General features: G+C 34.5%; 6 protein-coding genes and 1 pseudogene across 16 annotated transcripts; 1 reads left to right on the top strand and 6 right to left on the bottom strand.

The window, feature by feature from the left end:
• Window positions 1-20,829: 20,829 nt before the first annotated feature.
• LOC145975589 (splicing factor 3B subunit 3 pseudogene) lies at window positions 20,830-23,223 on the bottom strand (annotated as a pseudogene).
• A 23,350-nt stretch (window positions 23,224-46,573) lies between these two features.
• Window positions 46,574-74,190, bottom strand: Capt (adenylyl cyclase-associated protein 1). Of its 4 annotated transcripts, none has more exons than XM_083106515.1 (9): window positions 73,936-74,155; window positions 65,203-65,415; window positions 59,232-59,598; window positions 58,844-59,128; window positions 58,527-58,762; window positions 58,235-58,413; window positions 57,920-58,123; window positions 51,218-51,361; window positions 46,574-51,148 (listed from the first exon to the last, which is right to left on the bottom strand). In XM_083106515.1, the coding sequence occupies exons 2-9, from the start codon at window positions 65,345-65,347 to the stop codon at window positions 51,065-51,067; spliced, it is 1,644 nt and encodes a 547-aa protein (XP_082962641.1). In that variant the 5' UTR covers window positions 65,348-65,415; window positions 73,936-74,155; the 3' UTR covers window positions 46,574-51,064. The 4 variants fall into 4 exon arrangements, with proteins under 4 accessions (XP_082962641.1, XP_082962640.1, XP_082962642.1 ...); XM_083106514.1 differs by lacking the exon at window positions 73,936-74,155 and adding an exon at window positions 69,649-70,262; XM_083106516.1 differs by lacking the exon at window positions 65,203-65,415 and having other exon boundaries at window positions 74,047-74,190.
• On the top strand, window positions 52,759-56,718 carry LOC145975797 (uncharacterized). The gene is given in 7 exon segments (XM_083106513.1): window positions 52,759-52,895; window positions 52,978-53,135; window positions 53,349-53,623; window positions 53,812-54,124; window positions 54,205-55,828; window positions 55,922-56,348; window positions 56,350-56,718. Coding segments are annotated over 7 exon segments (2,904 nt in total). The 5' UTR covers window positions 52,759-52,879; the 3' UTR covers window positions 56,441-56,718.
• A 4,055-nt stretch (window positions 74,191-78,245) lies between the features above and the next one.
• On the bottom strand, window positions 78,246-79,678 carry LOC145975796 (uncharacterized). The gene is made up of 3 exons (XM_083106512.1): window positions 79,372-79,678; window positions 79,215-79,296; window positions 78,246-78,907 (listed from the first exon to the last, which is right to left on the bottom strand). The coding sequence occupies exons 1-3, from the start codon at window positions 79,458-79,460 to the stop codon at window positions 78,329-78,331; spliced, it is 750 nt and encodes a 249-aa protein (XP_082962638.1). The 5' UTR covers window positions 79,461-79,678; the 3' UTR covers window positions 78,246-78,328.
• Window positions 79,679-82,173: 2,495 nt separating this feature from the next.
• Window positions 82,174-87,047, bottom strand: LOC145975795 (DNA helicase MCM8-like). 2 transcript variants are annotated; one of them, XM_083106510.1, is made up of 14 exons: window positions 86,858-87,047; window positions 86,157-86,243; window positions 85,798-86,039; window positions 85,459-85,594; window positions 85,056-85,309; window positions 84,648-84,752; window positions 84,340-84,492; window positions 84,032-84,251; window positions 83,765-83,928; window positions 83,344-83,556; window positions 83,159-83,265; window positions 82,742-82,958; window positions 82,522-82,668; window positions 82,174-82,426 (listed from the first exon to the last, which is right to left on the bottom strand). In XM_083106510.1, exons 1-14 carry the CDS (start codon window positions 86,931-86,933, stop codon window positions 82,223-82,225), a joined length of 2,325 nt encoding a protein of 774 aa, XP_082962636.1. In that variant the 5' UTR covers window positions 86,934-87,047; the 3' UTR covers window positions 82,174-82,222. The 2 variants fall into 2 exon arrangements, with proteins under 2 accessions (XP_082962636.1, XP_082962637.1); XM_083106511.1 differs by lacking the exons at window positions 85,459-85,594; window positions 85,798-86,039 and having other exon boundaries at window positions 86,858-87,045.
• Window positions 87,048-93,242: 6,195 nt separating this feature from the next.
• Window positions 93,243-107,929, bottom strand: LOC145975793 (uncharacterized). 7 transcript variants are annotated; one of them, XM_083106505.1, is made up of 12 exons: window positions 107,782-107,929; window positions 107,369-107,724; window positions 99,816-99,999; window positions 99,574-99,744; window positions 99,029-99,124; window positions 98,538-98,627; window positions 97,302-97,376; window positions 96,621-96,857; window positions 96,218-96,438; window positions 94,902-95,061; window positions 94,421-94,533; window positions 93,243-94,224 (listed from the first exon to the last, which is right to left on the bottom strand). In XM_083106505.1, the coding sequence occupies exons 3-12, from the start codon at window positions 99,997-99,999 to the stop codon at window positions 94,210-94,212; spliced, it is 1,362 nt and encodes a 453-aa protein (XP_082962631.1). In that variant the 5' UTR covers window positions 107,369-107,724; window positions 107,782-107,929; the 3' UTR covers window positions 93,243-94,209. The 7 variants fall into 7 exon arrangements, 6 of the variants coding, with proteins under 6 accessions (XP_082962631.1, XP_082962632.1, XP_082962630.1 ...); XM_083106506.1 differs by lacking the exon at window positions 107,369-107,724 and having other exon boundaries at window positions 107,782-107,925; XM_083106504.1 differs by lacking the exons at window positions 107,369-107,724; window positions 107,782-107,929 and adding an exon at window positions 100,439-100,578.
• A 136-nt stretch (window positions 107,930-108,065) lies between these two features.
• Window positions 108,066-111,589, bottom strand: LOC145975794 (protein transport protein Sec23B-like). The gene is made up of 6 exons (XM_083106508.1): window positions 111,312-111,589; window positions 110,400-110,652; window positions 109,415-109,626; window positions 109,070-109,319; window positions 108,332-108,988; window positions 108,066-108,235 (listed from the first exon to the last, which is right to left on the bottom strand). The coding sequence occupies exons 5-6, from the start codon at window positions 108,369-108,371 to the stop codon at window positions 108,096-108,098; spliced, it is 180 nt and encodes a 59-aa protein (XP_082962634.1). The 5' UTR covers window positions 108,372-108,988; window positions 109,070-109,319; window positions 109,415-109,626; window positions 110,400-110,652; window positions 111,312-111,589; the 3' UTR covers window positions 108,066-108,095.
• Window positions 111,590-125,260: the final 13,671 nt, after the last annotated feature.

Below are 125,260 nucleotides of genomic sequence, written 5' to 3'. Positions count from 1 at the left end.
TCAGTATTGCATCAATCGCGCGTGTGAAAGGTTCACTGAAGAAATCAATATGAATTTTTACGTTCCGATTCGAAACGGTGAAACTCCACCGTGTAAGAAGCAAAAATGTGACACGTAAGTTTCGATCTTTAAATATTTAATTATTTAATTTTTTTAAATATTGATCTAATTTATATATTTTTATAGCATTCAGCCTCGTCGTGCGACTCGCATACTTGGAAGAAGATACGCTCTAACCCCAACGTCGTACAAGTATTTGGACATTGGAATAAGCGTTGGAGCTGTGTCGTACGTGGAACTGATTCTCGGTGATAATCGAGGCAATCAAATAGTGTTGCCTTTTTCAACGTGGAATTTGTTGATGCAGAAGCAAGCAGACATTGAACAATTTCTACAATCGACTGCTCTCGCATTAAGGATTGGAGATTTATCGATCGAAATGTATCAATCGAAAATTGTAAAACTCACATTATGTGACAATTCTTTGTACATGAAACCACCGACATTATTACATTTATTTAATTTTGAAAATTGTATCGATCATATGCATAATTGGTTATGCGAGAATACGTATCTCGTAAATGAAAAATTTAAACAATTTGAAACTGTTTTACGACGTAACAATATTACTACTGTATGCGATGCTGTAAAAACGATACGTGATAGTGACGTCTTTAACAGCGAATCATTAATCGATTGCGAATTATTAACATGTGCTGTAAATGATATTCTTTACGATGCGTGCAATAAATAATTATTTTTATTCCATCTATGATTTTAATTCTTTCCTTCCATACGAATAAGAATAGTTATACTTTTCTCAACACGCTCCGCTAAAGATGTAGAGAAATGCTGAGGTAGATGAGACGTGATGCTCTAGTTGGAATGAGACAAAAGATATTAAAAGATATATAATGAAGAGGAGCCTGCGACATTAGAATATTATTTCTTTCGTTGTTCTGTGCTTGTCACAAAGTTGTGGAGAGTGTGTGAGGAAGAAAAGTGAACAAAATTATGTGTATTCCTAAACCATACAAACCGAGGTCCGATCCTCGCTTTTACTCTGATCTCCCGAGAATACACATTGCAAAATGTTTCTGGACCGAATCCTACCAACGTCGAAACCGACACTACTGCAAGGATTGTCGGTACGGATTTTATCGAAATTATGCATTAAAACATAATTATTTCCACGGGTTCTTCGAGGGACCGTTTACACCGTTTAGGTGCTGTCACTGCGGCACGGAGGTAACGGTGATAAGATCTGTCCTAGACTGCAAGGATTGTTACCAGGAATATTGTCATACGTTCCGTACCCTCAAGAGACAAGGATATGATGTAGATAATATGTCCATCATAGTATATAATACTGACCGAATGGAAATATGGAAGATACATTTTTTACCATCTGAACCTCCTAGTATAGAAGAGCAACGAGAGGAGTTGCTGGAACCTTATTACATGCTGCCTACTCAGAGCGAAAATTCGGCGACGCGTAACGAACTCTTCTTTCAAGAAACATAATTTGTAAGTAACTTTCAATTTATAATATATCAAAAGTTCTAAAATAAATTATTAAAAACTATTCAAATGTCTTTTTCTGTTCCAGGAGCGGCTCCACTCAGCCCGGCACATCGACCCCTTAGCATTCTAGGAGCGGCCTCCTCCTTAGCCCGGCGCACTCCCCCCAAATATATTATTCTTATTATTTTATTATTATATTATTATTATTTTTTTTTAAATTTTAAATTTTATATTATTATATTATTATTTTATTAGACACACACACACACACACACACACACACACACACACAAATTGTATAATACACGCACACATTTTAAAATAAATGTTATATTTAGTATTGAAAAGAAATGTATTTATTTACGCGCCTCTCCTTGCGTTCCCATCCCTTGCGTCTCTCTTGCGCTAATTGTAAGAATTTATCGTTCTCTCTCTCTCTTTCGTACGCGCTATCGTTCTAACAATAAGTCTCGCGTTAGTTGTAAGTCTCGCGATATCTTCGTTCTCGCTCGCACGCGTTATCTTAGCTATTATCGTTCTCTCTCGCACACGTTGTTCTCGCGATATTATAGTTCTCTTTCGTATGCGTTCTCTTCGCGCTATTATCGTTCTCTCTCATTCACAAGCTCGTCGCTATCACTCACTTACCTTTGCGTCGTCCTGCTCCCACCTATGTGGCATCTTATAATGCGTCGTCCTTGTCCCACGTTGACGCCATCCTTGTCACATGTTGATGATGTCACGTGTCATCCTTGTCGCACTGTCCTCTTCACACACTTTACGCTATCCTTTTCCCACACGTAGCGCTATTCTTCTCACACCACCGTCTTCTTTCCGCGGATCCCCCCTACCCGCGCGGACCCCCTCGTCCATCGCTCGCGCCGCGGATCCCCCCTACCCGCGCGGACCCCCTCGTCCATCGCTCGCGCCGCGGATCCCCCCTACCCGCGCGGACCCCCTCGTCCATCGCTCGCGCCGCGGATCCCCCCTACCCGCGCGGACCCCCTCGTCCATCGCTCGCGCCGCGGATCCCCCCTACCCGCGCGGACCCCCTCGTCCATCGCTCGCGCCGCGGATCCCCCCTACCCGCGCGGACCCTCTCGTTCATCGCTCGCGCTGCGGATCCCCCCTACCCGCGCGGACCCCCTCATCCATCGCGTGACGTCATCATCCCCCGCGTGATGTCATCATCTCCGCGTGACGTCATCATCCCCCGCGTGACGTCATCATCTCCGCGTGACGTCATCATCCCCCGCGTGACGTCATCATCTCCGCGTGACGTCATCATCCCCCGCACGTGACGTCATCATCCCCCGCGTGACGTCATCATCCCCCGCACGTGACGTCACCCCCCCCCGCGTGACGTCACCCCGCGTGACGTCACCCCCCCCCCGTGACGTCACCCCCCCCTAGCCCGCGGTTCCCCCTCGCCCCTCACCCCCCCTCGGAGCCCCTGCGTTAGAAACCTCATAGTCTTACTACTAATTGCTTCTCACCTACGACCTAGATGACCATAAGGCGAAGGCGTTGATGTGCAGTAAATTATCTGGAAAAGCGCTAAAATGGTATCATTCGAGGATCGATTGCGTCGAGTTAAGTTGTGACGACCTCCTTCAGGAACTGAAACGAATGTACGGGCAACGGTTGGATCCAGTGAGACTACGACGCGAACTCGAGGCAAGGGTGTGGAACGCAGGCGAAACCTTTACGGACTACCTGCATGATAAAGTGACTCTTGCGAATAGAGTGCCAGTTGATGAGACAGAAATGATCAGCTATATTATCGAAGGCATACCGAGCCAAGAACTACGTGTACAAGCCCAAGTGCAACGATATCGATCAGTAGACGAATTACTGACGGCATTTGCAAACATCACGGCGCCGAAAGAAGCTCCTAAGCGGTCAGCCACGGTTGGAAAAGGCAAACAGAGCAAGGAGCAAAAATCCAAGGAAACAAGTTCCCAAAGGTGCTATAATTGTAACGAGGGTCACATCGCAGCGAAGTGCACGAAGCCGAAGAGAGAGCGGGGGTCCTGCTTCAAGTGCGGCAAGCTTGGACATCGGGCAGCTCAATGCGATTCTCCAGCGGAAGGCATCCACTGGTTGACCCAGGAACAACGAGAAGACGACGATTGTCGACGAGCGGTGGAATTACAGATAAGTGACAAGGACGATACTTTTAGCATAAACTTTGACGCGCTAATCGATTCCGGTAGCCCCATTTGCATCGTTAAAGAACGATATATTCCGCGGAAACATGTAATCGCTGACTCGGAACTCGAACGGTTTCACGGGATAAACGGCAGCGGATTAAGAGTAATAGGTTGTGTACGAGCGACGCTTATTTTTGAGCGTGAAAAATACGACGTTGTGATACGAGTCGTTCCGAACGACACGATGCGAACCTCACTACTCTTAGGGCGCGATTTTATGAAGATAGCGAAGTTATCGATAAGTAGCGATAAAGAGGTTACTGATAAAGAGATCGCCGACATTATGAACATCGAAATAGACAAAGACACCGGTACAATCGTGCAAGATATGCGAATCAACGACGATCTTTCGTTTAAGGTGCAGCGCGATTTATTAGAGACAAATTATGTTAACGCGCAGAAGCCTGCGGTAGAAAATGTCATGACGCTTACCCTTACGAGCAATGAACCGTTCTATTGCAAACCGCGTAGGCTTTCCCACCACGAGAAAAATAAATTGCGGGAAATTTTGGACAGGTTAATTACAGACGGTATTATTAGAGAAAGCACGTCCGAATACGCGTCGCCGGTCGTGTTAACAAAGAAAAAGAACGGGGAAATAAGGATATGCGTAGATTTTAGAACGTTCAATAAAATGACGAAACGTGATCATTTCCCGCTTCCACTAATCGAGGATCAGTTAGATTTATTGGAAGGAAAAAAATACTTTACCACACTCGATCTCAAGGACGGATTTTTTCACATAAAGATGCACGAGGATTCAATCAAATACACATCGTTTGTTACGCAGTTCCGACAGTACGAGTATTTAAAAATGCCTTTCGGCTTAAAAGGCGCGCCTCTCAAATTTCAACGCTACGTCGCACAAATATTTAAAGAACAAATCAACGAAGGGGAGATATCGGTATATCTAGATGATTTCCTTATAGCTACTGAGACAATCGAGCATCACTTTCACGTATTAAAAAAAGTCCTCGAATTACTGGTCGCGAATCGTTTAGAATTACGGATGGATAAATGCCGATTTTTCCAAACAAAGATAGATTATCTAAGATACACGGTGACGAGCGAAGGTATCCGACCGACGGATCAAGGCCTCGAAGCGGTAAAGAATTTTCCGGCCCCGCGAAACACCCGGGATATGCAAAGTTTTCTGGGACTGTGCTCCTATTTTAGAAAGTTCGTGGAAAATTTTTTCGTTATAGCTAAACCATTGTATGATTCCATTAAAAAGAACATGGATTTTAAATTTGAAGAAGAGCATAGACAAGCCTTTGAAACGCTTAAAAATCGGTTAATGAGAGCCCCTATTTTAAGTATATATAATCCGCGAGATGAAACCGAACTGCACTGTGATGCAAGCGCGATAGGCTTCGGTGCAATTCTGTTGCAGAGGAAATCGGATCGAAAATTGCATCCGACCTTCTATTTTTTGAAGCGAACTACTGACGTCGAGTCAAAGTACCATAGTTACGAGCTAGAGACTTTAGCAATAGTCTATGCACTCCGCCGATTCCGGACGTACTTACTCAGGATCAAATTTAAAATAATTACGGACTGTCAAGCCCTGAGCCTGACGTTAAATAAAAAAGAAACCAATCCACGTATAGCGCGATGGGTGCTCGAGATGCAAAATTACGATTACGCTTTAGAACATAGAGCCGGGTCTCGAATGTTGCACGTGGACGCGTTAAGCCGTCAAATCTTCGTAATTGAAGATAATTCATTCGATAGGAACCTCGCGTTGTGTCAAAACGACGACTCAGCAATCAGGAAAATCCGAGAAGAGTTAGAGTGTTCGGAAAATAAATTTTTTGAAATGAGAAACGGTCTCGTTTATAGGAAACACCGAGAACAGATTTTATTTTACGTTCCCTCCGCGTTAGAAACTAACGTCATACGTAAATATCATGATGACATGGGCCATGTCGGAACAGAGAAAACCGTCCGACATATTCTGGATAGTTACTGGTTTCCTGAAATGAAGGCGAAGGTACGAAAATACATTAAGAGCTGTTTAAAATATGTCGCGTTTGCGCCAAATACTGGAAAACCAGAAGGATCATTACATTGTATACCGAAGAAAAATGTACCGTTCGACATAATCCATGTAGATCATTTGGCCCCAGTGTCCAGAGCAAGTTCGTGCAAGAATCGCTATATTTTCCTAGTTGTTGACGCATTCACGAAATATTTGAAATTGTACGCTACCAAAAGTACTAATGCCACGGAAGTTATTAAGTATCTTAGATCTTATTTTGAATACTATAGTCGGCCGCTACGACTGGTTTCCGATCGAGGTAGCTGTTTTACGTCGCGTGAATTTGAGGAATTTTTGAGCAATCAAAATATACAACACATCAAGGTCGCTACCGCCTCGCCTCAAGCGAATGGTCAGGTCGAAAGATTTAACCGCACAATATTACCTATGATAGCCAAGTTAGCTAGTGAACGTAACACACCATGGTATAACGTACTCAAAGATGTAGAGTTTGCGTGTAATAATACAGTGTCTAAAGCTACGAATGAATGTCCGAGTAAACTGCTTTTCGGAATACTACAGCGCGGTGATACAATCGATGAATTGCGCGACGCGCTCGAAGCTAACGATCAGACGGAAGTGACCCGTAATATATCGCAATTAAGAGAAAGAGTTAACTCGCAAATCGAGAAACAGCAAGACACAAGTAATCGCCGATTCGACAGTAAGCATAAAGCCGCAAACAAATATTGAGTAGGCGACAAAGTGATGATAAAAAATGTTGACACTTCCCCGGGAGTCTCTACGAAATTGATACCTAAGTTTAAAGGGCCATATCAAGTCGACCGCGTACTTAGAAACAACCGATATGTTATCAAGGATATTGAAGGGTTTCAATTATCACAAATACCATACCGCGGTACATGGGAAGCATCCAATATGCGGCCGTGGGTGCCATGAGTAGGCCCACTCAATTTAAAATGTTAAGATTACTCGTTTGGTATTCTATATTTTTTGTTTATATAAGCACTGCATGTTTACTTATAAGTTACGCTTAAACACACCATAGCTGTTAAGGTAGAACTAAGGAAATTCTGTTGCTAACAGACGCGGAGTTATGAGCGAACTTAGTTTTTATGAGCTTATTTTTATGGTTGCAGCGCATTATCATATTTTGTTTCGTTTTATATTGTTAATCGAGGCGATTAATAGTCAGGCTGGCCGAAATTGTAGCGGTTGAAGTCGCCGGCAGAGCGATCGCCGCTTATTGCCGATACTGTTTATGTTTATGTTTACTAGCCGATAATTCGACCACCGTGCGGCCAACGCCGAAGCGTACGCGATAGATCTTTTAACGGTGTCCTTTGTCTAATTGCGGTTGCCAAGACAACGACCCACGGATATAAAGTCGAGGACGTGCGCCAATGGGCAGTCTCCCGACGATTACAGAAGCGACCACTGTACCTTCGATGAATAATAAATCTTTGTCTTAGTAAATTGTGAGTGAAGTAAGACCTGTCCGTTCCATATCAAGATTCCGGCATCCTAACATGTCGATGCGAAAATCAATCGAAGAAATGATCGATGGCTCGCCCATGACCCTGAAGATGTTCCCATTGTTTCCAGAACAAAATTTCCGGCGAATGTTCACGTGCTAAGTGTTGTGTCCAGTAATGGTGATGTCATGCCACCACATTTCTTTAACAAAGGGGAAAATGTCACAAAAGAAGTTTATTTGCGTGTTCTGACAAATGTAGTGAAGCCGTGGATGGAAACTGTGTCGTCTGGAAAGCCGTATGTTTTCCAGCAGGATGGTGCGCCCGCCCACACAAGTCATTTGGTTCAAAATTGGTTGTCCGACAACGTCGACATGTTTTGGTCCAAAGAATTCTGGCCTCCCAACAGCCCAGATTTAAATCCTTTAGACTTCTATGTATGGAGCGTGGTTGAAAGGGTCACCAACAAGTCCAGACATCCAAACGTCGCATCATTGAGAGCCGCTATTGAAGCGACATTCGCCGATATGGACCGTGACGCATTAAAACGGGCCTGCGAACGCTTCAGACCGAGAATGGAGGCAGTCATTCAAGCAGGGGGAGGATATATTGAGTAAATGTGTTCTTTATGACCTTACAAACAATTTAGTAAAAAAAAAATTTGTAAACTTTTCCGTTTTTGCAATAAAAATTATGTTTGAAAATAATCTTTCATTTGTCCGGATTTTGGCGCCGCACCCTGTATATTTGTACTTGTATCCTTTGTTATTTTTAATAGGATTATTAACTTTGTTGTCACGTTTATGCGCATTTGTTGCTTTTAATATACTTTGATATTGAGTTTTCACCGAGCGTACCGCCAGGATATAAGATATCGGAAACGCCGGCACAGATCATTTATCTGCCGATCATCGTTCGGAGCATTACGGATTTAACGATACGCATTGCGGATCAAAGAGGTTGATTGCTCGATTTTGGAGGAGAGGAAATTACCGTAAGATTGCATATACGACGGCGACAAACATAGTATGCTCGTGCTGAACGAAACGGAGCACGCGAGAGACAATACTTTTACGAGGGACAATACTACTGCGGTATCGGGTGACAATAATAAGATAGCCGTTAAAAAGAAGCTGAGCGCGTTGAATCGTGAATTTTTAAAATCATTGGGATTCATCGTACGAAAAGAATGATTGATATTTTGAATATCGGAGGTGAACCAATCTTTGACGATCGCATCGTTAAGATTGAGACTCACACGTACAATCCGTACGCCAATACGACGCTTGGATACAGCGATGAGATACGAATACCTATACAACATCAGGATTTGTACACGTTACCGTGCGAAAGCTTTCTTTACATCGAGGGAAGGTTTAATGTGCGTAAAGCGAATGACGAAATGAAGGTTGTATTGGGAAACAATTGCGCCGCATTCATGTTTGATGAGCTTCGATACGAACTCGATGGAGTAGAGATTGATCGCAACAGAAATGTTGGAATAACTTTGACGCTCAAAAATTATGTCTCTCTAACGCACCAGAAAAGTATAAACTTGAAGAACGCTGCGTGGGATTTGACGTACAACGGTGACAAAAATTATTTCAACTATTGCGTACCGCTCAACATGTTGCTAGGATTTTGCGAAGATTATAAACGCGCTGTGATTAACGCTCGTCACGAATTGATTTTGATACGTTCGCGCAACGATAACAATTGTCTATTCGGACATCCATCGTCGGAAGCTGAGATTGAATTACTCAAGATACAGTGGCGTATGCCTCATATAATATTGAATGAGATTAATAATTTTGTCGATGTTGCGAATGTTGGAAAGCGGACGATACTTGAACATGAGTTTCCGATCTTGGGATCTATACGAATTTCCTCTGCTACATAGCACGACTAAGCATTCGTGGACCGTGAAAACTGCCTCCCTGCTAGAGAAACCACGATACGTGATCTTTGCACTGCAGACTGGTAAAAAGAATGCGATATCGCAAGATGTTACATTGTTCGACGATTGTATTAGGTGTACAACTTTGTTTCCGCCGTTTTTTTTCCGAAATTCGAGGATTTATTGTAAAAAACTGGTTATACATTTATGATTCAAAGTATTGTCCATCGCTGGCCACTACTTTCTCCCATCTTTCGGGCAGCGTACGAATCCCGCGTTGAAAAAACTGGTCATCTTTTGAAGCGATCCACGAATCGATCCAATTTCTTACTTCTTCATAAGACTGGAAGTGCTGGTCAGCCAGGCCGTGTGCCATTGATCGAAACAAGTGATAGTCAGAGGGAGCAACGTCTGGAGAATACGGCGGGTGGGGTAGGACTTCCCATTTCAACGTTTCCAAGTATGTCTTGACCACTTTCGCAACATGGGGTCGAGCATTGTCATGCTGCAAAATCACTTTATCGTGTCTCTCGTTGTATTGCGGCCGTTTGTCTTTCAATGCTCGGCTCAAACGCATTAATTGCGTTCGATAACGATCGCCTGTGATTGTTTCAGTCGGTTTTAACAGCTCATAATACACTACGCCGAGCTGGTCCCACCAAATACAGAGCATGACCTTGGAGCCGTGAATATTCGGTTTGGCCGTCGACGTGGAAGCATGGCCGGGATATCCTCATGATTTTCTGCGCTTGGAGTTATCGTAATGAACCCATTTTTCGTCCCCAGTCACAATGCGATGCAGAAATCCCTTCCGTCTTTGCCTTTCAAGCAACTGTTCACAAGCAAACAAACGCCGTTCAACATCTCTCGGTTTCAACTCGTACGGCACCCAATTTCCTTGCTTCTGAATCATTCCCATGTCTTTGAGGCGTTTTGAAATTGCTTGTTGAGTCACTCCCAATGATCGTGCCAATTCTTCTTGACTTTGACACGAGTCTTCATTAAGTAATGCCTCCAATTCTGCATCTTCGAAAACCTTCTCTCTTTCACCGCTATGCCGGTCTTCGACGTGAAAATCACTGTTCTTGAAGCGTTGAAACCACTCACGACACATTCTTTCACTAATAGCGGCCTCACCATAAGTATTTGAGAGCATTCGATGAGCCTCAGCCGCAGATTTCTTCATATTGAAGCAGAAAATTATAACCTCCCGCAAATGACCAGAATTAGGCTCGTAAACTGACATTTTCAATCGAGAATAACTTTATGATGCAGACACAAATCGACTAATGTTTCTATGGGGTTATGTTGACAGATGCCCAAGTTTATTGCATGACGTCTATGATCTATTTATTTCGACCACTACTTACCGCTAAAGCCATCTATAGGAAAACGGCGGAAGCAAAGTTGTACACCTAATAAATTGACCAACGTTAAACTCTATCTAAACTCGGAATTATATCCCTACGATGATTTAAATTTAGATTTTGAAAAAAATAGATCGCCGTCCTATTCGACATGTACTCTCGTTTTCATAAATCTTATTACGAATGCGATGATGGCGCGACGCTACTAACCATTCCAAAGTTTCTACATTGCGGTCCTCTCGCGGTCATTGATTGCTCACGACAAAACGAGTCTGTCAAAACTGCTACCGTGCACGTGAGAATAGAGTTTGAATGCAAAGAGAACATATCGGCAAATACTACCGCCTATTGTCTCATCTTGCACGATTGGGTTGTCAAATATAATCCATTGACCAATATAGTCCGTAAAATTACATAAATCAGCAAATATCCCCTCCAATAAACACATGAAGAAAAATATAAAAGATCGTGATGTTTGACGATCGACACCAGTCCGCGATCGAATCTTGTCATCATGGTTTCGCCAACGTTTGTGGATCTACAAGGGTTTATTATCGGGAGGAATGTTATCGTGAAAGAAGCTACGATTCTGAGAAAGGAATCTGTACTTTCACATTATATTTTTACATGTTCCGTACCATAGCACACGCTCACAAAATTTGAGAGATCTCAGGCTTTATAGCTAATTAAAAATCACCACGGATTGTCGTGGGAGGCTGGAAACGTTTCATATTGGAGATCTAAACGTTTAATTAGGAACGGCGGTGATGAGTGCGACGGAGGAGGATGGTGTGTCACCTCTCGTATACGTTAAAGGGCACGAAAAACGACAATGGCTAGCCGATATACTGGGTGATGATGGGAGAAACGATGTAATTGTCGAAACTCTGGATGCAGACTATGAGGATGTAGCGTCTTTAAATAAGTTAGATGTTAAGAATACTATGCGTTGCGAAAATCATGTAAAAAATTGCGCTTTACAAAATGTACTTAAAATTTATAATTGGTGGTTGAAACATCATGATTCATCGAATCCATATTTATAATAAATTGATGCAATATATTTTTATCGTCTTTCTTATTCTCTCATTTCTTTCCTTTTCCTTATTTATGTACGTGCGCAGTATCGTGTTTCCATACGTGACGCAGCTACTACAGATATTGTATTTCAATACATGGTGATACATTGCGGTACATTGTAGTACATTTAAATATGTTTGATAATTGAATACAGTTTTGCATTTGATAGCCGTTGATTTCCGTTGATTTCCGTTCGATGGTCGTCCATTTCCGTCCGATGGATGTTCAATACCCGTTCATTTCCGTTCGACAGTCATTCATTTCCGTTCAACAGTCGTTCGATAACCGTTCGACGGTCGTTCATTTCCGTTCGACAGTCGTTTATTGTCGTTCGACGGTCGTTCAATAACCGTTCGATGACCATTCAATTGCCATTCGATAACCGTTCGATGGCCGTTCGATAGTCGTTCATATCCGTTCGATAGTCGTTCAATATCATTCCATAACCGTTTATTCATTTTTCAATAGCCTGGTTATTATCAAAAAAATTACCTTTTATACGAAGAAATTCGAAAAATATTTTTTGGAAATTGTCTGAGTTCATGAGGATTTATTAGTCCTTTTATTTATGGAACATTAAAGTAACGATTGAGAATGGAGCAAATATATATGATTGTTAGGATGGAATAAACGGACTGATATTGATAAAAGACATGAACAAGCATACAAATAACGAGAAGAGGATGTACACACACGGACACACGCACATGCATGCACGTATGCACATACCGAGTATATACGTGTATATATACATGAATATGTCCTCTTACTACGCTGCATGATGTACGAAAACCTCAACTTTGAGCCGCTGTAGCTTGAAAATTGTTCGTGATCGGACTTCGGGCCCATTGACACTTTTGATCTACACATCAAGAACTATTATATAGCAAATTTTCAAAAAGTTTAGCCGAAAGCCATTTCTCATAAGAATTCTGCGGGGTCCTTTTTAAATATTTCTTCTCTTGATGGAATTGCTGGTTCCAAGCTGGTTCCACTTACTTAATATTTTTACTGTATTATAGAACACTCGCTGGCAATGTTTTGCTGAGTAACAGTTAAATATAATCGTTAACAAACTATAAGATACATTTTGTTTTAACTTCATGTACGTCATTATTACTCTATTTTTAATGTTCATCCTGACATTATTTTTTCAAATTCATCTTTGTATACTAACTTTATGTCAACAATAGTGTTTAAAATGTCAAAAGATTCGAGGCCTGTTAAAGTGCTCAATTCACTATTAGTTTTAATATTTTGAAGACAGCTTGGATTTAAATAATCACTGTTTACTTGCACTTCAACATCTTTAACTGATGGAGTAGTAGAACATGTGGCCTTTTCCATTGATTTTAAATTACTATTTACTTGCACGTAAGCATCTTCAGTTGTTGGAGCACGAGTACATGCAGTCTCATCAATTAACACTTCACTTGCAGACTATATTACAGAATTATTTTCTTCCTCATTTACATTCTTTTGCATTTCATTTTCACTTATTTGTTCAATTTTATTTACGTGATTCTGTTACTTTTCTGACTCCGTCTCATTCGTATTTTGTACCGTTCTTCACTTGCTTTGACATTTATTTTCTTTGCATTATTTACAAATAAATCACACGATGGAACTGCATTTTTCTTCAAGAATCTTTTTTTGTGACACAGCATCTTGACAAAAAAAATCATAATAATTATGTATATTGCAGTATAAATAAACTATTTGCATTGGTGGTTAATCTCACTTTTTGTAAAATATTGCTTACCTGGCATCTTGACAAAAAAATCATAATAATTATGTTGTAACGCGGTCGCCTTTCTCGACGCTCCGGATCGGCTCGTCGGTTAGCCAGGATTCGAGAAAAGGGGAGAATCAAGCTTGTGCGAACAATGCGGGAAACACTCTTTATTATTATGAATATTTACAATATGTACAAGTGGTATGTTTGTGTACGTGGTGTGTGTGTGTGTGTGTGTGTGTGTGTGTGTGTGTGTGTGTGTGTTGGTGTGGTTGAATGTGTTCGTATCGTAGTGTGTCTGGAATTCGAGTCGCGATTAAATTCAGGCGGTGAGCTATGTACAAGGCAGCATGCAAGCGTGCGTGGACAATTAAAGCTAGGCGGGAAACTATGTACAAGGCAGAACGCAAACGCGGGCGGAATATCGCAACGGTCGGCGGCGCAACTTAAACTACTGTACAAAGCGGAAGAGCTGAGTGTCACGTCAGCCCTGGAATCCGGAGACACCCGGTCGAATCGAGAGACACCTCGATAGCTGATCCGAGAAACACCTCGGGCAGGAATCCGGAGACACCCGGCTGGATCGAGAGACACCTCGATAGCGGATCCGAGAAACACCTCGGTCAGGAAGCCGGAGACACCCGGCTGGATCGAGAGACACCTCGATAGCGGATCCGAGAAACACCTCGGTCAGGAAGCCGGAGACACCCGGCTGGATCGAGAGACACCTCGAGTTAATGATCTGGTCGGAGCGTTCGATGGGATCGCAGGACGGGATCTGGTCCCGATGAGCCGGCTCGGCCGGCTTTTATACCCGGTCGGCTGCATTCCGATGTCCCCCTTCCAGGTGGCTGCCTAGGTAAGGCAAGTGCGTGTGAGAGAGACAGCAAGTGGTCGGGCGAAGTAGGAGCGAGTACCCATGAGAGAGAGAGACAGCAAGCGGCGAACGGATGAGTGAGCGAGACAGCAAGCACCAGGCAGTACGAGTGAGCGAGAAAACGAGTGTATGAATGAGACAGCGAGCGTATGAGTATGCGAGCGAGTGAGAAAGCGGTGAGGAGTGAGAGAAAAGGCGGCAAGCATTAGAAATAAGTATAATTATTTATTCGGCGTAGTAACGGTGCCTTACTGCACCGTTACAATGTATATTGTAGTATAAACAAACTACTTGCATTGGTGGTTAACATCACTTTTTGTAAAATATTGCTTATGGCAGTATGTAATCAGTTTTCTTGAAATGTAATGAGCATACTTTCATTTTTGGTGTGACCACTTGTACTTCTAAAGCTATTTTCCATGCTTTTAATTGGTCAACTTTTTCCAATTTGCCAAATATATTTTCAACGTAAACAACGCGGTTTGTTTGGCTTTGGAAAACGACGAATACGTAGGCTTATATTTTTGTGTGCTTTACTTTCACAACCATTCACCACACAACGATCTGTATTTAAACCTTTAGAACGCGAAGAAAATATCCCGCAATCCATAATAATAATTAATTAATTAATTAAATAGCACCTGATTACAATGCTATGCAAACAGTGGGCTTCTACTGCTTTTATTTCTCGCCACCAGATGTCACTACGGATGTCAGAGCCCAATACACGGTGGGCGCTTATAAACATTCACGGACGCAGATCTTATCCTACGGTACAAATGCAGACGCAAGTTGTATACACGGTGGTCGGGTACAACTGGACACGGACGCGGATCTTATTCTACGGTACGAATATGAACGCAAGCTATATACACTGTGGTCGCATACAACCAGGCACGGATCTAGCGAGGCCGCCGACTGCGGTCGACCGAGGACAGGAGCACCCGTCCCCTGAGTGGTGCACACGGGAGCTCCCGTAGTACACTAGGATACTGGACGTCGGATGCGTCCGATCGGGCACGGTGGCAACCGTGCTTTAGACCAGGGTAACGAGAACAGGTCGCCGGATGCGGATTACCGGGACGCGAGGCCGTAAGAAACGGCTATTCGGTTGGGGATCGCGGATACGGTGAACCGGCGGAAAGTCCTGGAGGACGGCTAGGATACGAAGGCCGTGAAAACGGTTATGCTTCGACTATTCCGTTTGGTAGCCGTGAAAAAGGCTGTTTAATTCGTTGGACCGCGGAGGTGGCTGTTCGTTGGGAGTCTGGAAGCGGCTGGTGTCGTAGAGCTGTAGAAACGGCTGCTGAGTCCAGCGGTTGCTGCCAATGTTTCGTCTAAGAGTCGTGAAAACGGTTGTTTGGTCGTCGTCAAGAAGGAGCGAGATGGATGGATCCGAACTGCGGTCGGCCGAAAACCACGGGAGCACCCGTCCCCTGGACCGGAGGGCTGGTAGTACACACAGGAGCGCCCGTAGTACACCGGGATACCGTGGCCGTCGGATGCGTCCGACCGGACACGGTAGGTTGCTACGGCTTACATGGTTGGTGTTCTGGACCAGGGAGTGAAGAGTCGGTAGTTCGAAATTCTCAGAGCCATGAGGCTTCAAGCGTCCCGAGAGTCGGGACAGGAATAGGTAGCTGTCTGTCGGAGAGGCCGACTTATATACCCGACGCGATATCTCTACGTGGTACGCTCACACGATCATGCGCGTCGAAGTGGGGTAGGCCGCGACTCTCAATCCGCGGCTCAGCAAAGATGCTCAAACAGTGGCTCTCAGCGTCGACTGCTAGAGGGAGCGGATGTTTCGGTTCGCGCGACTTATTCGGAACGGGGAATTGATCGTGCTAATTTAGTAACGGTGTTGCCGGTGTTCCCGTTTTACGGGGGGGTGTGGTCTGGTAGCCTCTTAAAAGAGCGCTAGCGGCCCTGGTGGTCAAAGCGAACCAGCCAGCGTCCTGTCGTCATGCATACCCGGAACTTCCGGGACTTGTGCGCGGCATAACGCGAGACTTCGGCCATTTTCCCGTCTGGCATCCGGACTTGTATCGGTGGAGGCAAAGTCCGGTCTTGTAGCTGGTGATGTGGTCGCTGCGCAGATCGGGATCGAAGCTGATGATGATTATGCGGTCCCGGGGTTTAAAGATGTCGATGATGCGGTCGATCCACCCGTTCGGTGGCTCCCCGGCGGAGTGACGCCGTAGCGGTTGGTAGTCGATCACGTCACGATGATAGCGGTGGTGAGGCCAGGAAGGGTGACCTCCTTTTGGACACGTAACTATTCGACACCGCTCGATTGGACACGCATTATTGGACATGTTTTATTGGACACCGCTCGATTGGACACCGCACGATTCGACACCGCACGATTCGACACTGCACGATTGGACACGCACATTGCACGATTGGACACGGCAGCATTGGACACTGCACGATTGGACACGTACATTGCACGATTGGACACAGCACGATTCGACACCGCACTGTTGGACACCGCATGATTGGACACCGAACAATTGGACACCGCACGGTTGGACACCGCACGATTGGACACCGCACGATTCGACACGCAAGATTCAACACCGCACGATTCGAAACCGCACGATTGGACACCGCACGGTTGGACACCGCACAATTGGACACCGCACGATTGGACACCGCACGATTCGACACCGCACAAAGAGCATGGAACAGACACACACACACACACGGGGGGGTGCAAGGGGGGCCTTCGGCCCCCCTCCCGCACCCACCCCGCCCCCTCGCTTCGCGTGAAAAGTTGCAAAGTGGAACCTCGCTTCGCGTGGAAAGTTGCACCCTATCGTAGGCACCCCTACCGGCGGGGTGCATACATGTCCAAATGTGCGGTGTCGAATCGTGCGGTGTCGAATCGTGCGGTGTCGAATCGTGCGTGTCGAATCGTGCGGTGTCGAATCGTGCGGTGTCGAATCGTGCGGTGTTGAATCGTGCGTGTCGAATCGTGCGGTGTCCAATCGTGCGGTGTCCAATCGTGCGGTGTCCAATCGTGCGGTGTCCAATCGTGCGGTGTCCAACCGTGCGGTCTCCAACCGTGCGGTGTCCAACCGTGCGGTGTCCAACCGTGCGGTGTCCAATCGTGCAGTGTCCAATCGTGCGGTTTCGAATCGTGCGGTGTCGAATCGTGCGGTGTCGAATCGTGCTGTGTCCAATCGTGCGGTGTCCAATGCTGCCGTGTCCAATCGTGCAATGTACGTGTCCAATCGTGCAGTGTCCAATGCTGCCGTGTCCAACCGTGCAATGTGCGTGTCCAATCGTGCAGTGTCGAATCGTGCGGTGTCCAATCGAGCGGTGTCCAATAAAACGTGTCCAATAATGCGTGTCCAATCGAGCGGTGTCGAATCGTTACGTGTCCAATCGGGATACGCCCGGCCAGGAATATGGCCGTTTTTCGAACCTGATCGTGGTCCGACTGCTGGACCATCACTCCTGGTTTTGGTGGCGGCCGGAGCTCTTCCTTTTCCAATATTTCCTTTTCTTCTCTTCTTCTTCGGACTCCTCAGAGTCGGTCCCGAATAACTCGCGGATTCTCGCTCGCCTGACGAAATAGTTGCTGGGGGTCCCGTGCGCTCGCCTTATATACTAAGCGAGACATAGTCGAGTGGTGGGGTAACGGCTTGCGGGACCCTCGTTGTCGCTCGGTGGCGCGTTCTTTAGGTCCCGTACGTGAACGCGGCGGTGTCCTCTGCAGAATCGTCGCGTAAGTCGACGATCACTGGGGAAATGACTTTCCGAACGGTCATTGGCCCGTGATATCGCGGCGCTAGTTTGGCGTTAAAGCCTTCCGATTTGGACAACGGATTGTCGCGTTTCCATACGCGTTCCCCTATTCGCGGTCGCCAGTCGCGCCTGCGAAAGTCGTAATGCTGTTGTTGCCGTTGGAAGCGGGCGAGATTGATGCGTACTACTTCGAACGCGTCTTCGAGACTTTGGCGGATGGTTTCTGGCGCGATGGTAGCGGCTCGGGACGGCCGTCGATCGTCTGGGTGTAGATGCGAGAGTTCCCTCCCGTGTAACAAAAATGCGGGAGTATATCCGGTAGCCTCCTGCTTGGCCGTGTTAAATGCGAACTGCAGCTGGGAAATGTTCTCATTCCAGTGACGGTGTTTCTTCCCCACATACTGCGCGATGGTTTTGATCGTCCGGTTGGTCCTTTCTACCGGATTGCATTGTAGGGTGTAGGCCGGTGCAGTGCGGTGAGCGGAACCGAAAGCTTGAAGTTCTTTCAACTGACAGGACTTAAGTTGGGTGCCATTGTCTGATACCAGTACGTCCGGACATCCGTGACAATAGATTATCCGGTTTGCGATTTCCTTTGGGACATTGTCTGCGGTAGCTTGGCGTAACGGCGCTAATTCTAACCACTTGGAGAATCGGTCCTGCATCGAGAGTAGCCACGTATGCCCTCGCGTGGAGCATGGTAACGGTCCAATTAAATCTACGGAGACTTGTTGCCACGGGGCGGTTACGTTAATGGCGTGCAATCAAGCCGCCGATAGTTGTTGGAATGCTTTATACGTAGCGCAGCCCGAGCAATTTCGTACGTAACAGGCTATATCATGATACATTCCGGGCCAATAATATAACCGGGTTATCCGCGCGATCAAAATTCCTAAGTGGCCGGCTGTCGAGTCGTCGTGAAAACGGCGCAAGATCTCTAGTCGGTCCGGGGTGGCTACGCACCGCTTCCACTGTTCGTGAGCGGGAGTCTCCTGAAAATCCAGGCTATGCAAGACGTGTTGGTAGAGCTTGCCCTCCTGTAACCGGAAGTCTGAGTAGTCTACTGGGTTCCCCGCACGCCTTTACAAATTCGCTGATACCACGGGCACTTCCTGGCTTCCTGTACGGCGCAACTTTCTGGTTGTCGAGACAGAGCATCGGCTACTTTATTTAAAGCCCCCTTTCGATATCGAATGTTGAAATCGAATTGTTGTGGTTCGAACACCCATCTTCCTAGTCGGTAGGGGACTCAAGTCGCTGTAACCACTTGAGCGATTGGTGATCGGTGACTACCGTAAACCGATAGCCTTCGAGATAATCTCATCCGACGGATAGCCCATACGACGGCGAGATACTAATCGCCGTCGTATGGGCGTACTAATTCGGTAGCGCTGTAATTCTTCTCAGCTGGATTTAAGGTCTGACTTGTGAAGGCGATTACCCACTCCCCTTGTTCTAGATTCAGTGTTAGGACGGCAGCCAAACCATATGCGCTAGCGTCGGTTTGTAGGATAAACAGGCGATCAAAATCGGGACAGACTAAGACCGGAGCCGTTGTGAGTGTCTCTTTTAGTCATTCGAAAGCTTCCTTTTTTTCGCTGGCCCAGATGAATCGGGCATTTTTCTCCGTGAGTCGCGTTAGTGGGGTCGCGATGGTCGAGAAGTTTGGTACAAATCGGCGGTACCACGAGGCCATTCCAAGGAACTGGCGGACTTGGCGGACGGTGGTGGATGTCGGCCAGGTGATGATAGCGTTCACCTTTTCGAGATAAGTACGAATCCCCTCGTCGTCTACAATGTAGCCTAGGTATTTCAAGCGATCTCTACAGATATGACACTTGGCAATATTTAGGCGTAGACAGGTCTTGCGTAATCGATGGAAGACTTCGGTGAGATGCGCCAAGTCTTCAAAGGCTGACGATGATGATATCGTCCAGGTATACTAAAACATGGGGCTCTAGTTCTGGGCCTATAACGTTATCGAGAAGCCGCTGGAAGATAGCTGGGGCGGAGTGAAGGCCGAATGGCATTACGCGAAACTGTAGAAGGCCTCGGCTAGATATCGTAAACACAGTAGCGGATTGGCTAGCTGATTCGAGAGGCACTTGCCAGTACCCATCCTTGAGATCGAGAAAGATATTTGGCCCCTATTAACTTATCCAGTGTCGCTGTGATATGCGGAAAAGGATAAGCGTCTTTCTCCGAGGCCTGGTTCAACTTTCGAAAGTCGATACAGAAACGATAAGCCCCGTCTCTTTTCTTTACAAGGACCACGAGAGAGTTCCACGCGCTGTTGGAAGGTTCTATAATCCCGGCTTCCAACATTTTGTCCACCTCAGCATTAATTATGGCCTGCATTGCCGGATTCCTAGGTCGGTACCTTTGTTTGATTGGTGGCCCGGGCTTTAAGCGAATTGTATGCGTGATACGGTCAGTGAGGCCGCGGACGGACTCAAATTTTAAGAGTTCCTCTCGGAATTGACGGAAATCGGTCTTCTGCCTTGGATCGAAGGGTGATTCCCGTCGATATGTCTCCGGTAATAGTAGCTACTCGGTTCGTGCGAGGCACGAGTATATCTTTGGCGCGAGGTGGGACTAGTACGGTAATCCCCAACTTGGTCCACAGGTCGATACCGATGAGCATGGTACTTCTTAACGTAGGTAGAACTTCAAACCGATGATTAACCCTGATTCCTCCAACTCTAATCGTGAGATCGGAGATTGCTCTCACCGTGGTCTCAGTGCTGTTTGCCAAAATTATTGGCTCTTTCGTGGTTTGCGACGGTCGTCCCGCTTCCATTCTTTCTGCGGTTTCAGCATTAATGAACGACACTTCGGATCCGGAATCGATTAGCGCCCATATAGCGAGGCCATGAGTGTGTACCTGGATATGCGGCCGTGAGGTGTATTTTATTCGGAAGCGGGTCGGGGATTGGCCGCCTTGTCGTCGATCCGCACGTCGTTTCCCGACGGTGGGTGGTAATCCCTGGTCAAACTACCGTCTTTCCCGCACTGAGAGCAAAATTTTTGAGGCGGGCGTTTACGAATATGTCCTCGCTCTTTTAGTCGAGACTCGAGCATTGGGGCTCTTTTAGTCGAGACCACGGCATTGGGTATGTGCTTGTTCTCGCATTTGCGCAATAACTTCTTTTTACCCATGTCGTAAAGCCGTAGCATTCTACCTACGCCGACCAGTACTCGGCCCTGATACGGACAAATGGCCAATGGTACCTCGTCCAACGGAGATTTGTGCAACAATTCGATACTAGTACACTCCGTATTTACTTTGTATGTATAAAGGAAACCGCCGTTGCTAACTCTGGGATTTAATTGAAACTCCTTTGCGACTCCAACGATGAGGAACAGTTGATCTCCTTGATTGGCAAACTTCACGAGACAGAGACATAATGCAGCTAGATTTTGCTCGAAACGATGCACCTCGAATGTTTGGCCAGTAGTCGGTGCCATTATTCTCAGCATCGAGGCCCAAAGGCCTGGTCCCGCACGCGGGGCACCGAAAACCGCCTCGTTAGGCTCCTCCGATAGGAACGCTTCTGCCAATTCGCGGGCGACAGCAGCCTCCTCAGCGCCGGCTGCTTCCTGCATTTCCTCCGCCATTTGTAATCTTCTCTGTTGCTTCGTCTCTTCCGTGTAAGCGTTGTGTTCGGTCTCGATGACCACTAGGTGCGCAGAATCGGTGTGAATCGCGAACTTCCGCGGCGTATACTCCAACGGAAAGCTCACTTGATTGAATACGGCGCCGAGTTTTTCGAGTGCCAGGATCCTCAAGGTATTGGTCGATATGGCGACGATACCTTCCGGACACTGTTCAGAACTGAAGCCAGATGCAAATTCTAGACTCTCGTACGATAGAGGCGTAAGATGAAAGCGGTTCTGATGATAGTAACTCAGCCACGATCGACTGCTCATCGCCAGTACGGCTTGATTACCCTGCATACGTATTCTGAAAAGCTTGACGGGACGGGAACCCAAGTAACGTGTTCTCGTATCCGCGAGATCGCCAGAAATCGGATCTAATACTGTTCTGAGTAATACGCCGTTTTGCAAACCTATGTTTAAATACAAACTGGATTGTTGTGGCGCTGAATCCTCGGAATTGTCGGCCTCCTTTGCACCCATTTCCACGATACATAGACTCTCCGCAGCAGCCGGTAACGCTTGCATACTCCTCGGTGCTAAGCAGTCCGAGGGATCCAATGATATTATCCTCACTGTATTATCCTGTAGGCCAACGGCAAGAAACCACGAGCGTTGTTCGCCCACAGCAACATTTCCGAGGGCCATGCACATTACTTCTGATGGCATCTTCTTTCTTTCCGTATATTCATTCAATTGTCCAGTGGGATCCATTTCAAAGTAGACGAGTTCCCCTCCAGTGAGAGCGATCACAACAATTAATCAAATAATGTATAAATGTACACATACGCAAAGTCGCAGACCTATTTGTTATGATAGAAACTGTGTTAAATTTTTGGCAAGTTGTTGACAATATTTAAATAAATTTCTGGTAAACGTTCAGTATCCGTTTGCAAATTGAGACCATTTTTTTGCCTCTTGATATATAGCATTTCGGAGATCAATCTTTTACTCAAATATGGTTCTCGATCCAAAACCTGAACGCCATCCCAATCAAAAGTATGATCAAAACCAACCCTGTGATTCGTGATGACTGATTGAGAATTAGTGTTATGTCTAATGTGGCTGCGATGTTCGTTGATTCTGGTATGCAGTTGTCTGCAAGTTTGTCCAACGTAGGACGCATCGCAATCCATGCAGTTCAATTTGTATATGACGTTCAAAGAATTGGAAGTAGGAAGAGGATCCTTATGAGCCCTGATGAAGTTTTTCATTTTATTGATACTGTAATATGAGAGTCGAACATCCAAATCCTTAACGATATGTTTAAAACGCCCGGAGATTGAAGGAACGTATGGTATCTCGTAATTTTCATGTAATTCTTAGTACTTTTTTCTTTCTATGTTCATATTAGTCATATTATTTATTTAACTTATTTATAACTTATTTATTTATTTCTTTGACTTTATGTTCAGTTTATATTTAGATCATTTTTAATAAATTAACATTCCAATCTCATAATTTCATGTTTAATTTAGTACTTTTTCTTTCTTTGTTCATATTAATTACATTATTTATTTAACTTATTTTACTTTTGTCCTTTGTTTTTACGTAGGCATCGTCAAGATAATGAGATACCGAGACATTTATTATCGCTTTAAACAGCAACCTTTGTAACAGACTCCGATATAAAACACATTGTTATTATATTATCTTATATTATTATTATTATTATTATTATTATTATTATTATTATTATTATTATTATATTTATTATTATTATTATTAAAGCTACATATACATTCGATATATTAAAACAGTAAAAATACATATTTAAAAATTCAGTTTTCAAATTTAACACTTTAATTTTTTATGTAAAACTTTATTTCAAAATCCGCATTTACTTTTATGATTTATAAATTTTTATTATCGATTTATACGTTAAAAGTATGCAGTAAAAAATTTTCTTTCTTCTTAAAATAAAATTACACAATTGTTCCATAAGAAATACATTCTTATGGAACAATTGTGTAATTTTATTTTAAGAAGGAAGAAAATTTTGATGCATAGTTTTAACGTATAGATGGTAATTATTTAGCTTAGAGGAGCCACCTCGGATAACCTTGACCTTGACATATGTTGTCAAGGTCACTGTCCTGAGTAACATTCAAAAGGTTTTAGCCGTCGCTCGTTGTTTATTAAAAAGTTATTAACAAAAGAATTTCACAATTTTAATGCTTTTTATCTCTGAAAATATTGATTTGAGAAAAAAAATTTTAAGCAAAAAATAAAGCCGCTGAAAAACTCTACAAAAAAGGTTATATGCATTTTTTTCATAAACCTACTATTTTAGCTGTTATATAAAAAAATAATTATTTTAAATCATCACTTGGAGGATCACTTTAATCATTATTTAGCGGAATTTATTTTCAAAAAGACATTCGATGATGAAAACCGATTAGATGCTTTCTTTCGAATAATGGCTGCTATGTATCCTATCAATGAAAATATAAATGAATTATAAATTACAATAAATAAACATTTATGCTACTTCCTAAAATTATTATTCTTTATTTTAAATACATAATACATTTAATACAATTAAAAAATATCACAAATGTATGTGTACACACACACACACACACACACGCGCGCGCGCGCGCGGGGGGTGCAAGGGAGGCCTTCGGCCCCCCCTCCCGCAACCGCCCCGGCGGTAGGGGACGCATTGCGAAGAGTTGAATCACAATGGATATATGCTGTAAGTTGTAAAGCGAGGTCCACCTTGCCTACCGGCGGAGTGGTTGCGGGAGGGGGGGCCGAAGGCCCCCCTTGCACCCCCGCGCGCGCGCGCGCGTGTGTGTGTGTGTACACATACATTTGTGATAATTTTTAATTCTATTAAATTGTATTAAATTCTATATAAATTTAAATTGTATTAAATGTATTTAAAATTATTATTTTTTTATATAACAGCTAAAATAGTAGGTTTATGGAAAAAATGCATATAACCTTTTTTGTAGAGTTTTTCAGCGGCTTTATTTTTTGCTTAAAAATTTTTTTTCTCAAATTAATATTTTCGGAGATAAAAAGCATTAAAATTGTGAAATTCTTTTGTTAATAACTTTTAAATAAACAATAAGCGCCGGCTAAAACCTTTTGAATGTTACTCAGGACAGTGACCTTGACAACATATGTCAAGATCAAGGTTATCCGAGATGGCTCCCCTAAGCTAAATAATTACCGTATAAATCAATAATAAAAATTTATCATAAAAATAAATGCGGATTTTGAAATAGTTTTACGTAAAAAGTTAAAGTGTTAAATTTGAAAACTGAATTTTTAAATATGTATTTCTACTGCTTTAATATATCGAATATGTATACGTAGCTTTAATAATAATAATAATAAATATAATAATATATATATTTAATAATAATAATAATAATAAATACGTAACTTTAATAATAATGATAATAAATCTATACCACATAATTTGATTCACAGCTTTTAACTTGCTAAAATTGTACACATTATATTTGAGCCTTCGATACGGTCGATCCAAATAACTGAAATACATTTTTATAGAATAATTGCGTATTTTTATTTTAATAAAAAATTATCAAAAATAACTGAATGAAATAAAGTTAATAGTGGATTTCCACACCACCTTTGAGGTCCCACTAATGGCGCGTTAGGTTTTTTTAAAGTGGACCTTCGCCTGGAGCCATATTATACCACATTTTTGCGATTATAATACATCTGTATTATAATACATTTTTTGGTATGTAAGACTCAAACAGTTATATTAAAGTCATATTGCGTAAAAGCACACGCCAATGAAAGAATTACATCAACGTGTGATCGTGCGTAATATGTCAATAATTTAACTTATTTTTACTTCAGCATGTGTTCGAAGTGGCCCCCCTTCCATCCTCACACAAATTACAGCTCTCTTCAAGATTGCGCTACATACCCGGCGTAAGATTTGTGGACTTATTATACGGCAAGCTCATACAATTCTATCCTTCAAATCTTCAACGCTAGCAGGTCGCGTTGCGTATACTTGCTGTTTAAGATGACCCCACAGAAAAGTCTAAAGGTGTAAGGTCTGGTGAACGCGGCGGCCATTCGTGGGGACCGCCAAGACCAATCCAATGGCTACCGAATTTCTTATTTAACAATGTTCTTGTCAATTTGGCGGTGTATGCAGGATGGCCGTCCTGCTGGAACCACACGTTGACACGTAATTCCAATGGCACTTCATCCAACAAATCGACAAGCTCATTTCGAAGAAATTTTCGGTACCCTTTGCCATTAATCTTGCCATCAATAAAATGTGGCCCAATGATGTGGTCTCCAAGAATACCAGCCCAAACGTTCACCGACCACCTGACTTGACTATGCGCTTGCTGCATCCAGTGAGGATTCTCAGTGGCCCAATAATGCAAGTTATGACGGTTGACATTGCCATTATTGTGAAAAATACATTCGTCTGAGAATAGAATGTATTTAATAAAATAAAAATTTTCTTCACTTACATTAAGGAGCCACTGACAATAGCTCAATCTGCGAGCTTCATCATTAATATGCAGCTCTTGAGTCAAGGTAACTTTGTAGGGATGAAAGTGAGCCGATTTTAAAGCCTTACATACCGTTGTCTGGCTAACTTCTTGATCTCGCGCGACGACCCGCGTACTTGTATTTGGATCGTTATTAAAAAATTGTATTATTTGTGCATTGTTTATGCGCGATGTTCGTCCTGTACAAAGAAAAGCAATGGAAGTAATGATAAAAGGATACAATATTTAAAATTGTATTATCTTAAAATCTTATAAATAAATATGTACCTGGACGCTTAACAGGTCTAAATTGCCCATATCTTCGCAGTCTCCATTCCAGCCTTATAAAAAATTAATAGTAAGGCTGTTTTCGTCTAGGATACTTTTCTGCGTACATTTTTGCAGCTTTTCGCGGTCGTCGGTCGCACTTCTCATAAATAGATATCATATCGTACATTTCACTATTTGTAAAATTATGCGCCATGCTGAAATGCTTCTTGCTGTATCTCGTATCACACGAAATATGTTAAAAACAAATGATAAAGAACTAGCTAAGATTGTTAGGATGCAGAAATAATTAACGAAAAAGATCGACATATTTGTGCAACCAATGATCGCGCGAAGCTGCAAAAGTGACTGCGATAGACAGTTTAGATCTATTAAGCCTGCAGTTACATATTTATTTATGAAATTTTTTGATAATATTGTAACGCGGTTGCCTTTCTCGACGCTCCGGATCGGCTCGTCGGTTAGTCAGGATTCGAGAGAAGGGGAGAATCAAGCTTGTGCGAACAATGCGGGAAACACTCTACTATTATGAATATTTACAATATGTGCAAGTGGTATGTTTGTGTGCGTGGTGTGTGTGTGTTGGTGCGGTGGAGCGTGTTCGTATCGTAGTGTGTCTGGAATTCTAGTCGCGATTAAATCTAGGCGGTGAGCTATGTACAAGGCAGCATGTAAGCGTGCGCGGACAATTAAAGCTAGGCGGGAAGCTATGTACAAGGCAGAATGCAAACGTGGGCGGAATATCGCAACGGGCGGTGGCGCAACTTAAACTACTGTACAAAGCGGAAGAGCTGAGTGTCACGTCAGCCCTGGAATCCGGAGACACCCGGTCGAATCGAGAGACACCTCGATAGCGGATCCGAGAAACACCTCGGTCAGGAATCCGGAGACACCCGGTCGAATCGAGAGACACCTCGATATCGGATCCGAGAAACACCTCGGTCAGGAATCCGGAGACACCCGGCTGGATCGAGAGACACCTCGATAGCGGATCCGAGAAACACCTCGGTCAGAAATCCGGAGACACCCGGCTGGATCGAGAGACATCTCGATAGCGGATCCGAGAAACACCTCGGTCAGGAGCCGGAGACACCCGGCTGGATCGAGAGACACCTCGATAGCGGATCCAAGAAATACCTCGATCAGGAAGCTGGAGACACCCGGCTGGATCGAGAGACACCTCGATAACGGATCCGAGAAACACCTCGGTCAGGAAGCCGGAGACACCCGACTGAATCGAGAGACACCTCGATAGCGGATTCGAGAAACACCTCGGTCAGGAAGCCGGAGACACCCGGCTGAATCGAGAGACACCTCGAGTTAATGATCTGGTCGGAGCGTTCGCTAGGATCGCAGGACGGGATCTGGTCTCGATGAGCCGGCTCGGCCGGCTGCATTCCGATGTTCCTCTTCCAGGTGGGCCGCTCGATTAAGGCGAATGCATAAGACCGAGACAGCAAACGAGTGTATGCGTGCAAGCGAGACAGCGAGCGAGTGTATGCGTGCAAGCGAGACAGCGAGCGAGTGTATGCGTGCAAGCGAGACAGCGAGCGAGTGCGCGCGTGCAAGCGAGACAGCGAGCGTCGAACGGACGAGTGAGCGAGAAAACAAGCGTATGAATGAGATAGTAAGCGTACGAGTATGCGAGCGAGTGAAAAAGCGGTGAGGAGTGAGAGAAAAGGCGACAAGCAGTAGAAATAAGTACAGATAATTTATTTGCCGTAGTAACGGTGCCTTACTGCATCGTTACTTTGCCCCCTTTTTTTGGTGGCGGAGCGGTGATGGCGGATCCGGTGGTCGTGGGTCGGGGCCGGAAGCGGCTCGATCGAAGCTGACCGTTCGGCCCGAAACGCAGGATCCATTTTCCTTCCGGGGTCCAGCTGCGGAATCGTCGTACGATGTGGGCCGCGTGGTACGGGACGGTGAGGATCGTGCCGGGGGCCACCTGTATTTTTATTGGCGGCCTGGTCGGTCCGGCGTTCCCACGGTCTCTTCCCGGGGGCGGTGTGGGGGCCGTAGCGCTCTTTGATGGCGGTGCGGTGGCAGCGGCGCATGAGGGTGCCGATGTAGATGGCCTCGGAAGAGGTTTGGCCGTGGCCGAAGATCGCCTAGTAGGCACGGGGTGTCGGCGTCGTGCGGCCGGAGGTGGTGGCGGCGGCGTGGTCAACCAAATGGCCTTGCGACGGTTGGTCGCATCGGACCTCTGGATAGAGGTGCCCACCCGTGGCGGTCGTTGCTTCGTTCTTTCGGGACGGCTCGTTGACATCGTCGGCAGCGGTGGCGGCGGATTTGGCGGCGGTGAGGTCTTTGTGCCATCGAGAAGTAGCTCGTCGTCGCTGGAGAACTCGCCGAATAGTTCGCGTAGCTCTTCTCTACGTGACATGTTCTCGTTATCAGAGCAGATTCGAGAATACTGTATAATCGCACGGAGCGCGCGTATTTATATTTGTGCCGGTATGCCTGGAATGCGGCGCGGATTGTTTTTGCGCGGATTCCATTCAGTTTTGCGGCGCACGTGGTACGTGTTTTTCGGCGTGCGGTTTTAAGTCTCGCACGTGGATATGACGGTGCCAGCGCCCTCGGGCGTCGCGCAAGTCTACAATCACCGGTGATACAATTTTGCCGACCTCCAGGGGCCCGGTGAATTTCGGCGCTAATTTGGCGTTAAACGCCTTTGATTTATCGGAAAGCGCGTGATCTCTCTTCCAAACCTTTTCCCCGATTTTCGGACGCCAGTCACGCCTTCGCAGGTTATAATGTTTCTCCTGCTGATGGAAGGCGCGCGCCAAGTGGATCCGTACTAATACGTACGCGTCCTGGAGACGGTGGTGAGCGGTATCTGGGGCCGCCTGGTTTGCGCGCGGCCGTCGGTCTTCAGGATGCGGTCGTGTCAGCTCTCGGCCGTGATTCAAGAAGGCCGGCGAGTATCCGATGGCTTCGTGTCGTGCGGTGTTGAAGGCATATTGCAGCACCGCAAGATGTTCGTCCCAGGTCTTGTGGTTCTTCCCGACGTACTGTGCAAGCATGGTCTTCACCGTTCGATTGGTCCGCTCGATGGGATTGCATTGCGGCGTATACGGGGGGGTCGTACGGTGCTGTATGCCGAAATTTTCCAGGCACCGCTGGAGCTGACTCGATTTCAGCTGCGTCCCGTTGTCGGATATCAAGTATTCAGGGCACCCGTGGCGATAGGCAATCCGCTCGGTGAAGGCCTTGGTGACGTTTGCGGCGGTAGCCTTCCTAAGTGGTACCACTTCATAAATCGGTCCTGCATCGTTAACAGCCAAGTATGGCCACGGTTTGAGCGTGGTAAGGGCCCTACCAGGTCGATTGAGACCTGCTGCCAAGGCATGGTCACCGGTCTAGCGTGAAGATTGCCGGCCGGTCGCTGTTGCAGTGGCTTATGTGCCAGGCAATTCTCGCATGATCGAACGTATCGCGCAATGTCGCGGAACATGCCTGGTCAATAATATAGTTGCGCGACGCGGGCTATAGTTTTCGCCGTGCCCAGGTACCCTGCCGCCGGATCGTCATGCATCCGTTGCAACAACTCCCTTCGTTGATCGGCTGGTACACATTGCTTCCATTGATCCTCCGGGTCGGTCTCGTGGAAGTCCAGATCGTGAAGCAGGTGCCGATAGAGTTTTCCTTGGCGCATCTGGTAGTCTTGGAAATCGGTCGGTCGTTCGTGTAGGCCGGTAACGAGCCGGTTATACCACGAGCATTGTGGCATGCGGCGTGCGGCGCATACTTCGGGCTGTCGGGACAGCGCGTCGGCTACCTGATTTAAAGTTCCTCTCCGGTATTTGATTTCAAAATCAAACTGCTGGAGTTCAAACAGCCATCTCCCAAGGCGACCGGTGGGTGATTCTAATCGTTGTAACCACCGGAGTGATTGGTGGTCAGTAATCACCGTGAAGTGATATCCTTCCAAATAGTCTCTCATGCGCCGTATTCCCCAGACTACCGCAAGACACTCAAGTTCGGTCGCGCTGTAGTTCTTTTCCGCCTGGTTGAGGGTTCGACTAGCGTATGCGATGACTCCTCCCTCCAGGTTTTGAGTCAGTACTGCTCCGAGCCCTTGGGTACTGGCGTCGGTTTGTAGGAGGAACGGTCGGCTAAAGTCGGGGCAGGCTAACACTGGTGCCGAAGTTAATGCGTTCTTAATTCGTTGGAAGGCTTCCTCTTCCGTAGCCGTCCATACCCAGCGGGTATTTTTACGTGTCAGACGGGTTAGTGGCGCAGCCACGATAGAAAACCCTGCTATAAAGCGTCGGTACCAAGAGGCGACGCCAAGAAATTGGCGGACTTTCTTTAGAATAGTCGGAGCGGGCCAATTAGCGATAGCGCTGACTTTGGTCGGATCGGTCCGTATGCCCTCCCGGTCGATGATGTGTCCTAAGTACCGTAGGCTATATCGACAGAAGTGACACTTCTCGGAATTTAGGCGCAATTTTGCGCTTCTTAGACGCCGGAACACCTCCGCCAGGTGTTTGAGGTGGTCGTCGAAGGTCTGACTGGCTATGATTATGTCGTCGAGATATACGAGGACATTAGGTTCTAGTTCCGGACCCAGGACCGAATCTAGTAGCCGTTGGAACGTTGCTGAAGCGGAATGCAATCCGAATGGCATTGTGCGAAACTGCATGAGCCCTTTACCGGGTACGGTGAATGCCGTAGTGGGTCGGCTCTCTGGGGCGAGCGGCACCTGCCAATATCCATTCTTCAAATCAAGAGTAGGCAGGTATTTTGCTCCCCTTAATTTGTCGAGTGGCGGTAATGTGTGGTAGCGGATACGCGTCTTTCTCGGTGACCGCGTTTAATCGCCGGAAGTCAATGCAGAAGCGGTGGCCTCCATCTTTTTTCGTACGACCACTATCGGAGAGCTCCAGGCGCTCTGGGACAGTTCTATAACACCCTCCTGTTCCATTTTCTCGACTTCCGCATTGATCACCGCCTGCATGGCGGGATTCCTTGGCCGGTATCGTTGTTTAAGTGGTTGATCGGTCTTCAATCGAATCTTATGTTCGATACGGTCGGTCGGTCCTCGTATATTCTCGAAGGCGGCAAGTTCTCGTGTCAGGAAGTCTTGTCCTCTGATCCTCGCCAGGTGTGCGCGGATGCAGGCCCCGCGAAATTTCTCCCACGTTTGTGTGAGCCGGGCTAGCGGTCACCGGGGGGTAGCGGTAGGTGGATACGCAATCGGGCCCACAGGTCGACTCCAATTAATACCGCGCAGTCGAGATTCGGCATTACCTGGAATTCGTGTTTTACTGTGCGTCGGCCGGCGGTAATGGGCAAGGTAGCGGTGCGTGTTATGGCAACCGCGGTGCCATTAGCCAATGAGGCGTGCGTATCTATACGACTAAGTCGGTACCCTCGACGGCGAGCTAATTCTGCGGTGGCGGGGTTAATGAAGGATATTTCGGAGCCCGGGTCGAGAAGGCTCTAGATATAGCGGCCGATTATGCGAACTCGGGCGTATGGCCGGGGCCTGAATCTTACTCGAGTTCTTCCGGACCGGAGATAGCCGCTGCTTTCCCGGCCCGCTGTTGGTTTCCCGACGGCAATCTCTGGTAAAGACCCCCTCTTTTCCGCATCTTGAGCAGAATTTCTTAGGCGGTCTCGTGCAATTCATGCGGGTATGTCCGCGTTGTTTACACCGCCAGCAACAATCGTCCCGATTATAAGTGGCGGCTGCGACAGCAGGTCCGGCCTCTCGCTTGGTGGTCTTTTGCTGTTCCTTTCGGAGTTTTTCCACCTTTTCGTACTGTATGGCCTTAGTACTTAGCTCGGCAATACTGGTGGCCTCGTTAGGCCGGATATACAGTTGATAATCGGGGCTCATATTTTCGTACAGCTGTTCTACTCGGTCCTGGTCTGAGTATCCCCCTGCTCGCCGCATCATGGTTAACACAACCGTGGAATACTTTCCGAATGTCTCGCCCGGCAGTTGTCGGCGGTCTTCGACCTCTCGCCTTAAGGCTCGTCGGTACCCCGGCGGCAGGTATTGTGCTCGGAAGGCCTGGCAGAAGTCGTCCCACGTGTTCCAATCTTCGTGGTTATTTCGGTACCATAGGAGCGGGTCTCCTCGTAATAGTTCGTGTAGTCCGAGAAGGAGATAATCGTCGGGGTAACGGTGCGAATTCTAAAGTTCGTCAAGGCGTTCGAGGAACGCGAAGGGATCTTTCCCTTCGAAGTGGAGATTCCACTTTCGAATCTGGTTCAAGACGGTTGTTGGCTCCAGTAATTTAACTTCGGGTGGTTCGGCGCGGCTGGCCGTTTGCTCGTTTGTTTTTGGCATTCTGGCGTATTCTTCGAACAACTCTGGGTTCTTGGTCACGAATTGCCGTAATCGTCCACACAATGAATCGGTGTTACCGGAGCTAACAATCCCGTATGCATCTATCTGGGCTTCTAATTCGTTCTTGGATAATCGATTTATCCAGGTACTCATCGGGGTTGAACGCACAAGCTGGAATCCCTACTGGGCTGGTCCCTGTTTGGGCGCCATGTAACGCGGTCGCCTTTCTCGACGCTCCGGATCGACTCGTTGGTTAGTCAGGATTCGAGAGAAGGGGAGAATCAAGCTTGTGCGAACAATGCGGGAAACACTCTTTATTATTATGAATATTTACAATATGTACAAGTGGTATGTTTGTGTGCGTGGTGTGTGTGTGTGTGTGTTGGTGCGGTGGAGCGTGTTCGTACCGTAGTGTCTCGAATTCTAGTCGCGATTAAATCTAGGCGGTGAGCTATGTACAAGGCAGCATACAAGCGTGCGCGGACAATTAAAGCTAGGCGGGAAGCTATGTACAAGGCAGAATGCAAACGTGGGCGGAATATCGCAACGGGCGGTTGCGCAACTTAAACTACTGTACAAAGCGGAAGAGCTGAGTGTCACGTCAGCCCTGGAATCCGGAGACACCCGGTCGAATCGAGAGACACCTCGATAGCGGATCCGAGAAACACCTCGGTCAGGAATCCGGAGACACCCGGCTGGATCGAGAGACACCTCGATAGCGGATCCGAGAAACACCTCGGTCAGGAAGCCGGAGACACCCGACTGAATCGAGAGACACCTCGATAGCGGATCCGAGAAACACCTCGGTCAGGAAGCCGGAGACACCCGGCTGACTCGAGAGACACCTCGAGTTAATGATCTGGTCGGAGCGTTCGCTAGGATCGCAGAACGGGATCTGGTCTCGATGAGCCGGCTCGGCTGGCTTTTATACCCGGTCGGCTGCATTCCGATGTTCCCCTTCCAGGTGGGCCGCTCGATTAAGGCGAATGCATAAGACCGAGACAGCAAACGAGTGTATGCGTGCAAGCGAGACAGCGAGCGAGTGTATGCGTGCAAGCGAGACAGCGAGCGAGTGCGCGCGTGCAAGCGAGACAGCGAGCGTCGAACGGACGAGTGAGCGAGAAAACAAGCGCCAGGCACTACGAGTGAGCGAGAAAACGAGCGTATGAATGAGATAGTAAGCGTACGAGTATGCGAGCAAGTGAGAAAGCGGTGAGGAGTGAGAGAAAAGGCGACAAGCAGTAGAAATAAGTACAAATAATTTATTTGCCGTAGTAACGGTGCCTTACTGCATCGTTACAATATAATTTTAAATATTGCTTCTTTTTATTATTTCTTTTATCGCTTTGTTTGTATAAGACGAGCACCATGCATAAAATCATGCAAATAATAGAAATAATTACTGATTGCACAATTAAAAAAACACAAGTCGTCGCGCAATATCAAAGAGTTTGTCAGACAACGGTATAATATAACTATTTGAGCCTTATATACCGAAAAATGTATTATAATACTAATGTATTATAATCGCTAAAATGTGGTATAATATGGTTCCAGGCGAAGATCCGCTTTAAAAGAACCTAACGCCATTAGTGGGACCTCAAGAGGGTGGTGTAAAAATCCACTATTAACTTCATTTCATTCGCAGTTATTTTTGATAATTTTTTATTAAAATAAAAATACGCACTTATTCCATAAGAATGTATTTCAGTTATTTGGATCGACCGTATCGAAGGCTTAAATATAATGTGTACAATTTTAGCAAGTTAAAAGCTGTGAATCAAATTATGTGGTATGGATTTATTATCATTATTATTAAAGTTACGTATTCATTATTATTATTATTATTATTATTATTAAATATATATATTATTATATTTATTATTATTATTATTAAAGCTACGTATACATATTAGATATATTAAAGCAGTAGAAATATATATTTAAAACTTCAGTTTTCAAATTTGACACTTTAACTTTCTATGTAAAACTTCATTTCAAAATCCGCATTTATTTTTATGATAAATTTTTATTATTGACATACGTTAAAAGTATGCATCAAAATTTCTTCCTTCTTAAAATAAAATTACGCAATTGTTCCATAAGAATGTATTTCTTATGGAACAATTGTGTAATTTTATTTTAAGGAAGAAAATTTTTTGCTGCATACTTTTAACGTATAAATCAATAATAAGAATTTATGAATCATAAAAATAAATGCGGATTTTGAAATAGTTTTACATAAAAAATTAAAGTGTTAAATTTGAAAACTGAATTTTTAAATATGTATTTCTACTGCTTTAATATATCGAATATATACGTAGCTTTAATAATAATAATAATAATAAATATAATAATATATATATATCTATATATATTTAATAATAATAATAATAATAATAATAATAATAATAATAATAATAATAAATCCATACTACATAATTTGATTCAACTTTTAACTTGTACACATTGTATATGGATCGATACGGTCGATCCAAATAACTGACATCTGTGTACCGATCAATTTATTATAATTGCAGTCGGTAATCTCTCGTATGATAAAAAGTTTGACACAGGAAATAAAACTCACCCTGTATATATATATATATATATATATATATATATATATATATACATACATACATACACATATATATACATATATACAGGGTGTCCGATTCGTTAGGGACCAAACGAAAAGTGATGATAGATTGGGTCAAACTAAGAAGAAAAGTCATCTACCATTTTGCAAAATTCGCAATAATTATTAAGTGATAAGCAAAAATGTCAGATGAAGGTTAATTTTTTAAATGGAACCCCCTATTTTTTATTATGTATTCTTATAGCTTATCTCGAGAGATTTCCAAAACACTATAATAAATTATTTCTTCATAGAGTACTTTTCGAGTTATGAGGCTAGAAATAATTTCTTAATTTTACATAAACCATAAAATATCTAAAATATTCATTTTTCGATTATCTAATATTTCGATTATCTCATAAAATATCTAAAATATTCATTTTTCAATTACCTTAATACTTTTATATGCAAAATAATGAGAGGAATCAATTGGTGTAAAAAAAAACATAGTTGTTTTTAAGAAAAAATATGTAATTGTTAATTGCAAATTACATATTTTTTTTAAAAACAACTATGTTTTTTCTTTACACTAATGATTTGATTCCTCTTATTGTTTTGTATATAAAAGTATTAAGGTAAGATAATCGAAAAATGAATATTTTACTAGATATTTTATGGTTTATGTAAAATTAAGAAATTATTTCAAGCCTCATAACTCGAAAAGTACTCAATGAAGAAATACTTTATTATAGTGTTTTGGAAAGCTCTCGAGATAAGCTATAAGAATACATAATAAAAATTAGGGGGTTCCATTAAAAAAATTAAAGGTAACCTTCATGTGACATTTTTGCTTATTACTTAATAATTATTGCGAATTTTGCAAAATGGTAGAGGACTTTTCTTCTTAGTTTGACCCAATCTATCATCACTTTTCGTTTGGTCCCTCACGAATCGGACACCCTGTATATACAGGGTGAGTCAAAAGTATGTTTTAAAAATTTGTGAGCGTGTTTCTGGATAAAAAGGAAGAACAAATGTTCATATGAACATATGGTCGCAAATGCTTTGTTGTCGAGATAATGGACATAAATCAGCAGTATCAAATAATGCTTTATTTGAACGAAAAAAAACAAACAACAATAACAAAATTGTAAACGTTCAAATAAAGCATTATTTGATACTGCTGATTTATGTCCATTATCTCGACAACAAAGCATTTGCGACCATATGTTCATATAAACATTTGTTCTTCCTTTTTATCCAGGAACACGCTCACAAATTTTTAAAACATACTTTTGACTCACCCTGTATACAGGGTGTCCCATTTTAATGTCCCACCCCAAATAACTTTCTTATTTTTAATTTTAGAAAAAGATATTTCAGACAAAAGTTGTATGGTTTCAAGGGGGACATAAGGTGGTGTCATTAGTTTGACCTTGAATAGTTGCTTCAATGTCACGTAAAGATCACCTTCAATTTTTTAAATGAAACCCCTTACTTTCTATTGCATATTCTTACAGCTCATCTCGATAGCTTTCCAAAACACTATAATAAAGTATTTCTTTATTGAGTACTTTTCGAGTTATGAGGCCTAAAATAATATCTTAATTTTACATAAACCATAAAATATCTAGTAAAATATTCATTTTTCGATTATCTTACCTTAATACTTTTATGTACAAAATAATGAGAGTAATCAATTGGTGTAAAGAAAACACACAGTTGTTTTTAAGAAAAAATATGTAATTGTTAATTGCAAATTACATATTTTTTTTAAAAACAACTATGTTTTTTCTTTACACTAATGATTTGATTCCTCTTATTGTTTTGTATATAAAAGTATTAAGATAAGATAATCGAAAAATGAATATTTTACTAGATATTTTATGGTTTATGTAAAATTGAGAAATTACTTCATGTCTCATAACTCGGAAAGTACTTAATGAAAACTAACTTAATTATAGTGTTTTGGAAAGCTCTCGAGATGAGCTGCAAGAATATGCAATAAAAAGTAGGCAGTTCCGTTTAAAAAATTGAAGGTGACCTTTACATGACCTTCAAGTAACTATTCAAGGTCAAACTAATGACACCACCTTATGTCCCCTTTGAAACCATACAAGTTTTGTCTGAAACATCTTTTTCTAAAATTAAAAATAAGAAAGTTATTTGGGGTGGGACATTAAAATGGGACACCCTGTATACAGGGTGAGTCAAAAGTATGTTTTAAAAATTTGTGAGCGTGTTTCCAAAACACTATAATTAAGTACCTTTTCGTTAAGTACTTTTTGAGTTATGAGGCTTGAAATAATTTCTTAATTTTACATAAACCGTAAAATATCTTGTAAAATATTCATTTTTCGATTATCTTACCTTGATACTTTTATGTACAAAATAATGAGAGGAATCAATTGGTGTAAAGAAAACACATAGTTGTTTTTAGGAAAAAATATGGAATTGTTAATTGCAAATTACATATTTTTTCTTCAATAGGTAGTTAGCTATCCAAATGCGGCCTTTTTATACCGGCTAATTGCCCGTGTTGGCGCGCGGCGGTATTACCCCTTCCGAACGAGTTTCGGGAAACGGTGCGGTCGGGCCTGTTCGGAGGGGTTCGGGAGGTGCGCCGAACGCGGGCTTTCGCCGGTCGGCGGCTCGGGCCGCATCGGTTACTCGGCGGTGTTCGGTTAATTTTACCCTAACGGCTTAAAGCCGTATATTCGTTTAAAAAAGGTGGGCGCACCGCGCTCCTGCCTCAGGGATGCAAGATTGTCTCCGCAAGCAACATGCAACGCGTAGTGGAGAGGGTAACGGAGATGTGAGCGTAAGCGTACGTGTGAGCTCGGCGAAGCGCCCTAACTCCCTGCCCTGCCTATGCCCGGCGGGTGTTCTGCCGGGCGGCAGCTTCCAGCGGATCGCATGCCGGGAAAAGTAACATGCAGGGGGTACATCGTTACAAAGAGAGGAAGAGAGAGCAAGCGAAACAGAAGGTTACTGCCGTGATTGGTTACCTACCAAGTCCGCGCATGTGCAGTCCATTTTTACCCACGCTAACATCAAAGGTGCCGACAAAGTTGCGCTACTGTATACAGGGTGTATCTGAAATAATGCACTAAACTTGAGAAGCGTATTCTAGAGGTCAAAATAAGACTTTTTTTCCCTATGAACATGGGTCCGCAAATGAGCCCTCTTTCGAGTTAGAGGCCCCTAAAGTTTGGGGAAAAAATTGAAAATTGGCTGTATTTCAGAAAAAAATTATTTGACCTTGGTTTTGACGTTACTTATCACCCTCTCTTGAGAGATAAATAAATTTGCGTTGCGGGTGTTTAGTCAATTTCACACATTTTCGAATTTTAGCTCGGAGGGGGGTTCATTTGCGGACCCATGTTCATAAGAAAAAAAAATCTTATTTTGACCTCTAGAATATGCTCCTAAAGTGCATCATTTCAGATACACCCTGTATACTGTGGCCGAAGACGGGAGCACCCGTCCCCTGAGTGGTGCACACGGGAGCGTCCGTAGCACACCAGGATGCTGGATGTCAGATGCGTCTGGTGGCAACCGTGCTCTAGTCCAGGATAACGAGAACAGGTCGCCGGATGCGGATTACCGCGACGCAAGGCCGTGAGAAATGGCTGTTCGGTCGGGGATCGCGGACACAGTGAACCGGCGGGAGGAAGTCCTGGAGGACGGCTAGGATACGAGGGCCGTGAAGACAGCTATGCTTCGACTGTTCCGTTTGGTAGCCATGAAAACAGCTATTTAATTCGTTGGGCCACGGAGACGGCTGTTCGTCGGGACCCTGGAAGCGGCTGGTGTCCTGGAGCCGTAGAAACGGCTGCTGAATCCGACGGTTGCCCCCAATGTTCCGTCTAGGAGCCGTGGAAACGGCTGTTTGGTCGTCGTCAAGAACTCGGGACTAGGAGTGAGACGGACAGATCCGGACGCCGACTGCGGTCGGCCGAAGACGGGAGCACACGGACTGGACCAGAGGACTAGTAGTACACACGGGAGCACCCGTAGTGCACCGGGATACCGTCGGATGCGTCCGACCGGACACGGTAGCAACCGTGTTCTGGACCAGGGAGCGAGGACTAGGAGTCGGTAGTTCGAAATTCTCAGTGCGCCCTGAGGCTTCGAGCGTTCCGAGTTGAGACAGGAATAGGTAGCTGTCTGCCAGAGAGGCCGGCTTATATATTCGGCGCGATACTCCCACGCGGTACCCCTACACGGTCATGCGCGTCGAAGTGGGGTAGGCCGTGGCTTTCTATTCGTGGCTCAGCAAAGATGCTCAAACAGTGGCGCTCACCGCCGGCAGCTAGGGCGAGTGGATGTTTTGGCTCGCGCGGCTTATTCGGAACGGGGAATTGGTCGCGCTAATTTAGTAATGGTGTTGCTGTTACAAAGTGAAAATGAAATCTCGACTGCAGATGGTGCCAATCATAACAAAACTGTTCCTGTGCATTCACAAAGTCTTCCTGATGTAAGCATGTCAAAGAAAACATGATGACGTATTTTCAGACAGTGGTGATTTTGATTGTATTATAGACCAATATTTTTCAACTTTAAGAAATGAAAAAAAGTTTATGGTTTTAAACCACAATTTTAGTTTTTCAAAATTATATTTTTTCTAAAAAGGCGGAAGGAAATTTACTGCGATCTTTCCAACACAAATGGACAAACAATTGGCTTGAACAATTTTCTCCATGGTTAGTGTATTCTCGAAAATATAGCGGAGCATTTTGTAAATTTCGTGCTATATTTCACGTGTCATCTGCTCATAATAGTAAATTTGGATTTTTGGTGACAGAATCTTTAGTTAAATGAAAAAAAGCTCTCAAATATTTTCGAAGTCATGAACAGACCTCCTATCATCAGAATTGTTTGCGATCTGCCGAAGAATTCATACAAATTTACAAAAATGAAAAACCGAATGTCGTTGTACAATTCAACTTCTGTCTTGGTAGAAAAAATTAAGAAAAACCGAGAAAAGCTAACATCTATTTTAAAAATCTTGATATTTTATGTATTGACAAAATCTCCTTTTATGAGGACATGAAGAAAAAAAGCAATCAGAAGTTTTGGTAATTAATAATACTAATATTAATGAAGGTAATTTTCGAGCACTTTTAAACTTCAGGATAGACGTTGGTGATATTGTTTTAAAAAAGCATTTTGAAACTACCTCACAAATCGCAACTTACATAAGTCCTACCATACAAAATGAAATAATTAAAATCATAGGTGAACAAATTTTTAAAAAAATTTTTCAGAAAGTAAACGAATCACCGTATTATTCTATTTTAGTTGACGAAACAACTGATGTTATTGGAATAGAGCAGATGTCATTGTGTGTGAGATATCTAAAAAGTGAGACAGTTGCAGAAAAATTTTTGAAATTTATTCCTATTGATGACACATCTGGTGAAAATATAGCGAATACAATTATTTCAGTTATGGAAGTCCTTAATTTAGATTTAACTAAATTAAGAAGACAGAGATACGATGGAGTTTCAAATGATAGGAAAAATTAAAGTAAAAACAAGAATTTTACAAGAATTTCCTTTAGCTTAATATATTCACTGTTCAAGTCATGCATTAAATTTAGTAATTATGTCTAGTTGTAAGAACTAACAAATTCAAAATATGATCGGTACAATAAAAACTGTAACACATTTTATAAGAGACAGCCATATAAGACGAAATTGTTTCAAATCAAACTTATCAGATAATACAAATATTAAAATGTTGAAATCTTTATGTGAAATAAGATGGGTTGAACGTTATAAAGTAATAAATGAATTTGTAGAGTTGTTTCCAACAATAATACATACTCTACAGTTTTCTCAGAGAAAAGGACAACAGTTCTGTGGTTTATTTGAATTCAGTATTAAATTTTGAGTTTGTTATATGTCTGAAATTAATGAAAGTTTTCAGTTCTTTACTTATGCCGATTAGTATAGCTTTGCAACGTCCTGGATGTGACCTTCTAGAAGCATTTGAAGAAATAAAGAATTTAGAAAAAATAGTACAAAATTATAGATACAATGTCGACAGCCATTTTGATCGGATCTATAAATTTTAAAAATTACGGAAGAAAATAACAGAACAATCGATTCCAAGAATTGGTGAACGGCAGCAAAATAGATCCAATGTACAAGTAGAAACCGCACAACAATATTATAAAATAACATTATTTATACCTATTATAGATCATTTGCTAAGTGAAATTTCAGAAAGATTCGGTCCATTTTTCAAAAAAATATCTTTTATGCAAATGTTTATTCCAAATACTATAAAAAATACACACCTAAAGAAATAGAAGAAACCGTGAAGGAAATTGAAGACCCAGATATTGATAAAAGTCTGCTTATGTATGAAATGAAGAAGTGGAGGGCAAAATGGTTGGTGGAGAAAGATGTTCCAAATACTACAATAGCCGTTTTGAGAGCATGCAACAAAGAATTTTTCCCTAATATAAAAACAATTCTTAAAATCTTTTGCGTCATTCCAGTGATGACAAGTGAATCCGAACGAAGCTTCTCAACTGAGGCGTTTAAAGACTTCGTTAAGGTCTTCAATGTTGGAAAATCGACTAAATGGTCTCGCTTTTCTTAATGTTCATAAAGAAATTAAAGTAGATATTCCAGATATAATTAATAAATTTTCCAATGCAGGTAATAGAAGATTACAGCTACTTTTTTCGCATTAAAAATTAATAACTTAATTTAGTTCCTTTAAAGTGTTTGTGGTTACATGTTCTTTAATAGTTTATATGTCATTCTATTATAGACTTTTGATTTTTGAAATATTAAAAAAATTTGTAATTTTCAAAAATAAAAAATACATACAATAAACAATTTAAAAAATAAATGATAGTCTCCAAAAATATAGAAAATTTTTTAGCCCCTCCCCAAAACATAGGTCTGGCTACGCTCATGAATAAAATAATAATTGCATAAAGGATCCCGCACATTTTATATGAAAAAAGTGACCAGTCAAATTGACTGAAATTGAAATATGTTTTAGGTAATAATTGAAATATGTTTTAAGTGTTTTAGGTAGTAATGCTGATCAAAAGATTCCTGAGGCAAAAAGTTCAAAAATCAAAAGTATAAAAGATATGATGATTTGAAGGGGGTAGTATTGAAGTTTAAAAAACGTCTGTTTTTGAATACATAGATTAAATTAATATATAAATGTTTAAAAAAAATATTCATATACAGGGTGTCCTAGATCACCCGTACACCCCTTTTCTTTCAAAAACTAAGCATTTTAGAGAAAAATGTTTCAGACAAAAGTTGTTTGGTTTCGAAGGGGCCATAAGATGGTACCATTGGTTTGACCTTGAAGAGTCATTTGAAGGTCACGTGAAGGTCACTTCAATTTTTTTAAATGGAATACCTATATATTTTTGCACATTCTTGTAGCTCATCTCGAGAGCTTTCCAAAACACTATAATTAAGTTAGTTTTCATTAAGTACTTTCCGAGTTATGAGGCTTGAAATAATTTCTTAATTTTACGTAAATCATAAAATATTTTGTAAAATATTCATTTTTCGATTATCTTACCTTAATACTTTTATGTACAAAATAATGAGAGGAATAAATTGGTGTAAAGAAAAAACACATAATTGTTTAGAAGAAAAAATATGTAATTTGTAATTAACAATTACATATTTTTTCTTAAATATAACTGTGTTCCTTTTACACCAATTGATTCCTCTCATTATTTTGTACATAAAAGTATTCAGGTAAGATAATCGAAAAATGAATATTTTACAAGATATTTTATCATTTACGTAAAATTAAGAAATTATTTCAAGCCTCATAACTCGGAAAGTACTTAATGAAAACTAACTTAATTATAGTGTTTTGGAAAGCTCTCGAGATGAGCTACAAGAATATGTAAAAACATATAGGGTGTCCCATTTAAAAAGTTGGAGGTGACCTTCAGATGACTCTTCAAGGTGAAACTAATGGCACAATCTTATGTCCCCCTCGAAACCATACAACTTTTGTCTGAAACATTTTTTCGTATCTTTTAAACTTTACGAGATATTTCGATGGCAAAGTTAAAATGGAACACCCTGTATATACATACAGGGTGTCGCAGACCATCCGTATCAGCCGAATATCTCAAAAACTGAGCGCGGCAGACAAAAATATTTCAGACAAAAGTTGTAAGGTTTCAAGTAACGCATTACATAGCGATATCAGTATGACCTTGAAGAGTGTTGTCAAGGTCGCGTAAAGGTCACCTTGAATTCTGTAAATGGAAACCCCAATTTTTTATTGCATATTCTTGTAGCTTATCTCGAAAGCTTTCCAAAACACTATAATAAAATATTTTTTCCTTAAGTACTTATTGAGTTATAAGGTTTGAAATCATTTCTTAATTTTACATAAACCGCAAAATATCTTGTAAAATATTCATTTTTCAATTATCTTACCTTAATACTTTTATGTACAAAATAATTGAGAGGAATCAATTGGTGTAAAGAAAACACATAGTTGTTTCGAAGAAAAAATATGTAATTTGCAATTAACAATATTTTTTCTTAAAAATAACTATGTGTTTTCTTTACACCAATTGATTTCTCTCATTATTTTGTACATAAAAGTATTAAGATAAGATAATCGAAAAATGAATATTTTACAAGATATTTTACGGTTTATGTAAAATTAAGAAATTATTTCAAGTCTCATAATTCGGAAAGTACTTAATGAAAACTAACTTAATTATAGTGTTTTGGAAAGCCCTCGAGATAAGCTACAAGAATATGCAATAAAAAATGGGGGGTTCCATTTAAGAAATTGAGGGTGACCTTCACGTGACCTTGACAATACTCTTCAAGGTCATACCGATATCTCCATGTAATGTGTTACTTGAAACCTTACAACTCTTGTCTAAAATATTTTTGTCTGGCGCGCTCAGTTTTTGAGATATTCGGCTGATACGGGTGATCTGCGACACCCTGTATATATATGTATACATATATGATAATTATGCACTTTACGGACGACCTCACCGATTTCAATGATCTTGACATATGTTGTCAAGCTCACTCTCCTGAGTAAGTATCAAAAGGTTTTAAATGTCGCTTACTATTTATTAAAAAGTTATTAATGAAAAAAGTTTTACGAATCATGTGCAATTTTTAGACATTATGTACGTTTTAAGAGTCAAGGTGGAATGTACATGCGTGGATACAGTGTGTTCCGCCCGCCCTACGGGGGGGCTCCACTTTCGGGAGATATAACCTAACCTAAACCTATTTCTAATTTAAAATTAAAATTTGGTTTGAGATGAATTGCTTCGCGTGAAAAGTTGCAAACTCATGTGAACTTCGTTTTATCTTGCAAAATATATGCTTGGAGACAGTAGGTTCCGCTCCCCCTACGGGGGAGCTCCACTTCCGAAAGATATAACAACCCAAATCTATTCTGATTTAAACCAAATTTTAATTTTAAATCAGAAATAAGTTTGGGTTAGGTTATATCTTTCGAAAATGGAGCCCCCACGTAGGGGGGGGGGGGGGCGGAACCTACTGTCTCTAAGCATGTACTTTGCAAGATAAAACGAAGTTCACATGGGTTTGCAACTTTTCATGCGAAGCAATTCATCTCAAACCAAATTTTAGTTTTAAATCAGAAATAGGTTTGGGTTAAGTTATATCTTCCGAAGGGGGAGCGGAACCCACTGTCTCTAAGCATGTACTTTGCAACAAAGTTTACTCAACATTTAATGACCTTCGCTATATATTACATCATTTACATAAACATATATTTCATCAAATACCTTCTTAAACGTACATGCTGTGGCAAAATCGTATTATATTCATTAAACTTTTTTCGTTAATAACTTTGTAATAAATAGTGAGCGACACTTTAAACCTTTTGATACTTACTCAAGAGAGTGAGCTTGACAACATATGTCAAGATCATTGAAATCGGTGAGGCCGTCCGTAAAGTGCATAATTACCGTATACAGGGTGTCCGATTTGTGAGGGACCAAACAAAAAGTGATGATAGATTGGGTCAAACTAAGAAGAAAAGTCCTCTACCATTTTGCAAAATTCGCAATAATTATTAAGTAATAAGCAAAAATGTCACATGAAGGTTACTTTTAATTTTTTAAATGGAACCCCCTATTTTTTATTATGTATTCTTATAGCTTATCTCGAGAGCTTTCCAAAATACTATAATAAAGTATTTCTTCATTGAGTACTTTTCGAGTTATGAGGCTTGAAATAATTTCTTAATTTTACATAAACCATAAAATATCTAGTAAAATATTCATTTTTCGATTATCTTACCTTAATACTTTTATATACAAAACAATGAGAGGAATCAATTGGTGTAAAGAAAAAAGTTGTTTTTTAAAAAAAAATATGTAATTTGCAATTAACAATTACATATTTTTTCTTAAAAACAACTATGTTTTTTTTTACACCAATTGATTCCTCTCATTATTTTGCATATAAAAGTATTAAGGTAAGATAATCGAAAAATGAATATTTTACTAGATATTTTATGGTTTATGTAAAATTAAGAAATTATTTCAAGCCTCATAATTCGAAAAGTACTCAATGAAGAAATACTTTATTATAGTGTTTTGGAAAGCTCTCGAGATAAGCTATAAGAATACATAATAAAAAATAGGGGGTTCCATTTAAAAAATTAAACCTTCATGTGACATTTTTGCTTATTACTTAATAATTATTGCGAATTTTGCAAAATGGTAGAGGACTTTTCTTCTTAGTTTGACCCAATCTATCATCACTTTTCGTTTGGTCCCTCACGAATCGGACACCCTGTATATATGTATATTATAAAATGTGCGGGGTTCTTTGTTCACTAACATTTAAGATAATATAATTTTATATTTGAATAACATTTTAAAAACTTGAAATAATTGAAAATTTAACTTTTAACCTATTAAAAACTTGAAATAATTGAAATTTGACTTTTGGCCAATTTTTTTAAATTATAGATCTCTGTGCCCTTGTGAGGAGCATATTACAAATAATAACAACTACATATAATATACTACGAATTCTGCATAACTGGACCCTCACATCTTACAATTAACATCTGCGTAACAGCAGGCTATCTTTTAATATTCAAGCGAGTTAGTCTACCTTTTTTAATTTCTCATTAATTATTGTAAACATCGCAAAACGATAGACTTTTTTATTCAATTTAACTTATTTTATCTATATGCGAGAGGTGATACGGTTATTCCCGAACATCCTTTATGTGTTACATACATACATGTAAAAAATAATATATTTTCGTAATCATTAGATTAAAAATAGTCTAAGTGAAATAAGTATGTATTTATTACAATTGTGCGATACAGACAAATGAAAAATTTGTTTATAACATCGCTGTTGTTCGTTATAAATGTTTTTATTATTTAATATTCTTTATATTTAAGTAAATTAACATTATTGATAAATTAATATTACTAATACTAGTACTACTAGTATTAATGTAATTAGTACTAGTGTACTCTCACATTAGATATCACGCTGTTAGATTTCCATTCAAGTTTGCAATTATTATATATATTTATAATATTAATAAATACTGTATAGTACCAAATATGATATACACATAGAGCAAAAGTATATCAGAGGCAAAGCATATCGAACTATTTATCATGACATTCAATACCATTCATGAGTAATGCTCAGAGGCCATGTAATTGTTTTTTTGGTAAATGTTTACTTTAGGTTACACAGCTCGAAAAATTTTTATTTTCACATATATTGTAGAGGATACATTCCTAAGTAATATACCGTTTGAATTTTGCGACGGTCGCTCTTCGTTCCTGAAATATGCGATTTTGAAATTTTATACTTACTTGTATCATCTTTTCGTTACATTCTAAATATGTTTATATTTTTCTGTTTACATTTACCGAGGTCATCTTTCTGAATAACTTTCAGGTTTTAGCCGCTTGTTATTTATTAAATAGTTATTAACAAAAAAAGTTTCATGAATATAAGTTTACCACATCATGTATGTTTAAGAAGAAATATATTTAATAAAATATATGTATTTCTAAACTTTGCTTTGTCTTGCAAAGTACATGCATGGACACCGTGTGTTCCGCCCCTCCCTACGGGGGGCTCCACTTTCGGAAGATATAATCTACCCTAACCCAACCCGTGTCTGAAGTGTGGAATATATCTGGCTTCGCATAAAAAGTTGCAAACTTATATAAATTTATGAGTCATATGAACCATGTTAAGCGAAATGTCATATGTCAAGGTATTTCCTATACTTCAGACAGGGGGGGGAGGGGCGGAACACACAGTATCCACGCGTGTACTCTCTTTGCAAAACAAAGGAAATTATATACAAACACTTATTAAATGTTACGCTGGCTTCAAGATTTCTAGCGAAACTAAACAATAATTCTATAGTTTAGCGACAACGAGTAAACGTAAACAAAAAATATAAACACAAGTAAAATATAATATGAAGCCGTGATGAGCAAATGTAAACAAAAAATGTAAACACATAAATAGAATATAACGAAAAGATGACATAAAAGTATAAAACTTCAAAAGTGCATATCTCAGAAACGAAAAGAGACCACCGCAAAATTCAAACGGTGTATTACTTAGGAATGTATCCTCTACAACATATGTGAAAATAAAAATTTTTCGAGCTGTGTAACCTAAAGTAAACATTTACCGTTTTTTTCTGTCAATTGTATGTATACAATATTTATTCAATTTGGTATTTAGCAAATATGCAGCAATAGGTTTGAGCAAATTTCTTGTATCATAAAAAATGATGTAAATGTATAAAAAAGATTCAAAGGTGATAAAATTTTTAACCCATAATACGTATAATACCATTTTTCTTTTAAATTTAATGTATTAATATTTATCCATATAAAAAAAAATCCTGTGATAATCTCTAGTAATATATTATAATTAATAAGATTATTATGATCCTTTACTGTGTTAATATTGAATTATTACATTAAAACGAAAAAATTATAAATTGTATAAAATTTTCTTATTGTATTATACGGGAGTGTCCCGTTTGACCACGTTGTGATTGACCACAACCAATTATATCGACCTGTGCCTAGGGTAACCAGCAACGATTAACCAATCAGAGAGTCTTATTTTGAATTGGCCAATTAGCGACGTGGTCAATCGGGTACCCTCCGTATTATACATCAAAATAAATTAATTTTTGTTGTATGTCATCACACGATTGGTAAAAAAATAACAAAAAATTAGATGAGTTCTTTCTCGATTGGTTAAACAAATAACCTAAATCTTGTTTAATTGAACAAAAATTTATTTCCATTCAAAATCGGCATCATATTTTCAATAATATTTTCAGTTTTGGTTATCTTTACTTGAATAATCAGTAGAAAATTTTTTTATTATTTAATCAACAATCAAATTTTTCCATTATTGGAGTACTCGATAAAAACTTTCAATTACTTTATCAGTCATCAATGAGAATTAAAAAAATTTTTTAATAGCTTGATTAATCAGTAATCAGGATAAAATAATTTTAATTATTTGATCAATCAGTAATTAGATCTAAAAATTTTTCAATTACTTTCAATGACTCGATAATCAGGATCGGATGTTTAATTATTTGAATAAAAGTTAAATTAATAATCAATGTAAACCAATAATTACATACAAGAAAAAATCATTAATACAATGCAATATATTCTTCTAAAATGAAATTAGTTGAATTAGGCTTTTTATGGTTGGGTAAAGAAGAAGGAGGATGGGGCGCATGGGAGCGCGGTCCAGATCCCGGAAGATATGCGTAAGCGGTTCCCGGGACCCGGACATTAGAGGCCAAAGATGGTCGCGAGGGGTTTTTAATTGGTATGCTTGACTGTTGCTATCCTGGTGGCCGAGAGAGCCCAACACTACCCTGACCGACGTTGGTCGACCGTTAATTCGGTCAGGTCTGCCGGCCGGGGTGTGCATAAGAAGCATTTTCCCTCGTTAAAAAAAAGAAAAAAGCTTCTCAGTGGTTGATAAATAAAATAATTTAATTAAGGAAATAATTTCTCCATTTTCAATGAACAAATATATTGAATATGAAGGAAAAAGTCTCGAAAATCGACAAATGAAATAATTATTACATAAATAGTGAATATTTTTGTTATTATCTAGTATAACTTATTAGTAACAGCACATTAATAATAAAAGTAGTGCCATATAATAATAATCAAAATATGATTTATGAAAATATTCGCATACAATTTGAAAATTAGTTTACTTTAAGTGCTGATTGATTGAATAATTCAGAAGAATATTTAATCTGATTACTCTTAATTACATTAATCGAAAAATTGTTCAGTATAATTACTCATTACTTAAATAATTAAAAATTTTTTTATTATGATTATTTATCAAAAAACCAAAAAATTTTATGCTCTGATTACTAACAAAATAATTAAATTTTTTCCCTGATTACTAATTAATCGAATAATCAAAAAACTTTTCTCAGTTTGATTACTGTTTAATCAATTAATCGGAAAATTTTTTCTGTGATTAATTACGCAAATAATTTAACCTTAATTTTTTGCCGATCTCTGAATTGCATTGGGAATAGAATATAAATGTAGTTATATACGTACGCACACACACACGCGCGCACGCGCGCACGCACGCACACACACATATACAAGGTGTTTCCGGTATCTCGAAACGAAGTAAAACTATAAATAGATCTCGTTAAACTAAACTAAAAAGTTTCTTATTATTTTGCAAAAACCACGTAAAATTTTGAGATATTAATTAAAAAAGATTGGCCAATGTGTGTGACTAGAAACGCGCGGCGGCGAAGGCAGTCTCACTGTATTTTGATGGCGGCGCGCGGCGAAGCGATGAGTGGGAAGGGAGCGGTGGACGGACTCTCCGAAATATGATGTGCGCTTCTAGCCACGCGCATTGGCCGATCTTTTTTAATTAATATCTCGAAATTTTACGTGGTTTTTGTAAAATAATAAAAGACTTTAGTTCAGTTTAACGAGATCTACTTATGGCTTTACTCTGTTCCGAAATACCGGGAACACCCTGTATATATTTACTGTATGCAGGATAAAGAGATTTAGAGAATAAAAAAAGAGATTTTTCAATTCATATTATTGATTGTAAGTGCTGACATACAAAAAAATAATTTATTTTTATATATTTGGCAAGAAACCAAAATTATATATATACTTTTTCCTGATATCATATTCCAATATTATTGCAGTGAGGAAACAAGAGCTTTATAAAGAGATTTGCAAAAATTGACTATTTTGATTCAAGATATCTAATCTGAATCAAAATAATTTATGTTGTTTTTATAATTTGACAATTTATATTAAAATATAATATCTTATAATAAAATTTCTCAAATAATTTTAATAAATAAAATTAGTTATTACTGCTTATTATTAAATGCATCTGTTAGTAACAATTAATTATGTTGATTTGAAATTTGATCATATCATGAATATTAAGTTAAATTGTTATACATAAGTAAGATGCAGTATTGGATCTTTTTTATGGGAGCTTTCCAGCAAGCGACACAAGTCGACACAAACATCATTCTGTCTTTTTTTAACTCCAATGAATAACGAAGATAGAATGATGTTTGTGTCGACTTGTGTCGCTTGCTGGAAAGCTCCCTATAGCTCCAAAGAAAGTAATAAATAATAATATTAATAAATCGACACTATCTCTTTGACAATCATACTTTTAATGAACTATGTTGTTAAGAAGATAGGCTATGCATTTTTAAACAAATCCCTTATACTTTTAACCGAGTGAATCAATGGCTGTAGTATTAAGACCATTCTGATTAATGGTAGTCTTAAATTGTTCTGGTATCGGATATTCACTCTGTAATATAATACATTTATATAATCGCGAGAAAGCGTACATCTGCAAGTTAATTTTAAAAAAACTTACATAATCTCCATTGGCTTTGGGTACCATAACATTCATTTCACTAGATTTGCTAGTAATAAGTTCAACATTCAAAGATTCTGTATTTAAATACATTTGGCAACCATCCGTCTTGTCAATAGAAATTGTAGGTACCTTCCCAAGAACCTGTAAAAATATTAAAAAAATTCAATTATTAAAAATTGCGATTATATACTAGCTATAGATTTCTATATATTATATCTAGACCGCTAACATTGAAAGATAACTTTACATTTAGGCAGGATATATAGCAGTTATTAAAATATTAAGCTATTTGCATTATATAGATAAGTATTAATTAATATTCTAGATTGATATTCCTACCTACTAATACAGTAATTATATTCTGTTCGTAATTGTAAATGGCTACTCTAACTTCACGAGTAACATCCTAGATAGCGAAGTCTGTAGAAAGTAAATCATGCCAAGTGTCTGCTATCAACTCTAATATTAGTAAAGAAGCTACAAATTTGGTACTGAAACTGTTATTACTGATTAAGTTGACAAATTGATGTCAAAAATCGAGCAGAGCTTGCTCACAGAATCTGACGCAGATTGGTGGCAGAAACCAAGCAGGATCTGCTAACATGACTTGATATCAGATTGTCGGCAGAAACCAAGCAGGATCTGCGTGTGCGTAATTTGACTGCAGATTGACGGCAGAAGTGGAACAGGGTTTGCATGCATGATTTGATGGCAAATTGGCAACAATTCTGCATTTGATTCAATAGTTTCTTCGCTTACCGCTATGTGATGTACTTTCTCGCAATCAAATTTCTGTCAGAAATATATATAAAGTCGCAATTTATTATTAATAAAAGATCAAAAATATAGTAACTATTTCTATCACTTTAATTTCTGATATCTGATACAAGCAGATGAGATTCAGAATATTAAACTGATTGGAATCAATAGAATAAATGGAAAATTATTCATTTACTGCCTATTTGAAGCATAAAGGAAGAATTTAATTCTAAATAAATTATATCTCAAGTTTTATAAGTTAAATTTAATTACTTTCACCATTTACTTTATTATTAATTAAATTAAATTAAATTAGTTCTTCACTATGTGAGATATAACATATTATATGTTATATTAGAAGAAAATTGTAATTAACTCGCCGATAATAGTCGTATTTAGCATCTGTAATAATCACTTTTGTTGCATTTATATTACATATTTATATGAATGACCAGAAGCTGCAGATTTTGCTCGGGATCTGCTGTCAGATTACGCGCGCGCAGATCCTGCTTGGTTTCTGCTGACAATCTGCTGTCAGATTCTGTGAGCAGGTTTTGCTAGCAAATCGTGAGCCTATTGCGGACATAACAGATGCCAATCTGCTAGCAACTTTTGTGGAAATCTGTCGTCAATCTGCTGGCAAATTGCGCGCATTTTGCTTATTGGGATCGTTGTTAATAGTCTAGTATAATATACAGAAATCTGTGATACCAGCACAATATTGCCAATATTCAAAGAAACTAGCAATATATTCAGACTACATTCGAATAACAATTGCTAGTGCATGCTACTTCTTGGATTTGTTGAACATCGTGTTGAATATATCAGTAATGGAAGATTTGACAATTCTTCGAATTTTGTGCACATTTATCATATTACTCGAACAAATCCTTTATAAAAATGCCGTGGAAAGTTGGTGAGATCGCTTTATATATATTTTACATTAATGCATTAAATCTAAAACAATGATCTATACTCAAGAAACCTATTTTCCAAAGAATTCAATGAATGGAAACCTTTAGGTGGAAATTTCGAAACTGTAGCGGTCACATGCGAGAAAACTTGGAAGGAATGTGTAATCGCAGTGACAAATTATTTATGGTGCGAAGTGGTATCCGATGTCGTTGATTATTTAACAAAAGAAGAAATTATATGGGTAAAAAAAGAGACATAATTATTCTACACGTTATTAGCACACACAATTAACATTTTAAATTTTGTCTTATAAATTTTTTAAACATATAAATCTTTTTTAAACATAAATTTTCGTGTTCAAATTATTTTTTGTAAAATTTAAGCTTTTCTTGAAAAATATTAATCTCTTTAAGAATAATTTTGGACTTTGTTCATATTTTTCTATTATTTAAAGGTTCTTATAATAGCCATCGTTTTCACGATATTTATCCGTATAAAATATTGCAAAAAGATACAAGTAGAAAATATTTTGTTGAATAAACAAATATTAAACAAAGTTGGACATAAAATTCACGATTTAGAATTGAAGATCAATGTCTTAACGTATAAAATGCAATATGGAACATGGCCATTACCACATGAAATCTATAACTTAAATCCGAAAAAATTGCGGAAGAATAACGTGATATTATCCAACTTGGGTAATCGGAAAAAGCATGAATCTCAAAAGTACATAAAGAAGTTAAAAATATTAACTTAATTAATTTTCAATCGATTAATTATGAAATAGTAAATGAACGTCGTTTATGTGAATGCAATAATATTATGTTTTAGTTAGAAAATAATATGTACTATACATTCCTTATTCAAACGCCGTTTGTTTTATTCTTAGTAAAATTGATTAATCTTTTTGACAGAGAAAGTAACCTTTCTAAAAGTGAAGATTCCATATTACAATGGCAAAATGTACAATTTTTACCTTTAAACTCGAACGAAATTAATCATCAATTTTCAAGAACGCTCTTAACACATAATGACAAATATTCAACATATTCAACGAATGATAAATATAATTTATGCCAAAAATTCACAGATACTGTGTATAAATATAAATCCTTTCTTAAAGAATTAGAATATAATAATAAATATTTGCATTTATTAAATAATTCAGAAAATTTATCAGAAACGAGTAAAGCTTCTTCTTTAAAAACTGCTGTTTCGGCGAAACAGGTAAGATTATTAATCATTATGTTTGGATCAGCTGGCAAATAATTGTATAACCTAATAATTATATTTTTTATATATTTTAGATAGCTTTACTTATGACAGAAAAAAAAGAGATATCTCGTAATGCTTATATGGCAATAGAAAAAGAAAAAATAAACAAGATGAATAAAAAGGAAAAGGATAAAATGATACAAAATGCTAAACAAATATGTGAAAGTAACGTAAATGTATCTACTGGTGTTGTAACGAATAACGATGCATTACCAAAAGAACTTGTTTCAATTCTCCCAATAAGCCAACCAACACATAATATACAATCTTCCCGGGCAACTCTGTACGAAGTTAAAAAAAGACTTCGTAGTTTACATAACGTGTTGCGAACGTATCAGGATATGAGTCGGACTTCGGAGAGACAAGAGTCAATAGATAAAATCAATAAGATCGATGCATTGGCATCCATCGAAAAAACTGATAAAAATGAAATCGATGTAAATTGCAATAACAATACAAAGGAAAATTTACAACAAATAGACTGCTCGACCGTAAATAGTTGCGAATATTTCGAATGTAATCGCTCAAAAGAAAGTTCATCTTCTTTAGTCGAATATTCATCAAATATGTCTGAAGATGTCACATTGCAAAATGAAGATATAATAAAAACAACTTTATTTAATTCCACAAAGAAGATACCCGAGATAGAGTCCAGGGAAATATGCTACATTTCTTCATCCGAATCTTTCGAAGATTTAAATATTCAAATTCAAAGTAAAACATGTTTAATTGAAAATTTTACCACTAAAAAATGTAGCGATATATTTGATGGAAAACAATGCCAACAAAATACGATAATATCTCAAAATAGTAGTCAAAATAAAATATCAAACGATAGCAACAGAGAAGAGAAATCCACAACATTATTGCTTCAAGAAGCTTTACATTTTAAAAAAGCCTTATTAACACGTATCCAATCGAGAAAAGAGTGCCCAATAAATAGTATAAAAGAGGATGATGTTAGGAAAGAATTTCTGTCAGAATTAAATAACAATAATTTTCCTTCGATAATAGTAGATATCGAAATAAAAGAATCGATTACTAGTGATTCTCATGACAAAATTAATCAATGTTATATTTATTTGGAAATGAAACAACGATACGATTTATTCCCTGAATATTTGCAAAAAGCAAATGCATTTGCGCATCGCAAGAGCAAAAGAGATATAGAGAATCAAAATCGTATTTCTGAAAAATCTTCACAATATTTCAGCATCTCCAATTTGACAATTCCTAATAATAAAGATGAAAGCGACGTTTCTTCGAAGTCTCCAGTTTATGAAAAAGTACTTTCAATTGTGATACCAGTCAGTATAGAACATCAAAGTGAAATTGATATAAATGAAAAATTAATGCAAACAAAAACTGTATTGGGAAATACAATTCAGGCTTGTGTAAATCCACGAGAAAATTTTACAAAAAATACCGACAATATAGGTGACAAAGATAAACATTCATTGACAATGTTAAAATTCGAAGATCTTATATTAGAGCATATTAAAAGCATCAGAGATTACATAGATAATTTTCTTCGAAACCAAAATAAAGCAATTTCTAAAGCGCGCAAAGCGCTTCAGTGTCAAGATAAGCGATATTTAAATGAAACAAGTCATATAGTATTACACAATAGATTGACCGCATCGTCAAATTGCAATAGTACTGATCAAGTCATTGATTCTTCTTTAAATAATTCATCTAACCTTTTAAATAATTCTTTAAATAATTCATCTAATCTTTTAATACATACAGGACCAAATTATAAACAAATTTCTATCAAAGATAATATCTTAAAATGCTATTCAGACATGTGTTTAAGAAAAAATCCAGGAATATTAATGCCTACAATTCCTATTAAATTTTCCAACAAAAATAATACTCAGCATTCGATGGCAATAGAATTAAAAAGAAGAGAAACTGATTTATTTCATCCAGTAACTTTAAAATATTACTGTAAAAATCGTTCAAAATCTACACATAATTGGGATTTTGACATGCCCTATTGTGAAAAATATATTATGACAGATATGGAAAATGATAAAATAAATAAAAAAAAAATAATTGATATAAGCGCAAATCTTCAGAAACGTAAGAAACAGATACAAGACGTTAAAAATAAATCCTCAGTAATATTATATGTTCCATTTGCAACAACTGATGCAAAGATTGTTGAAACGATGCGATGAATGTGTAGCAAAATCTAACTATTCGATCTCCTGTATCGATTCATGTTTCACTAAAAAAAGAAATAATAATGAAAATAGTATATAATATATTTTTTAAGTCTTTATTGAATTTAAAACATCCATGCACATATACAAAGTTGAATGTACAAAAGGAAATAAAATATTATTAAAAGGCAAATCTTTACGATTGAATATCCAGAAATAACAAATATAACAATTTGCTAAAAAAATTATTTTTTATATTTCGAATGTTCTAATTCGACGAAATTTGTTGACTTAATCTCAATTTAGATAAATTAGAACATAATTATTTGATTAATATAGAAGAAATACAGACGAGATCCTATTATATAATTTTAAATATTTTAATGATGAAATATCTCTGTGTAAACATCACACATTTATTGCTTTCAACAGAAAATTATTCAATAAAATATTTATTACAAACATATTAATCGAATTAAATCTAAAAGTGATATATCTTTAATAACAAATAAAAGGATACACAATTGATATCTAAAAGGATTACACTCCTTTTTGATGCATAATATTTTAAAAAACAATCGGAAAAAATTGCATCAATTTTATACAAATTTATAAAAATAAATGTATAGAAAATAAGTTACAATCTATAAAACTAAATATATCACAAAGCACATTTATTATATCTTGCATATTAGTTTTAAAAAGTCGTAAAATTTGCTAATTGAAACATCAAGGACATACAACAATTCAATTAATCATTTAATAAGAAAAAAAGACTCGTGTGAAAAATCTCAGAGATGAGAATAAATATTTGTATATAAATTAAATTAGAAAAAAAACCAAATTTGTTAAGAAATTGCAAAAATGTAATACAACATACCGAGATAGTAATAGAAAAATTCAGAGATTCAATCTCTAATGAACAAAATGTAGAATACTTAGCAATTGACAATAAATTCCAATAAAATATTATATATAAATTTATATATGAAAATATAAGAATAACACGTATAAAATATAGCTTCTGAAAAACTTTTTGTTATTATTACCATTACGTTAAATGATAATCTATGGAAATATTATTCAATAAGGTCATTTATTTTAAAAACAGAACTATCCAATCTATGATAGAACTAATGATAGAACATATGATAGAACATAGATAAACAAATTGATTATTGATAATATAGAAAAAGAAATTACTATAAAATCTTCCAAATGCATGTGCACTCATTTTCAATTTATATTATAAATGATATGTATTATAAAAAATATGTTTATATAAATATTTGTAAAATTTTTATTTATTGAATTCTCTTTTATAAGAATATATTTTTCTAAATAATTTTTATATTTTTATACATTAAATTATATGCAAATATTCTAAAAAATTAAGAGCAATACTAGAAAAATAATTTTTCGTATAACAAAAGAAAACTTTTTTCTTATATCAACAAAGATATAAAATATTTAGTAATATTATTTTTTAAGAATAATTGATGTTTTTTTATATCTTTGTTTAAAACCGTGATAATATAGTAATGCATACGCTAATAAAAGATATTGCGTTTATACATACCTGCATTTGTACGCTTTGACAATTAACAAATTCGATACTGGATACGAGAGAATCAAATACAACGGATGATTTACGACAGGAATCCATAACGATGGAATTTACTTTGCCTTTAATAGTAAGTGTACTATCTTGACATCGAAACATGTAAATCACATTATTCATTTCCACATTATCAATTACAAAATTTTCTCCCTTATGATATTCCTGTAAGAGAAATGTTTAATGTATATATTATTACAATAATGCATAAATTTATATGCACATAAATAAATAAATATTTATTTATTTACTTATTTATTATGTAACATTAATTACCACAAGCCATTTTTTGCCATCTCGAGTAAATACTGGTGATTTATCAATAGGTGCATTTGCCGGTAACACATTTTTTGTAGATGTCACATTTGTAATTGCTGGTGCTTTAAATGGTGCAGGACCGGCTCTTAAAGCAGGATTTTTATGCGTTTGCATATCTGAAGTAACTTTTTTCAAACCTATGATATAAGTATTAGATATGTTGTAATGTCCGCAAAGATTGTAAGATCATAAAAATAAAATTACAAAAAAAAATAGTATTAAAAAAGAGGAAATAAAAATAAATATTTACTTTTCGTGATATTTTCTCCTTGATTAATTTGAGCAAAAAGGGCGCTTCTGTCATCATTTATCACTGATGAAATATCTTCGATTGGCATCGATGGAGGTGGAGGTGGTGGTATACCTGCAGATGAAATACTAATTTTCCCCCATACTAAACCTGTTGTGTGATGTTGACGAACATATTGTTGTAGATCAGTCAATGTTTGTACCCACGCTTTACACCAATCTATATGTATTTTATCTCTATAAATAGAAAAAATTATAGCGCTTGGATTCTTATTTGAAATTCTAAGACGAATAATTAATAAATCTAGAAAAATTTACTTTTCCTTCCAGTCTTTCAATACACGATTCGTGTAAAATTGACCAGCATCATTCATTTCTTTTATATATGGAGCTGGTGTAGGAGACACAGCAACCCATCCTAAAGCCGGAATACTTTCACTAATTGCCGATAAGTGATTAAAGAAGGGAGATCCACGATTTCTCTCACGAAATTCTTGGATCTGTTGGATCTGCACAGACATAGGTGCAAGCAGAGATACTTGTTCGGATTGATTTGCCGGTGCAGAACGGTTCGCCGCTGTTTGCACGAATTGAAGTTGAATCCTAAAATTAATCAAAATATATTTAATAATTTATTTGATGCACTTAATTTATTTATTACATGCATTTGATTATATGATATTTCAAAACAAGTGGAGATACTAACTGAAAAGCTTTCTCGACAAGCTTGCTATGGGTAGCTACATCACCACCAATTTTTTGACTTAATTCTAAATATTTTTTGACTGGCCCACTCAAAAGGTCTTCATAACCGATTATGGACATGTTCGTAGATTGATTCAAAATAATTTCTGACTTTAAATGAAGAGCCAACAATGTTGAAGAATTTTGTTCTAATGTTTCAAGATTAAAATTTGCTGCAAGCGTAGATTTCTTTGGAGAAAGTATGTTTGTTTGTACAGCGGCGTCTTGAGTTTGGATTGTACAATGTATTTTTTCGAGCCGTCTTGTTACGTTTTCTAGCCGATTCACCAATTCTTCTAGATGTTCTTCTTTATCATCACTCTCGCAACCTGTAATTTATTTCGCAAATAAATGTATAGATATTTATATAGATTTTAACAGTAAAAGATTATTCGTTCACTTACATTTAAGAATAATAATATAAAACTAATAAATAAACGATAAAAGCATAGAGTAATAATAAAATTCCTTGCTAAGAAAATTCGACAATATCTCAAATACTTGAAGTACAGTACTTAAAATACTTCATCAAGTACTTAGAACATGTTTAAAAATAATTATTAGCATAATGCAATTGTCACATTAGGAACAGTAATATACAGGGTGACCCATTTTAACTTAGGCAGCCAAATAACTCGAAAAATAAGCAAGATAGAGAAAAATGTTTTAGACAAAAGTTGTATGGTTTCGAGGGGGCCATAAGATGGTATCATTGGTTTGACCTTGAAGAGTCATTTGAAGGTCACGTGAAGGTCACTTCAATTTTTTTAAATGGAATACCCTATATATTTTTGTACATTCTTGTAGCTTATTTCGAGAGCTTTCCAAAACACTATAATTAAGTACCTTTCCGTTAAGTACTTTTTGAGTTATGATGCTTGAAATAATTTCTTAATTTTACATAAACCGTAAAATATCTTGTAAAATATTCATTTTTCGATTATCTTACCTTAATACTTTTATGTACAAAATAATGAGAGGAATCAATTGGTGTAAAGAAAACACATAGTTGTTTTTAAGAAAAAATATGGAATTGTTAATTGCAAATTACATATTTTTTCTTCGAAACAACTATGTGTTTTCTTTACACCAATTGATTCCTCTCATTATTTTGTACATAAAACTATTAAGGTAAGGTAATCGAAAAATGAATATTTTACAAGATATTTTACGGTTTATGTAAAATTAAGAAATTATTTCAAGCCTCATAACTCAAAAAGTACTTAACGAAAATGTACTTAATTATAGTGTTTTGGAAAGCTCTCGAGATGAGCTACAAGAATGTACAAAAATATATAGGATGTTCCATTTAAAAAAATTGAAGTGACCTTCACGTGACCTTCAAATGACTCTTCAAGGTCAAACCAATGATACCATCTTATGGCCCCCTCGAAACCATACAACTTTTGTCTAAAACATTTTTCTCTATCTTGCTTATTTTTCGAGTTATTTGGCTGCCTAAGTTAAAATGGGTCACCCTGTATACAAGGCAATAAAACAGGCTATCTCAATGATTATAGAGTTATATGTTTTATGAAAAATTATTACATATAAAAATTGTATAATTTTAAGAGAATTGGCTGCAGGAAAAGCTGCTAAAAGCAGTTTAGCAGGAAAAGCTGCTTTGCAACTATTGTAAAATTGGTGAGCCTGATTGGTGTATGCTCTTAATTTTGACTGAATCTAAGAGCATACATCAATCAGATTCACGAATTTTACAACAGTTACAAAACAGCTTTTCCTGCTGAACGCAGTCATTGCATAATATACTGATTTTTTATAAGTGAGAATATTTCAGAGATTTAAAAGTCAATTTAGTTTCTTTTAAATGGAATTATCCTAATTTGTTTATATAAATTAACTGCTCGCAATATTCGACGTCAAGTTATAGAATAGCCAAAAATGGAATAGTTTTACGAGATATTTCATTTAAGTTGACACAATTTTTTTTACATGAAATATCTCGTAAAATATTTATTTTCGACTATCCCCAGAGTGTATATTCAAATATTGTAAATAAATTCCACGCGGATTTCATGATTTTTCAAGTATTTTTGTTCACAATTCAAAATGAGATAGAATTAAAACATTTTTAGGTGCAATTTTAAAATAAGTTTATTTAATGTGTGTGATTTATTATACATGATTTTTTAACATTAATAAGATATATTTCAATATATTTTAAACTTAAAAAAAAAATGTCATATTTTAATAAATAGATCTTATTAAATATATCTTATTATTTTATTAAATATATCTTAAAATTTGTATTGAATAAAATATGTGTTGAATAAAATACAGACTTTAAAGTATTAACATTGTTTTTGATACCGGTTAAATTAAATAATAGTCATAAAATTTAGATAACAAAATATTATCTTAACCTAAAAATATTATAAACTATAAAGAAATGTTGTGTGCATATACACATGTTGTATTATTTAAATATATTATAAGAACAATATTTTTAATATATAATAATACAAAAGAAACTAATATAAGGAATTTTGGTAAAAAAGAATAAAATTAATAAAATCATATAAAATTTTAAAATTTTAAATTTTAAAATTTAAATATTGTAAAAAAATAGATATTTCTTAAGTTCTTAAGATGAGAACACAGTCTTCAGAAAAAATTAAAGCTATTTAAGTTAACATAAATGTTCAACATAAAAATAAAATTATCAAAATTATCAATTTTTTATAAAAGTCCTTGAATTCCAATAAAATTCCATGAGAATTCTCTGATTTTTTGAGATAAGACAAAAATTCTTGAGACTATGAGGTTTTCAAATTTTTTTTCCGCGAAAGTATGTATCTTATTATCTTATCTCAATACTTTTATGTATAAAATGATGAAAGGAATCAATTAGTGTATAGAAAACTGAGTTGTTTAAAAAAATATGAATTTGCAACGAATAGCTATATATTTTTTCTGAAATAAAAAAGCACCTTGTATTACTTTATAATACTGAAACACCCTGTTATATACACACTAATTCAATTCTTTTCGTTAAAATATTATTTACATGTTAAAAAATCCTGTAATGTTTCTTATTAGTGGCGTTGCGCCTACTTTTTGAAATTTGGCAAGAAACAAAGATATCTCAAATGATGTCCGAGACGCGAGAATACTCCCGATTATTATTAGAGAATCCCCTAATATCTCATGCAAATATATTTATACTTATATATATAAATATGCGCAACACATAATTTATAATGTAATATAATATATGTAATATAACATTGCAATAAAATATTAGCATATATATATATATATATATATATATATATATATATATATATATATACACATACACATATATATATATATATGATTTCGTCATCATATATAGCTAAAGATACATGATATGTATTATATAAAAATTGGAAGTAAGATATATTTATATAATATCATTACATGTATGTGACAGGCCAATAGATCAATTCTTTGCTTTCTTTTTCTTGGTTTTACGTATGGTATTATAAACGAGACAAATATCAGACATAAATAACGCACCAAAGACGAAAATCAAATTCTTCGTTTGTCTTGGATGATTGTTCTATTGCTGTATTATTCAAAACATACGGACGCCAGAATAACCGTAACTCCGCCTATATATGGTTAATGTATTTTGCGAGTATAGCACTGCCATTTTATAAAGTTTTTCATAAAGTAAAATATATAATTTGATATAGTTTGAAGCACACACAGATTATATTGACATTAGAATACGAAATATTGCACAGAATGTCATAAAAATAACACAACTGACGCATAACGATATATCAGTCGTTATAATCCAAATAAAAAATTCTCTAACTTTTTAATTAGACTATTAATTATGGGGCAAATAATTAATAAAATATTCAATCAAGATTGGATATTATCATTTAATAATGTTTACCAGGATGCAAAGAAGATAATTAAATTGTGTACAGTATACAAGGTTTAGCAAAAGTGTGGAAACCCCTTAATATTTCGAAAAATACGCATTTTAAAAAAAAATGTTTCATACAAAAGTTATAGGGTTTTATATGGCGCATTACACAGCAACATTATTATGACCTCGAATAGCGTTGTCAAGGTTATGTGAAGGTCACCTCCAACTTTTTAAATGGGACACCCTATATGCTTTTACATATTCTTGTAGCTTATCTCGAGAGCTTTCCAAAACACTATAATTAAGTTAGTTTTCATTAAGTACTTTCCGAGTTATGAGGCTTCAAATCATTTCTTAATTTTACATAAACCATAAAATATCTTGTAAAATATTCATTTTTTGATTATCTTACCTTAATACTTTTATGTACAAAATAATGAGAGGAATCAATTAGTGTAAAGAAAACACGCAGTTGTTTTTAAGAAAAAATATGTAATTGTTAATTGCAAATTACATATTTTTTCTTAAAAACAACTATGTTTTTTCTTTACACCAATTGATTCCTCATTATTTTGTACATAAAAGTATTAAGGTAAGATAATCGAAAAATGAATATTTTACAAGATATTTTTTATAGTTTATGTAAAATTAAGAAATGATTTCAAGCCTCATAACTCGGAAAGTACTTAATGAAAACTAACTTAATTATAGTGTTTTGGAAAGCTCTCGAGATAAGCTACAAGAATATACAAAAGCATATAGGGTGTCCCATTTAAAAAGTTGGAGGTGACCTTCACATAACCTTGACAACGCTATTCGAGGTCATAATAATGTTGCTGTGTAATGCGCCACATAAAACCCTATAACTTTTGTATGAAACATTTTTTTTTTAAATGCGTATTTTTCGAAATATTAAGGGGTTTCCACACTTTTGCTAAACCCTGTATAATATATAACTGCCATCCCATTGTATTTGCACAAAACTAAATATCCCTTTTGATTAGTTTTTTCATTAACTAAATGCGCTTTATAATTGACTGATAAAAAAAATTACAGAGAAAATTTTCATTTTGATTGTAATGATGCTACTATGCACATATATAATATATACAGGGTGTCCCATTTTAATCGAGTATTCTCTAAAATTTTTTTTATTTAAAAAAATGTTTCAGAACATTGCAGAGTTTCTCAAGGGGGACATAAAATGTATCAAATGATATTTTCTTAAATAAAAACATTTTGCAGATTTGGAGGTCAACTTAATTTTTTTAAATAGAAATACTCTATTTGTTTTACATAAATAGATTTTTTGTAACATTCTGTATAAAAAGTTATAGAAATAAATTGAAGAGTTTGAAATATTTTGTGTTTGATATATCAAAATATATATTTGATTAAAATATAAAATATTTCGTAAACTATTCAATTTTTGGATATTTTATCCTGATAACTTCATGCAGAATATTACAAGAAATTATTTACATAAAACAATAAGGTATTTTTATTTAAAAAAATTCAAATCTATGAAATATGTTTACCTAGGAAAATGTTGCGTTTGATCTATTTAATGTCTCTCTTATGAAATCTTGCAATTTTAATCTAAAATATTTTTTTCTAAAATCATAAACAAAAAAATTTTAGAAGATGATCAATTAAAATGGGGCACTTTGTGTTGTTTGCACATGTACACACTAAATGTCCCATTTTAATTGATCACTCTAAAATTTTGTTTTCGATTAAAAAAAATTTTCAGATAAAAATACACACACACACACACACACTTATTGCGTAAGTTTTGAGACACTATATGTCTAACATTATACGTTCGTAATTATTGTTAATAAAATTATTATTAAAATAATTAAAAACACTAATAATTAGTTTAATATTTTGAATCCTCTGTTGGAATTGTATCAGAGAAATTAAACTGATAAAAATAAATACTATATGTAGAGCGATTTGTGACTCACGAGGCAAAGTGGACTACTTTGACTCCTGAACCACGCGCATATACAATAAACGATTGGAAATTCAAGCGAGCCCTAACCGGTGTGCACCATTGGTCCTAGCGGGTCGAATCTCACTCTGTGCTCCGTTGAATTTTGCGCAGCTTGTAACAAATCGGAGAAGAATCTGTGTCGTCTTAAAGCTAGCTCATCACGAGCCACTGGTGTCGCCGGTGGCTCCTGCATGCCACTGAATCCTCCTGTAACGTATTCGCCATCGTCTTCTTCTGATAACCAGCGTGGAATTGAAGCAACTGCGGAAACGACAACACGTCGAGCTTTTATTCTTGAAAAGAGATTTGTCTTTCAAGAGTCCATGCGCTTCGCATTGCCCCACTCATTAAGTGTAACGATAAGAATGAGTTAGTTCCATTTTCCCGATATTTTTTTTATAAATTGATGATGTGTCGGATTACTCGCGGGCATTGACGCTAAACGACGATTTCTCTGCTATTAATACAAATACAAAATAAGACCGAAATGGAAAACATAGATAAATTGTACATAAAGAGTCAATTTTTATTCACAAATCAAAATGGAAGTTATTATGAGACTTTTACTTTTTTTCAAATTTTAAATTTGTACATATGTAACATTTAACTACGTAAATATAATATTATATACTATTTTATAAAAAAATTAAGTAAAAAAGTTGCGACAAAAAATGTAAAAGTAAACTTCGTACTTCTTCATATATACATATATAATGTCTGATAATAATAACCGCACTTTTCATGTGCAGGTAAAGCAGGTTAAATCAAGTAGGAAAATCCTCTACTATTTTACGATCTTTGTAATAAAATTAATGAGAAATTAATTTTAAAAAATCGACTAATTCGCACGAGTATTAGCGCGCGGCGAAAATATAACTCGCTGTTACACGGTTTTAGGGGCATAACAGTATTGGAAAGAGTTTACTATAAATGACAACTACGAACGAGTTGTACCTAAGACTGAATCTTCGTGTCTTGGCGACCGCGTAGTAATGATTGCCTCTTCTCGTCACGCGGTTGTATTCGCGCAGATTGATCTTTTTTAATTAATTTCTCAGTAATTGTTGCAAAGATAGCAAAATTGTGGAGGGCTTTCCTACTCGATTTAACCCGCACTATCTGCGCATGAGAAGTGTGGTGATTATTATTGCACACCTTATATATATACATATACAGGGTGTTTCAGACCACCGGTACCACCCATTTAAAAACTAGAGAAGTGGTTATTTCAAAAAAGTAAAAATATTTTCTTTATAAATCGGGTGCGCTCTATCGAATGGTGATATTTTCAACTTCTGGTTCCGGCCAGAAATAGGTGATTCAGACCGGAAGTGCATTTTTTAAATGGAACCCCCTATTTTTTATTACATATTCTTGTGGCTCATCTCGAGAGCTTTCCAAAACACTATAATTAAGTTAGTTTTCATTAAGTACTTTCCGAGTTATGAGGCTTAAAATCATTTCTTAATTTTACATAAACCGTAAAATATCTTGTAAAATATTCATTTTTCGATTATCTTACCTTAATACTTTTATGTACAAAATAATGAGAGAAATCAATTGGTGTAAAGAAAACATATAGTTGTTTCGAAGAAAAAATATGTAATTTACAACTAATTACATATTTTTTTCTTAAAAATAACTATGTGTTTTCTTTACACCAATTGATTCCTCTCATTATCTTGTAAAAGTATTAAGGTAAGATAATCGAAAAATGAATATTTTACAAGATATTTTATGGTTTATGTAAAATTAAGAAATGATTTCAAGCCTCATAACTCGGAAAGTACTTAATAAAAACTAACTTAATTATAGTGTTTTGGAACGCTCTCGAGATGAGCTATAAGAATATGTAATAAAAAATAGGGGGTTCCATTTAAAAAAAATGCGCTTCCGGTCTGAATCTCCTATTTCCGGCCGGAACCAGAAGTTGAAAATATCACCATTCGATAGAGCGCACCCGATTTATAAAGAAAATGTTTTTACTTTTTTTAAATAACCACTTCTCTAGTTTTTAAATGGGTGGTACGGGTGGTCTGAAACACCCTGTATATGTATAAATATATATACACATAATTTGTGATATAACATGAAAACTTAACTTTGATACATAATATTGAGGTATACTATGAAAATTTAATTTTGTGATATGTATCGGGAAGAATTATTATTTAATAAATTATATTAATTATATTAATAATTAATTTTCTTGAATGTTTATAAATTACAAAAATTAATTTCATATCTTTTATATAATAATTTTATATACGATTAGATTAGATAATGTATAAAGTATAATCGTGAAAGGATATAATTCTTCATCAAAATTAGATATAAATTAGATAAAAAATTAGATATAAATATAGATTTATATTTTTTGTTTATAGTTTTCGAAAAAATTGACTTTGAAAATTGGAACATATATTTTTTAAACTTAAATAACTATATTGGTCTTATGTTATATATCATAAAATTTGTTGTGACACTAACACTATTAATACATAAATACAAGAATATAACTTTCTATTTATCATTAGTATTGAAATCATATAATATCGTCTTCCAATTCGGTATTTTTCTAAACAATATTTTGTGTCTAAATATTAATTGTAAGTGAAATTCCAGTCTTCCAAATCTATTCAAATAGATTTTGCTAAGTGTCTAGATAGCAAAATACCAGCAGCATGACAGTAAATCCATCATGATATTACAGCAGATTTTTTATCCATTGTGTCTCCAATTGTTTACTTTCTACCATCATAACACTACTAGCATCATTGTCAACATCTACTGTAATAGCAAAAATGGAATAAAAATCAACTATTATATCGTGCCAGTGAATACTTTCCAAGGAAATTTACTATATCAATTATTGATGGTAAAAATATAGTAGAAATGAAACATGTTTTAATTTTACAATGCAACAGTAGACTGTGCTTGTCATAATGTAACAGTAGAAAATCGCAGCAGAAATAAAATATATGTGGAATATTATATAAATTTGATAAATGCTCTTGGCAAATTTAGCTATTTGAATTATTGCCAATCTGCTGGCATATTGCGAACTTTTTGTTTATTGGAGTCCAAATATTAATCCATAAAATCATCCATAAAAATGCAATTAATATTTCAATATGTTCAAATAATGAAAATATAAAATTAACATGACTAATTATGTAATATATACTAAAAATATTAGTATATATTACATATTACATATATACTAAAAATATTAGTATATATTACATAATTATTAGCATACTTAAATTCTTTAAACAAAAACAGAAAAAATTTATAATAATGTATATTAAAAAAACATTACTTATATTATTTTCGTTTTTTTTTGTATTCAAATATTAACAAGAAAAAAATATTTTTTTTTAAGTGTGTGATAATACATAAATATTTAATAAAATAAGTAAAATAAAAATTTTAAAAATTATCAAAAAACTTATAATAAATATTCTAATTCATATGTTATTCCAAATAAATAATTTAATTCATATGTTATTCCAAAATTCAAATTAAAATATAATATAATATACACTCCGTTCCAAAAAAGCGGTACACTTGAAATTTGGAAAAAAATCACCAAATTTCAAATGACGATAACTTTGTAAATAATAAAGATAGAAAGGTCTATAAAAAATGAAAATAAAGCTTGAAATCTACTTTAAAACTAGGTTCTCCGAAATGTTGCAAGATAACATTTTAAAAAATGACGGATGACGAAACGAGAACATGCAAAATTGAAAAATAATTGTTTGAGTTTGCCGTGACACGTGGCGAGAATCAAATGTCGCAGGTCAATGGGGTCAAAAGTATATGATAGTACAGAGATTCCTCTTTAAAATGCGTTTTTGTTTATCTCGATACGATGATTTTTCACCGAGTTATACGCATTTGAAGAAAAAGGCGGCTTTTTTCTTCAAATGCGTATAACTCGGTGAAAAATCATCGTATCGAGATAAACAAAAACGCATTTTAAAGAGGAATCTCTGTACTATCATATACTTTTGACCTCATTGACCTGCGACATTTGATTCTCGCCACGTGTCACGGCAAACTCAAACAATTATTTTTCAATTTTGCATGTTCTCGTTTCGTCATCCGTCATTTTTTAAAATGTTATCTTGCAACATTTCGGAGAACCTAGTTTTAAAGTAGATTTCAAGCTTTATTTTCATTTTTTATAGACCTTTCTATCTTTATTATTTACAAAGTTATCGTCATTTGAAATTTGGTGATTTTTTTCCAAATTTCAAGTGTACCGCTTTTTTTGGAACTGAGTGTATATATAATATAATTATAAAACGTATTTTTAGGTATTAATAATGGACATACTTATAATCTCATAGATGCAACATCGTTAGAATTATATTAACAATGTTACATTTATAAGGCTACACATTACTCACTAGTGATCCATTATTTAGGAACAGAGGAAAACTTGATAGAAACTTGGAAAACACGAATCCTAACAAATAATGATACCTGGTGGCGCTTTCTTAGCTGTTTCGTTTCCACTCGAACAGGCTTCGAAAACCGAATCATCACCTTCGTCCTCTGGTCCATCATCGATTGTTCTTTCTATGTATCCCGATGCATCATAAAGATTTGTTTTGATAGCGCTAAATGCGCCAGAATTGACATTTTCCATCTGATTTTCATCAGCATTATTAAGGTTGCTATTACCTTTATCGATTAAATTTGACTTATCCTTAATATTAGCATTTTCATTTTGTGCAATCTCGCACGAATTCTTTATCGTGGAATTAGTGCAAACTGGAGTGAAGTCCAATGCGGCTGAAAATGTATCTTCCGATATCTGCAAATTGCCGTTCAGCTTATCCGCTCTCATTAGGATTTTAATTTCATCATCTACTTTTGTAGATATTGTAGTTAGTTTGGGCGATTCAATCAATGTGTCGTCTGCTTTCGATTTTGTCTCGGCATTCGTTTTCTTCGATATATTGTTACAAATACAACACTTAAACATTATTCTTATATATCATTCGTAGCGCTATCACTCGCGATTATTATGCTTCCTGCTGCTTTTCCGTCTTCAATACTGGTTACAAATAACGTCGATGTATAATAATAACATTTCTAATATAAGTACATACACACACACATACACACACATAATTTCCTCTTCAATGTATAATAGTTTCAAATGTAGTTTCTTTTAATAAATTACATTACTATTATTAATAAACTCCTAAGCAACATTTAACAAGTATATATTTATAATGTTACAAGTTTTACTTGATAAATTTAATAATTTCATAGTCTACACATACCTAATCTCGATATATAAATATTTCGTTTAATTTCTTACATAATTATCGGCACCGTCTCATACGAGTTGAACATATTTTACTTCAATTGAATATCATGTATAAAATATCAACGATATATGAGAATCTGAACATTTTGTAGCACCGTCAAAAAAAACAGAAATAAATTCTAGAATGCTATAAATGTCGAATACAGCTAGTTTTATTCAAAAAATGTAGAAATACCCGCACTAATTTAACTGGACACATAACTTAATAACCGAATAAAACAATCTAAGCTTGAAAATATTTAATTCTTATTGATACAAGTATTAAGGAAAAAAATAAAATTTAAGAAATAACAGAGTGAGACAGGAAAGACGGTGATGATGACGAAAGTGGAGATAGAGGTGAAGGCGGCGGCTACGGAAAATGTTCCACCCCGAGAATTCGACGTTCCCAGTTTCGACCGGCGCAGTACGTCACCTCGTTTTACCTCCCCTTGTTTCGCAACCCCTTATCTCACTATGTTACGTTCCTCGTACAGCCGCTATTCGGACAAGAATCACTGTATTTTTCACAAGCATTTATATTGAAAAAATCAATTATTTTTGGGTAAAAAATATATTGCTATAATATGTTTCTTGCAAAATATTGTATTTATGATGCTTACTCAAATTTTGTAAAAAAATTCTCTAAAAATTCTTTCCAGGTATTTTTATTCAAAACTCCAGATAAAGAGAATATTTTGAAGCTGTTTTAGTACAAATTAATAAAATAAGATTTTTTTTTTACATTTTAAACGTTTTTTAATGCTGTTTTTTAGACAAAGGATAGAGCCTCTAAATTTTAACTGCTACTTTTGCAAATGTAGTGAAAAAATACGGAATAGAAATAAAATTTATCATAATGAGTATATATTGCATATTCAATATTTTTAAAGTTAAAACATTGAATATATAAACAAAAACAAATGTATAATATATTAAATGTAAATTTATAATACAAATATAAATTTATGATATATTTTAAACGCATAATTCATTTGTCTTACTGATAGATTACAGGTTACAATATAAAAATAAAATTATATTATAATAAATAATGAGAAACTTTTTTTTTAATTCGAATAAAACTCCATGAGAATCTTTTGATTTTTTCGTATAAAAAAAATGTCTGAGAATTCCAGATTTTCCAGATAAATATCTTGTATATTAATATATGTATATATGTGTGTGTGTGTGTATATATATATATATATTGTATACACACACACACACACACGTATGTATTAAATTATATGAGCAATAAATATAAATTATATAGCACCAAATATATATATATATTATATATATATATATAGGGTGTCAGGGCTATCTGTTGCCAAAAAAAGCTCTTGTAGCTTACCTCGAGAGCTTTTCAAAACATTAATATTCATTTTTCGATTATCTTACTTTAATACTTTTATGTACAAAATAATGAGGAATCAATTGGTCTAAAAAAAAACACATAATTGTTTCGAAGAAAAAATATGTAATTTGCGATTAACAATACATTTTTTTTTTCGAAACAATTGTGTTTTCTTTACACCAATTGATTCCTCTCATTTTGTACATAAAAGTACTAAGGTAAGATAATCGAAAAATGAATATTTTACTAGATATTTTATGATTTATGTAAAAATTAAGAAATTATTTCAAGCCTCATAACTCGAAAAATACTCAATGAAAAAATACTTTGTTATAGTGTTTTGAAAAGCTCTCAAGGTAAGCTACAAGAACTTTTTTTGGCAATAGGTAGCCCTGACACCCTGTATATATAATTTATATTTATTGCTCATATAATTTAATACATAAAAATACATATAACACTTATTATAGAGAACTTAAAAGATTTCAAATATATCATGCTCATAATATTTAGATATCAATTAAGTTTTCCTCAATAATGGAGTAGTCCAATATTTAAAGAATTAAACTGTTGCAATAGATAACAAATTGCATTAATTGATCGCATATAAACTGATAATTTTGTAACTTATTTTTTGAAAGATTTATTTATCAATATTTAATTTTATTAAAAATATAGTGAAATATGAACATATTTTATATGCTGTGTCTTTATATAATAATAATTAGTTTATGTTAATACTACAAAAGATTTTTAATGGCAATTAATAATAAATACAAAAGGTTACATAAAGAAAATAACACAAGGAAAAATAAAATAATAGTTACTATTTATTTAAAATAATGCATAAAATCTTGTTAATTTTTTTATTGATTATGTTATATATTTAAAAACTTTAACTTGGTATAACTATACTATTCACATAAACAAACATGATCGAATTGCATTATACTGATATGTAACTAACAAATATAACATGGTAATAAATCGTTCATGAATGGCACATTTTGTTCAATTTTGTTAACAAACTTGCTCAATTTCATTGCTGCGTGCACAAGTTGCTATACATAAAGTTATTAAAATGTAGTCTAATTAGGTTACTTAAATATAATCCAAGTATTTTAACTGATCTGAAAATATCCGACCTTTTTCTAATGAATAAAATAACACATTATTTAATCAACTGTTGTATATAATTCATGTACAAAAATATTTTTTATATTGTCATAGTTTTTTGTATTTACTATTAGATATCTGTACATATAACAGAGAGAAGTGCAATATGAGTAATTAAATTCATCATTAATTTTGTAACTGAATCGCAAATATATGTTTCAATAAACCGTCGAATTTTATAGAATAAATTAAATTAAAATCTTTAGAAATTATCATATTAAATATTTACACAATAAATATAAAAAAATTAATAAAATCGGAAATTTAATCATGAAAAATGACAATTATTCGGACAGTAAATTTAAACAAAAGTTAGTGTGATGCGGTGCATGATTCAAAAGTATGCATATACAGGGTGATACTTAAGTATGTCCCAAAATATAATTCCATAAATGATTTTATAAAAAAAAATTTATATATACTTTTCTCATAAACAGCCGAGTTTAAAATATTTTTTATTGAACACCTTGTATATCCGGAACTAAGCCGTTTATGACAAAAGCGTGTGTATGTGTGTGTGTGTGTGTATATATATATATATATATAAATTTTTCTTTATAAAATGGTTAAGTAGAATTATACTTCTTTTCGGAACGTATTTATTTAAGAACCACTCTGTATGTATGCATACGTCACCGGTATCAAACGATAGATGGAATGCATGATTCATACGAGCAATTTTAGTCAAAATACGGCGCCAGATAACCAAACATTATCCATATTACAGTTTTCCGAGCAAAAATATCGACCATAAAATAAAATTAAAAAATGCAAAGTTTTTAATTATGTATTGGTCCGCAACTTTTTAATTGAGCTTAATCTCTTATCTAGAATTAGGCTTTGGAACATAAATTGTAATATTTTGTGCTCTTCATCGCGCGATTACGATCATTGTCTAAAAGATCCGCCAACTCACCATGAGCGAGATTTCCTTGCGATTCACTGTCGTACTGTTCTTTCCCAATAAAATCGATAAAAACAAGACAATCTGTCAGCAAAAATCGCTTAAGTAGAAATATCAACTTACACACAACGATAGTAAGATACACTTAGCACTAGGGCGTTTGCCGGATGCCGAATGTAGTTTTCGATTATTCGACTACAAGCAGTGATGCGCTGCCGTGGAATAAAGTTGTGCATGCGCAATAAGCAACCGTTAGGGCTACTAGCCCACAGGACGCGGCAACGCGTTCCGCGCGGCGGAAGCTGACACGATAGCCAATACAAAAGTTGGATTGAGTTCAACTTTGACGTGCAATGGATGTTATGTATCTGCTGATTGGCTATCGCGTCAGCTTCCGCCGCGCGGAACGCGTTGCCGCGTCCTGTGTGCAGTAGCCCTTAGGGTGCCGTCACATGCGGCGTAACTTGTGTAAGCGTAAAGCCGACGGCACACGGTACGATTTTTCGTACTGGATTTGATAAGATTTAGTAAAATACTAAAAATGCACCAATCAGAATGCAGCATTTCTAATATTTTACTAAATCTTATCAAATCCAGTACGAAAAATTGTACCGTGTGCCGTAGGCTTAACTTGCGCCGACTAATCACATCGTTTCATTTAAGTATCAGGGTGCCGTCACATGCGGCGTAACTTGCGTAAGGGCATGAGCACAAAGATGTCGTAACTGTTTCCGACAAAGTCGTATGCGTAAGTCGGAGACGTTAGTCAACGCACAAGGATTTTACGTAAACGTAGGTATCGCATAACATGCAATACAAGATACGGCCTACGTTTACGTAAAATCCTTGTGCATTGACTAACGTTTCCGACTTACGCATACGATTTTGTCGGAAACGGTTACAACATCTTTGTGCTCAGGCCCTAAGGCTGAGTTTCCACTGAGCGCGTCACGCGTCGCGTCATCCAGCGCGAGCCAATCAAAACATCCCATTGTAATAACACGGAAAACATGTTATTACAATGGGATGTTTTGATTGGCTCACGCTGGTTGACGCGACGCGTGACGCGCTCAGTGGAAACTCAGCCTAAGGGTGCGTCCCGATGGAGAAAGAAATAGCGGAACGGAATAGTAAGGGCCTGAGCAGAATGGCTGCCTTATAATTTTAAGACTATGTTTTATGCCTTAGGTCTTTGTCTTAGGTAACGCACAATACTGTGTGTTATGTCTCGAGTCTTATGTATACGCGAACGTTTGTAAGAAATAAACGTTCGCGTATACATAAGACTCGAGACATAACACACAGTATTGTGCGTTACCTAAGACAAAGACTTAAGGCATAAAACATAGTCTTAAAATTATAAGGCAGCCATTCTGCTCAGGCCCTAACGGAAAAGTAACTATATGATGGCTAACTAATCAGAACGATTCCGTTCCGCCTTTACGTGGCCGGGTTCCTCATGGCAAACATTTTACGGAACGGAATGAAAACGGAAATTATGTACTACATAATATCATCATGTATTACATAGATATATCATGTCTGTGATAACCTATAACCTGGTGAAGCAATTTACTGAAATCACATGTAATAAAATAATTAACATTATGTTATCAATAATTAACATTATATTAATATTAATAATTAACATTAATATTATCATTAATGATTGAACGGAATCATTTTGATTGGTTAGCCATCATATAGTTACTTTTCCGTTACTATTCCGTTCCGCTATTTCTTTCTCCATCGGGACGCACCCTAAAGGCCTAATCACACTAGCAATTGCCGATTGGATTGCGATTGCGATTGGCGATTGGCGATTACTTTTCAACCAATCAGAGCAAAGCAGGCAGCAATTGAGACTAAAGGCTCGTTCCCACTGAGCGCGTCACGCGTCGCGTCACCAGCGTGAGCCAATCAAAACATCCCATTGTAATAACATGTTTTCCGTGTTATTACAATGGGATGTTTTGATTGCCTCACGCTGGTTGACGCGACGCGTGATGCGCTCAGTGGGAACGAGCCCTAACGATTGCTATTTAGAGCACAGACATCTATACTATATACTAGACCGCTAACTTGCGTCAAATACATGTCCACGAAATTTATGTACTAAATTCTCACGCATGCGTAACGTTGGTGGACAGCAGTCACGTTTGTGATTGGTTGATGTTATGTACAATGTACATAAGTATATAATTTGTGTATAAACTTACAGTTGAATATAAGTTATTTTTAAATAATATATAATGTTCTTCATTTTTAATTAAAATTTATTACAGTCTTTAAAGATAAAATATATCAAAATATATTTAAAAGATATATGATATAATTAAAATCAAGATTAAAAATATATATAGAAGATTAAAAATATATAAAGATTAAAAATATATGTATATAACATTTATATATATATTTATATTTATTTTATCACAAAATTAAAAGTTTATAATGTAAAAAGTACAAGTTTTAAGGTGAAAACTTAAGGGCCTGAGCAGAATGGCTGCCTTATAATTTTAAGACTATGTTTTATGCCTTAGGTCTTTGTCTTAAGTAACGCACAATACTGTGTGTTATGTTCCGAGTCTTATGTATACGCGAACGTTTGTAAGAAATAAACGTTCGCGTATACATAAGACTCGAGACATAACACACAGTATTGTGCGTTACCTAAGACAAAGACCTAAGGCATAAAACATAGTCTTAAAATCTTAAGGCAGCCATTCTGCTCAGGCCCTAAATATTAGCTGGCTACAAGTGTCCACCATATTAGTTTTCCACCAATATTACGCATGCGCGACCGCCATATTACATGGTTTTCGAGGACACATTTTATGTACAAAATCAATAGGAGTTAGCGATCTAGTTATAGTATAGATATCTGTGGCTTTACCTGAGACAAAGGCTGAGTTTCCACTGAGCGCGTCACACGTCGCGTCAACCAGCGTGAGCCAATCAAAACATCCCATTGTAATAACATGTTTTCCGTGTTATTACAATGGGATGTTTTGATTGGCTCGCGCTGGATGACGCGACGCGTGACGCGCTCAGTGGAAACTCAGCCAAAGACCTAAGGCATAAAACATAGGCTGCGTTCGTTTTGACGCTTTCAGTGCTGAAAGCATCGTTCTATCTTTGTTTGATATTCGATGTGCAATAAAGACAAAATGATGCTCACAGCGCGTGAGCGTGCAAAGCGAACCCAGCCATAGGCCGGTATTCATTAGAGGTCTAAATATCAGAGAGGCGCCAACTCGTGCCTTCTTCTGATTGGTGGTGAGCTATCCGTTCTTAAGATGGCGGCTACGGTGACAAAGTGGGAGTAAACCTAGGGAATACTAAGGTAAATTAACCTGCGATTTACATGGACTAAAGGTGAAAGCACATAAAATTGCATAGGCGCATAACCATAAGCATAAAGAAATTGATTGGTCCACAAATATATGCATAAGAAAATGAACCAATCAATTTTCTTATGCTTATGGTTATGTGCTCCTGCAATTTTATGTGCTTCCACCGTAATACTGAAACACCGTCACTACCACTATAACATCACGTGCGTGTAGGATCTAAGATGGCGGCGCGGCGGCATGGTGGGGGTAGTTTGGCGTCTCTCTGATAGGACCTGAGCAGAATGGCTGCCTTAAGATTTTAAGACTATGTTTTATGCCTTAGGTCTTTGTCTTAGGTAACGCACAATACTGTGTGTTATGTCTCGAGTCTTATGTATACGCGAACGTTTATTTCTTACAAACGTTCGCGTATACATAAGACTCGGGACATAACACACAGTATTGTGCGTTACTTAAGACAAAGACCTAAGGCATAAAACATAGTCTTAAAATTATAAGGCAGCCATTCTGCTCAGGCCCATATTTAGACCTCTAGTATTCATAGGCCGGTATTCATAGTCCGATCTTATATTTAAGATTGTCTTAAGTCTGGTCTGAGGTTGACTTAAGACCTCATTCAACCAATCAAATGGCTGCGTAGCATTTCAAGCTCGAACTTAAGACGATCTCAAATATAAGATCGGACTATGAATACCGACCATAATCCGATCTTATATTTGAGATCGTCTTAAGTTCGAGCTTGAAATGCTACGCAGCCATTTGATTGGTTGAATGAGGTCTTAAGTCAACCTCGGACCAGATTTAAGACAATCTTAAATATAAGATCGGACTATGAATACCGGCCATAGTCTTAAAATCTTAAGGCAGCCATTCTGCTCAGGCCCTATGTATGATACTTTTTTATAACTTTTGCTATTTTTTCATGATAAAATATATAATAAATATGTAAAATAAAAATCAATATAATTGATACACACATAATATATATTTCAAAATATATAACAATTTTTAAAGAAAAATATAAAGCCAATTGAATGAGATTGTAAAAGTTAAATTGCGGAAGAATGAGTTAGTGGATAAGAAGACGAGCACATTAGTAGTGGTGAATTATATGAGAAACAAGATTCTTCTAATTTACGAGATGGACAACATGTGTCGCAAGATTTAAACATATAATTAGGATATACTGATGGTACGCAGACTTGATATGATGATGAAGTATCATCGCAAAAAGGTTTACACCACGAATTATTATCATTGTCATTCAATGAGTCGCTTCTTGCACAGGGTATTGAAGATTGGTAAAGAACTTCATTATTGCACGACAAAATTTGTCTTTGACGAGCTTTATCACAAGTTAATTTACAATACGTAGCCAAAGCGGCTTCTCTAGCTTGATCGGCACAATAAAACTTTCTAAGAGCAACTTCTGCATCACCCAAATCAGTTAGCTTCAATAAAGCGGCGCGACCTGGTTTGCAAACTGGATACAGTTTTGTCATACATTCTGGTCTACCCATACAATCCCACATCATACATCTATCTTGTAGACCATTTCTTTTAATACACTCACATTTGTATCTTATGCTGGAACGAAAATTGAAACTCTTACACGGTTTTACACATCCCTGCAATATGTTTAAAATCAATCGATTTATGATACATTTCACAAGTAAATCAAATTATATAAATATTGATTTTAAAAAATTCAATTTATTAAAATATTTAGACAGTATGTATATTCAGAAGATGTTCAGAAGACATCCCAAAGACCTATCACACCAAAGATGTCTTTGAAATATTTTCTAGATATCATTCAGATATGCATGCTATTTAAATAGCTAATTAAACTACCGTTAATGAAAGGCGATTGATTAACAATAAGGCTGATTCTTTGGAAGAGGCAAATAGAAAGAGTTATTGTTAGAAACTTACATAAGGTTGACTACAAGATGATAGTTCTACAGGGCAATATACCATAGGTGGACAAAACGATTCGTCCCATTCACATGGTTTCCTAAACATATATAATACCAATAAACCCTATATTTATTTCACACTATTCTCAACATGAAGCTAAATAAAATCTTACTTCCTATCCATAGAGCTGATTAAACATTTCAATTGCGCTAATAATTCGCGTCTTCTATCACAATTTGGGTTTTTACCATCACAAGGCATTTTAGCTTCCAAATTTTATAACACTTAATATTAAGAAGAGAAATTTTCTTCTAAAATTAGACTTTTTTCTCTTTTTTTGTTATATTTTCTATATTTTTATTTTGTGATATTGATATACATGTACATGGAATATGTAAAATTTAGAAATTTTGTATTTAATTTAAAAATAATTAATTTAGATTGATATCAACTGAGAATTTTCTCTAAGACTATAATGGCACTTTATCAAAATAACGAGTTTCCTAGCAACTGCATAATACATTATTAAACTGTATATATAGAGTTAACTAATACATATATATGTATATATACAGGGTGGCCCACGTTAAGTGTTATAAATTTATATCTCGGAAACGAAGCAATTTAGAGAAAAATGTTTTAGACAAAAGTTGTCTGAAAATTTGGAATTGTTAATTGCAAATTACATATTTTAGCAATTTAGAGAAAAATGTTTTAGACAAAAGTTGTGTGAAAATTTGGAATTGTTAATTGCAAATTACATATTTTTTCTTAAAAACAACTGTTTTTTTTTACACCAATTGATTCCTCTCATTATTTTGCATATAAAAGTATTAAGGTAAGATAATCGAAAAATGAATATTTTACTAGATATTTTATGGTTTATGGTTAAAATTAAGAAATAATTTCAAGCCTCATAACTCGGAAAGTACTTAATGAAAACTAACTTAATTATAATAGTTTGGAAAGCTCTCGAGATGCTACAAGAATATGCAAAAGCATATAGGGTGTCCCGTTTAAAAAGTTGGAGGTGACCTTCGCGTGACCTTCAGATGACTCTTCAAGGTCAAACTAATGGCACCATCTTATGTCTACCTCGAAACCATACAACTTTTGTCTGAAACATTTTTCTCAGAAACGTTTCGTTTTCGAGATATTTGACCGTTTCCAGACTTCTCTAACACCCTGTATATACAGGGTGACCCATTTTAACTTAGGCAGCCAAATAACTCGAAAAATAAGCAAGATAGAGAAAAATGTTTTAGACAAAAGTTGTATGGTTTCGAGGGGGCCATAAGATGGTATCATTGGTTTGACCTTGAAGAGTCATTTGAAGGTCACGTGAAGGTCACTTCAATTTTTTTAAATGGAATACCCTATATATTTTTGTACATTCTTGTAGCTTATTTCGAGAGCTTTCCAAAACACTATAATTAAGTACCTTTCCGTTAAGTACTTTTTGAGTTATGATGCTTGAAATAATTTCTTAATTTTACATAAACCGTAAAATATCTTGTAAAATATTCATTTTTCGATTATCTTACCTTAATACTTTTATGTACAAAATAATGAGAGGAATCAATTGGTGTAAAGAAAACACATAGTTGTTTTTAAGAAAAAATATGGAATTGTTAATTGCAAATTACATATTTTTTCTTCGAAACAACTATGTGTTTTCTTTACACCAATTGATTCCTCTCATTATTTTGTACATAAAACTATTAAGGTAAGGTAATTGAAAAATGAATATTTTACAAGATATTTTACGGTTTATGTAAAATTAAGAAATTATTTCAAGCCTCATAACTCAAAAAGTACTTAACGAAAATGTACTTAATTATAGTGTTTTGGAAAGCTCTCGAGATGAGCTACAAGAATGTACAAAAATATATAGGATGTTCCATTTAAAAAAATTGAAGTGACCTTCACGTGACCTTCAAATGACTCTTCAAGGTCAAACCAATGATACCATCTTATGGCCCCCTCGAAACCATACAACTTTTGTCTAAAACATTTTTCTCTATCTTGCTTATTTTTCGAGTTATTTGGCTGCCTACGTTAAAATGGGTCACCCTGTATATATACTTCAAAAAAAGATAAATTTAATAAATATAATAAATAATAATAAATATAATAAAGGTATAAATTAAATAAATAAATATAAATTAAAATATTAAATGTAATTAAATTATATGTCATACATGTTCATATGTTTCTTTTGTATAATCTTTGTCTGTATATAGAACAAAAAAAATAAAAATAATTAAAAATTAATTAAAAGAATAATATTTACATCTTTTCTAAGAAGAAATAAAATTTAAAATGAAGAAAATAAAATTGCCAACATATAATCATATATAAATTTATATATTTTTGTTTAATGAAATATATAAATTTATATATGATTGTGTGTGTTATTTGTAAGTATTAAATTGTATTTTTTTTTTTACAAAATCAATATAAAAAATCTATTCTTTTAACTGTTATTATTTTTCCTATATGTAAATGGACAGAGATTATACAACAGGAAAAACATAAATGAATAAATTATATGTATAATTGAACTTAATGAATTTTTAATAATTGAATGTATATAAGATTAAATGAATTTTCAAATGAATCCTTATTATTTTATTTATATTTGAATTTTATATATATATATATATATATATATATATATATATATATTCATATATTTATATTGATTAAATATATTTAAATTATATATATCTATATGGACTTTTTTCCAATTATCATAAAAGAAAAGTTATTTTGAAATTTATAACTAAAGTCGTTTTCCTTAAAAGTAAAAAAATATAACAATTAAAAACATAACTTTTATATATTTCATGCATATAATTATATATATTTTGTCTAATATTTAGAAAATATGCCATAATAAAAATATGTAAAAATTAAATATATATTTTTTGAATAATTAGTATCAAAATTTTTTGATATATTTACACAGATATATATATAGAGAGAGTTTATTACACATACACATATAAATACATTATATATTATGTAGTATTATAAATAAATTTATATGTATCTTTTTTAATTTTTAATAAAATACCTTCTTCGTTCAATCTTGAAATTAAAACAGCAAAATCATTTATCAAAATATCTTTGCACATAGTAAATGCTTTTAATTCTTTTGTTGAAAATATTTGTTTTTTATCTACATTTACTTTTTCTTCAAGTATTTTTATAAACATTTTAATCTATAAAAAAAAGAATTATAAATTGTTATCAAATTTTGCATGTAAATATGCTTTAAATAAATATAAGTAAATTATTTCATATGCACATAACTTACTTTTTTGTTTGTTAATTTACCATCAGAATTTAAATTTGATGTTATACAATCTTCTAATGTATCTATCATTGTATATCGCAATATATCTATTACATCTAATGCATCTGATTCAGTTGCTTCAATACGTAATTCCAGTTTTGCTCTAGCCTATAATAATATAAAAAATAATATAAAATATCTTCTTAACACATATATATTTTTCTCTCGCAATGAAAGATACCTCAGTCAAACGAATCATGGCTTCTAATTGTCTATTAAATATAGGTATGCTTCCAAATTGTTTATTTTTTAATCGAAGTTCTAAATAATAACTTTGTAATATTGCTGCAGCTTTGGCTGATAATTTTGGTTTCACATATTGTCGTGCATAGGAAATATAAGTTCGAAGAATAGGCTGTGGGATGATCTCAGTAGATAATGGTAACATTAACTTTTTCCTGAAATGTTTATTTATACGAATTTACATGTTTCTCTTAAACAAAGTAGTATATATAGAACAAAATATCATAAAATATTATTAATTAGTTTTTCAATTAAGTACTTATATTATATAATGAAAAGAATGTTAAGTTATAATAATCAAAAGATGTATCACATATTTTCAACAAATATCTCAAAGGGATACATTATTACTTACCTTAAGGAACAATCATTAACAGATGAGTCTATAGCTTCTTGATTGAAATTTGTACGTGAATTGGTATGAACTGTCATAATATGTTTGCATAACAAATTATCGAAATGCTGTCATAAATAAAAAGATAATATTGCTACAAGTAGTTTAATATTTATTTTTTTTGCCACATATAGATATTTATTTACCTTATCTGGTTTATCCAATAATAAAAAAATTAAATCAAATCGCGAAAGGATAGGCTGATTAATATTTAAGTTTTCAGTTATTGTTTTGCTTTTGTCATATTGCCCTCCGATAGGATTAGCTGCTGCTAGAATTGATGTCCGTGCGGGAAAAGAAGATATTATACCTGATTTTGCAACGGTGACACTTTGTTGTTCCATTGATTCTAATAATGCCTGAAACAATATATACATATAAAAATTAATATATTTTAAATATTAAAAAAATATTTGTTTTATTAATCTTATTATGAAAATGTTACAGAAAGAAAGAGACCAAAAAAGAACGAGAAAAAACGAGAAAATTGCTATACATTGTATTTACAGCATTAATAGCATTTATTCATTATTTTAGCATACATAATGAATATTCATATCATTTTACCTGATGTTGAGAACACATTTTATCAAATTCGTCGATGCAACAACAACCTTGATCTGCTAAAACCAAAGCACCAGGTTCTAAAGCAAAATCATTCGATCCCGTTTCTTTTGTAAGTGTTACCGTTAATCCAGAGGATGTACTTGAATTGCCACAAATATATACGCCTTCAAAAATTTTATAATTTTTTATAAAACTTTTTTTGAAAAATATTTTTTATATTTTTATATTTTTTACAAATTATATTTTTTGAAATAAACTTGATTTTACCTTTTGTAGATATTCGAGCACATGCTTGTAACATCTGCGATTTGCCAAGACCAGGATCTCCGATTAACAAAATATGTATGCCATCCCGTAACTGCGCGCGCTTTACATTACCCCCAAATAAACTCAATATCAATCCAGCTTTTATCATTTCATGGCCATATATACTAGGGCATAACGAATGTACTAATAATGCAAAAATATTTGGTTCTTTATATATATTCTACATATAACAAAAAAAATAATATAATTATTTTAGGATATAAGATTTAATTCAATTTTATATTTTATAAAAAAGAGAAAATATATACCTGTATAGCCAAATAATTTTTTAAAGAAATTTCATTATTCAAAGAACTCTTATTTTGACATTTACGTTTGTTATTGATAACTGTTATTGCTTTCATATATAGTGAAAACGGAGTCCCAACTTGTATTTTAGTTGTATCGTCAACTCCTTGTACCTAAAATTTTTCAAGACGTTAATAACTTTTTCTTCTTTTTTTCTTAATATTTTCATTATTATATTTTCATATTAATGAGAAATAAAAGCATCATTATATAGAAAAGTTTTTTTTAGATGTAATATAATTTCTATATAACTATTCTTGAGAATTACCTTAATAATGCCTGTAAGTGTTATATCGTCCCCAGGCATACAAATATTAACTAAATTATCCATAAGTTCCACATCGAGTACTTTAGGCACTTTACCTTTATTCTCCTGCAAAATATTAACACATGTACATACTCATACATATATATAATTTCATTAATAAATTTATTTCATATAAACATTTTTCTTTAAAGCATTTAAAATATATTATTTGTATGTTTGTTCTTATTAAATATTAATTTTTAAAACAATTTAAAATTTAATACCAAATATAAAATTTAAAATTTAATACCAAATATAACCATTATAAAAAATAAACTGTGTATGAAAAATATTTTTGTTTGTACTTAAACTAATATCTTGCAAAAAATAATCATATTAGTTAATTATATTATAAATAACAAAATGTACTATCTGCTCATCATTGAATGGTTCTTGTATCCTGATGATCTGGAATAAAATACTTTTCACAAAAGGTGAATCCAACACTGGATAAAACTTTGATGTACCACACGTATCACATTTTTTTGATAATGTATATATTTCTTGAGACTGTTTGATTAATTTTTGCAAATGACATTTGGAACAACCAAATACCATCCACTGTATGAGATGTTTTATTCTACCAACCCTTATTACACAACCTCTGGTAGACACCAATCGCTCTAGAAAGATTTCCATAAAATAATAATTATTTAGCGTTACAAAAATGAAATAAAATAAAAAATTAATAAATGTAATGAAGATTAATGAATCTATATAACATTAGATATTTTTTCTTTTTAATAAAAGATACACAAAAGTCTACACATACCATAATAATTTAGCTTAAGGTCTCGCAAACATATAATTGGTTGATAATTTAATATACTTAATTTGACTGTTGGTAAACTGCTAATAGAATTCAAAACATACTGTAAATTTTCTTCTGGCACTGTTTTCAAAATTTTCTAAAATTATGGTATCAAAAATTTACAAGAATTATAAGAAAGAAAAATAATCAAGGATTCTGTTGATAACAAAAATCAAAATTTTAGAAGTCAAATAAATAATTAATAAGTAAATTAAATTTATATTGCTTATGAAATAAAAAATAAATAGAATAAAATTAAAAATATAAATAATATTTATTTAAAACTAAAGAAAAATATACCTGATGAATACCAAGTTTCATACAATTTAATGTGTTCATTGGATTTTCATGAATTTCATGCTTAAAATTTGGCCATTGCTTCATAAATTCACTATCCTCATATAGTTCACAGATGTCAATGTCAAAAGACATTCCTACTTCCAAATTTGCCATAGTAAACAATGAAGACAATACTTCATGTCTTTCTATAAATGCCTCTACAGCTTTAATTTGCTTTGTAATAGCATTATTAGTTTTATATTCTGTATAAATAATTTATTATAATACATAAAAGAGAGGCAGAAAGAGAGAAAGAGAGATGCAGCAAGACATATTTAAGAAAATATTTGTTTTTTTAATTACGCCAATTATATACATACCTTTGTCAGGAAAAAACAACCTCCAGCCATAATATGGAATATCTATATTCCTACCAATGTCGAGATTATAATCTGCTTTGTTTTGATCTATAAAATAATATTACAGTATTTTTGTAAAATTTATTCAAAAATTTAAAATATTTTATTTTTAGCTCTCTAAAAATTTTTATATTTAATAAACTAAGGCCCGATTGTATCAACATTTTGACTTTAAGCAAGACTTAAATATATATCTATTTTTATTTATTTGAAAAGAAAGATAAATATAGTACACATATTTAAGTCTCACTTAAATTCAAAATAATGTTGCAACATGAGACGATTTTTGGCGTGCTTTTGGTATAGCAACCAATGTGTACCAGAATGTCTTACACATTGATAAAACATATATACGTACGTATGTTTTATCAATGTGTAAGACACTCTGGTACACATTGGTTGTTATACCAGAAGGACGCCAAAAATCGCCTATAATGGTGCAACTTGGACTTAAGTTTCTTTTTATCTTAACATATATATATATATATATATATATATATATATATATATATATATATAATTATCTAGTTTTTAATTACTTATTCTCTCTCTCTCTTTCTATTGGAATATGTATATAATATGTATAAAATATAAGTGATAAAATAATAATAATAAAATAATAATAATAATAAATAGAAAATAAGCACAATTTCGATACTTACATGATATATTGTTATGTGATTTGGCAGTTTTCATCCCTTTCCATTTATTTTTATAATAATTTGCTTTATCACACATAATATTCAATAATAATTTCAATAATGTATATTATACATGTAATGAAATTAAGGGTCGGCTGGAGTGACGGGCAAACTCCGAATTGATATTGGAGACCTCACGCGGTGACAAAGCGAAACTCTGGTTTCAGGGTTACCAATCTGAGAAATAAATTCTCGGTCTCTATGTAGAGGTGTATGTCCGTATACGTACAAACATCATTGCATTGCTCGCGCGGACGCACCGCAGAGAAGAAAGAGAGAAAAGGATCGACAATCATGCTATCCTTGTTCCTCTAGCATATTGTTTTACAGCCGAGATATGGCCTGAAAATGCTTTCTGGCCTTTCGTGGCAGAAAGCAGTAATGTAACAAGACTAACGGGCGCCCACTTTTTGTAAATTTTATATTTGCATATATATATATATATATATATATATATGTGTATATATATGTTTAAATTATAGTTAAAATTATATATGCGATTAGATATTATATGTTGATGAATAATAACAGTAGAATTATAGATAATAGGGTGAACAAATATATAATATGTAAGATACGGGTGTCTATTAGACTTCGCAATTCATTGCTTTCTGTCATATTATCGATACTTCGTACATCATGCTAATGGTATAGAGAGGTAGCGTGATGTCAATCTTTATTTGATATTATTTTTTAGCAACCGTAACCATAGTTTTATAAATCAATAATGATATTTTTTCAATTATATCGATATATAAACATATATACTGGTACATAAAAATATTAGTAATATAAAATCGCAAGTGAGTAACACGTATAATGGTGAGGTGCAAGATGTTCAGTCTATCATCCTGTAGACTCAAGTTCGAATCCATGCACGTTAGCAGTTTTTTTGTGTAATGTTTCATTTAAAAAATATTACATTTTTTGTAAATTTAAGAATAATTTTTAAAACATCGAAAGTATTTTTACTTATATATATATATATATATATATATATATATATATAACTTTTTATTTTTTGAATTATATTAAAATGTATCTTTTTAAGGTAATAAATTAATAGCAATTGTAAAAAAGAAAGATATTAATATTATAAATATTCTTTTTAAATTTATGGTTTTTCCAGAGAGAATACCTCTTAATATATTTTATATATTTTTTTATATATTTCATATATTCAAATGTATTATTATGAAAAATAATTATATGCTGATTAAACTGTTATTTATAATTATATAACTATTATTTATATCTTATACATATATGCAATTATAAATAAGTAAAAATATTTTCAATGTTTTTCAAAATTATTCTTAGATTTATAAAAAAAAATATATTTTTTTAAATAAAATATATAATTAAAAATTGCTAACGTGCACGGACTCGAACTTGAGTTTACAGGGTGATAGACTGAACACTTCGCTTTACGCCATTACATGTTACTCATTTACTAATATTTATATTTTATATTACTAATATTAATGTACCAGTATATATATATTTATATGTTTATATATCGATATAATTGAAAAAATATCATTATTGGTTTATAAAACTATGATTATGGTTACTAGTAGTAACAAGGATAATAGCCGATTCTTGTCAATTCTTATCTGCCATTATTTTTCAATAGTCATCTGTGTACACAATATATTGGTATTTGTACCAACACAGACATTACATATATATGAAATGCAAGAGAGACAAAGACAGAGCAATAATTTCTCCTTGTCAAGCCGCCAATATGTTACCACGGAAATTTCCCCATATGTGCGTTAGATATAAATCTAGTAATATCCGCTAAAGCGTTATTTCTCCTTAAAAAAGTTATATTTTTCCTTGAATTTTTTTTCAATATATTCCTTATAGAATGAAGTCGGGCGCTACAAAGCCAGATTTTGCATTTTGGCTCTTAAAAATTTATAATAAATAAAATACGCGAACTCTCGTACCTAGCTGCACCTGACCCGTTAGTAGGCGCGCATCTGCCATTTATTAGCAATTTTATTTTGACTTTTTATCCAAAAAATCGCTCTGTAGCGACCTGCTTGAGGTCCTACTGATTACAAATATCATAATTTTAATACAATTCTCTCTGTATTTTGGCTAAAATAACGCTTTTGCGAATTGATAGTTCCCGACTCTCCGCAGGAGGTCTCCACCGTCTCTCCAGCCGACCCGAAACCAACAAAATGTTATTCTTACAATTTCCTTCTACTCAAAACAAGACTCAAAAAGGATGCTTTCCACAGACTTCTATACAATAACTAGACTTCTAGGTCCATATTCTGAAACCTCTTTTATTGATAAAAGTGCCTCTAAAAGTGGCTTATAAGACTTTTGATTGGCTATAAGCCATTTTTAGAGGCACTTTTATCGATAAAAGAGGATTCAGAATATGGGCCTAAATAAATACAACTAGATTGCGTGCTCGTACCCAACTTTTAAGGGTACAGTCCCATGGAGCGTATCGCGCGTATCGCGGATTGCGCGTATTGAAAATCTGACCAATCGCAGACGTTCCGCTGTTTTTGATATGCGAAAGTTTCGTTCCTACGGTCCCATGGAGCGGAATTCACGTAAGCGGAACAGTGGTTCGCCAATCACAAGACTGTTCAGTTGAAGGAAATAACGAAAATCGTTTCGTGATTGGCTATCCGCCTGATCCGCTTACGCTAATTCCGCTCCATGGGACCATAGAAACGAAACTTTCGCGTATCAAAAACAGCGGAACGTCTGCGATTGGTCAGATTTTCAATACGCGCAATCCGCGATACGCGCGATACGCTCCATGGGACTGCACCCTTAGGGTGGGGTCCCATGGAGCGTATTACGATACGTGCGTATCGGGCGTATTGAAAATCTGACCAATCGCAGACGTTCCGCTGTTTGTGATACGGGAAAGTTATGTCTGCGATTGGTCAGATTTTCAATACGCCCGATACGCGCGTATCGTAATACGCTCCATGGGACCCCACCCTTAGGGTGCAGTCTGACAAATCTGACCAATCGCAGACGTTCCGCTGTTTTTGATACGCGAAAGTTTCGTTTCTATGGTCCCATGGAGCGGAATTAGCGTAAGCGGATCAGGCGGATAGCCAATCACAAGACTGTTCAGTTGAAGGAAATAACGAAAATCGTTTCGTGATTGGCTATCTGCCTGATCCGCTTACGCTAATTCCCATGGACCTAAAGGTATAATTTCATGCAGACGCTCGACGCTCATTTTTAGCGTCAAATCTGGTCACGTGATAGATTTTTAAATTCCCGCGTCGAGAGATAAAAGCTAAACTGTGTTTAGCTTTGACGCTCGACGCTCATTTCAGTTAATCCAGTGGTTAGGCTCGTGGACCTAACATGGTTAGGCTATATTTCGCGTCCCTCTGAATTATTAAATATATTACACTGCACTCAAAATATCACTTGAAAGTAATTTTTTATTACAGAATATTATATTGTTTGATTCATAAACTATCAAAGATGCGCTAAGTGATAAACAAGTCGATAATACGGATACAGACTCCGCAAACGCTCAAACAAGCATGGACGCTGGCTGTTTGACGCTATTGCTTCCTCCACAGATAGAGCGTCAAATGTAGTCACGTGACCAGATTTGACGCTAAAAATGAGCGTCGAGCGTCTGCATGAAATTGTACCTTAAGGCCTATATTCTGAATCCTCTTTTATCGATAAAAGTGCCTCTAAAAGTGGCATATAAGCCTTCTGATTGGCTACAGGCCGCTTTTAGGAGCACTTTTATCGATAAAAGAGGATTCAGAATATGGGCCTAAGAAGATATGGATGGAGTCTAGAGCCGGGGCGGTGTGAAATTTGCGGTAAGGGGGGTGTATAGCTCTGTCTCTTTCCAAAAGCAACCTTCGGGTGTATCCGTCGCATATCCGATAATTCCCGAAAGGTTATATATCCCATATTAGCTAACTTTCGAATGAAAATACAGAATTGTAAATATTGCGAATATGTAAATAAATGTAAAATAAAATGTAATAATATGTAAAATATGTATGTAAATAATATGCAAATAAATATACTGATAAAAAATACGTCGATGTTTGCTTTATATTTAGCGTCTACAAGGAGTTATGACACATCTACTGTACAAGTACGCAATGCGCACTTCGGATATCTTCGGTTGCATTCGTTACAAAGCCGAAGGTTGCTTTTGGAAAGAGACAGAGCTATACACCTCCCTTACCGCAAATTTCACAGCCCCCTCGCCCATATGAGCGCTTTAGACTCCATCCATATCTTCTTAGGTCCATGCTAATTCCGCTCCATGGGACCATAGAAACGAAACTTAAAACAACAACAACACAATTACAACCAATTGTACATTAGATTTTCCGTTGTACACTCTAACGGAAATGCTAAGAAGATTTGCGATTAGTCTTCGTAGCCTATGCGTCTCGAAAAGTACGCATCATGGGGAACCGATGCTCTGCATACAAGTATGTGTGAAGCGGAATGTATACAATATTTATAAAGTTAAAAAGAGATTGAAGTATATACCCAGATAGCAAAGTCTGTAGAAAGCATATCATGCCAAGTGTCTGCTATCAACTAATGTTAGCAAAACGGCTACAAATTTGGTACTGAAGCTGTTATTACCAATTAAGTTGACAAATTGATGTCAAAAATCGAACAGAGCATCTGCTCACAGAATCTGACGCAGATTGGTGGCAGAAACCAAGCAGAATCTGCTAATATGACTTGATATCAGATTGTCGGCAAAAATCAAGCAGAATCTGCGTGCGCGCAATTTGACTGCAGATTGACAGCAGAAGTGGAACAGGGTTTGCATGCGTGATCTGATGGCAAATTGGCAACAATCTGCATTTGATTCGATAGTTCCTTCGCTTACCGCTATGTGATGTATTTTCTCGCAATCAAATTTCTGTCAGAAATATATATAAAGTCGCTATTATTAATAAAAGATCAAAAATATAGTAACTATTTCTATCACTTTAATTTCTGATATGTGATACAAGCAGATAAGATTCAGAATATTAAACTGATTGGAATCAATAGGATAAATGGATAATTATTCATTTACTGCCTATTTGAAGCATAAAGGAAGAATTTAATTCTAAATAAATTATATCTTAAGTTTTATAAGTTAAATTTAATTATTTTCACCATTTACTTTATTATTAATTTAATTAAATTGAGTCCTTTACTATGTGAGATATAACTCGATATAACATATTACATATTATATGTTGTATTAGAAGAAAATTGTAATTAACCGATAACTCGCCGATAATAGTCTTATTTAACATCTGTAGTAATTAATTTTATTGTATTTATATTACTTATTTATATGAATGACCAGAAGCTGCAGATTCTGCTCGGGATCTGCTGCCAATCTGCCGTCAGATTACGCGCGCGCAGATCCTGCTCGGTTTCTGCCGACAATTTGACATCAAGTGATGTTAGCAGATCCTGCTCGGTTTTTGCTAATAATCTGCTATCAGATTCTATGAGCAGGTTTTGCTAGCAAATCGTGAGCCTATTGCGGACATAACGGATGCCAATCTGCTAGCAACTTTTGTGGAAATCTGTCGCCAATCTGCTGGCAAATTGCGCGCATTTTGCTTACCGGGTACTTACTTTAATCTTCTTAACTTTAAAACAGTACATGTGTTTTTGAAGCCACGTAAAGATTTGATCGTTATTCATATTTTATTAAAACTTTCCCAGCAAACACAGAATATTGCAGCAATATTGCGGCAATATTACAACATTGCAGCAATGTTGCGGCAATGTTGCTGCAATATTTTTGTTGGGTGGGTTTTGACAATGCCTCTTCAACCTACACTATCCTATGTCTTGAACAACACTGAACAACACGTTTACTAATACACATACATCAGCGTTTCTTCCGCCAAAAATTGAATTCGGCGTAACGATAATAGTGTAAAGAGCGTAAAATAACTAGGCGGAAGCTCAGGGTGCAGTCCCACGTAGAAGAAAAAGCGGAACGGAAAAGCGGAACGGAAAAGAACCCACACAACATTATGTCGTCTTAAAGAAGTCTTAAAGACGTCATGAAATTTCTAAAGACGTCTTAAGAAGTTATCAGAATTACATCTTTATGACGTCTTTAAGACGTCTTATGTCCCGATTTAAGATATCTGTCGGGCATTGTTTTAAGACGTCTCACTCAAGACGTCCCAATCAAGACATAATTAAATGTCTCACTCAGGATGTTATAAAGACGTCTCAGACATTTCAATTAAGACGACTTTTAGACGTGCGTAATTCGGTCGGTAAAATAGCTGCATTGATTTATTGATTTATTCTATAATAAATAATAAAACTCATCTTAAGTTCATTTCTTTATTATATTTTGAATATTTATACATATTTTTATGAACACTATATGCTCCTAATAAATAATTTACGATTACTTTTTAAATTATATCTTATATGATATAGAGAGGAGAATATTACAAGAGAATTATGTATTAAATAAAATACGAATTTAAATGAAGTAATAAAGAATAGAATATGAATGTAAATATATCATAATAAAGAAATACATAAAAATATACTTTAATTTCTAATAGAAATAAACTACTTTAATATTTTTCAAAATGTTTGTGATAAATAAAAAATGATTTTTACTCTATTCATTTATGTGTATAGCATATATATGCTGTGTATATACATACATACTATAATACAAGATTGAAATCTTATGATCTGTACAATCTAAATCATATTATTTTAGTCATTTTTATCAAGGACCTATAGCTTACTATTCTGCTGAATTTACTTCCAAAATTGAATAATTGCTAGCTTAAATCTAATTAAGTTAAACTCTAGTCTAGCTAAAATGATTTAGCTTAAAAGAAAATGGATAGAATTTTTTCTTACAGGATTTCTCTGAGAGCAAAAATTGCAGATCCATAATTTTGCACGATAGTCTACTTGATATAATGGATTTAAAATAGCTCTGCATGTTAAGCCGACGGCACACGGTACGATTTTTCGTACTGGATTTGATAAGATTTAGTAAAATACTAAAAATGCACCAATCAGAATGCAGCATTTCTAATATTTTACTAAATCTTATCAAATCCAGTACGAAAAATTGTACCGTGTGCCGTAGGCTTAAATCTTGTACATAAAACTGGATCATATTGAATTGGCGGAAGATCTACTCGTTCCTTAATTGGTTGATACAAAGTTTTCAATGGTACAACTAGTCTAGTAGCATCAATACGCGATGATGACCAAGCATTCCATTGCGCACATCGTCACAATCTTCATTTTGTTGAATAAAATCTTCATATGTCATAGTGCTGTAAAAAAATATACAAAAGATAATTGAAATAGATAAGTGAAATATGATTTAAGATATACATTTACATATATTAAAAAACATATATTAATTTCAATGTTTTCTCATTTTCAACACTAAAAATGTTATGCAGCAACATTATACAGCCCTATTGTTTTTTAAATAATATCGTATGGAATTTTCAATAATTTACCAACCTTTTTCTCCTTGTTCCTTAAATAGTTGAGGCGATCTCCCGCATGTCGTAACCATTCTTGGATGGTCTTTTTAATATCGTGCATATTACTTTTTTCGTCGTCCGAAACGTATGCTGAAAAACGATTTGTTACATAATTATTAAAATATTTTGTGCTTTAATTCCAATAGTTAGAATAGGGTAGTCATGAAGTAAAGTATAGCTATAAACGTTTGCAACTTTTGGAAAGAATATAAAAATTTTGATCCGTAAAAAATTGGAAAGAGTATAAAGTGTAGAAGAATATTTGAACGAAATTTGAAGTAAGATCTTATTAATAATTCTGAAGAAAAATTTAAAGTTAAAAGTGCACGTTACATCTAAGCATATGTTAGATACTATCTCGAATACTGATGTTCGAATACATTAAAGGTGCAACTATTTTTAAACAATATTACATAAAAAGGAGAAATAAAAATATATCTTAAAGAAATAATAATTACCCATAATAACTGTGACAAAACTTGTGTCCTTAATTGCCGTTGATCCTTTTTGGCCTGTCCATGATAATTTGCGGCACAATTCATCCGATAATGTGTATTTTATAATATTCCTTGTCTTGTGAACGAAAGTGTTTCCTCCAATTTTTGCAATTTTCCTTTTCTATAACAGAATGTTACAAAAATGTTTAATAATATTTTCAATTTAAGCCGCTTGAAGAAAAAGGAAACATGAATTTAATATATTTTAAGAGCTTCTTTCAAAATTACTAAGCGACAAAAGGCAGCAAAAATTGTAATAAAATTTAAAAGAATGTTATATATTACGCTTTAAGTAAATTTAAGTAAATATTTTATACTATATATCTAAATTTGCGCACTAATAACCGCGTGTCTTTTGATTTTTATTTGCCTTTTTACCCCTTAGTAATTTATTATTATGTTGAGCCTATTATTTTCATTATTTTATTTTTCAAAATTGTTTTTATTATATGAATAAATAAATAAATAAATAAATAAATAAATAAATAAATATATATATATATATATATATATATATATATATATATATATATATATATACGGGGTGTGTCAGACCACCCGTATCAGCCGAATATCTCGAAAACCGAGAACGGCAGACAAAAATGTTTCCTATAAAAGTTATAGGGTTTCAAATAATGCACAGTAATATTAGCACGACCTTGAATAGCGTTGTCAAAATCATGTGAAGGTCACCTTCAATTTCTTAAATGGAACCATTTATTTTTCATTGCGTTATTATTCTTGTAGCTTATCTCGAGAGCTTTCCAAAACACTATAATTAAGTTAGTTTTCATTAAGTACTTGCAGAGTTATGAGGCTTGAAATTGTTTCTTAATTTTATATAAACCGTAAAATATCTTATTTTGTACATAAAAGTATTAAGGTGAGGTAATTGTAAAATATTCATTTTTCGATTACTTCACCTTAATACTTTTATGTACAAAATAATGAGAGGAATCAATTGGTGTAAAGAAAACATAGTTATTTTTAAGAAAAAATTGTAATTGTTAATTGCAAATTACATTTTTTTTTTCGAAACAACTATGTGTTTTTTTTACACCAATTATCTTATCTTAATACTTTTATGTACAAAATAATGAGAGGAATTAATTAGTGTGACACCCAGTATATTCAATATCTAGATTTTGTCTTCTACTTTTATCTCTACAAAAGAATTTTTGTTGTTGATTGAATTATGGAAATATACATTTATTTCACATTTAAAAATGGAGAGAAGAAGAAAAAAGAAATGGACGCAAAAACAGAAAAGTACTCACTAATTGTTTCCGAATCTCTCTGTCCTTTTGGAGATCCGTGTCAAATTTGAAAAATTCGTCAACTGTTGATAGCGGAAATTCCGGCAATAATTGGACTTCGTCATTATTATATATTGTATTAGCTGGTCCTGCGTTATTTATTAAATTTATTATTATCTCCAACTGTCTCGTATTCTTTTGTATGAGATTTTTAATAATTTTTTGTTCGGTACGACACGCATCTGTATAAGATAAAAAAGAAAAATATTTATTTCTCTTTATAAGTATCATTAAAATTATCTGTTTAGTTATTTTACACAAGTACATACATACGAAATTAAGTACATATAACATATTGCTATTATAAGTACAATATAACGATATAATTAAGAAGGAAGAATAAAGAATAAAGTTTAATACATACCACAGCATTTTTCCAAATGATTGCCGTTGGCATTGAAAGTTGTCATGTCATCACCGTCAAGCACATTATCAGGGCTAATCATATTGTCACCAATATCATCATCATCATCATTATTATCATCAGGCACATTGTCATTATTAAGCCCATTACCATCATCACGCACATTAGCATTATCGCAAGACACGTAATCACCTACTAAACTTTCGTTCAACCATTCCTCATCAGTAATGTCAACATCTGTAAATATAAAGTCTGTGAGTTCATTTTGTTAGTTATACTGTTCATCACAGTGTTATTAAATTTCATTCATTGTAAACTATTTTATATAATTTTCATTTAACGCAATTTTTTATATTATTTTTTCTAGAATATATTTTACACAAAATTAAAATAATTTGAAAATTTTTTAAGTATATGTAACAGTTTTTGATGTGGACTTAGCACCCTTTTTTAAAAAGATAATTTTTTAATAAACATAATCTAATTTAAATATTGCTATAAGAGTTTGCTTATAAACAAGTGGCTATATACTTCATGAATAGTTTAATTAGATAAGAAATAAATAAATACAATTTATTAACAACAAATCATTAATTGAACTTCACAAAGTATTTAATCACTTCTTTATATAAGCTTCTTTTTTTCCTGAAAAGTAAAAAAACATACCATTATTTTGCTTACCTTTATTAAATTGGCTGCTATTTCTGGGTACTTGCACACAAGAAGTAAGACGCACACTTTTCTTCCTCATATATTCTGCAAAATATAAAATATAATTTATATAGGATTTCATTTTAGCTTTAAGTAATACTTCGCAGCAAGTGTCATCACATAAAGTTCATTGTTATCGTTGCAGTAAGTTTGGAAATGTGTGTGTGTGTGTGTGTGTGATATATATATATATATATATATATATATATATATATACACACACATTTCCCAACTTATACACACACACACACACACACACACACACACACACACACACACACACACATAGATAATCCATATACAGGGTGAGCCATTTTAATTAACGCACGCAATTATTTCGGAAACAAAGCATTTTAGAGAAAAATGTTTCAGACAAAAGTTGTTTGGTTTCGAGGGGGCCATAAGATGGTATCATCGGTTTGACCTTGAAGAGTTATTTGAAGGTCACATGAAGGTCACCTTCAATTTCTTAAATGGAACCTACTATTTGTCATTGCATATTCTCGTAGCTTATCTCGATAGCTTTCCAAAACACTATAATTAAGTACCTTTTCGTTAAGTACTTTTTGAGTTATGAGGCTTGAAATAATTTCTTAATTTTACATAAACCGTAAAATATCTTGTAAAATATTCATTTTTCGATTATCTTACCTTAATACTTTTACGTACAAAATAATGAGAGGAATCAACTGGTGTAAAAAAAGACACATAGTTGTTTTGAAGAAAAAATATGTAATTTGCAATTAACAATTCCATATTTTTTCTTAAAAACAACTATGTGTTTTCTTTACACCAATTGATTCCTCTCATTATTTTGTACATAAAAGTATTAAGGTAAGATAATCGAAAAATGAATATTTTACAAGATATTTTACGGTTTATGTAAAATTAAGAAATTATTTCAAGCCTCATAACTCAAAAAGTACTTAACAAAAAAGTACATAATTATAGTGTTTTGGAAAGCTCTCGAGATAAGCTACAAGAATATGCAATGACAAATAGTAGGTTCCATTTAAGAAATTGAAGGTGACCTTCATGTGACCTTCAAATAACTCTTCAGGGTCAAACCAATGATACCATCTTATGGCCCCCTCGAAACCATAAAACTTTTGTCTGAAACATTTTTCTCTAAAATGCTTTGTTTCCGAAATAATTGCGTGCGTTAATTAAAATGGCTCACCCTGTATATCCTATAATTATGCGTACCATTCAAGTTACTAAGACTGGTAACATTTCCGGATACTTGTGCGCCACTGCAAGAAGGCGTTTGCACGAGGTTCGTTTCTTCTGTAGATCCTACAAAATATTATTAATGTTATTAAACTTTGACTGCGGTCGGGGAAACGTTAGATATGCTTCGGAACATTATTCTATTTTTGTTCTACATTCCACGAAAATAAAGATATATGAATGATTTTTCGAAGCATTCATAACATCTTCCTGACCATAGCCATAGAATACAGTTAACTTAACTTTACTACTTTCGGGAAAAAAAAATTCGTCATATATGGATTTTGTCAATATCTGATCATGTCTTGCCAAATATAGTCGTATATATGATATATATTATCAAATACAGTCATATATGATAACCATATATCATATATGACTCTATTTGGCAAGACATGATCAGATATTGACAAAATCCATTTAGGACAAATTTTTTTCCCGTGAAGAAAAACTGAAACCATAAATACCATTAAATCCTTTGTTTCGAAGATTGCTGACATTATTAGATGGTACGTAATTACAAGGAGGCGTTAACGCATTCTTCTTTTTCTTGCTTAGATATTCTATCAAAGTTAAATACTATTACTTAATTTACTGTTCTTATTAACGATAAAATAATTACAATTAAATAAGTAGAATTATTATTAGAATTATTATCACTATCCAAGAAAAAAATGGGTATAATATAGTCAGATGTAAATATACATAATTATTAGATATGAAGATTTGATAACATATATAATTTTATATAATCATATCCGAAGAATGGCGTGACATGATCACATCTTTATATAATAATATTTGATCATCTATTTTCATATATAAATAGATCTAGTCGAATATGATAATAAAGATATGATCATATCACATCATTTTTCGAATATTATTATGTATGATTATATAAAATTATATATATGTCAAATCTTTTCATATCTAATTATGTATATTTACATCTGACCATATTATACGCATTTTTTTCTTGGGTAACGATTAAATGAATAGAATTAATTACCGGTTTTGCTGTAATTTTCAAGTTCATCATGAAACGGTGGTCTTTTAATTGTTCTTTTTTGTGGTTCCTGTATAATTGAATATCCTTGACTTAGTGCTTGCATTGGTCCTTCATCGGATGTGGATACAGTTTCTGCTCGTTTCTCGGCTTGTATGGCTGTTTCATAAGAATCTATGCAAAATAATTTTGATGTAATTACAAAATTCTTCCAAAATAAAATTACATAGTTTCAGTTTCATTACCATATGGCCCTACAATGCGTCTATACTGTTGAACATCCCAGTCGTCACAGGGAAAAATATTTTTCTGAACAGCTCTTCTGACGTTTATTTCTTTTGGTGGCCATTTGAAGGTTCTTGCCTTAACATTTACCCAAACGTCAGGTACTATGGAGCACCAATCGTCAAAAAATATTACATAATACATCTGAAATTGTTAAATTTTAGTACTGATTAAATGTTGAATATCATTTTCCTCAGTAATGCTAAAAAATATATTACACATATACAAATAAGAGCTCCTGCCCACAGAACGCGGAAGCGCTTGCCGCGCGGGAAAAAGTTACGCGGTAGCTAATAAACGCTAGGACAACAATACGTTGATTGATTACTGCGTCACTTTTTGCCGCGTGGCAAGCGTTTCCGCGTCCTGTGGGCAGAAGCTCTAAGTGTATCAAAAAGTGATGGCAATAAAATTGGCGTTATTTTTGGCATATAAGAGAAAATATCCAAAAAAAATATTTTTCACGTTACAGTCGTTAGAAAAAGGAAGATTAAAATCGAAGATTTTTGATAACTTTTAACATTTATCTGCATAAAAATAAATGTAGTACTATATGCATATAAATAAAGGTAACACTACTCACTGTTTTTACAAATGTAAAAGAGGCATTATATAATACATGTGATTGAAAAATATTTTTACAGCTTTAGCATCAATTTGCGTTGCTGATACTACTTCCACACTTGTTTGCCGCGTTGCTGTATGAATATTCATGTCTTGGGAATTACAAGAATACATTGCAATGGACTGAAGATCACAAAATTTTTTTCCAACAACAATAGGTATGTTATCTTTGTAGCCGATATATTCGATGCAAAACACTGATCCATCCTTTAAATAACAGCAATTATCTGCAGAATTCGTCGTCAGCAAATATTTTGCAAATTTCATACTTTTGTGTGAATTTACACATCCTAAGGGCATATTTCTTCCATCTGGATGTAGAAGTAGCGGTATATTTATTACGTTGCTATTATTAAAATTACTTTCACATTTAGTTATTGCGCGTTCATTAATTCTGTTGTTCAATTGTGACAATGGTTTTTCTGATTTGCGTAACATTTTCTTGAGTTCTTTCATAAAATTCTCGAAAGGAAAAGCGCAGAATGTATTTAAAGATCCATATCTCTTTACATCTTCACACAAATGTATTAAATTATGTATATTATAAACAATAGTGTCTTTTCCGTATAATACTTTAAATGTTCTGACAAAATATTTCAACAAATCAGTAGCATATTCATTGTTACGTAAACAATCTTCAGGATGGCATAATATACGTATAGCAATATGTAGAGCACAGAAATGTTTGTAATAATCAGCGTCCAAATATTTCTGTAAAACAATAGGTCCCAAATAAAGAAGGAATAATCGAAATTCTGTTGCCTTCCACCTATCTAATTCGTTAAGTCCTCGTGGGCGACGAGCAAATTCAATTGGTATGAATTTACGCAAATTTAAAATGTCTTTGGATAATGCTTCTATCTGTGCCGCACGTAATCGCGATTTATGGGGCCCCTTCATCAATAGAAGCAGCATCTTCTTCATTACTCCTAAGCAAATTACATGCATATAATCCAAGGGGAAACTGTTAATTATGTCTATAGGCAAGTATTCGAATGGTGATACTGTAACGTGATGTTCTTCATTTTCTCTATTGCGGAAATTATTGTTTGTACGTAATCGTGCATTTTCTTGCAGAAAAACCATCTTATGGTTATAATATTCTCCTTCACAAAAACATTTAGTGCAACCAAAATAACCATTATGTCCTTTAACACCCGTTACAAAGGATTTGGCAGGAGCATCGCAAATAATAGCTCTGATTATTACTTGATACTTTTTTTCTTTGAATGAAAATCCTTCATTGTGCAGATGTAGATATTCTTCACAAAATTCTTCTAACAACTCGTGCGCATTCGTAGGCTTCTTATAACCGTGATATGCTCCAATTAAAAAGGGTTCTGTAGATTGATTGTTATTATATATTTGCCCAAGTATGGGCCATAATTGACTTGCTGAGCTTTTAGCAAGAGGTAAGCCATCAATGTTAACGTTAATTTTTATCAAATCATTGGTACTTTCATAATGTTCTAAGCGCTCCCGTAATGCTCTTTCCAGACCATAGTGGAAATAATGACCACTCGCGCATTCACGAATAATCGTTTCTGTGGGTGTGTGTAAAAAGGTTCTCGCATCGCTAGGCAAATTTTGGAGACCTTCTTCTCGAAGAATCCGCAATAAACTTGTTACAGATGTGTGTGGAACATTATATTCTATAGCCCAAGTACGTAAGCGTTGTTGTAAAGTGTTTTTTTCTTTGTCTGTTGCAATACATGTTGAAAAAAAATCATGCATATTTTCAATGTTCTCGGAATCATGTAATTGCTCGTGTACTACATCTACTGATTGCAAAGGAGATTTATTTGTATCAAAATTCTCATTTTCGAAGCATTCTATATGAACAGAATTGTGTTTAGCAATAACATTGTCTTGCCAATTTTTCGTTATCGAAATGGCAGTAACATTTCTCTTTCGTTCTTGTGATAACAATCGTCTGTTTTGTTGTCTTCGAGATAAATCTCTGAATTTCTTATACTTCGGCATTACCTTCAATTTCTTAAATGGAACCAAAAAGGGGGTGCAATTTAAAAAAATTGAAGTGACCTTCACGTGACCTTCAAATGACTGTCCAAGGTCAAACCAATGGTAACATCTTATGGCCCCCTCGAAACTATATAACTTTTGTCTGAAACGAATTTTTGTCTGAAACGAATTTTTCTGTAAAACGTCCCACACAGCAAAATATATCATAGAGAGATCTAAGAGATATCTAAATATCAGAATATCTGATTTAAATAATGCTACTCAGATATGACTGGGATATCTATAAGATATCTTCCAGATTGCAAAAATGTATGATTTTTTCAACTGAGATATGATATCTGATCTTGCAACAAATCAGATAGAAAAGATTATATTTTCGTAAAAATATTATTAGAATATTTTGATAATTAAGATATCAGATATTCTGATATCTTAATTATCAAAATATTCTAATTAGTTCGAATACCTTATTTTTATTAAAACCTATAAATCTTATTCTCAGTATTAAATCACATATGAGACGCGGTAAAACAACTACTAATGTGATGTTTGGAAATGCTGCTAGTGTGTTAGTAGGTGATTTTATATTTAAACGTAATACTTTGTTAGACGAATATTGGTGTGATATTTTAGATGAACAAGGAAGTTAATGCAATACGATAATCATTTGTTAGTGATTTTTTTATTTGGATTATTCAAAAAAATTACTTAATATTTTTGCTTTATTAGGATATTCAGGATACATACGATTAATCACACAAGACGAATACCCTGTTTTGCATGTTAACTGAGTGGTTTAGATCCGAGTACTAATTGTTTTTATTTAGAATATAACTACTCTGGGGTCTACCGGAGTAGTAGCAGCATAATCAAAATATATTGGTAACTTCATCTAACTAGTATTCCAATTTTTATCGCTGTAATTACATAAAATTTTTTGATTCATATAGTCGTTATTAGAATTTTAAAAGAACTAAGTTTTTAGTTGTTTATCATAATTTATTAATCACAATTAATACGAGTATGGAACGATACTGCATATCAATTTAGATAAAATAATGGAACGTACAATATACTAAAGTCTCATATTGTAATTAATGGAATTACTCAAAATTAATTGTGATTAATAAATTATGATAAACAACTAAAAACTTAGTTCTTTTAAAATTCTAATAACGACTATATGAATCAAAAAATTTTATGTAATTACAGCGATAAAAATTGGAATACTAGTTAGATGAAGTTACCAATATATTTTGATTATGCTGCTACTACTCCGGTAGACCCCAGAGTAGTTATATTCTAAATAAAAACAATTAGTACTCGGATCTAAACCACTCAGTTAACATGCAAAACAGGGTATTCGTCTTGTGTGATTAATCGTATGTATCCTGAATATCCTAATAAAGCAAAAATATTAAGTAATTTTTTTGAATAATCCAAATAAAAAAATCACTAACAAATGATTATCGTATTGCATTAACTTCCTTGTTCATCTAAAATATCACACCAATATTCGTCTAACAAAGTATTACGTTTAAATATAAAATCACCTACTAACACACTAGCAGCATTTCCAAACATCACATTAGTAGTTGTTTTACCGCGTCTCATATGTGATTTAATACTGAGAATAAGATTTATAGGTTTTAATAAAAATAAGGTGTCATCATTATAACGTAAGTTTTTAATATGTTTTTCAGCTTCATTTTTCGCTTCTTAGCTGTAAACAACTCGTGAATATGCAAATCCTCCCAAAGGAAAATTAGAACTAATCAACTGCATTAAAGATAACAATGAATTTTCACTCTGGACCAATTTTGTTTAAGTCATCCGTAAACAGTCGTAGTTTATCCAATTAATAACATGAAAACTCTTAAAAAATTAATGTGTTGTAACCAGTATATGATTACATATGTAAATATTTAGTTACAAGGAGAATTATTTCAAAAAAGAGAATTTAATTACGCAATGCGTAAAATAATGAAATTAGCTAATTCGTATCAATTCATAATAAGCGCCTCGTGATAACGCTATGACATGAGATATTAATTTAGTGGAATTACAATAATTTAGGAGGCATAAACTGAAATAATTGATTAAATAAGTATTGTTAATCAAAATTTCTATTTTTTAGATGCCAACATCCCTTTTTATCTATTAATAAAAGAAACCAGTATTCCTGTAGTAATAGCAGAAGACCCACAAACACTAATATTAATGAAACAAATGATTCATGAATTATTATTTCTAATTTACTCCATTAATATAATACAAAAATTTTGCATTATTTTATTAGCAAAGAAACGGCAATAAGAATTAGGCTATTAACTATCAATTGTTATTATTATTTAAATTTTAAATTTAATTTATTATGATCATGATTTTAATTTAATTACAAATTCATCTTAATGACGTAATCCTAAATTTTTTTACCGGGAATTTAGTAAATGATGATTTTCTACCTTAGTAGACGAAATAGATAAAATTTCTAGGAAATCAGAAAATCCTTCTAGTTTTAAATAAAATATTTAGGAAAGATATTTACTGTATAAATTAATAATAATCTTTATTTTATTTATATTAATAATTATTATTATATACAATATTTGATAATCTAAAGACAAATTTTATTTTGGACGAAGTGTAGGAAACAAAATTACATCACGAATAGTATGTTTGATATTAATAATAATTTTTAAATAATACAAATACCGCTACGAATATAACTAGAAAATAACTCCTCCAATTAAAATAAGATATTAATCCTAGAGGAGCTCCAGTTACAATTAATTCATCAAAATTTTGATATTGGAATAAATATTAAGTAAAGTTGGATGATTGCGAATTTTTTTATACATAAGAGGTTCTTAATATTTTTATATTCCTACAAAATAAAAATTATCAGCTTTAAAATTTAAATATTGCTCGATTTGACCAACAAAAACATTCCATTTTTGAAAAACTAATCGAAAAACAACTTTCTTTTTTTTGGCGCCCAGAAGAAATTATATTCTTATCTTGGGCACAATGTACTACACGTATGGGCAAAAAAATAATACAATGAATTAATTAACCAAATATTACAATCATCGTTCCTTGAATCTTTATTTAAAATAAATTCATCATCTTAGATATGTACACATTGAGCATAAACCAAAGTTAGTATTACGTCAATTAAAATTGCTTATGTTATTGATGTTGCCAGCATCAATAACTATCCTGAGAAAACAAAAAATATGCATAATTTGAGAAATATTAGCACGAGATCTTCGTTTATCTATAATTGCCCAACACTAAAAAATTAAGTTGTGATAGCACTCATTTTTTTATAAAAAATGAGTGCTATCACAACTTAATTTTTTAAAATAAAAATATATTCGTTTTTATGTAAGTTTCGCTTGCTCTTTTGCATTTGCTGAACGAAAACTCATGGAAGGTAATGCAAAAATCATACGATTTATAGCCCGTGATGAGGCCTTACATTTAAACTCTACTCAACATGTTGAAGATATTGTTGATATAAATCTTTGGGCTTGGAGTAATAATATTTCTGGAATTTTTGATTGCGGTATTGGTAAAAAAATTTTTTTATAAAAAAGTTAATATTTTAAATAATAAAATATTAAATGCGGCACGAGCTAATTTAAGTCCTGTACTAATTACTGGATTGCATGTAGTTATTTCTGGGCATAAAGAAGCAGTAATTACAAATTCATCTTAATGACGTAATCCTAAATTTTTTATTAAATTAGTATAACGTAAAACATGATTTTCCTTTTATTAATAAATTAGTCAAAACATCTGGAAAATCTAAATGTTTTTGGAAAGAAAAAGAAATTATAATTTATCTCTTAAGTTATATTTATCTATTAACACTAGTATTTTATCTGAATTTTATCAAATCGAGCGTTAGCATACTTTGTGTAATTTTGCAAAAAAATTATTACTGCTCGTTGTTGGAAACAATTAGGGGGTATTATATTTTTAGTAAAATTTTTAAATATAAATATTTTAAAAATTAACGTCGTTGATAATGTTTAATTTTTTTATTCATTAATAGCATTTTAACTGTTTTTCGACATAATTTTGAAATTTCACGTTCTCTAAATATTTTAAAAAAAAATACCGATTATGAAATAATAGGACCAACTTTAACCGGTATTTAATTTAGTTTTTTTTACATAACACCATACATCTTAAATAATAATAAACCGTGATTTTTAGTCCAATTTAATTGTTGATGTTTATTTTTAATTAGCATAACCTGTATTTGAAATACGAATGCATATATCAGACATAAAGCTTCGTATGCCCTTCTAATTGCAAATCAAGAATTATTTGATTATTTGCCATCAATCAATCCTCGCTATTGGAATATTACGTATTCTGATATATAAATCCTTTTATTATAAATCCCTAATCACTTAAAAAAGTAAACATAACAATAATTGAATGCAGTTGTAATCGGAGCGTCATATCTATATATTATTAGGAAATAAACAATGATTTCTCAAGAAACATCAATCATGATCATTTCTTATATAATAATATTTACAGGCATAATGATTATTATACCGTTAGGTTTATTTCCTTGCTTTTTTTCTGGATTTTTAACTTATGAAATTATAGATATTTTGATAATTAAGATATCAGATATTCTGAAGATATTCAAGATATATCAGATATCAAGATATCTCAAATACAACAAAAATTTATTGACGAAATGATATCTGATTTACGTCTGAGATATAGATTGCTGTGTGGGGTATTATTTGAGAAATATTTGAGGTTATTTAAAATGGGACACCTTGTATATAGAACGACCACCATTTTCAATTTTCATACACCGATTGTTTCGAAACTTTATCAATACTAAAATCTATCTATTCGTAGTTTACGTTACCTTTATTTCTTCGAATCGAAAGATTTTCTTCAGCTTGCACAACCACAATCACAATCGCACTCGATGAAAGATGGGAACAAAGGAGCATCTCAGATAAAGTTTTCATTTATCTTATGATAGCAGTCATTTGTCATAAGTTGCTAGTGTATTCGCAATATATACTGTGTCCATTTTGTGTGCAACATTCAATTTAATTTCAAATAACTGCATTATTGCATATTTGCAATACATGCACTAGCAACTTATGACAAATGCTGCTATCATAAGATAAATGAAAACTTTATCTGAGATGCTCCTTTCTTCTTTCAGTTAAAAAGAATGTCAAAAAATATATATTGATATATGAAATATGAGACCTAAAAGAATCAATAAGTTTTAAATATATCATGTGTTTTATACAAATAACAACTTACCTATAAAAACTAGTTTTATTTGGGGAATTATTGAATACTTGAATACGTGATCTGCGTAAATGATACATAAATTGTGGATACAAGGAAAAATTTTCTGCCAATCTAAAGCTAGTTGGATCATCTTTTGCATATTCTCCGAATTTTTGATACTGCAATAATAAGATTTTACACCTCAAAATAGATACAATATATATTTATGTGTAAATCTATATGTATAAATATATAAAGTTTAAGCTTTATATTAAGTGTAATTGGGCACAATTTTAATGATAGAAACTACTAACAAGTCTAATCAGAATATGATCAACCCATCTTCAAACATTTGGACCATCATCACTTTCTGCTCGAAATACAGTTAAACGTGATATAAAAACAGCTGTTGCTTCCTCAAATTCTATGCTTACATGATGCAAAGATGATGATTCATCTGCCCAACTGATAATTAAAGATATTCCTATAACATCATAAATATTTATGATATTATATTATTATTTATGATATTATAAATATTTATGATATACATATAATGTATAATAAAAAATATATTTACTTTCTTGCAATAGTAGTAACTCTAATTCGCCTTTGTCCATTACTATGTTAATATTGGATAATGAATTGAATACAGCCTCTTCCACTTTGCGGAATTGGGGCTGTATGTTAATTTGCAACTTCAAAGAATAATGCTGTTGTTGTAGATGGTGTCAATGAACAAAATTTCCACTGACAAGTAAGCCTACTTCTTGTAGTACTCCAACACTTGATCCTTTCTCCCACTGACATACAAAAGATCCAATTGCTCCAGGAACTTTAATTTTCTGAGATGTTTTTACTTCTAAGATTGCATTGAATGCTATTTTCAAATCACCCTTGGCATCTGTAGCAAATATTCGTTGAAAAGTTTGTTTGAATAATGAAGAATTAAATGAATCCCCCATCATCATATGACCACCAGTAGAGTTGCAATATTGTCGCCTTTCTAATAAACCAGTTTGGTGTCAAGAGCACAAAAATAAATATCTATTATAAATATCTATTATGGCCATTAGTTGCAGCACGTGATGCAAGTGTATCATAATGCTTAATTGCCTTTTTATGCTTAGCATTATCTTTTTGAATATCATGATGTGATCTGATTGGTTGTCATAAATCATCAGTTACAACTTGGCCAGGTCCTTGAGAACATGGTCCGCCAACAAATAGCATAATCCTTAAATACATTGATAGCATTATATGTAGGATTACAATGAAAAACATAACATATATACATCATATTACAACATATAAATACCTAGCATCAGTATTTGCATAACTAGCTTCTAAGAGACCCGTGGCGACTGCTAATGCCACACTTGTAGATCGCAATGAACGTTTCTCTGGCCCAACAGACCATGGATCACGTTACAGTTCTCCTAAAAGATCTGTCGAACTGTCTCATATCACACTTATGTACTGGTTACAAAAAGCGATTAGCAGCTGGCAATAGATACGCACCAGGTCCTCTTGATTTGGATTTTGTCCAGGAATTAGTCTACCTATACCTATCAAAATGTAATGTGAATAAAATGCAATAAAGTAATCATGAAGAACAATGACTAATATAGTAAATATAACTTGGGACTTATTCTATTCGTACCTAACATATCTTGAACTTTTGGTTGAAGATCCTTTGTGCTTCTAATTCATGAACTTGAATCATTTTGCCAAATGTGATAAGACCAATAAGAGCATTGAGTGAAAGCAGAGACAATGACATTTGTAATGAATCTTTAAGTGCCTCTAATTCTTCATCATCCAGACATATGTATCCGCAAAAAGTAAAAATATTAATGGCAAACATTGGGCACGCTAAATAATACATATAAATACATACAATTGGACTGAGATAGAATAATATTTAAAGTAATATATAAGTAACATATATATATATATATATATATATATATATATATATATCATAAATTTATATATAATAAAAACTATAATAAATTATGTAATGTCAATAAATGATAATAAAAAAAATGTTCGAAAAGAATCAAATCTTAAAAAAAGTAAAATCAAAAATATTTGTTTCATAATATAACTATTCAACATATATAACACATATATAACACTATTATTCAAATAAATGCATACATTTTGATCATTTAAATATATTTCCCTTTTGTTTCTTATTTCGAAGAATTTCCTCATAAATTCTTTTTGCAAAGTTTTTTTCTCATAATTATTAATATAACTCACAATATGTGTATTATAATGTAACTTAAAAAAAATAATATATAATGATAACACAAATTTAGAATTTATTGAAATATAAAAATACCTTTACAATATTTTTATGAATACTATATGCTCCTAATAAATAATTTGATTTTTTAAATTATCTTATATGATATAGACAGAAAATTACAAGAGAATTATGCATTAAATAAAATACGAATTTAAATGAAGTATAAAGAATAATAAAGAATATGAATGTAAATACATCGTAATAAAGAAACACATTAAAATATACTTTAATTTCTAATAGAAATAAACTACTTTAATATTTTTCAAAATGTTTCTTGTGATAAATAAAAAATGATTTTTGTTCTATTCATTTATAATATCTTATTACTTACCACGATAGTCTACTTGATATAATGGATTTAAAATAGCTCTGCATGTAGATCTTGTACATAAAACTGGATCATATTGAATTGGCGGAAGATCTACTTGTTCCTTAATTGGTTGAGACAAAGTTTTCAATAGTACAACTAGTCTAGTAGTATCAATACGCGATGATGGCCAAGCATTCCATTTATGGAACGCACACCGTCACAATCTTGTTGAATAAAATTTTGTTGAATAAAATCTTCATATGTTGTCATAATGCTGCAAAAAAAATATACAAAAGATAATTAATATATTTTTTTACAATATAGAGTTTAATTTTTTTACACATACATACATATACATATATATATATATATAACGTAGCATAAAGTTGTAAGCGAAATGAACCAAATCCATTTCCTACTATGGCCATGTTCCAAAATTCACTGCCAGCGATGAAAATATATAATATACGTAACGTGAACTAAAGATTTTCAGCGCTGATAGTGAATTTTGGAACACGCCCTAAGCCCATTCTACAATGGCAATAACAAGGCTGTAGGAGTAAAGAATAAACTGTTTCTAATGAAGTAAAGACAAGAAGTAACGAAATAGAAATTCTCATTAGTACTCTAAGGTAATAGTAGTACAAAATGAGAATTGTCTATTTCATTACTTCTTCTTCTTTACTTCACTAAAAACGATTTAATCTCTACTCCTACAGTCTTGTTACTGCCATTGTAGAATGGGCTCTATGTATGTTCTACGGCGGACGCGCAATAAGAATTAAGAACGCAGAATTCTTCCGTGACTGCGTATGCGAGACCACCGTAGAACGCACGAAATCCATAGGAAATGGATTTGGTTATTTCGCTTACATCTTACAACCTTATGCTATGGCCATTGCAGACCCGGCTTTAAATATCATTAATTCTTACCTGTGCAAAGCACTGCTCAACTTTGGTAAATGGAATAATTTATTTTCCAACTCGATCCCGTCTAATGCCTGGCTGGCCTGGCACCGCGGCCATCTTAAAAATGGCGTCTTAAAGTAAATGTTCTTAAAAACATCAGAAAGACGTCTATTGGTCAGGTCTTAAAGACGTCATAAGAAAGGCATGTTTAAGACGTTTAAAAAAATACGTCTTAAATTGAATGTCTTACAGACGTTAGAAAGACGTCTATTGGTCAGGTCTTAAAGGCGTCATAAGAAAGGCATGTTTAAGACGTTTAAAAAAATACGTCTTAAATTGAATGTCTTAAAAACATCAGAAAGACGTCAATTGGTCAAGTCTTAAAGGCGTCATAAGAAAGGCATCTTTAAGACGTTTAAAAAAATACGTCTTAAATTGAATGTCTTAAAAACATCAGAAAGACGTCAATTGGACAAGTCTTAAAGGCGTCATAAGAAAGACATGTTTAAGACGTCTTCAAGACATGCATGTTGTGTGGGAAGTATAGTGGGGGTAACCAATCAGAATGTTTCTCCAAAAGACATCATACCTAGCGTTCTCGTATGTATGTACATACCTAGCATATCTAGTCTTTCTTATTCATAAATAAAATTTATAAATTTATTTTTATATAAAATAATAATGTCATCGGTAAATTTTTTTATTATAATATAAAATATGTGTGTGTGTGTGTTTTATTTTCAGATATATATATTAAATTTTGTAACAATTTATTACACTTAACATTAAATTAGGTGAATATATTATTCTGAATAAAATATTTGTTACAATATAAAATGTAATTTTATCATTGTTTCATATAAATAGTTTAGTTTAATTTTATATTTTCACAAAATATAAAAACATAACAAAATTACACTAAAATAATATATTTCTCTTGTTAAATTTATATTATTATAAAGTTCTTTATTCCATTCCGCTTTTATATGCCTGGCTTCCCCATGGAATATATTTTACGCAAAAACGGAAAAAATTCTAACTTAAAATTTACAATAATTCTGAATTAGCTTTGTTTTTTCGTAAATTATATTCCATTGGAATTTTCCATTTATTATAAAAAGATATTTTTTTATAAAATTGATTATTTTTGTTAACTATAATTCATAAAAAATAATTTTTTACTCTTACTTATTTCCGCTTTTTCCGGTACATGGGGAACCCGGTTATTTAAAATCGGAACAGATATGTCTTTTGGAGAAACGTTCTGATTGGTTACCTCCACTATACTTCTTTTCCGTTCCGCTTTTCCGTTCTGCTTTTTCTTCTACGTGGAACTGCACCCTCAGGGTACTGTCACATGCAGCGTAACTTGCGTAAGCGTAACTTGCGCCGACCAATCACATTGTTTCATTTAAGTACCAGCTTTCGCCTAGTTATTTTATACTCTTTACGCTATTATCGTTAAGGTAGGGTCCCATGGAGCGTATTACGATACGCGCGTATCGGGCGTATTGAAAATCTGACCAATCGCAGACATAACTTTCCCGTATCACAAACAGCGGAACGTCTGCGATTGGTCAGATTTTCAATACGCCCGATACGCGCGTATCGTAATACGATCCATGGGACCCCACCCTTAGGGTGCGTCCCGATGGAGAAAGAAATAGCGGAACGGAATAGTAACGGAAAAGTAACTATATGATGGCTAACCAATCTGAATGATTCCGTTCCGCCTTTTCGTGGCCGGGTTTCCCATGGCAAACATTTTACGGAACGGAATGAAAACGGAAATTATGTATTACATAATGTCATCATGTATTAATATAATATAATGAATATTTACCATGTCGCGTTAATAATAAAATTAATTAAAAAATCATTAATAATAATATTAATGTTAATTATATAATATAATGTTAATTATTGATAACATAATGTTAATTATTTTATTACACGTGATTTCAGTAAATTGCTTCACCGGGTTATAGGTTTTATCACAGACATGATATATCTATGTAATACATGATGATATTATGTAGTACATAATTTCCGTTTTTATTCCATTCCGTAAAATGTTTGCCATGGGGAACCCGGTCACGCCCGTAAAGGCGGAACGGAATAATTCTGATTGGTTAGCCATCATATAGTTACTTTTCCGTTACTATTCCGTTCCGCTATTTCTTTCTCCATCGGGACGCACCCTTACCGAAATCCAATTTTTGGCAGAAGAAACGCTGATGTATGTGTACCCATACAGCACACGAAGATTGCATACACATTGCAGCAATCTTTCACCGCAATATTGCAACATTGCAAATTCACTGCAAAATGTTGCTGCACCATTGCTGTGGGATTGCAGCAGCGTTAAAATGTCCGCTTTTAGGGATATTGCAATGTAAGATTGTATTAATATTATGGTGCAATGTATTTGTAATAGTAAAACGCGTTTTGCTACAAATGCAGATCGTTTTAAATTTAATAAATAAACTTTGAAAATATTTAAAAAATGTTTAAGAAAGATAGGAAAAAAACATTTCCCTTTAAAAAAATTTCACGGCTTTAAAAAGATATCTATTAGTGTTTTTTATTAATAAATTTATTAATAATTAATTTTTTATCTATAAATATTTCTTATTAAATATTTATCTCAATAATATATATACAATTATTTTACATACCCTCGACACCAGAATATTTTAATACGTGCAATAAATGAACTATTTCTCATTTATCCATTCAGTGAAGAAAAATCTGTTTAATATTCTGAATCCCAACGAGGGATCCAGATTATTAAATAAATTATTTGTTTAGTAATCTAGATCTCTTATTAGAATTCAGAATATTAAATAAATCAAGTCAATTTATCAGAAATTAAACTGACACAAGACAAGAAATATAATTACTGCATTAGTTCTTTGTAGACCTTATATCCACTTTAGACGAAAATTCGAACACAAGTTAATTAAGTTTGGTGTCGCCACATAGCGGCAAGTAAAGAAACACATGTTATACATTTTCATTATGTTAAAATGTTGCTGCAATATTGCCAAAGTAATATTACAAAATAATATCTCTGCAATATTTCTGCAGCATTACACTGCAATGTGCAATGTTGTAACATTGCAGCAATGTTGATGCAAACTTCTGTGCTGTATGGGTATTAGTAAGCGTATCGTTCAGTGTTATTCAAGACATAGGATAGTGTAGGTTGAAGAGGCATCAAAAAGTTTTAATAAAATATGAATAACGATCAAATCTTCTTCCACTTTTGCCGTCGTTTCCAAATAATTATTAATATTAAGTTAGGATCCATTATTATACAGGGTGAGCCATTTTAATTAACGCACGCAATTATTTCGGAAACAAAGCATTTTAGAGAAAAATGTTTCAGACAAAAGTTTTATGGTTTCGAGGGGGCCATAAGATGGTATCATTGGTTTGACCTTGAAGAGTTATTTGAAGGTCACATGAAGGTCACCTTCAATTTCTTAAATAGAACCTACTATTTGTCATTGCATATTCTTGTAGCTCATCTCGAGAGCTTTCCAAAACACTATAATTAAGTACCTTTTCGTTAAGTACTTTTTGAGTTATGAGGCTTGAAATAATTTCTTAATTTTACATAAACCGTAAAATATCTTGTAAAATATTCATTTTTCGATTATCTTATCTTAATACTTTTATGTACAAAATAATGAGAGGAATCAATTGGTGTAAAGAAAACACATAGTTGTTTTTAAGAAAAAATATGGAATTGTTAATTGCAAATTATATATTTTTTCTTCAAAACAACTATGTGTTTTCTTTACACCAGTTGATTCCTCTCATTATTTTGTACGTAAAAGTATTAAGGTAAGATAATCGAAAAATGAATATTTTACAAGATATTTTACGGTTTATGTAAAATTAAGAAATTATTTCAAGCCTCATAACTCAAAAAGTACTTAACGAAAAGGTACTTAATTATAGTGTTTTGGAAAGCTCTCGAGATAAGCTACAAGAATATGCAATGACAAATAGTAGGTTCCATTTAAGAAATTGAAGGTGACCTTCATGTGACCTTCAAATAACTCTTCAAGGTCAAACCAATGATACCATCTTATGGCCCCCTCGAAACCATAAAACTTTTGTCTGAAACATTTTTCTCTAAAATGCTTTGTTTCCGAAATAATTGCGTGCGTTAATTAAAATGGCTCACCCTGTATATACTTTTCTGTGAGTTAAAACCTCTGAATTACTTTTTTCCCCAAACTTTAGGGGCCTCTAGCTCAGAGGGGGGTTCATTTGCGGACCCATATTCATAGGAAAAAAGTCTTATTTTGACCTCTAGAATACACTCCTAAAGTTTAGTGCATCATTTCAGATACACCCCGCATATTAAATTTTTGTTATTGACCCACTCTTGTTATTGATAGACAGAGAAACTAACACCACGAAAGCATGTTGTCTCCTTCTAAAATTTGTTCAACTTTTTAGCCAAACGCGAAGTCTATAGCCCCTTGCACAATGCTAGGCAACAGGCAATAAGAACAGAAATAGTATCTATTCTCTGCTCCTATTGGCGAATATTTTCTGTTCCGCGTATTTATTGGTGAATAGTTTCTATTCCTTATTTCTATTGCCTGTTGCCTAGCATTGTGCAAGGGGCTTATGTATTCTACGGTCCATATTCTGAATCCTCTTTTATCGATAAAAGAGGATTCAGAATATGGACCTACGTCTATGAGCACGGCCCACCGTGTCAGAATAGGGTGCATGCAGAAGCACAACCGCTCACTGAGCGGCTAAGTAGCACTCGAATGTGATTGGTGAATTCGAAGATAGAAACCAATCACATTCAATTGCTACTTAGCCGCTCAGTGAGCGGTTGTGCTTCTGGATGCACCCATTGCCTGCCGGTGCGCGGCGAAACGTGAAAATGGCGATGGTGGTAACCACGGGTAGCAGCGCGCTGTCCCTCCCCTCGCCACAATTATAACAACTTGTGCCTAAGGTAACCAGCAACGATTGACCAATCAGAGAGTCTTATTTTGAATTGGCCGACAATTGGCGACGTGGTCAATCGAGTGCCATCCTAAATTAATATATTAAAATAATCTATGAAATATTAAAGTACAACCCTTATTAAAATAATTAACAATTATATAATATTTAAATAATTAACAATTCTTTCAAAATTAAATTATAAACGCTAAAATTGTATTTATAATTAGATATAGATTTACAAGATAAATCACATAAATTGCCCAAACAGCCTAAACAGCACCAAGTCGACTGTTAGATGACTGTCAGTCTTCAGAAAAAGTCTAAAGTCGACTTCAAAGTCAGACTGAATGTCAACTTAAAGTCGACTACCCTAACAACACACATGTCCAAAAGATGTCTAGAGGTCATCGAGAGGACATAAAATATCCTTTGGCTATCCTCTAGATATTCTGTGGACGTCTTTTGGACATGTGTGTTGTTAGGGTAATAGCCGACAAATGACTCGACATACCCATACGGAAAATAATTGGTATTAGATATCCACTAGATATCTTTCATGAGCACTCAAGGATATCCATGAATATACGAAAAACAGTCATTAAAGATGCTATAGATATCCAAATGTCCACAATTCGAAGTTTCATAGATATCTACAGGATATGTAAATCAATATCTTGTAGATATTCGTACTACATTCAGTGGATATTTATTTAGATACGTTTATTATTAATATAGATACATTTATTATTATATATTGATATTTATTTTTGCATGGATATTTATTCTATCTTCTATGATACATACAGGGTGTCCCATTTTAAATAATACGCTTAAATATCTCCGAAACAATGCGTTAAATAAAAAAATATTTCAAACAAAAGTTATATGGCTTGAAAGAGGCCACCAGATGGTGGTAATGATTTGACCTTGGAAAGTCATTTGAAGGTCACGTGAAGGTCACCGTCAATTTCTTAAAAGGAACTCCCTACTTTTTATTACATATTCTTGTAGCTTATCTCGAGGGCTTTCCAAAACACTATAATAAAATATTTTTCCCTCAAGTACTTTTTGAGTTATAAGGCTTGAAATCATTTATTAATTTTACATAAACCGTAAAATATCTTGTAAGATATTCATTTTTCGATTATCTTACCTTAATACTTTTATGTACAAAATAATGAGAGGAATCGATTGGTGTAAAGAAAACAACTGTGTTTTCTTTACACCAATTGATTCCTCTCATTATTTTGTACATAAAAGTATTAAGGTAAGATAATCGAAAAATGAATATTTTACTAGATATTTTATGGTTTATGTAAAATTAAGAAATTATTTCAAGCCTCATAACTCGAAAAGTACTCAATGAAGAAATACTTTACTATAATGTTTTGGAAAGTCCTCGAGATAAGCTACAAGAATATGCAATAAAAACTGGAGGGTTCCATTTCAAAAATTCAAGGTGGCCTTGTCGTGACCTTCAAATGACTCTCCAAGGTCAAATCATTGCCACCATCTGATGGCCCCCTTCAAGCCATACAACTTTTGTTTGAAACATTTTTTTATTTAACGCACCGTTTCGCAGATATTTGAGCGTATTATTTAAAATGGGACACCCTGTATATATGGCGAAATTCGCCATAAAAAAATTAACCGTCTGCGGTTAATTTTTGAAGCTCTGGGGCTCCTCTCACAAAAAAAAGAGATACGGTTATAACAGTCTTCGAGCTAATGCGTTCTTTGACCGAAACCATGACTCGCGGAACCAGTGCCGCGGCCTTATATACTGTCTTAGATGGATCCCACTTTCGGGTTAGACGTTTTCCTTTTCGCCACCTAGCGGCAAGGCGTGAAACTCGTGGAAATATATGAATATCCATTGGATATCTTTGGTAGCTACTTGGTGGATATACACTCACACTAAAAGAAACGGATTATTAAATTTTAACAAAATATTTTAACATCTTTTAATGGCAACAAATCAGCAAAAAATCACCGTATTGATATGAAATAAACCTGAAATTAAACAGTTCTCTTAAAAATTAAAAAAACCAAATTTGAGTTACAAAAAATGTTTTACAAAATGACAAATGCTGAAGATGGACTTTGAGAAATAGAAAACAAATTTTTTTTTAAACTGCTGCATTGCTCAGGAAAATCGGCTCCCTGGTACAAAAATGTTTTTAAGCTTATTTATTTCTTAACAAATCCACATTTTAATAAATTTTCTACCTTTTTTGATAAAGTTACACCGTTTTAAAGAAAATGTTGAACAAAACGAAACTGTCCTTCCCAGACAGCACATAAATATCCGAAGTACATCCATAAGATGACCATTAAGGATATTGAGGATATCCACAGATGATCCGTTTTACGTTCTTCGAACGTTCAATGAACGTCCGTGGTATATCTGTTTATGAAATTGGTGGACATGCTTTAATCCCTAAATGATAATATAATTTATCTATTTCATATAAAATTTTACATAAACATTTCATATAAAAATTTTATTTATAATTTATACTTGCATATTGCACTTTACATTTTAAATAGGTAATGCATGGATTATTTTCGTTTATTTGCCGGACATTTACTTGTCCGACTTATAAAATCAATTTAATATCTGAAACTCCTGCATTGAGATCAGAAATTAAATTGAACAGTATTTTTAATCTTATTTGTTACTCTTTGCAAACTTTATATAATTCTCATAACTAAAACTTAAATACGAGAAAGATAACGCATCGCACGTCGCATAGCGGTAAACGAACGAACTAACACATCCTTGCGTGCTCGCGCGAAACTTTAACGTCCAAGATCGGACATTTTGTGGACGTCCAAATATTGGCCGTTAACGGATGTCTCGAATCGGATGTACGATGAACGGTTATTTCATGTCCATGGACGTGCGGACGTTAGATGGACATAAAATGAATGTCCATAGAATGTCCTGTGCTGTCTGGGTTGTAAAATTTGCAATTCAGAAACAAATTATCATGGAAAACTTTTTCAAAAAAGAAATTAAAGTGTAACTCGATTAATCCAAGATGCTTCATAGAGATAGACGGTCAGATTCAAATCTTTCCTCAAAACGATATAACTTTATCAAAAAAGATCGTAGAAAATTGATTAAAATATGAATTTATTATGAAATAAATGAGTTTAAAAACCCATACATTTTTGTACCAAGAAACAAAAATTTTTGTAAAATTTTAGTTAAAAAATTCAGTTAAAAATTTCAGTTAAAAAAAAATTTGTTCCTCATTTCTTAAAGTCTATCTTCAACGTCCGTCATTTTTAAATATTTTTTGTAAAATATTTTTTGTAACTCAAATTTGCGTTCTTGCTTTTTAAAAGAAATGTTCAGGCTTTAATTTGAGTTTTGTTTCATCTTAATACGATGTTTTTTCGCTGATTTATTGTTATTGAAAGATGTTAAAAAATTGTGCTAAAATTTAGTGGCCCTTATTTTTTGTGTGTGAATGTAGATATGTGGATAACATGTGTACATCTAATGGATATTTCTGATAGCTACTTAGTGGATATAGATATGTGGACTAGCCAATAGGCGAAGTTAACAGTGCCCCGTACGACCGTCCGCTGAAAACCGTGCACGGCGGGAAACTGCCGGCCGTTTTCACGCGTGAACCGGCCGTACCAAAAAGGGAAAATTCTACGTGGGTAATGGTACTCTAACTACCTCCAGAAAGCTGATTTAAATAGTGAATATTTCGGTAAGTTGCAGTGGGGTAGCAGGTAGTGACGTATTGTTTCTCTACGGGGCTGGCTCATCAATAGCCGGCCCCAAAGGTCGTAAGATTATGTAGAGACAGAATGTTTTAGAACTAGAAATGTTGCACATCCGCTGGCATGCGCTTCGTATGGTAGGCCATGCCCTAGTATGGCAACTTCAGACCTCGTCCTTGCGAGGTAGAGGTAATAGTGCTAGCAAAGGTAGCACCGAAATTCGAACAGAGAGGTAGTCCGTGGCGGAGCGCCGGCTACGCCTGGAGACGAACTTTAACTACTAGAGTGGTCATTCCACCCTCCGGCGCACCATAGTCCTGCCTCGCCGAGTGATAGTCGTGGCGGGACGGGACGCTAGTCGTTCTGTCTTGCCCGCTATTGCTCGCGCAGAGGCGGGGCTTTTTACTGCAGTCGTGCTGAGGTTTCTCAAAAGGGCCTATGACCACGGCATCCGGTATCATTCCGGGCTACAAAGTCGCGCTGCAGACCTCCCACACCAGCAGGAGCTCGTGTATGCAAAATCTCAGACGACGAGGTGGGGAACACCCTTAAAGTCTTCAAGAGACGCCTCGGACCGAGGGAGGCATTCGTCATGCACACGAAGAAGGTCTGGTAGCCTTCGGGCCCAGGGAAGCCCACTGAATGATGCAAAGATGATTACATTCAGTCCCTGGGGTATGGTGTTGGGATCGGGGAGTTTCTTCCGCGACCGGTCGCCAAATTGAAATTGTGTTAATGATATTAAGGAAAACTGGCGACACCGAGGCTGGCAGTCGGTTGTTTCATCGCTCAAGCTAACTGAAATGGGCAAGTGATGGGACGGCTGGGTGGTATAGGTTATTGTGGCGTATGCCTCCTCGGGCGAGGAAGCACGTGGAGAGTCTCTCCGGAGTCCCGACATACACAATAAACTGTTAGTTGACTGTCAGTCGGCAGAAAAAGTCTAAAGTCGACTTCAAAGTCAGACTGAATGTCAACTTAAAGTCGACTAACAGCCAACAAATGACTCGATTATAGTCGACTGTCAGTCCGCTAATAGGTCGACTTAGAAGTCAACTTTATGGCGATTATAAGTCAATTTTCAGTCAATTTAATATCATGTCCATTAACTACTAAATTTTTATTTCAATGTCCGTATTTTAATGTCCGATTTAATTCCCGTACGGAAAATAATTGGTATTAGATATCCACTAGATATTCTTCAGGCTTAAAGATTTGCACGAATATATGAAAAATAGCTATTGTAGATGCTGTAGATATCCAAATGTCCGCAATTCGAGGTTTTATAAATATCTACAAAATATGTAAACCAATATCCTGTAAATATCTGTACAACATTCAGTGGATATTTATCATATAAAGATACATTTTTTATTACGTATATATTGATATTTATTTTTGGATGGATATTCATTTAATGTTCTGTATATAGATACATATATGATGGAATTAAAAAATAATTAACCGCAGACGGTTAATTTAATATTAATAGAGGGTTCGCGAAGCCTCGATGGACAATTAATCGACGTTCCGTGGATCATTAATAGAAGGTTCGCGGAGCTTCGATGGACGACTAACGGACGTTGCGTGGATCATTAATAGAGGATTCGCGAAGCCTCAATGGACGATTAATCGACGCTCCGTGGACCATTAATAGAGGATTCATAGAATATGGATGGATGAAATATATAATTGTAAATAAAAATAATATTAAAAATTGTAAAAAAACTTTGTTTGAAAATAAAATTACAAATTAATTTGATGCTTAAGGCTTCTTGGTCCTCGCCGCGACCATGTTGGATTATGACGTCAGAAGCGAGAAATTATACGTTGAAAATTTTTGCGTGCCATTTTTAGATAAATTTTTAGATATTGATGTCAATATTAGATAATTTTTAGATATTAATATTAATATCTAAAAATTATGTACAACTTTTTAAATTTACGTTTACAATAAATAATTATAAATAATTATAAATATGAAATATATAGACCAACATATATAATTCATACATATATAATTATGCAATAATTACCATACATATATAATTATACAATAATTATATTATTACAAAGAGATTTAACGAATATACCTTGCGAGAATGATTGAGGGTTCGAATTTGAGACCTATTGCTTTGTTTTGTTTGATTCGCTGTTTTTTTTCGCAGATTTCCGAGAACATGTAAGGGATGAACTTTCATTTGTACTTTCATCGTACAATCGCTGACCTTTTAATTCAAAATAAAACATGAATGTAAAAAATGTAAAATATAAATTTCATTTATATGTATCATAAATAGATATAATGGATCTGTTTGTGTACTTACGTTTTGGAGGAGAGGAAGAAGAGGGTAAATTTACGTCTGTGCATGATTCACCTTCGCTTTCAAACGAAGATACAACTTTTTTCGCTCTAATTTTTCTATAAGAACTCGCTTCCTTGTCGGTATCCAAGTCTGATATATAGATTACCTTTCTTGCTTTTTCGGCCTTTTGTAAGGACGCTGAAAATATTTTAAATAGCAGTAGCAAATATTATTACGAAAAAGAAGAAAAAAATTAAAATTTGTATTTATACTTACGATATTCGCAAAAAATTCATTTAATTTTAAAAGAAGACCAATCAGAAATTGGCGTTTCTTCTTTTTCAATCACCTTCCGAATTCTATAATCTGTCTTATAATGTGAAGGATATTTGCATAAATCCTTACTCTGTAGCCCCCCCCTCACACACACACACACACACACACACACACATTTTCGGTATTACTTGAATACCGTCAGAGAATTCCACGACAATAAATCCTTGATTCGGCATTTTTCTGAAATTCTTAACAAATTTATTTTCTGTGCAGTATTATAAACATACACACACACACACACACACACACACACACATACATACATACAAGATATCTATTCAAATATTTGCACAAGAAATATATTTTTATATCTTGTGTATAGATTATGTATATGTGGGTGATCTCGGGAGATAAATAATTGACGCTTTGTGTTAAATGAATAACTCCGAATTTATTTTATCTACAATTTGAACATTCCGTTTATTGTATAAATTTAGTGTAATTTAAATCAAGTCGCGATGTGTACTCTATATAGGCGCGAGATAGACTCCCTGAAGACGCAATATTTACTTCACGAAAGCGAGATACAGAATGTCTTCTGGAAAACTAAGATTCAGCATGCATGGTCCGGGAGAAAGTTTTATGACAGGAAAATTCTAAGGGACGAGTAACCGTTGCGTAAGGAAAAGCCGTGTGCTTGCCATATGTTGATTGATAATCTAAGGGATCGATGGCAGGCTGCGTATATCTGCGCGTAGCCCCGAACTTTGCACTGGCTATAAGTTTAGTCTGTATAAATATTATTTTATCTAAAAATGGCACGAAAAAGAAGGTAATTATGCATAAAAAGGGCCCACCTTCGCACAAATGTGTTATTGACGTATGTTGTGAAGATGTTATTCCTGATTAACATTCTGAAAGTTTTAGCCGGCGGTCGTTCTTTATTTAAAAGTTATTAACAAATAAATGTGAGAAACATTGACATAAAGATTTTACTTTGTTCACCGATTTGCTTTTTAAATATGTTATAGGGGAGATCTTCCCGAGTAATTTCGTTTATATATATATATATAAGGGTCGGACTCAAATAGCTTTGGAGATATAGGCTGAAAAAGGATAAAAATAATAAATACAAAAATAAGGTAAACCTTCGGAAAACCTACCTATATGAAATAATGGGTAAGAATACCCAATTCCTACGTATTTTTACCTCCTGAACACGAATATGAAACTTAAAAATGGCGGTCGAACTCGCAAGTCGAAGAAAAACGCAAAAAAAGATAAATTAAAGTTAAATAAAAAAAAGGTAAACAATTTAAATTTATATAGGATTTAATACAATTTTATACAATTAAAAAATATCACAAATGTATGTGTACACACACACACACACTCGCGCGCGCGCGCGTGGGGGGGGTGCAAGGAGGGCCTTCGGTCCCCCTCCCGCAACCACCCCGCCGGTAGGCAATGTGGACCTCGCTTTACAACTTACAGCATATATCCATTGTGATTGAATTCTTCGCAATGCGTCCCCTACCGGCGGGGTGGTTGCGGGAGGAGGGGCCGAAGGCCCCCCTTGCACCCCCCCCACGCGCGCGCGCGCGAGTGTGTGTGTGTGTGTACACATACATTTGTGATATTTTTTAATTGTATAAAATTGTATTAAATCCTATATAAATTTAAATTGTTTACCTTTTTTTTATTTAATTTTAATTTACCTTTTTTTGCGTTTTTCTTCGATTTGCGAGTTCGACCGCCATTTTTAAGTTTCATATTCGTGTTCAGGAGGTAAAAATACGTAGGAATTGGGTATTCTTACCCATTATTTCATATAGGTGGGTTTTCCGAAGGTTTACCTTATTTTTGTATTTATTATTTTTATCCTTTTTCAGCCTATATCTCCAAAGCTATTTGAGTCCGACCCTTATATATATATATATATATATATATATATATATATATATATACGAAATTACTCGGGAAGATCTCCCCTATAACATATTTAAAAATAAAGCAAATCGGAGAGAGGGCCCCTTTTATGCATAAATACTTTAATAACTTTTGAATAAAGAACGACCGCCGGCTAAAACCTTCAGAATATTAATTAGAGATATGACTTTGACAATATATGTTAATGACACATTTGTGCGAGGGTGGACCCTTTTTATGCATAATTACCGCAAAAATTTTCAACGTATAATTTCTCGCTTCTGACGTCATAATCCAACATGGTCGCGGCGAGGATCAAGAAGCCTTAAGCATCAAAGTAATTTGTAATTTTATTTTCAATAAACAAAGTTTTTTTACAATTTTTAATATTATTTTTATTTACAATTATATATTTCATCCATCCATATTCTATGAATCCTCTGTTAATGATCCACGGAGCGTCGATTAATCGTCCATTGAGGCTTCGCGAATCCTCTATTAATGATCCACGCAACGTCCGTTAGTCGTCCATCGAAGCTCCGCGAACCTTCTATTAATGATCCACGGAACATCGATTAATTGTCTATCGAGGCTTCGCGAACCCTCTATTAATGATCCACGGAGCATCGATTAATCGTCCACCGAGGCTTTGTGAACCCTCTATTAATGATCCATGGAACATCTATTAATTATCTACCGAGGCTCCGTGAGCCCTCTATTAATGATCCATGC

This window comes from Camponotus vicinus, unplaced genomic scaffold (assembly GCF_025532165.1).
Source record: "Camponotus vicinus isolate PSW18456_S1 unplaced genomic scaffold, iyCamVici1.0 SCAF_8, whole genome shotgun sequence".
NCBI classification, from domain to species: Eukaryota; Metazoa; Arthropoda; class Insecta; order Hymenoptera; family Formicidae; genus Camponotus; species Camponotus vicinus.
Note: the sequence above shows the minus strand (reverse complement) of the source record. Positions and strands in the feature narration are given on the sequence as shown.

What these genes read in the sequence shown, in the direction of transcription:
- LOC145975793 (XM_083106502.1), bottom strand. Translation starts at nt 102,669, where the DNA reads ATGATATATTTTGCTGTGTGGGACGTTTTACAGAAAAATTCGTTTCAG.
- LOC145975795 (XM_083106510.1), bottom strand. Translation starts at nt 86,933, where the DNA reads ATGTGTGATAAAGCAAATTATTATAAAAATAAATGGAAAGGGATGAAA. An exon ending in CATTCAATGATGAGCAGATA is followed by an intron (nt 84,753 to 85,055) that starts GTACATTTTGTT and finishes AATATTTTGCAG; the next exon opens with GAGAATAAAGGTAAAGTGCC. An exon ending in GTAAATTAACAAACAAAAAA is followed by an intron (nt 82,427 to 82,521) that starts GTAAGTTATGTG and finishes TTTTTTTTATAG; the next exon opens with ATTAAAATGTTTATAAAAAT.
- LOC145975794 (XM_083106508.1), bottom strand. Translation starts at nt 108,371, where the DNA reads ATGGACAAAGGCGAATTAGAGTTACTACTATTGCAAGAAA. An exon ending in GTTACTACTATTGCAAGAAA is followed by an intron (nt 108,236 to 108,331) that starts GTAAATATATTT and finishes ATGATGTTATAG; the next exon opens with GAATATCTTTAATTATCAGT.
- Capt (XM_083106514.1), bottom strand. Translation starts at nt 70,153, where the DNA reads ATGTTTAAGTGTTGTATTTGTAACAATATATCGAAGAAAACGAATGCC. An exon ending in GTCAAAGCGTACAAATGCAG is followed by an intron (nt 51,362 to 57,919) that starts GTATGTATAAAC and finishes ATATTTTTACAG; the next exon opens with GTTCTTGGGAAGGTACCTAC. An exon ending in CCAAAGCCAATGGAGATTAT is followed by an intron (nt 51,149 to 51,217) that starts GTAAGTTTTTTT and finishes ATTATATTACAG; the next exon opens with AGTGAATATCCGATACCAGA.
- LOC145975796 (XM_083106512.1), bottom strand. Translation starts at nt 79,460, where the DNA reads ATGCCTTGTGATGGTAAAAACCCAAATTGTGATAGAAGACGCGAATTA. An exon ending in ATCAGCTCTATGGATAGGAA is followed by an intron (nt 79,297 to 79,371) that starts GTAAGATTTTAT and finishes ATATATGTTTAG; the next exon opens with GAAACCATGTGAATGGGACG. An exon ending in CATCTTGTAGTCAACCTTAT is followed by an intron (nt 78,908 to 79,214) that starts GTAAGTTTCTAA and finishes AACATATTGCAG; the next exon opens with GGATGTGTAAAACCGTGTAA.